The 118,804-nt window shown below is 47.6% G+C and overlaps 4 protein-coding genes and 1 pseudogene across 5 annotated transcripts; 1 reads left to right on the forward strand and 4 right to left on the reverse strand.

The window, feature by feature from the left end:
- Positions 1-5,462: 5,462 nt before the first annotated feature.
- LOC119406471 (uncharacterized) lies at positions 5,463-6,303 on the reverse strand (annotated as a pseudogene).
- Positions 6,304-36,082: 29,779 nt separating this feature from the next.
- LOC125760048 (piggyBac transposable element-derived protein 3-like) lies at positions 36,083-38,917 on the reverse strand. The gene is made up of 2 exons (XM_049419649.1): positions 38,375-38,917; positions 36,083-37,909 (listed from the first exon to the last, which is right to left on the reverse strand). The coding sequence occupies exons 1-2, from the start codon at positions 38,493-38,495 to the stop codon at positions 36,279-36,281; spliced, it is 1,752 nt and encodes a 583-aa protein (XP_049275606.1). The 5' UTR covers positions 38,496-38,917; the 3' UTR covers positions 36,083-36,278.
- Positions 38,918-60,078: 21,161 nt separating this feature from the next.
- On the reverse strand, positions 60,079-64,279 carry LOC119372073 (uncharacterized). 2 transcript variants are annotated; one of them, XM_037642527.2, is made up of 3 exons: positions 62,792-63,406; positions 61,401-61,531; positions 60,079-60,595 (listed from the first exon to the last, which is right to left on the reverse strand). In XM_037642527.2, exons 1-3 carry the CDS (start codon positions 63,383-63,385, stop codon positions 60,214-60,216), a joined length of 1,107 nt encoding a protein of 368 aa, XP_037498455.2. In that variant the 5' UTR covers positions 63,386-63,406; the 3' UTR covers positions 60,079-60,213. The 2 variants fall into 2 exon arrangements, with proteins under 2 accessions (XP_037498455.2, XP_049275605.1); XM_049419648.1 differs by lacking the exon at positions 61,401-61,531 and having other exon boundaries at positions 62,792-64,279.
- Positions 64,280-69,687: 5,408 nt separating this feature from the next.
- Positions 69,688-72,936, reverse strand: LOC119406472 (uncharacterized). The gene is made up of 4 exons (XM_037673219.2): positions 71,987-72,936; positions 71,177-71,350; positions 71,011-71,105; positions 69,688-69,703 (listed from the first exon to the last, which is right to left on the reverse strand). Exons 1-4 carry the CDS (start codon positions 72,410-72,412, stop codon positions 69,688-69,690), a joined length of 711 nt encoding a protein of 236 aa, XP_037529147.1. The 5' UTR covers positions 72,413-72,936.
- Positions 72,937-78,750: 5,814 nt separating this feature from the next.
- On the forward strand, positions 78,751-86,326 carry LOC119372076 (uncharacterized). Its single transcript, XM_049420110.1, has 5 exons — positions 78,751-78,789; positions 79,664-79,893; positions 82,835-82,948; positions 83,438-83,583; positions 85,956-86,326. Exons 1-4 carry the CDS (start codon positions 78,751-78,753, stop codon positions 83,547-83,549), a joined length of 495 nt encoding a protein of 164 aa, XP_049276067.1. The 3' UTR covers positions 83,550-83,583; positions 85,956-86,326.
- Positions 86,327-118,804: the final 32,478 nt, after the last annotated feature.

A 118,804-nucleotide genomic window follows, 5' to 3' on the forward strand; every position in this document is an offset into this window, starting at 1 on the left:
TGCTCGGCCGGTGTTGTACAACTTGACTTGCCTGCGTCCGCCGACGTGTCGGAGGTGGTTCAGACCAAACTTTCGTGTGCCGAGGCTATTCGTCTGCCACCACAAGCCCTAACTTGCGTCGCTGTTGAACCCTATCCCAATGTACCGGATGGTGATTACGTGGTTTCTCCTTCTCCCAGTGTTCTACTGGCCCGCAGCGTCTCCTCTCCGTACACAGTTGTAACTGTTACAGCGAACAAGACGTGCCTTCCTCTTCTGAACTTCGGATTCAGCCCTCAAGTCCTACCACAAGGCATTGCTCTTGCTACTCTGTCACCGTCGCACGAGTGCCAGATCTCATCGGTGTCACCTGAACTGCCCGTTGTCGTCTCTCCGAACCCGCATAGAGTCGACGCAGTCACCTCTTCTACACTGCACAACAACATCACCAAGATGATTGCCTCAGAACTTTTGCCCTCTCAAGTTAAAGACCTCACTGATCTCCTTATGATCTACTCTGACATATTTGACTTCGACGGTAGGCCCTTAGCGCAAACCTCGCAAGTCAAGCACCGCATAGATACCGGTGATGCAGCTCCAATTCACAGGCGTCCTTACCGAGTTTCACCATCAGAGCGCCAAGTTATTCAACAGGAGGTCGACAAGATGCTAACAAAAGGCATTATTGAGCCTTCTTCGAGTCCGTGGGCTTCCCCTGTAGTCTTAGTTAAAAAGAAAGACAACACCTGGCGTTTCTGCGTGGATTATCGGCATTTAAACAAGATCACCAAAAAGGATGTCTACCCGCTTCCTCGTATCGACGATGCCCTGGACTGCCTTCATGGTGCTACCTATTTTTCTTCGATAGACCTACGCTCTGGTTACTGGCAAATCGCCGTAGACGACCTCGACCGTGAGAAGACTGCCTTTGTAACGCCTGACGGTCTCTACCAATTCAGAGTCATGCCGTTCGGCTTGTGCAATGCGCCGGCCACGTTCGAGCGGATGATGGACACGCTTTTGCGCAGCTTTAAATGGTCTATCTGCCTGTGTTACCTGGACGACGTCATTGTATTTGCCCCCACCTTTGAGTCTCACCTCGACCGACTTTCGTCCATTCTTTCAGTGTTTCGTGCGGCTGGGCTACAACTTAATTCATCGAAATGCCACTTTGGCCATCGCCAAGTTGCTATTCTCGGGCATCTCGTTGACTCATCTGGCATCCGACCCGATCCCGACAAAGTTCGCGCTGTCCTCGATTTTCCCGTACCAACTTGTGCCAAAGACGTTCGAAGTTTTGTGGGCCTATGCTCATATTTCCGACGATTCGTCATAAACTTCGCAGATATTGCCCGCCCCCTCACTGATCTTCTCAAGAAAGATGTGCCATTTTGGTGGGGTCCTGACCAAGCCAGTGCTTTTTCCCGCCTCATTACGCTGCTCACCACACCGCCGATCCTCGCCCACTTCGACCCGTCTGCTCAAACCGAGGTCCGCACAGACGCTAGTGGTTACGGCATTGGCGCTGTGTTAGCCCAGCGTCAATTCGGTCATGATAGAGTTCTTGCGTATGCCAGCCGGCTCCTCTCCCCTGCCGAACGCAATTACTCTATTACTGAGCGCGAGTGCCTGGCGCTTGTATGGGCAGTTGGTAAATTCCGCCCCTATTTATATGGTCGACCTTTCACCGTTACCACAGACCACCACGCTCTATGTTGGCTTTCAGCACTCAAAGATCCAACAGGGCGCCTAGCTCGTTGGGCTCTGCGCCTCCAGGAATTCACGTACACAGTGGTCTACAAGTCCGGCCGTCTACATCAAGACGCCGACTGCCTTTCTCGGTACCCCGTTCACGATCCAGACCACGTAACGGATGACACGTCCATCTGTATCTCCTCGCTCTCTGCTTTCGGCAACATCGGTGACGAGCAACAGCGTGACGCGTCCCTACGAGATCTAATCACCCGCCTGAATACTGACTCGACGGACAGTTCGCTTCGCATGTTCGTCATCATAGACGGTATCTTATACCGCCGGAACATGCGCCCAGTGGGACAGGAACTACTAGTTGTAGTACCCACTCATCTCCGCTCGACCGTACTTCAGCAACTACATGATGTACCAACGGCCGGCCACCTTGGTGTTGCCAGAACGTACGACCGTGTCCGCCGACGCTTTTTCTGGCCCGGCCTCTACCGTTCCGTACATCGTTATGTCGCTTCTTGCGAGTCGTGCCAACGCCGGAAAATGCCAGCTGTACACCCCGCCGGGCTCCTTCAACCCATAGACATACCTGCTGAGCCTTTTTTTCGTGTTGGCCTCGACCTTCTGGGACCTTTCCCACTTTCTCACAACGGTAACAGATGGGTCGCCGTCGCTACGGATTATTCTACCCGTTTTGCCATTACGAGACCTCTCCCGAGCAGCTGCGCTACAGACGTCGCCGATTTTTTGATACAAGACGTCATCTTACATCACGGCGCTCCTCGTCAACTCATCACAGACCGAGGCCGCTACTTTTTATCCAAGGTAATCGAGGACCTACTTCGCTCTTGTGCAACCAAGCACAAGCTTACAATGGCCTATCATCCCCAAACGAACGGACTCACAGAACGTTTGAATCGCACGATCACTGACATGTTCGCCATGTATGTCTCGACTGATCATCGCGACTGGGACATTGCTCTACCCTTTGTCACTTTCGCTTACAACAGCTCGCGCCACGACACTGCTGGATATTCTCCCTTTTACCTTTTGTATGGAAGAGAACCGACCTTGCCGTTCGACACGCTCGTACCCATCCCTGACCACATCTCCACCGAATATGCTCGCCACGCTATCAGCACAGCCGAAAAGGCCCGTCAGATCGCCCATCGACGCCTTTCGGACTCGCAACTCAGCCAGAAACATAGATACAGTTGCCACCGGAACGTTCGCTTCAATCCGGGTGACCTCGTTCTCCTGTGGTCTCCGTCTCGGCATGTTGGCCTGGCCGAAAAACTTCTGCCCAAATACTCCGGCCCCTACCGTGTGCTACGCCAGGTGACTGAGGTTACCTATGACATCGCCCCTCTGGACCCTACGGCGCCCTCTACGTCTTCAAACGTCGTCCACGTCGCTCGCCTGAAGCCGTACCTTTCGCCCACCACCTGCTAACAGGCGCCGAGTCGGCGCTTTCGCCGCCGGAGGTCGATGTAGCGGGGTTGCAGCTATGACTATGGTGAGGTGTGCGAAGAAGAGGCAGACGACGTGTCGGTGTGCTGGAAGTAACAACCGCCATCTTGACTGCTGGACCATCCAACACTGTAAATAAGTTATAAATATATTCGCAACAATATCAAATAGGAATGAGAATTTTTTTTTGTAATTGTTGCTATCCTTTGCGGTTAACCCCTTGGCGTTTTTCTGTTTGACCAAGTTTTTAAAAGCCTTAATTTACGCCAATATTATGCTTCACAGAGTCAAAGAATTCAGCCTTGTCTGCATCTTTCAGAAACCACTGTTGAGGATACAAGTGATCATAATTCATTGGATCATTATGCTTTGTTTGTAGCTTGGTTATCTTGTAGTGTAGATTCAGCACTGGGAGGGGGGGGGGGCATTTCGCGCCTAGTACCAGTGTATGCTTGCATTGGTCGGTTTTCTTTCCTTGTTGGATTTGCGGTATGATGATGAATGCAGCTACATGTAATCCTAATATAATCAAAGACCTTAGATTCGAATGTAAATGGACTGCTGTTGCAATTGTTTATCCTGACCACATGCTCCCCTCCCTACACCACTCATCAAAGCTTTGCTTAAATGAAGGAAAATTATCAAATGTTGCATTTAAATAAACTTTGCTGCCACCACCGTGCAGTACATTTACAGCGTTAGTAAGCCTACAGAAATAGCCTGGGCGTCAGGCCTGGTAGTCTGCAGCTTATCAAAGCAGCCCATGCAACACCTCTTTTGCACGGACGCAATGCACTTGGCTGTCCTCGGGCCACGAGCTTCTATGCCAGGATTACTCTTGATCCACCCCCCTCCTGAATTGTCGCAGGTCAACGAGTTTTAGTCACAAAAATCTTATTCACAATGTCTTTTATGGCAGCTTCACAGCCAGCCGTGGCACCTACCAAGCAGTCTTTCAACTGCTTCCTAGCCACCTGCTGCACCTTTCTGAAGCTGTCCTGAACGACATTATCAGAGGTGCTGGCTTGTCGTTCAGGCTTTCTACCACAAACAGTAAAAGTTGCCGAATGAGTGTTTTTTGCTTGCAGCCGCTGTTGTAGGTGAAATTAACCTGAAGAACTTGGCAGCTGTCTCAGAGAGAGAAGTAACTTTATTGGCACCCGTCAAATAGATGACGGGGTAGAGGCGTCAGCCTAAACCCACACTCATCCTCCCTAACCGTCGACCGGGATCCCTTGGGACGTGGCGGCGGTTGGGGCGAGACCGATGACTTGCTGTTGAGCATTTTCCTCTTCGTTGAGTAGCAAGGACTCCCAGGACTCTCTGCATCTGTCTGGCTCATCAAGGTTAGGACAGCTCCAAACCATGTGGACTAAGTCCGCTCTACCATCGCAATGCCTACACCGAGGGCTATACACCGAGGGATGGCACTTGCTCAACAATTGCGAGTTTGGAAATACCCCTGTTTGTAACTTTCTCCACATAACTTGCTCGCTTTTTGAAAGGTTCTTATGCGCTCTCGGGTAAGTCTTACGCCCCAGCTTATAATGGTTAAGGATTTCGTTATAAGTGCTTAGTTCGTCAGTGGTCTGTAGGGGTTCCTCGCTTGGGGATGTTGTCGAGACAGCGCTGGAATCCCGGAAAGTGAGACCTCGGGCCAGCGCGTGCGCCTTCTCGTTCCCTCGCAAACCCTGATGAGCCGGTGTCCAGATTAGTGAAACCTGCTCCGCCGGGGGCTGTCCGACGGCTAATATGTCTCAGCAAAAACTTTGCCTTCCTGTCTGCACCCAGTTCATAGCTCCAGTCTTGCTTGTAGAGTGTCGCAGCCTTCCGCCACCTCTTCTTCGATTGCACCAGTTTCCACTCACTGTCATCATGCTGGCAGACAGCCTGTGGAACAGCAGCATCTCCAGTATAAGCCTCTTTCCTCCACAGAAGAGCATGCAAGAGGGTTCCCATGCTTATGTGAGACTCTCCTTGTTCTGTCATAAGTGGTGCTCGCACGTCCACCAAGGACCACCGGCTCAAGAAGCCTCCTTTCAGTGTTTCCCCTGTTTGGTACACTCGTGCCATGGAAAATGTGGCAAGACAGGCGGCCGCAACTCCACCAAGGCTTGCTTCCATTGACGCGGACGCAGATGCCGCCAACAAGTGCAAAACCAACACCTTGAAGGGTTCTGTCCAGTTGGTCAGTCTCGCGTCTGTGCGTCCACTTGGTACTTGAGAAGAAAAAAAAAAGCATGCACACCCAGCACAGGAAAATCGGCCTCCGAGATGGCGCAGAGGCTCTCCTTCTAAGCCCACCCACACTATGCAGATGCCTTGGTCTCCCTGTAGTACTCCTGGATGCGCCTCCTCTCTAGATGGACGGAAAAGCTGTCGGCCTCGCAATGCATGAAGTTTGCCTGCGCTTCGTTCCCAAACTGGCTCCCTGCTCGGGCATCTAGGCCAGCTGGCCACAAGACCATCCACGAAAGTGAAGCCTCCTCTCCTGGCACAACTGTGTCAAGGCAGCATTTACCTTCCTGTAGTTATCATTCAAATGGCACTCAACAGGCAAGTGAGCTTGGCCTGGGCTGTACTGATTCTGCCCTCAAGGAAGAATGGCATAAAAAGCTACATGTGCCATGGGATTGTTTTTCTGTAAGTACTCTGAGTGAGCTGGCTATACTTGTCGATGCACACTGTCGTGTTTGTGCCAACATGCACAATGACATCAAAACCAGCCAGCTTGTCGGCAATGATTGAAAGCAAGTGCTCAATCCTTATTCCATTGCGAGGCAACGTATACCTTCCTGAAGTTATCCAAATGGCACACAACATACAACTGAGGTTGTCCTGAATTGCACTGATTCTGCCTCAGAGGAAGAATGGCCGAAAAAGCTACACGTGCCACGGGATTCCTTTGAATAAATATTCTGAATGAGCTGGCGATACTTGTCCATGCACATGTTGACACTGTAAAGTGTTGTTCATGCCAAAATGCTCAATTACGTCAAAGCTAGGCAGCTTGTCAGCAGTCATTGAGAGCAGGTGCTCAATCCTTATTCCCCTGTGTGTGGCACGGCTAACAGACAAGCCTCGATGAGATGGGAAATGCTGGTCCACATATTTCACCATCGAATCACCAGCTACCAATACACATATCATATAATGAACACTTCATTTTATAATGACACCAAAAAAGAAAAGTGCACAATGGAATAATTAATCTAAAACACTGCTGTCAGCTGTACAAATAGACTACTCAAATGCAAAGATCAGTAGGGATGAACAAAGAAGCGGTCATACAACAACAACAAAAATACAAGATCAGCAGATACGCAGGAAATACAAAAAGAAATACTTTTTGAGATAGAAATAAACATTACTATGGTGACCCCCCGAGAGCCGCTAGCGCCAAAACTCCAGTAGGATCTAGTGTGAAAAGTCGCGTCAAAAGTCTTGATCTGACTTAGCCTACACACGAAGGTTTCCTGAAGAACTAGGATGTCAACCTTACGAGCGCGAGCCAGTTCGATAACTCCGTTTTGCTTAGCGACGCGTGACAAACCTCGACAGTTGAAGGAAGCTATAGTAAGAGAAACAGCCATGATGAATAGAGAAAAGAGAGGGGCGAAAAAATGTGCTTAAAGGGGAACGGACGGAAATAGCTAGAGAACAAGCTGAATAGTGGAAGGCTACGAGTGGCTAGTATTAAATAAATAATACCAGCCGAAGAAACAATTGTCTAAAGCTAAGCTTCGGGCTCTCCTATGAGAGGAGGGACTGGTGTCGAAGCGTACGATGTATCCGAAAGCTCGGAACAGTCGCAAGCCTTATTGTTGCAGAAGGAGCATGGAACGTTGTTCTCTTCCATTACTGCATCATCTACGACGGTGGACGAAGAGTCTTCGTCCTCCGCCGTCACTGCAGAGCGCTTATACACGGGAGAAGCGCCCTCAGAGTCGCTGGAGTCTGTCTCCAAACACGACGATTCCCGTCTGCCCGAAGCCGTCCTCGCACGCTCACCACCGCGCTTTCGGCGCCTTGACTTCCGTGCACGCCCCTTGGCAGTGGTTGCTTGCTCGGCTGTGACAGGCCGGCTGCAAGAGGTAACGGCCGCAACAACAGGCTCGTGTTGCGCCGCCTCCTGAGAAGTGGAAGGAGGGGTCACAGCTAATTCGGACCATGGCCTCCGAGATGGCGGGAACACGCCGCGCGCCTGCCATCTCGGAGGCCATGTTGCGACCCACTCGCTTCCCTCTCCTGCACCTCGACTGCTCCTGGTGCTTGCAGGGGGTGGTCGGTGTGCTCCACTAACTTCAGAGAATGGGAGGAGGGGGCCTCAACTGAGTCCGACCCGGCCTCTCCCTTCTCCTGCACCCTGGCTGCACTTGGTGCTGTCTGAGAATCGCTTCCCCTGCTTGTGCGTGTCTGCTTGATTCAAAGCTGACTGCTCTCGAGCGTTGCCCTCTGCGCTATCCGGTGCCTGCAATGGAGAAAACCGCTGGGCAGCCGAGGAGTATGTCTTAACCTTACATCGGACTGTTGTGCGCTCCCCACCACAACGCTTGCAAGCTGCTTTGCAGCGGAGATGTCCCCACTCATCGCAGCGCGCGCACTGCGGTGTGCTACACTTGTTAGCGTGATGTCCTGGCAGGTTGCATCTGCGACACAGACGAACGACCCCTTCGTACTCGCACTGAATGGTCTTGCCGTCAACCTTAAAAAGGTTGGGATAGGCCTTACTCATTACCATGCGAACCCGGCGGTTTCCAGTAGAGATCTCCTTGAAACCAGGGATGATCTCGCTATCCATACCCAGCACTTTTCCAAAGGCCTCAAGCATTCACCAGAGAGCGTGGTCGTTGGAATAGGCCGGGTAGCCCAAAACACAGACAACAGTTGTCAGCAGTCCACGAAATTCAAAGTGAATTTTCTCCTTGCCTACCTTAAAGATGGGATCAGCTACAAAGCGATCGACCGCGGCCTTGGTTCTGAATGAGACTTCGAACTGTCCTCCTCCGAAATCCTGAACAGATTTCAGGTCGTTTTCGACAAAGCGCTTGCAAAGCGCTTTCCAGAGCTCAACATTGGTCGTACCTTTCGGTAGACGACCGAAGAAAGTGTGCGGCCGAAGCCGTGAGGGGCTACCATCGCGGCCGAACCACGAGGCAGCCCTGCTAGAGCTAGGCTAAGCTAACAGACGCAGTCTGAGCTAGCCTAACCTACCGGGGGGCCCACCAAAAGGCCGAAAGAAAAGGTGCTGGCCGTCTCACGTAGTGTCGCTGCTGGTAATCCAAAAATAATCCAAGGTAATCCACAGGGAACATGCGTTCGTACTCTCGCTACGTGTCGTTAAGCGGATTTCTTTGAGGGGGTTGGTCGATGTGTTCCACCGGCTTCGGAGAGGGGGGCTTCCACTGAGTCCGACCTGCCCTCTCCGTTCTCGTGCACCTCGGCATCGTTTGGTGCTGACTGGGAATCGCTTCCCTTTCCCTGCTTGTGCGCGTCCTCTGGATTCGGAGCTGACTCCCTCCGGGCGTTGCCCTCTGCGCTATCTGGTACCCACAATGAAGAAAACCGCTGAGCAACCGAGGAGTAAGTCTTAACCTTACATCGAACAACCGCGTGATCCCCACCGCACCGCTTGCAAGCTGCTTTGCTGCGGAGATGACCCCACTCATCACAGCGCTCGCACTGCTGTGTTTCGCACTCGTTCACGTGATGTCCCGGGAAGTTGCATCTGCGACACAGACGCACAACCCGTTCGTACTCGCACTGGATGGTCTTGCAGTCAACGTTAATAAGGTTGGGCACGGCCTTACTCATCTAACACCTACAGCGCACCGAAGGGACAGGAACACAAGGAAACGACGTAAACGCAGTTCACATTCTTTCACCTTACTCATCACCACGCGGAAACGGTGGTTTCCGGAAGAGATCTCCTTGAAACCAGGAACAGTCTCGCTATCCATACCCAGCAATTTTCCAAAGGCCTCAAGTTCTCACCAGAGAACCACCAAAAGGTTAGAAAAGGTGTTGGCCGTCTCACGTAGTAGTCGCTGCTGGTAATCCAAAGTAATCCAAGTAGTTGCCTCGTCGTGGTTGTCGCCACTTGCCAAGGATAGACTAGCCCTCTTTTCAGCAAACGACTTTACTTTATGTACACTATATACAAGGTTACACTAGCACTTATTTACATTGGGACTTGCGCCACATAACTCGGCGGAGCCGAAAGTGCATAGCACCGCTTCGGTGACAAGAATGCCCGTGGGGAGCTGGGAGCCAGTTTTTAACACCTTGGTTGCTCCTTGGCGTTCTCCCTGCAGCAAATTGTGACCATTCAGTCACCTGATTGGGCCGACTGTAATTTTGTCTGCCAGCGATCTCTTCCCTCTCTTTCGGCAGTCTTTCAGCCACGTGCACGAGAGAGACGACGAGAACGACCGACAAACAACATTTCCAAAAGTACACTTAACACACACGATGGTGGAACCGTCCAGCTTCCACGGTCATGTTCACCTGCCTTCCCGGTCAACGAGCGGGCCCATCACAACCAGCCCATGGCAGCATACCGTCTCACGCGATAATTGGACACCTGCGCATGTTTGTCTGCTCTCAACTCACTCTTTCCCACCGGACAGCCATTTGACCACTTCTCCGGGGCGACGTCTTCCAAAGGCACCACACAGGTGTCTGATGCCTGCCGCTGATACTGCCGACTGGGCACGAGACAATGCCCTGACACACTTTCTCGGAAAAAGACATCATCAACCCCCTTGTCGCAGTACCTTACCCTACAACTTAGTATAACCACATGCTTCCCACCCTTTGCACGGCTCATCAAGGCTTTGCATAAAGGGGCTGGCCTCTCCTTCCCCACAAAAAAGCACACAACAGTATTCTCATTCTGGGAGGCTCTCCTTCTCCTGTCAGAAGTGGTGTTTGCACCTCAGCCAGGTATCATTTGCTCAACTGGCTTCCAAATGCTTTTTCTGCTTAATACTCCCGTGCCATAGAAAAATAGGTGCTGATGATGATGAGTGGTTTGGGAAAGACGAGTAGAAGTCGCTGTTTTCTGCCTTTTGTCATAGGGGCGTCTCGAGCCCACAGAAGTACTCGAGATGAGCTAGTATATTCTTATTGTAATCAGAATACTTGATGTCCAGTATCCAGTACAGCTCCATTACAGCTGTCATGCCGACTATCATGTTGATGATGTCAATCTTGAAAGCCTCAAACATCACAGTAATGTATTCGGCCTCGCGAATACTTGTACCTTCAAAATGAAGGGTGGGGTACGTGTTCTGTAAGGTTTGAACATTAGTATTTGGCATTAGCAGAAACAATATGCTAAAATATATTGGAAAGGAAACAGCAAAATTTTTTCGCACAAGGACAATGAATGGTAAAGAAAACAACACGGACTAGCGCCAACTAGAACTAGACCCTACACTCATACTTCCATTATCATGTTTCGTATTGGCATTGGCTTACCCAAATCACCTTGCCCTTTTGTGTGCTGAGAAAGCCAACATACCACAACCTACTATCATTGACTGAGCTGTTGGAGTGGCTTCTGGTACTCACACAAATCAAACGCTTGGGTTTGATTCAAATGAAAACACTTTTTTTTTTGTTTATGCCATTGCTTCCTTCAGATTCAATGAACGCACGTGACACACAAAGTATTGTACCTTGGTGTTCATCTTAACGCAAGTAAGGCCAGTGCACATTACTTGCAAGAACGAGCACCGGCGCTGAAATATGACCGCCATAGCCGAAGGTCAAAAAGGGAGCCGACAGATGGATACACGGAGTGGGATAGGTTTCAAACAGGAGAAGGTGCCTCAGAGCAGGCTGGCCGACGTTTCCATAGGGGACCTATCTTTGTCAAAGGCGCCTTGTCATCCCTGGCGTGTTAGTTTTAAGGGGTTAGTGATGACGTCATGTCCAGCGGCGGCGTGTCTGTTGCTGTTGGTAATTTCTGCCTGGAAAGAGAGAAACTCGAAAGCAGAGGAGTGTAGCCCTTGCCACATTTCAAGAACGTTTGCAACTACGTTCGGGTCTGTCATTTCAGAGTTAAAGGGAGCTGCAAAAAAAGAAAAGAAAAAAAAAAGAAAAGGGGGGGGTACAACAAAGCGAGAGGGCGAGTGCAGCCATCACAAAGAGCTGCAGGAGGTGGTGGGGAAGGCAGTTAAAGACGGGAAAAAAACCGGGCGGCGTACGTTTCAAAGTCCGCCAAAGAGCTGCAGAAGGTGGTGGGGAAGGCAACTACAGACGGGGAAAAAAACCGGGCGGCGTACGTTTAAAAGTCCGCACGTCTACTTTACGTGATATTGAAAGGGGTGCCTGAAAAGCTCGTGCTTAATGGGTGAAGTCATTGGCTGGCATATGCATCAAGTGTCGTCGGTGGCTTCAAAAATTGGGCGGCCGTCAACTAAGAGAGGAAAAAAAAAAGGGGGGCGGCCGAGGGGAACAATCGGAATAATAAACGTAGAACTTCCTGAGAAGGCGAGGGCTGTGACAATGCTGGGTAGGAGCTGTCTTAGGAGCGCGGAGAGGGGAAAGGGAACCGTGGTTCGGAGTCACTAGAAAATGAAAACATCTTAAGAATATAATATATACACACATATGTGCACATTTATACATGCAAGATTAAGAGATTTTAAAAAAGAATATTGATAGTGTATTATGGGAGCTGGTCAGGATTTTATTTTGCGAATAGGTTAAGGTTTTTTGAAAGCTGAGCGTACTTTATGTCTCTTAATATTATAGAAATCATGCTATGGCTTTTAGTGATTCCAAATTACCACGTGCTAGATTTATTCCTGATGGGTGTAGGGATTGAAATTTGTGTATCAAATACGATTCCATGTATTTCCTCTCACGTGGTGACTGGATATTTGTTTGTAGAATGTAAAGTTTGGCTTGATCGAAATTGTAGTCTTGTTGATTGAAGTGGCTGGCTACTGCTTTTGGTAAGTTGTGCTTTATGTCTGCGCGGTGGCCATTCAGTCTTACATGAATTGGTTGTCCAGTTTCGCCTATGTACTGTTTTTTACAGGTGGCACATTTAATGCAGTAGATCAGGTTGTTAGAGGTGCACGTGAAGTTCGATGTTACCTTGTGAAGGTAATCGGATGCTGTGCTTTTTACGTTGGTGGCTGGCTGTATATGTTTGCACGTAGAACATCCGGGACGCCCACAGGGTTCAGATGTTGGTGTAGTTCTTGTTGCGAGTTTTGCATGCATGAGCATATCTTTAAAATTGGCGTTGCGTCTGTAGGCAACCTTAGGCGGTTCGGGGAATATTTTTTCAAGTTTCTGGTTGGTTGTTGGAATCGGATAGTATTTTGTGAGGATGTTGTTTATGTTCGGAAGCGCGTTTGAAAATTTTGTAGTGAGAAGAGGCGTTGTTGTTGTTGTGGATTTAGGGCGTGGTTTGAGTGTCTCAGTGCGATCTAGTTTTAGTGCGTCCGTGTAAGCCTTATGAAGGAACGCGTTTGGATGGCTTCTGTTTGCTAGTGTTTCTTTTAGGGTAGTAAGTCTGTTTACGTAATCCTCATCCTCTGCGCATATGTGACGTAACCTTGTTGCTTGGCTCCTGAAAATGCCCTGTTTACAATGTTTCAGGTGATGGCTAGTATAATCTAGGTATTGTTGCTTGTCAAATGGTTTTTTATACAGCGTTGTCTTTAATATGCCATTCTCAAGATATATGGTTGTGTCAAGAAAGTTGATGCACTCAGCTGAGGTCTCGGACGTGAACTTAATTGTTGGATGAAAGGAGTTTAGGAATGATGTAAATTTAGCTAGATTGTCCCTGCCATGACCCCATGTTATAAGTATGTCATCAATGTACTGAAGGTATGTGTGGGGTTTGTCTGCGCACCGAGCCAGAAGTCTGTTTCCAGAATTCTCATGAATATGTTTGCATAAGTGGGTGCGAATGGGGTGCCCATGCTTGTTCCTTGTATTTGAAGGTAGTAATTTTCCTCAAATTCAGAATAGTTGTGTGATAGTACTAGTTCGAGTAATGATAAATATACTTCAGTAGAATGTTGTACATTATGTTGATTTAAAGTTTGCTTTATTGAAGTTAGGCCCTCTGGGATCGGAATATTCGTGTATAAAGCGGTAACGTCTAGTGTGACGAGAATGGCGTTTTGTGGTAGTGTGCCTTTGCTATTAATCTCTTCTATTATTCGCAGCAGGTGTGGGGTGTCTTGTACAAATGACGGGAATGTCTTCGGAATGTCCCCGAGAAAGTGGTTAAGGAATTCGGAGAGGCTCTCGGTTGGGGTGTTGTTGTTTGATACTATTGGGCGCCCTGGAATATTGGCAGGTATAATTTGGTGGATGGTACTTTGTGAATTTTTGGTTTGGGAGGAGGTAAAACCGCCCTGCTGCTTTGTTTGGTTTCAGAAACTTGAATTCTGATGGAGTTATTAATTCATCAGCAAGGAGGGATCTATATGTATTAGTGATTGTGAGTGTGTATTGTTCTGTTGGATCGTTGTCTAGTTTGCGGTAGTGTTCTGGGTTATTGAGTTGTCTGTAAGCCTCGTGCTTGTACTTCTGTGTTGGCCAAATGACTATGCTTCCTCCCTTATCGGCTTCCTTGACGATAATGTCTTCGCGCGACTTGAGGTTAGAGATGATGCGTCTCTCCGAATAAGTCATGTTCCTAGGCTTCTTAGATGATTTAGATTGATTAATGATTTCTGTAGTGATAGCTTTAAGATATAAGTCAAGTTCAATTGCCAGTTCTGGTTCGGGAGTCCAAGTAGACTGAGCCCTGAGCGTTGTAGGACCTGTTTCTGCTCCGTCGTTATCTGCAAAAAAGTGCCTAATGCGCATTCTTCGTGAAAATTCTGTGAGGTCTCTGTGGAGTTCGAATTCATCTACTGTGTTGTTGGTTGGACAAAAGTTTAGGCCTTTGCTAAGGACCCTTGTTTACTCTAGACTTAATGATCTTGAAATGTCTATAACATTGGACTGCTCCATTTGTGTGATGTGTGCTTGGTATTTCTCTGTTTATAATCGGTTGTTAGCGGGACTAGGGTGGTTGTTCGGGAGGGTGTTCCTTAATTCGAAATCATTTTCTTATTCTGCTTTTGCCTTAATTTTTTATTCTGTTTTTCTTTATATTGTTCTAGGTCTCTTTTTTCTTCGGTTGTTAGAATTATGTTCTGGAGTTTTTGGGGAAATTCTTCAATTTGTTCTATGCAGTGGCTCTTGAGTATATTTAAGAGAGAAAATGAAGCGTTGTCTAGTGCTGTTTGCCAGTTATCTTGATGTTGGGTGGAGAGAGTACCTAAAGCAGGTGTCGCTTTCAGTTTTAGTCCTTTGGGAATTGTGTTGTTTTTTATACAGTGCTTATACGTGTTGAGGTGGCAGGTGTCAGGTTCCTGGGGGTAGTGTTTAGGTGGGCATGCAATTTGTGTGGAAGCTTCGGCTGTGGTCCTCATGTTGGATGTAGTTTGTGTGGAGGCTTCGGCTGTGATGTATGTTGCCTCCGTTTGGCTCACAGACGAGTGTGTTTTCGGTGGTGAGTTCGTCTTTTGTTCTGTTGTTTGCGTGTGGAATGTTGCTGAGTGGGCTAGTGTGGCTGTAGTGCGTGGCACTGTAGCGGAGACAGGGATGGTGGAGGGGTCTTGTGTGGGCTGGTAAGTGACGTTATGTTGTCCTTTAATGAGATGTTTAATGCGCTGAGCGACTGCTGGCAACGCCTGAGTGGTTTAGGTGGAGTCCATCCCAGGCCAAGTGTTCGTGTGGTGAATTGTGCATTTCTGTGTGGTGGATGGCGTCTACATTCTTGTGAAAATGTGGCAAGTTAAGTATCAGTGTGTTTAGTTTGTTTCTTTTCTCAGTGTGCCTCATCAGTGCGGTTGTTTGGTGAATGAGTGGGCGGTGTTTGTTTTGTAGTCGAGGAGCCACAGTTGTCACAGTTATGTGTGTGTTCGGGCGAGCTGTCTGGATTGAAAGTATTACGTCGTTTAATGATTCGATTGTTTCTGCTGCATTTTGATTGATGAGGTTGTTTGTTCCAACATTGATAATGAAGTGTGTGGTATCTTTTGGGGCGTCACATACCAGTGTTAAGATGTCTGTTGTCTGTGCACCGCTAAAGTGTCTGATGTACGGTGCTTGTGGGCCTGACAGGAAGTGCTCGTGGAGGTATTTGAATTGGCTGTCGCCTAGAATAGCTACGTGCGCCAAGGACAACAAGGGGCACTTACCCTGTTCCGTCATTGTCAGCAGGCATGGAGTCCGAGGTCAGAAAGGGAGCCGACAGATGGATACACGGAGTGGGATAGGCGGAAATATAGTGGTTCTTCAAGGGGAAAAAAAACACTATTCTCTGCCTCCCAAGTGGGGACAAAGCTTAGCGCACGTAATTGTTGCGCCAAACACTTTTCTTTGACCTCCTATTCGCACGCTATTGCAGTTATGTTTGAAAAAGTGCCGAAGAGATTGCAATTAGCACACGATTCAATTGCGGCTGCATCCATACAAGCACTTTGCGCCATGGTAAAATGTAGAAGCGAAGAAAACATGAGCAAAAGGCATTTCCAGAACGTACCTCTATTCTGCCGATTGACGCGACATCTCCAAAATCTGTCGCCTTCACGGCAGCGAAGAGATCTTCCATGGTGTGTCCGCTAATGGAGACTATCTTCTTGCGCTCCTTCCATGACACCAAACATTGAATGGGCGATGACATTATCACGCACATGCTCTCGAGACAGCAAAAAGAAAATAAGAAGCAGAAACGCAGCAACAGCCTTCGCTGAGTTCAGCGAGGCGCGTGAGAGAGACCATATATTGAGGGACTATAGAGAGACGAATGGCTTGTCTGTAGAGGTGTGCGCCGAGACGTCGGCGCGCTGCTGCCACCACATTCCACGGCATTGGCCCTGCTCTGCCACCGCATTCCACGGCATTGGCCCTGCTCTGCCACGACTCTCTTCACTGCATGGCGCCTCTGCTAGGGCCTTCTTCAAAAGGAAATCGCCATAAAAGCGCAAAATGAAATACACGTGTACATAAGCAGTCTTTGACAATTGACCGATTTCAAAAATCATACTGCGCATGCGCCAAACCAGCGCGACGCGAGTCCCCCTTGCGGCGAATCGACCCAACTAGTCTCGGTTGGAAAGCTAAGCAGACGCTGCGGCAGTGACGGCAGCGTGCGCAGTTTCTCTGCGGGTATACTGTACGCTGTACGCGTGATTTTTCCAAGCATGCCTGCAAACTGTGTTGCTTTCGGGTGCACACAATACTATTACGGAAAGGGAAACTCTAGCTTCTTCCGTTTTCCATCGGCGAAAGTGAGTGTGAATAGAAGGGCTCTGTGCATATCCGCAGTAAAACGCGTCAACCCGGACGGCTTGTTGTGGCAGCCGACAGAGCATTCCCGAATCTGCGGGGCTCACTTTATTACAGGTAAGTTATTTCTGACACTTGTCATGACCATCGTGCTGTAAACTGGCCGTGTCAAACGCAGGCCGGCCTTCGAAGTTTGTGAACCACCCGGACTATGTACCGAGAGGTACGCGCGAAGTACGGCTCGAAGCAGGATTCGGTGCTTTTATTCATGTGATAAACGGCAATGTTGGCACACAAATACGGCCGCAGTTGCTCTTTGGCTCTCGACAGTTGAAGACTCGGTCGTACAGCTTTCGTTATACCTACATACCGAGCTAACATATCTACATCGCAGAAATATACATACAGTACAGAAGCGCTTTACCGTTCGCCCGAACATGTCACTGCATTAAAAGGAAACGAACTTACCCTGCGATGCACTGGCAATAAGCGCCGATGATGTCACCCGTTGTTTTCTCGTACCACGCCGTGACCTCGTACACGCTGCCCGTCTTCATAGATGGCTTACAAGTTCCTCTTAGAAGTCCAACCTCCGGATCGGCGGTAGTCGTATTGAGCATTTGATTGGCCACGTAACCTTCATCGTGTAGCGCCCAACCACGATGCGCCTGGCGAACGGTGGATGTGTGAGTGTCCAAGTATTCCCATACGCTGTCGCAGCTCACGGGGCACTTGGAGAAATTTCGCGTCCATCCCGCGTTTGCAAACGGGATGGGCACATTATTCTCTTCAATCATAATAGATTTCAGCGGAAATGCGATAAAACTGAGGCGACGCACAGCGCAAATTGCGAAGCTACACAGAGCACAGGCCACTCGAGCTGCACGCCAGCGTAAACCTTGTTTTCCAACCGAGCGTAGTTCCTAGGTTTTCCCTTTAGGCGGCGCTCACAATTTTGAAATCAGTCAATTGGATCGCATGCCGTCGACGAAAACGAGGCTTCGCTTTCCATTGTTTGGAGCCAGGCTTCGTACACAGAAAGAGCTGCTTCCACTGCGAGATCGAATTCCCTGCGATGTTCAAAGTCGGCAACCACATCCATAGCAGCAATCACGAAAGCCGCTGCCATGCAGCGGTGGTTTGTACACTGGTGACGTATCATGGCATCTTGTAATTTGCTGAGAGCAATGAAATTCGTAGCGACATCACTTCAGCACCGAGTTTGGGGCGAGAGAAATTGAGTAAGAGATATTCGGCCATTGCTTACAATGATCACCACTAATAATTGTCACCTTTTGGCACCCAACTGAAACTGCACGCATTCTTCAGTGCTCCTGTTCATTCCAGCTGAACTTCATATTGCCACGCCCACTTCTTGTTTTATTTTGATGTTCCGGTTTGACCGGCAAGGACGATTATCCACGCTTGACGCTGTCCGCGAAGCAGTGTTTGAGAAGCTTCGCGATTGTAGTAGATCGTTTTGTTAAAGGGGTACTGACACGAATATTTCCAGTTGTCGTTTTTTTGCGTCAAATGAAAGGTCCAGCCCTCAAGAGCCCAGAAAAGGTAGTGCTAAGCGCGAGTGCGCCCTGAAAAAGTAATTACAGTATGTTTTTAAAAGTTGGTTTCGGTTCCTACTGTACCCTGACGTCACAACACGGTATGAGCTTCTCGTCACGTGCTCGCACAATATATAGTGACGTTTCCACGGCCGCTCCGCACCGTGGCTCCGTTGGTGACGCACAAGCGGCCATTTTAGAAGTTTTGATGACGCACAAGCGGCCATCTTGGAAGTTTTGGTACCTAACGTCATCACAACTAGCCAGACTGCTGCATGAAGTCACCAGAATTTGTACTGTAGCCTGATGTCAAGCTAGTTGCGATGTCAGTATGTGCGCCATGGAAAAATTGACTTTAATATCAAAATAAAATATTTTATCAGCATTTGCTGAGCTTCACACTTACTCAGAGCTGTCTCTGCATACAGGAGATTTGTATGGCAGAGTAAACTCGCCTTGGAGAAAAGGTGTCAGTACCCCTTTAAGATTGCGTGCCGCACGCGAATGTTCCAGCTTTGTCGAGAGATAACGCCGCCACCAGCGATATCGCTGGAAAGTTCGATAGCGCCTGTATAAAAGCCGACGTGCTTGACCACTTGTCAGTTGATCGACGGTCAACGCCCTATTCACCGTTATCATTGTACAGCGTGTATTGCTGTAGTTTGAGTTTTCATTTTCTGGCCACAAGTTCGGCCAAATAAACAGTTTCATCTTGAACACGCCTGCTGCTGTCCTCGTCGACGTCACGACCACGTGACAATATTTCTCGTTAGTGTTCGTTTCCCCTAACTAGCTGTGCGTATCAGACGCCCAAGTAGAGAGAGAAGGATCAAGAACATTGACCTTACTGTCGTCTTCAATAAGGCAGTAAGCTACAACCAGACTTCATTTGCGGCTGATACAGCTCTAGATTTCGTGTTTGATGTTTCACGTAAACGTGTTATGGTGGCTACATAAGATAGCATCAGTGTCATCTGGTCGATATAGACTCCGGGTGAGACAAAAAAGCACAAAAAGTAGGCTGTGAGCGCCGTAGATAGGCAGTGTTTTCTGTGTATATTCGGGTCTATCGTAAATTCCTTACAATACTGATCTCAAGGTTCTGGCAGCACTATTCCCTCTATAAGCTCTCTTAAATCGTGCAGTAACGTAGTTGGATCAAGGATCAAGAACATCGACCTTACTGTCGGCTTCAATAAGGCAGTAAGCTACAACCAGACTTCATTTGCTGCTGATACAGCTCTAGATTTCGCGTTTGATGTTTCACGTAAACGTGTTATGGTGGCTACATAAGATAGCATCAGTGTCATCTGGTCGATATAGACTCCGGGTGAGGTAAAAAAACACAAAGTAGGCTGTGAGCGCCGTAGATAGGCAGTGTTTTCTGTGTATATTCGGGTCTATGGGAAATTCCGTACAATACTGATCTCAAGGTTCTGGCAACACTATACCCTCTATAAGCTCTCTTAAATCGTGCAGTAACGTAGTTGGTAATGTTCTTGGATTAAACGAATTACAGTCGACGACCGATAATTCGGACTCCACGGGGAACGTAAAGAAGTCCGAATTATCGAATGTCCGAAAAAACGAATGCGCCAGAAAAAAAGAAAATAACACTTTTATTGACACTTCAGGGTCCTGGTGGCCGAAAAGAGTTGTCAATGCGTTGCTGCCCGCACTTCCGCTTACGTGCAACCAAGTCCGCCTGCATCTCCGCCAGTTTGATATGATCGCTATAAGAGGACGAGCTGGTTTCGTTCGTGAAGGCAACGCATCTGTGCCGCGCACTTAGCGGTCGCACAAAGAGGCAGCATGAATGGCGGCGCGGCGCGGCGCGTTTGGGTTCTCGCCTATTAAATGCGTGCACTACGCATGCAACAGCACCAGGCCACATGCACTATCGAGCAGTTGACTGAAGATGCTTATCGTAAGGCTTGTCAGCGATTGAGCCGTACTGGCGCGTTTGCCACCTGCCGCCATCACGCCTCTGTGCATCCACTGCTTATCCGTAAAGACATCGCCGCACGGCGCCGTGAAAGCGGCCCCTTTGAATTTCCGGTCCGCTTCACCCCATAACACTTCGGCGTCGCGACAAAGCTGACTTTCGGACTCTGCTACTGTCGCAAACAGGTCGACTCGCGAAAGCGCTGGTTCGAACTTACGAGATGATAAACGCGGCAGAGGTGGGGGCTTCAATTATTGCCTTTCGGACCTGCAATTTGGGCAGAAAGTCCGAAAAATCGGACGCCGAAGAGTTTTAGCGTCCGAAATTTCCGACGTTTTTGACCATTGACGTCTATGGGGCTGGTGACGGTGCCGCGAAAGCGTCCGAATTTTCGAGCATGTCTGGAAGATCGGGCGTCCGAAAAATCGGCAGTTGACTGTATCTGCCGCGTTTCGTTGTCGTCGGCGCGGCCTTCGGCGCTGGCTGTGAGGGCACCGTTGGCGCCATTTAACTCAGATCTTTTGAGACAGCAGATCGTAAAATAAAGCAAGTCTCGAGATAAAACAGAACGCGCGCGCCGAACGCTTTACCGCAGGCGCATTCGACAGAATGGCGGCGATGGCAGCGCAGCGCGGGGATACAGGAACCGGAATGTACGATGTTCGCGATGTCGATACGATTTCCCACAGTTGACCAGTGCCTCCAAGATCGGCATTTCCAATCGCAATTCTGAGGCATAAAGTAGCGATCGAAATAGAGCCTCATAGATCACCAATTAGCTTTCGTTTTGATCTCTGAGGCCATACTTTGTATGGTACGGGTGCCGGAGGAGATAATGGCTGGCGATTCGGCGTGCGCGACAGTCTCGGACAGGGTCCGGATTATCGAATGTAGATCTCGCAGCTGTCCGAAATATCGGTCGTCTTTACACATTACTTCTATGGGATCATCGGCGGTGCCGCGCGACAGTCCGAATTACCGAGCATGTCCGAATTATCGGTGTCCGATTTATCGGTCGGCGACTGTATACCTAATCATATCAATATGCATAATTGGATAAAACGTTACCCGTTGAGTTGGTGGTACTATGACATCTTTATATTTATTGTATATTAAATTTGAAACTAGATCCTGTTCATCCGAACGACCGACTATATAAACGAAAAATGTTTCGCTCGCAAACAATGATGGTCCCAACTGTATAGAATGCCATTCGCTTCCAAAATCTATTATTTTAAGACATGCTTCGTAAAGCAAGCTAAAACTTGGTAACGCACGTCGTCGCTGTACTCTTTTTGCTTCATAATAGTGAACTATTTGGTGTGCATCTTCTATATTAGTCATTGCAGCAATTCTTTGATCAGCTACGGTATCGTTGGGTGACATTTTTATTACAATTTCAGCAATCACGGAATCCATGCAAGCCTCATCATCAGAATCGTAACCATCGCTCATACATTCTACAGGCACGAGATTAGGTAAAGAGGCGGTGGTAGCCGCACTTACTTCTTGCGAGTACGGCATTGTATCGAAGTTAGGATAGGTATTATTCCACATTTTTTTTTATGCCTTAGGTTTTTATTACTTTTGCATAATGCACTCACCCATTATTGGAGTTCTTCTTATTCCGTTTAAATAATGATGACTCACAACGACATATGAAATCCATGATCTGAAAAAAAAAAATACACTAGTAAACGCAATCATCAGTGTTTTGTCAATCTGGAAATGGCACTAATAAATTTATGAAAGCACGATTAATGTCGCATCGACAATCTTTTACGGCCATAGAAGAAAACGCCCACTGCGGAAAACGTGATTTTAAAAGATTATTAGTACCATTTCGAGGGTCCAAATTTGGACACGGTCACAATTATACTACTGGGAACACACAAAAAAAAAGGACCACCTACCCTTGTGAATCGTATGGGACACCCACACACAATACACAGGCAGCTTGTGGCGCCCTTAGCCCCAGCTTTCCACGGTGATAAAAAAAACAAGTGGGTGGTGTGTGAGAGACGATTTATTTTCCAACCAAAAAGAAAATGAAAAAAGAAACAAAAAATTACAGCACATCCGAGACGCTTAGATAGCACCTGATGGTGAACCAGCAATCTGCAGGTATCTTATCTATTAGTAAGATGTAGTCCATCGGCAGGGTGACACATAACACGATTGACACATATAACACAATTGCGCACAACACCCGCGACTCTCATATACACATCTAAACTGTCCAGTAGTACGCACTGCTGTGTGCAGCATCACACTTGCTTGACACGAATCCAAATCCATGGTGTCTTGAATTTGGCACAGCAACATGGTAGATGCACAATTTTCCACGATGCGTTCGAGCGCCTCGGCATCTCTTGGCTCATTTACACCATCGCACAATACAAATTGAAGCGCTCTTGTTTGCATGATAGAATTGCTGCTTACAATATTTGTAACAAACATGACATCCTTACTATGACCTATTTGATGCATTTCGATACACGCAAGTGCAAAATTATTCTCTAGAGACCGGGTTAGTGTCTGGCAGAACGTCTTGTGTGGTGTCTTGCTTTCCAAATTGTACTGCACAGTATGCACACCCTTACTCCTACTTACAATATTTGCGAGCAATTTTTCACTGGTCTTGGTTGTGCACTATTGTTCCACAGTGATCTCATGAATGGTCTTATTTTTACACAAGGCATTGAGTAAGCACAAACTGATGGTTTTACTCGCTTTGAATGTCAAAGATATACTATGGAGCACTTGTGTAGTTTCAATGTATCAAGACAGAATGATGGCGGGGGCTGCTGTTAGTTCACCTTCGTTCTGTACAATAGACAAACTATAAATGCAATCCAGTTCTGTCAATTTCATAATGTAGTCATACCACACTTTGTCAGGCTCATCACCATGCATGGTAACAATCACAGCCCCATAAAATTGTGCCAATGGAGTACTCGGGAAAGAAGCGAATCGATCATTGTTCATAATTGGGCTTATGAGCACTTTCTGTGCATATTCAGTCATACTGCACGATGATGCAATTGGCAGATATGGTATATCAGTGACACGGTTAGGAAGTACAACACGTGTATCACAGTTGATGAGTGCCCGCCAAAATGCATGTTGGTCGACTGTGGTGAAAACGGCCAAATCGAATGCAAGACATTTCAGCTGTGGCAATTTTTTCACAAGGTAGATATAGGGTTCTATGTTACAAGGCATGTTTGCATATCTAGGCCATGTCAAAATGGTCACACACCGGTCTAGCAATATCTTTTGCAAATTTTTAATGATGCCCAGACCTTCTGCAAGTGTCCACATGCAGGTAGTGTCCAGCATTACATTGCTCAATTCAAAAGACTCCAATGGGTTCCGAGAGCTAGCCAAAGCGTCTACAACTTTTTTGACGGATAGAAACTTGTTAGTTTGCAGTCCGTCAATGCGAAAAGCCTTTAGTGTTAGCATGTTGCTAAAAATGATCAATAACTGATCGGCTTCACGGCTTCCAAATGTCGCCACGTCAAGCGCTGTGTTAGCTAGCCAAGTGCATTGCTGCACGTCATTAAGAAATAGCATAACGTGCTTGCTTGTGCACATTTCGTCCATCCTCAGGGTTTTAAGACACTCTTTTTGCTGCATGATAGCTCCAGCAAGAACATGCATGTTTTCACCACCGACCCTGGCGAACGACAGCTCTCAGATTGCAGTCGATGTACATGCTTCAATCAGGTCACATATCATGTCATCTCTTATGTATGCGTTCGCCCTTAGTGTTTGAACGTTACCACAGTTACTTATACAGTTACACAACAATGCAAACCACTCGGACGTGGCAAAAAATCCCAAGTCGTCCAGCACTATTGAAATAACACAAGAGTGTGTAATGAACAGCTTGTGAAACTATACCAATGCCCTTTCCGATTGATATAAGGGCATAGTGAAATCTGACGACATTGCTGGAAAGTACACTTCCACTTTTTCCGCAACATGATTGCTGTATCGTGGGCTGGTGGCCCCCGCGAAGAAGCAGGCAAAGAAGACCGGCGGTGACGAACGCGGCTGGCGGGGACGCTACCAGCCCCGAACACGCGAGTTGGCACGAAGCGCCGAAGAGAACAAGCAAACGTCCGCACGCAAGGAGTACTCAACACACACTGACTTTATTTACACGTCGCGCCTGTTGAATATGGATACCAGAGCGGCACCCCCTGGCATCCCACATGGCATTTCGAAACCGAAACCGTCAGAACACAACACCACATCATCCCCTCCTCGAAACATAGTTAGACTAATAAGTTCAAAGATTAAAGACATATCAATAGGCCCTGAATGCGGCACAAAGAATTCACCTTATTATACTGACATGGATACATGTTGTAAGAGGCACTGAACACAGCAATACACATTGTCAAGGCACATAGATAAGTCAGTCCACATTTGTTGAATATGCACTGAACACTGCACAGAATGAAATGCACAGAATATTACACAAAACACTGCACAGAATGTTATGACATTGTCTATTGAACGTATTCCTCATAACGACGCGGCTTCTGCCGCTTCCGCTTAGAATGGCGCCGTGGAGGTGTAGAAGCAGGAGACTCTGCACCTTGGTCACCTGTACTCAGCCGTATGGAAAGGTTCGATGTGAACCGTATCACTTGGTGCATTTGTGCCAGCTACACCTAACAAAAGGGTCCACATAGCATAAATGTTCACAAGACCTTTACACAGCATACGTTGAACATTTGCGGATAAGGTCCCTTGATTGCTGCGATCCTGAATACCACAGTCATCTTCTGAGAGGTTTAATTAAATGGCACGACAGAGTTGCACAAGTTCGTTAGTGCACAGCATACCTTAACAATCCTGTCGATTTGGCATTAATTCGTGCCAAAATTCCTTAGCATTTCGACAGGCAATGTGTGCTTCAGTAAGGTATACTTATTTCGTACCATTCCAATGACTCGCTCCACATGAATTCGGACATTGGCAATTTCTCTCGTCCGTTCGACCTCTGTGCTGGACAACTGCTTTTTTTCCTTTTGTAAAAGCAGGAATGGCCAGTGTGGCACAACACATCCCAACACTCTCAGCTATCAGGAAACCCCTGTCTGCTAAGACAACATCGCCTCTGTCCAGAAGCTGGGGTACCCCACTATCCTCTGTGATCATTTTGTCACTGGCACGTCCGCCGAAGGATTTCGAAATGAATGTAATCATGCCTTGTGGACAGATGCCTATCGGAAATTTCACGGTATTGTGGTGCTTGTATTGGGACCCTCTGCCCTTGTAATTAGTGAACTTGGTCTCTGAATGAAAATTTCAAAGCAATCCAAGATTACCGGTACTTTCAAGCCAAAATTCTCAAAAAAAGCAACTGGCATAGTTTTCATAATGTCTTCTTTTTCTGTCCAATACACAAGTCGACCAAGCCGGTCATAGCAAACATCTAGCCACTTCTCAAGGATTCTGCATGCAGTGGGCTGTGACACATTAAAACGATATGCAAGATCCTGAGTGTGGAGTCCCAACCTCAGCCTCATAAGAAATAACATCATTTCCTCAAACTGTGTGAGGGCATTCTTGAGCAGTGCGAGGCATGATCTTTCAAAAGGTTGAATAATGAAAACAACATTAGATAGGAAGGCAAACCGTTTTAGAATGCCACTTTTTGATAATCTTCCCTAAGGCTGTCTTCCGAGAACTTAGATGCTAACAATTTCATCTTGACATCTGTGAGCTCGTTCTGCAGATTGGCCGCCGCGTCTTGAAGCTGCTGGATGTCGTTGCCTGTCAGATCCGTTTGGCAGCTGATGCCTAGCAAGAAAAGAAATGCGTAACAGACAATCGGTTTGAGAAGCTCATTAGGTGGAATTTATATTGAGTGGCTACTTTCACATGCCAGAAAAAAGCGCATTAGCTGATAAAACAGTATGTTATTCAGACTACACTTTGTAATGTAAATGTAACTTAATAGAATCAGGTTATGGGATGCGAAAGGCCTCTGAAGAAAAAAAATTTTTACTGTGGGGCAAAGTTCCAAGCCGGGCACTGCTGGCTCCTTTTCCACGGTTGTCCCAGCTGGGATGTCCACACTTGCAACTGCATTTGAAAGAAAGTCATCCTTGTACGTTGTTTTTACAGTGAAATGTAATTGGACATAAAATACTAGACAATTTTTACCTGCAGAAACTTGTTGCTGGCTCCGACTGTGTCGTGTTTTCAGGCGATTGTACCTGCCCTCGTTGCCAGGCTTTGCTTCATAGCCAAGATGAAGCGAAGGAGTCCAGTCATGGCTACACTCATCAAAGAGCTTGGCAGGTGAACAAGCGTTTCAGAAAGAAGGGCGTTTTAGATACACACACATGTATGGCCACACTCATCACGGAGCTTGGCAAGTGAACCTGCATACGAGAAAAGGGGGTGTTGAAATGCACACACATGCACAGCTGTTCCTTCTCAATGTTTCACTTGGGTGTGACTTATCCAACAGCGTTTTTGCCTACTTCCTCATTGTGAACAAGGCTCCCGCGTGGGAGCCGAGATGTCCTTGACTTTTATAAACTTTCATGGTCTGTATTTATTTTTAATATCGATTGCCACACAGCTTATGTGGGGCCAGTGGCCACTGCAGTACTCGCAAAAGACGTTTGGAAAAGACCAGCATTGGTGGGTCGTACTCGCCTTATGTTGGCCTCTACTGTTCGATACAGGCTTTCCTAAGATATCAAGTGTTCGAAATACCCAGAGGAGATCTGTTGTGTCCTATGTGTAATACTTGTCCTCTTTTTGATGTGGCCGCATGCTCAACTCAACAACCTACCAGCAACATGTATAACATGCGCAGAATGATTATCAAGCAGCAAGCAAACACTGTGGTCTTGCCTTTTCACCTCATTGTCGAAAGCAACAAGCCAGTCAGTGAAAATGGCCCCCGTCATCTATGAGCAGCTGTTTGCAACGTACTTCACTAGCAGGCTTTGCGTGCCCTGAAAGCACCGCGCCTTCAATCTCTTGCCGATGATAAGAAGGGGCCGCTTGTCCTACCTGTTCGTATTTGCACAGAGCAACATGGTGGCTCGCTTTTTGATCTGTTCCTTCCGTGGCACTGTTTGCCTTTCAAGTCGAGCATCTTTGCTGGCAGCATTTCATAGAAAAAGCCCAATCTTGTCCACATTGTATGCATCAGAGGCAGAGTACTTTTTTATGATGCTAGCAGCGTTCGTCATGATCCACGATCATGCGTCATCGGAGTCTGCGGAAGCGGGCTGTCCGCACAGCACTTTCCCGAAGATCACGTGGCGCTCCTTAAACCGGTTCAGCCACCCAGCACTTGCTTTGAAGTTGTTACCTATCCCTAAAACACGGGCGTAGTTGAGAGCCTTCTGTTGTATCATGCTACCGCTGATTGGTATCTTCTGTGCCCTAGTTTCGCAAAAACAGGCATAAACTGTCTTGTCAAGGTATTCATGGGCTGGCTGAATCATCTTCTTGCGTTGAGCAGGTGTGCCCGACACTAGTGCCTTTGAGATGCTCGCTTCGGACTTTAGTATCGTCGACAACGAGCTTGACGAGACACCGTATTCTTCTGCAATGCTCCCGTTATTTCTTCCTGTTACTGCTGCGGCGATTATTTCAGCCTTCTGCTCCAACAAAAGAAACATTCATTTCTTTGTGGCGGCACCATAGGCCCTTGCCTCCATAGACAAGAAAAAAGAAAATGCAGGTCGGAGCTGACGCAGCGAAGCAAGCGCACACCAGCTCTAGCAAGGACTAGCGTCATAGAACAGGTAGAAAACACACACGCACACGAAGATTGCTCGAGCCAGCAGCCGATATCCAACATGTGGATTCGACTAGTATTCGGCCTGTTTAAGCTCGCAGGCTGTCATAGAATGCTGTGCAGCATCGTCATCAACAGCAAACACATCCCCCCATGGTTTTTGCATCATTCAGCAGGTTACGTGCGACCTTGGTTGTCTTTCGTGTGTTTACGACAGTTTCAGCCTTCAGGAAACCAGGAAAATGTTTTTAGTGTAGGGTCTGAATGCGAGTGAGTTGATAAGAATCCCCCGTTAGGAACAGCACGAGAAAGAAAAAAAAAAGACTGACAAATACACAGGACAGTCGTCGTCATGTGGGGCTGTTCCTTTTTTTTTTGCAATGTTTTTAATTATGAAAAATCTTCCTATAATTTACAGTGTTAGAGATTATTAGAACTAGAGAACTAGTTAGTGTGGTTCAATCCCTGGCAGATTGAGTGACTTGTGTCCTGGGGAAATTTCGTTGAACCAGGAGAACAATAAAGAAGTGGTTCGATGTGGAGGAAATTTTGATACATTGGAGCCTATGGGATGTGGGCGGGGAGTAAAAAAAACCTTTGTTGAAATGGGAATTTCGTTGCTCACTCTGTATGTGTGTCTGTGGGTAAGATATATATATATTGTAAAGGCGTTTATTGACGGCGGGATCGATGGCGACGATGCGCAGCGACGACAGTAACGACAGAGCGCAGACTCTCACGAGCAAGCGCACGAAGGGCGTGCTTTCCGAGAAGAGGTGAAGAGGGCGACCCACTAGAAGGCGCTCAAGAGGGCGGCCCATTACAGCGTTCTAATGCTTCAGTACAATTACCCCGGGTACGCAAAGGGAGCCGTCTGGCGACCTAACAGCTGGTCACTATGAGCGGGTCATGGTAGTGCTTGAGGCGCTCCACGTTCACAATGTCGCGCCCTCGACGGCGCATGTCCGAAGATGGCTCAATGGGTTCAATCAGGTAGTTGACCGGGGACGTGCTTTCGACGACACGGTAGGGGCCGTCGTATTTGGGCAGTAGTTTGGAAGAGAGGCCAGTTGCAGCGGTCGGGACCGAGAGCCACACGAGCGCTCCAGGGAGGAACGTGCACTCGGAAGTGGTGGTGCCACCGCGAATGCTCTTCTGCCGCTCTTGTTCGTGCGTTGTAAAGGTCTTCGCAAGCTCGCGACATTCTTCAGCAAGCCTGGCTGTGTCCGAAATAGGCGCACATTCAGATCGATCCGGCCTGTAGGGAAGGATGGTGTCGATGGTGTGCGACGGGTGCCTGCCGTACAATAAGAAAAATGGCGAGAAACCAGTAGTGCTCTGAGAGGCGGTATTGTAGGCGTACGTGACGAAGGGCAGAATGGCATCCCAATTTGTGTGGTCGGCTGCGACGTACATTGAGAGCATGTCGCCGAGCGTGCGGTTAAAGCGTTCGGTGAGGCCATTCGTCTGTGGGTGGTAAGCAGTAGTTTTGTGGTGAACGACGTTGCACTCTTTGAGAATGGCTTCGACGACTTCCAACAAGAAGACACGGCCTCGATCACTGAGCAGCTCCTGGGGCGGACCGTGACGCAGCATGAATCGGTGGAGCAGGAAGGAGGCCACATCGCGTGCTGTAGCCGCTGGGAGGGCGGCGGTTTCGGCGTATCGCGTTAGATGGTCAACAGCGACGATGGCCCAGCGGTTACCAGCCGAAGTCAGAGGAAGTGGTCCATACAAATCGATGCCCACGCGCCCAAACGGACGGTTAGGGCAAGGTAATGGTTGTAGGCCTGCTGGCGACACGTGCGTTGCAGGTTTTCGGCGTTGGCAATCGAGGCAGGAGCGAACGAACTTCTGCACGTAGCGGTACATCCCTCGCCAGAAGTATCGTTGTCGAATACGGTGGTAAGTTTTGGTTACCCCAGAGTGCGCGCATTGCGGGTCAGAGTGGAAGGCCTCGCATATTTCAGACCGCAGACTGCGGGGTATCACTAGTAGCCACTGGCGGCCGTCGGCGTTGTAATTGCGTCGGTGCAGTAGGTCGTCACGAATGGCGAAATGGTGGGCTTGACGACGCAACGCGCGAGTGGATGGTGTTGCCGACGGATCCGCCAGCAAGTCGATCAGCGAGGTGATCCATTTATCCTTGCGCTGTTCGGTAGCGATGGTGTGAATGTCGATTGAAGCAACAGCTATGTGAGATACTGAGCAGGGGGCATTGTCGTCAGGCAAGGGAGAGTGCGAGAGGGCGTCGGAGTCAGCATGCTGTCATCCGTTGCGGTACAGCACGCGGATGTCGTAGTCTTGCAGGCGAAGTGCCCAGCGGGCGAGACGCCCTTAGGGATCCTTCAATGACGACAGCCAGCATAGTGCATGATGGTCGGTGACGACATCAAATGGGCGACCATACAAATAAGGTGGAAACTTTGTAAGGGCCCAGATGATCGCCATGCACTCTTTTTCCGTGACTGTGTAATTGGTCTCGGCTCTGGTAAGCGTACGGCTTGCGTATGCCACGACATATTCGGGGAACCCTGGTTTGCGCTGCGCAAGGACAGCGCCGAGGCCTACACCGCTGGCGTCCGTGTGTACCTCCGTTGGGGCCGTAGGATCGTAGTGGCTTAGTATGGGAGGCGACGTCAACAAACGACGGAGCTTTGCGAAAGCGTCGTCGCACTCTGACGACCACGAATGGAGGGGCCCGTTACTTCCGAGGAGCTTCGTCAGTGGCGATATGATAGTTGCGAAATTTCGAATGAAGCGCCGAAAGTATGAACACAGTCCTACGAAACTGCGCAGTTCTTTGACGGACGTAGGTTTGGGGAACTCGGTCACGGCCCAAAGCTTGGCTGGATCGGGAAGAATTCCGTCCTTCGACACGACGTAGCCGAGGATTGTCAGCTGTCGTGCTGCGAATCGGCACTTCTTTAGATTGAGTTGCAGACCGGCGTCGCTCAAACGCGTCAAAACATGCCGTAGGCGTTGAAGATGCGTGGAGAAGTCCGGAGCAAACACGACGACGTCGTCGAGGTAGCACAAGCACGTGTGCCATTTCAGGTTGCGCAGAACGGTATCCATCATGCGCTCAAAGGTGGCTGGCGCATTACACAGCCCAAACGGCATGACGTTGAATTCGTACAGGCCGTCGGGCGTGACAAAGGCGGTCTTCGGTCGAGCGTCATCAGCCATAGGTACTTGCCAGTACCCTGAGCGCAAATCGAGAGATGAAAAGAATTCGGCGCCTTGCAGGCTGTCAATCGCGTCGTCTATTCGCGGCAGTGGATACACGTCCTTACGAGTGATCTTGTTGAGTCATCTGTAGTCCACACAGAACCGCACAGAACCATCCTTCTTCGCAACAAGAACGACAGGAGACGCCCAGGGGCTGTTAGAGGGTCGAATGACATCGCGTCGAAGCATGTCGTCGACTTGCTCGGTGATTACACGGCGTTCTGCGGGAGATACGCGATATGGACGTTGCCGCAGTGGCAGGTGGTCGCCAGTGTCGATGCCATGCGTAACGGCCGACGTGCGGCCGAGAGAAGTTTGAGCGACATCGAAAGACGGGCGAAATTCTTCCAACAGGTCCAGAAGCTGAGAACGCTGGACCTGCGTAAGGCTGTCAGCTATGGAGGAACCAAATACGTCAGCGGGTGATGAACCAGACGTCGAAACAGCACTGAGCGTACTGGAACTTCGGCCGTGCGAGTGATCGGGCTCGTCTATAACTTGTGCGTCTTCGAGGGGTTCCACGCTGCCGAGACATTCCCCTGGTACCAACGTAACACTGTACGAAGAGGGGTTGATTACAAAAATAAAGGTGCTGCCCTGAGTGATTTGAACGGTCGCGAAAGGCACCAGCAAGCCTTTCCTCGTGCAAACACGGTCATATGGCGACAAGAGTGCGACGGTGTCGGATAGACTGGCGCAGTAGACTGACACCGCCGTTGACGAGTTTGCAGGCACTTTGACGTCGTCTTTGACGAGTACCTTGCTCGCAGCCGATGGACTGTCTGCCGGCGTCAAATTAGAGAATGGTGAGAGCTCTATTTCGGGGGGTGTGCAATGAATTACGGCGTCGTGGCGGGAGAGAAAATCCCATCCGAGGATGACGTCGTGAGAGCATGCAGGAATTATGATGAATTCGACGGCGTACAGAGCGTCCTGAATGATGACACGGGCTGTGCATACCGCCGTCGGGTGAATACATTGGGCGCTGGCTGTACGGAGGGAAAGACCGGAAAGTGGCGTCGTCACTTTTCGTAGCAGGCGGCTTAGTTTAGCGTCCATAACGGATACGGCGGCTCCAGTGTCGATAAGGGCAGATGCGCGAACACCGTCCACAATAACGTCTATCACGTTCGATGGGCTTCGCTGAGGGCTTTCGCAGTTCGATAGCGTCGCAGCCCTTGCCTCGTGGACTGCGACGGCTAGTTTTCCTGGTCGCGTGCGACCGGACGTGGGCGCATCGGCGACAGTGAGCGACGTCGGGGAGACGGAGAGCGCCGAGTAGATGGAGCTTGGCGTGACGTCGGTGACAGAGGCGTAGGTGGGGCGTAAAATGTGCGGTTTGACTGGCTGGTGGCGGGCGTGAGGACTTGAGGCGGCTGGACGCGATTGCAATAACGCGCCACGTGGCCGGCGTAACCGCATGCGAAGCATATGGGGCGGTTGTCAGGTGTGCGCCATCGGTTTGCTGGAGCAATGCCCGCCCATGGCGCAGGACGTGATTGACTGGGCAGCGACTGATATGACTGCATCGTGGGCTGCGGTCGTGGCCTCTGCATTACGTCGGTGTAGGCGGCCGGCACAGCCGCTTCGAAGGACTGATGCCTAGCGGCGGCTTCGGCGTAACCGTGTGGGGCTGCCGTCGGTATTACTGGGGACGTCCTTGCGACAACTTGGGCGTAACTCAGTGGCGCAGGAGCCGGATGGTGCTGGTGGTACTCAGGCATGACCTCCGCGATTTCCTGCCCAATCGCTCGACGGAGGGGAGGGAGAAGGGTGGTTGACGGCTGGTGAACGTACGGAGGTTGAGAAAAGTCCAGCAGTGAGAACTGGCGCGCGATTTCCTCGCGCACGAATGACTTCACCTCTGCGAGCAAGGCGGAGTGGTCGGATATGGTCGACAAGCCAGCGAGCGCGGCGTCGCGGGATGGAGAGTGACGGGTCATCGACCGCTGCCGGCGCAGCTCCTCGTAGCTCTGGCAGAGCGTGATGACCTCGGCCACTGTGCTGGGGTTTTTGGCGAGCAGCATCGTGAAGGCGTCGTCGTCGATGCCTTTCATAATGTGCCTCATCTTGTCAGATTCCGACATGGTGGCCTCGGCTTTCTTACACAAATCGAGGACGTCTTCAATGTAGCTGGTAAAGGTTTCGCCGGCCTGCTGAGCTCGTTCTCGCAAACGCTGTTCGGCCTGCAGCTTACGAACGGCAGGGCGGCCAAACACGTCGACGATGGCGGTCTTGAAAGCGGACCACGTCGGGAAATCGGATGCATGGTTGTTGTACCACATGCCTGCCACACCCGCGAGGTAGAAAACCAAGTTGCTCAGCTTGCCGGCTTCTTCCCATTTATTGGGGACACTCACCCGTTCATAAATCGTGAGCCAGTCCTCCACGTCGGTGCCATCCGCGCCGGTGAAGACAGGAGGGTCGCGGATACGGGGGACACCGGGACAAGCGGTCGGGGCAGGAGGCGGCGTTTGCTGAGCGGCGTCTTGCGGCATGGTAGATGGCACGGTACGGGATCGAAGCTCCAGGGGCATCAGATGGAGACCGAAGTTGTGGGGACGGTACAGCACTCTCCACCACTTTGTAAAGGCGTTTATTGACGGCGGGATCGATGGCGACGATGCGCAGCGACGACAGTAACGACAGAGCGCAGACTCTCACGAGCAAGCGCAGGAAGGGCGTGCTTTCCGAGAAGAGGTGAAGAGGGCGACCCACTAGAAGGCGCTCAAGAGGGCGGCCCATTACAGCGTTCTAATGCTTCTGTACAATATATATATATATATATATATATATATATATATATATATATATATATTAGACACACACGCGCAGTTTAACCTTAATTGTACGTCTCCGGTTGTGTGACAACCTGAATTTTACGATGAATCTGTTTGGTCTCGGAAAAACCCCCATAGAATAAAGGAATTAAAAACCTCGGTTATGCGTCGAAATTTTTCGCCGACCCCACTTCGTACGACTCTCCGATGCCACCCTAGAAAAAATCTTTACTCAAATCTGACGACCACCAAATGCTCACGGGTGCGAAATACAAACATACATGCTCCAAGGTTTTTTAATCAGAAAAAGGAGAGAGACAGGTGCAGTATGCCTTCTTCAAATGGAAAATTTATTTTTCTGGCGGTTCATTTTCTTCTGTGATCCAGTTTTCCTGGCTTTAAGATCACTTCTAGATATGCCTTGATCGCGGGCGTATTCTAGGGCAGTTACATAGACAAGCTCGATCTACACTGAGTAGCTTCAGATAGTCAACAAGCTCTTCGTCGAGATCTGAATATTTTCACGTTTTTGGCCTGCGGAAACTTTTTCAACCGAACATCTCCCTTTGTTTGCCGGCACCCGCAGTCACAGGCCTCGAGCACACGAAATGACGCAACGCAGCTTTTTTCAGCATTGGACTACTCAAGGCATCACTGACCATCCACACTCGGTAAACATCATTGGGTAGATGCTGCGGAATAGCAGGAGGCAAACTTTCTTGGTTGCACGAAGACAGGATCAACACATCCGATCAGTTTCAAGTTCAACACATGATGAAGACTGCCTTTATTCATTCTTTATTCACAATGCTCTCGTAGAGAGGGAAAGGCAAAGAAAAACGGAAACACAGAGTCAACGGAGTTTTCCCTTCACCCCGTTCATGCAAGGCACTTCACAAACAGAGAAGCGCTTTCACTGTTTCACCGTGTAGGGAGACAGTAGGCCTGTTCCCTTCATTAAGGGAGTATAGGTCCTTGTCGCTCTCACACAGTTATTTCATTCCATGGGGTGAGCGTGTTGGTCATGAAAACGACGATATCCAGGCAACTTCCCGCTCTCCCCCTATTGTCCATTATGTGGACCACTCGTCGACTGTGTCATCCAAATTTCGGGGCTGGTGCATTTGCAACCCCGAAGACTCGTTGCTTGATTTTTCTTGAGATTTCCTCACTTCCTAGATCCTCGTCAATAGCAATGAACTTGACCTCAAAGCTTCTTTCTTTGGGTTGCCTCTTGAGTTTGGCCCTTAGTTCTTCGTCCTTTTCAATGAAGTCTTCTAGTCTTTGCAGCCCTTCTCTCGAAGATGCCATGACCACAACTCCCTCGGGTTGCTCCTCTTCTTGACACCGTGGCATCCTGCTAAGTAGCGCTTCTTAGAATTCGGGGCTGCGTCCCAATATGTGAGAAATACAACAGTAGAAAAGCTGCCCCCAGTACTGGGTCGGCACTCAAAAATCAATGGTAATCGTTGGAGTCAGTGCAGCCGAGATGTTCTTTGTGCTCATTCACACAGAAAAGCTGTCTATTGTGCAAGCCAGAGCGACACCATCACCCCCAAATGGGGAAGATTCGCATTAGAACCACTGAAGTAAAGTCATTCCCATGTGGCCGTGGCTCATTCCACCCGCCCGCTCGTCCAAGATGGGTATTAATATCGCGGTCTAGCTGGAATACTAGCAGCATTAAAGCACTGCTGCTGTGCATGACTGTCACAGCCACGCTGGTTGTTTTCTACCGCGGCTGAAACTCTTGCACTTTGGCATCCTGATTGGCCTGTGACCAGCAATGCTTTTCTCCCGGCAACAAAAATCTGTCTCCGACCAATCGATGAGGCGAGGTTCCTTTCTGGTCGCACGTCTTTTCCATTTCCTGGTAATGCCAGCTGAAACCAGTTGGATTCCCACTTAAACATTTTCTCCCGGCTAGCTCTCAATATTTCACGAGTGTGCACATGCGAGTGTTGCATTGAAGTCCACTTGGGACCCTTATGCTTGTACCTCTTGTGAAGTTGACTGCAAGTGTCTTGTGTTGCCTACCACTGGTTGCTGCTTTTACAGCAGAGACACTTGATGTCAGCTTTGCTGTTTGTGCTGGGGTGTGTTGGCTAGCAGCGGTGCTGTGGAAAATATTGCTTTTATTTCACCCATTCTTGGAATTCTAGCAATCTTGCCTGACAACACAACAGATGACAACTACTTAGCGTGGACACTGAAGACCCTGGTGAAAATGTGTAACTGGTATCTATTTGGTAGGCAACTGGTTCCAGTTCAGCTGGTTTAACCCTTTATTGACGAGACAATAAAATACTTGCAGAAAACATTTATTTTCTACATATTTACAATTGTTGCAACAAGACTAAGCATATTTCATAAAAAGAAAAAAAATTCTGCGTATAGTTTCTAAAATACAGCTTTGTTGCCTGTGGGCAACACTAGGCACGAGCCATAAGGTAGGCTTCACTGCGTGCTTCTTACGGGTTAGTGTGGAATTTGTGCATGCACTACTTTCCTGGAGTAAAACAGAGGTGTACGTTGCACTTCCTGCACATGACTCGCGTGATTCCTGTGCAGTTTGGGTATTTACAATGGCCTTTCTTTGCAGAAAACATCGGGAGATGGTCAGTAGTGTCGAGCCTTATCTCCTTGCATGGAACAGGAGCTGATGGCCCGCGCCGCTTCTTCGCCTGCAATTCATTCTCGACTTTTGATGGGCCCAATGGTCGCTTCCTCGAAGGTGTTGATACCTTTCCCTGTTGCCTCAGCGTGCAGGCAATGTCTGCTTTGAATGTTAGCAGGGTCATTTGGTGCTTGCAAGGCACGTTAGCCGCGGTGGCATCTCGGGGGTAGAGGAGCCAGCAGTTGACAACTACTACATCTAATAAATGAAAAAAGAGCCTCCTGTACCACTTTTTTGACCTTACGTGGATGCGGTAGAGTGCCACAAGCATGTCCATAAGATCAACACCTCCCATGCATTCATTGTAGATGCCGACAATAGCAGGGCAGGGTATGCTCACAGTCGTTCGGGTCTTCTTGTCGAAGCGCTTCACGGCCTGCTCGGGTGAAGCTGAAGCAAACGTGGACAGTAAAGTCACGGGGCGGTTGTCAAACCACTTGACAGCCCTCAGGCTCACCCCTTCAAATGTGGTCGCCATTTCCACATAAGAGCCACGCCCTTTCTTCTTCAGATCTTTGTCGGATGGAAGTTGGCATCCTTTTAGGCGAGCCTCGCATACTGTCCCTACGGAACTGATTCCAACCTTCTTGAGGACTACTTGTAAGTCCACGCCGCAAAACCAGTTGTCAAAATACAAGATGTAGTCTAGACCGCGGGGCACGATACTCGCCATTCGCAGGACGATGTTGCCACTTGCGCCGATGTCGGGAAAACCTTGCTGAGGAAGAATTTTGCCTGTGTAAACTTCAAAGTTGTACATTATGCCGCGTTCATCGCAGAGAAGGAAAAGCTTATAACCCCATTTTTTGGGCTTGTTGGGCAAATACTGCTTCAATGAGCTGCGGCCTTTGAACGGCACCAGCTGCTCATCAACGCATAGCTTTTGAGATTTTGGTATCTCGCGGCATTTGGCGACCAGGTGGTCCAACAGGGGCCGCACTTTGTAAAGCCTGTCACGTTCGGGGTCATTCTGGTCTGGTGCTTCCTGGTTGTCACTAAAATGCAGCGACTGCTTGATTTCTTCCCACCTGTCTCTCGTCATGGTGTCGGCGACTTGACTGACTCGGAACCTCTGCGACCAGTACATGCGTGTTTGAGGCAGCTTCATAAGCGACATAGTGAGCACTGTACCGATGAACTGCTCTAAATCATTGACTGTCATTGAAGCAACTTTGTTTGGATTCCTCTGAGCGCTATACAGGGAGGACTGCTCACAGATGTGAGACAGGAATGTCACGTCAAAGAAGTTTCTGAAATAGGTGATGGGAGACTCCACCGGGGATGGGTAGGGTGGTACGTCTTTCCACTCAGGCATGGCATTACTCGAGGAGCCTCGGACAGCCTTCCATGTGGGAGAATCCTTCGAAGGCTTGGGGATTTCTTCAAGCGCATTGTCGATACTGGCCGTGCTTGGAGCTCCTGAGACCTCTGCATCCTCACTGTCAGCTGGCGGTGCTGTAAAAATTGCACAGAAAATGGTTGCGATGTCAACAAAGTGCAAGAAAAAGCCAACAAAATTAAAAATAGTAATTACTCTCGTAAATTTCATCAGTGCTCTCTGTGTTCAGTAAAATCTATTTTATGCTAAAGAAAAAAGTTGCGGAAATACTGTTTCGCTAGCTGGCCTAAACAATGACACTGTTTGAAACACACAGAGCCAGCCTGCTGCAAAGCGTAAACGGAATGCCAGACTATCAGCGTCCCACGCAGAGCTGCCGAACTTGGGAACACCTGGAAGCGTCTGCCATGAGAGATGCCGACAGCCTCAAGTGGAAGCACCGGGCCACACAGCCTTTTGTAATACAAGCAACCCCTTCCTTCACCTCCATCCCGCTGCGCTTTACTATGCAAGAGACCGTACTTTATTCGTCAATCGAATGATAGCGTAGTTCCGACTGACACGACAAAATAAATACTTACTTGTCCGGGCTAAAACAGCGTTTTCAGGCTCTTCGTCGCTCGATGAATCCAGGTCAGAGTCATCACTGTAGTCAGGGGGCACTTTCGCAGCAAATTTTCCATAAAATGCACCCGGGTCCATTCTTCGAAATCGTTGCTTTGTCTGCGTGTCCTGCGTGAGGTGGTGCAGCGATAATGGAAGCAGTGCAGGCAGAGGAGCGCGCTACCAGACAAAATTGCACAGCGCAACCTCAGCGGGATGAGAAACACAGCATAGTGCCTGGTGTTGCCTGTAGGCAACAAACACCTCACGCGCCCGTACGGGCCCAAATTAGCAGCGCCGTTTATATAATTTGACAACGAGGAAAGTGAGGCATTTTTCTAAGCAATTGCAAAAAGCCAGAGAGAGAACAACGAATGCTTACCCGGAAACAGATGTTCGAACTCTGAAGTCGCGTTGTAGAGCGCTCTGCAGAGATTTGTGCGCCAAACTTCTTTTTTCTCTTCGTCGATTTCTTAGTTACAAATCAGAGGGCGCCACACATCCATGTGGCAATAACATGGGGAAACTTTGGAGGGAAAAAGAAGCTCGCGAAACCGAAAGTGAACAAAAAAAAAATATATTTTCCGCTATGTTGCCTGTGGGCAACGTTCGTCAATAAAGGGTTAAGCAACACATTTCCTGTAGCTAGCTGGTTCCAGTTGCCAAATGGCAGCAGTTGCCTACTGGTTCCAGTTGCCACCTGTGACCTGTCCCCACCTGTGCCAGAATGTCATCATACTGCAGCCAGCTCAAGTACACTTGAATTTGCGGATTATTGCGTTATTAGCACATCGGCCATTCAAAAGAATTCTGTAAGGTTGTAAAGCATTTATTGAATGCAATAAAGTAAAATAGAAAAATAAGCTTGTGAGAAATCACAAAAAAGAGTAAGTTCACAAAGCGGGACTTCGCACAGTTTCCCTTGCTTCTTTTCGGCGCTCGGCCTTGGTGCAGTCCTAAATTTTTTTCTGACAGAACATTAGTTAAGTTTGTTACTGCCGCCAGTGTTTCATTGTTAGTTGCGTGTGCCGAATGGACGAGGGTTGCTGTAAAATAAGAGCGGTTGATACCTTGTTAAACAGCTGAAAATTATTAGCCATAATAATTTGCCACATGGTGTATACACAGCAGACCAACTTTCAACGATGTTGACCTTCTCAGGGGTCAATGCCGGTTTGGGGTCATCCCCAAGGTTCCTTTTGCGAGGCGCGACCCCACCTTTCACACTCCTTGAAGCCAACCCACCTTGTGTCCAAATAACTTGGGCAGTTTCTTTGATTACTAAGGTCAGCTTCTTAAGGTTTAGTATTCTTTTCGCCTGCACTGCAGTCAGGCAGATGCCTTCCTGCAGGTGAAACTGTAAAAATAATGTTTAAGGAGTGAAGCAGCACGTCGCTATACTGCTACAAGCATTAACTGGTGTTATATAAAAAACTGTAAGCATGTTTTATCAGTAAAGAGTAGGGTTACTCCTTTTCAGATTTTCCAAACTTACTAAAGCTTCAGCTTTTTCTTAAATAGTTATTCAGCTGTGCCCCACTGCCGTCTTCCTTGGTGATATTGTCAGCACATACACTATTGCAGAGGCACGTAGTTCACACTTCAAGGTGGCGGTGTCCATCCCTGCAGCTTTGCAGAAAGGAAGCTGGGAAGAAGTCCCACATGTAAGCTGAGGTGTCCATTTCTTCGCAGGAAAGTTGCATGCTGGGCCTAATCAACAGCTGTTCCGCAGAAACAAACTTGCATGCGCATCTACAATTATGGCACATATGCAGCGAAGTATGTTCTTCACAGCTGTGTTCATAGTCTGTGTAAAAAGTGGCACTCGCTGACCCCGAAATAAGAGCAAAAGGGATCACAAGTGACGAACACGAGTTGCACTTGAGACTCCGGTGAGCGATTCTGAAGAAAAAAGGGCGCCGCAGAAGGATACACAATAAACGTTCTGCAACGTCCGTCGCCGCCAGTAAATATTGTGAAGCTTAGTGGTGAACTAATTTTCGAGTCCTCATAATTGACAACGCAATATGAACACCCTACGAATTAATATTTGCCTGTGTTATTTTCTTGATCGCAACAGTAAGCGGGCAGACGCACCTTGTCATCTGTGCACTGGACATTTGCAACATGCGTTCGTCGAATTCCTCACCCCTCAGATCCCCGCCGCGTACAACCAGTACTGCAACTAAGTAGAAAGGAGAGTTGCGGTACAATAGGGCGCGCCTGGCCGAGAGCTAAGCTCATGACCTTTGAAAGAGGCGTTCGTCGAATTCGCGTACGCTGCTGAGCCGTGCTCCAAACAAGGGCTACCGAAAAAGCGTGTTTTCCTTCCTTTCAACCTCTGCCCCTTCCCCTTCCCCGCCGTTCGTCCTCCTGTTAGTCTTCTTTAGTCCTCCAAATTTGCACACGGCTCGCACTTCGCCGCTGTTGGTCCTCTCGCGGACTAACAACACGATTTGAGGACTAAATTTGACGTTACTCCCTCCTTGAGCGTGTTTTTTTCTTAGAGTATTGGTGCATGTTAAAGAACCCCAGGTGGTCCAAATTTCCGGAGTGGTCCACTGTGTCGTTTCTCATAATTGTATCGTGGTTTTGGTACGTTAAACCCAACAATTATTATTATGTCCTGTTGCTGCATATCACTCCACCGAGGGCTGACAGCTCATTGTGATGACAGGGCACGAGGTTGCAGAGGCAGGCGATGGCAGGAGCTCAGGAGGCAGGGGCACGGGTCGAATGGAACTGGGCAGCAGGAGGCAGAACAGTCATGCTGTCACCAACCTCAGGGCCCAGGAGAGGAGGCGGCAGGGGTAGATGGGGTAGCCAGACTCAGCTAGCAGTGGGCAAGAAATAGCTCAAATCTTGTCTTTCGCCCACCACCTCTGTCAGCGGAGCCTGGCAACCGCTTCTTTATGAAGCCTTCCACAGCGGCTATGTCTACCCCTGCCTTCCTAGAGATGACATCTGCACAGCATGAGAAAAGCAAGACAGAATGCAATTAACATCAGGCAACTACACCAAACAAAACATGATTACCTGTTGCCACTTCACACAAACGAAGAGCTGTGAACTCCCGCTTCCCCTTCTTCCCGTGCATGCTGAAGAGCCGCTGCACACTGTTGTTCATGATGGCTGTCAGTACGTTGACAGCCACTTCTCTCAAGTCCTTGCCACCCAGACGAGTGAGATGGTCCCGCTTGAATGGGAACAATAGTAAAGAATGGAATAAAAACAATCACAAAGAAGCAAGACACTCGGCCAGTAGTAAACAAGCAGTCGACACTATAATGAACTGGAATGCACTGTGTAAAGTAGCCCTCAGAATATTGTCATAGGGTATCTTGTAGCACCTAAGAATTTAACCTGCTGTCTCCAGGCTTCTACAACAGGAGAACTGTACATTTTTACGTGCTGGAATTTAAGGGCACAGAGTAGGCCCTATACCTCCCATGCATTTTTGGCCATTTTGAGGTACCATTTTCTCGGTGACTAAAAGAGATGTTCACGTAATGCATATATCATGTCTTTGCAAATTTTCCGCTCTTTCAAGTGAAGCAGGTTTAATTAAATCTCACTAATATTAGAATTTTAGTGAATTTTTTACCACTAGAACCTAAATTATGAGTTAATTAGCATCTTTGAAAATTTGTAACGCAAGAACTGTAAAGTGCATAATTTCAGTTCAGCTTCAGTAGTTGTATGCATTTATGCAGAATACAAGAAAAAATAATCAACTGGTTATCTTGGAATACATAGGAAATAATGGTACCTAAGTAATAAAAAACATGGTTTTAAGATAATCGAGTTTAAAGTTAAAAAACAGCTGAAAGGCGTACATACTTTGCCACAAGCACCGTTCAACTATTTTATCTAGTGGCTACAAGCTTGGCAGTCATTGCCAACGTCAATTTCTCACTTTGGAGCCTCTCGACTTGCTTGCCTTGCTTCTTTTGTGAGCTGTTGTGGAGCTCTATCCGTAATATATTGTCGGTTGTGGTCAACTTTTTCCTGCAAATTGACTATTTTGGTCAGGCTTCAATCCTAATTATTTTAGAATTTTAGCTCGTGTGATCATCATTAAACGAAAGAACAACATCCGATGTTGCAATGCTGAAGACTCTGAAGGCTAAACAAAGACAGCAAAGACTCTGCGATGCAATTCTCATTAGCTCAACACTTGCACCACACAGTTTTCTTGCGCAATTCAGTCTAATTGCATCACAAATATTATTAATGTCCATTAGAGCATGCCCGTTGTCACCCTGCATGCGATTCGCCTTGAAGGACGCTGAAAAGCCTGAGAGGTTCAGCGACGAAGAGCTTGCTGGTTCTGCGTTGAGCACCTCGGCACGTCGCCGGCATTTATGTGCATTTACAAGGACTGGTATTGCTTGCCAGGAATTGTACACTTTCTGAAGACCTCCTTTACCCTCACATCTCAACTTATCGACGGGCACGACAGACACAAGCTGTATTGAAGCTAGAAGCTGAAAGCATTCGAACAGATGTGATCCGAAGAGCAAGTGCGAATAAAAAGGCGCACAGCGTCTGCGGACTGCCTTAGACATTACACAACAATTCCCTATATACACAGCTGACTCGAGACAAGCATGGCTTTCATACTCGACGCTTTTTTTTTTTTTAGAAAAATGGACCGTAAGCATGGAGCACATAAGAGGGGCTTGTACTGGGGTGCGTGTTCACTCAGTCACTACTTCCTTTCAGAAAAACTGGTTTTCAGCCACAAAAAATACATTTTAAGAAAAGCACGAATGTGGCAAATATGCACAAAGGGACACCCTTCCCGAATTAAAGAAAAAGTGATTTTTTTTTCCAGATTTTACCTTTCCCGGTGCTCTTAAAAAAGAAGTGAGTAGGACATCACAAGCACACATGCATTTTTAGGTACTGCACTAAACTGCTTCAAGATCTGTAATTTGTGTTTCCGCACTGATCTGCAAGTTGACCTATGCTTTTGCATATAACCCAGTCTAAGTGCTGATAAATAGAAAAACAATGGGCTTAACACATTTGAACTGAACTCCTTAAGCATTTAAGATTCAAATGATGAACTGTCATTCTGTTTTACTATAAACATGTATTTCTTTCCAAGAACACTGACTTAACAGCAAGGTTTTTTTTCCTGCCATGTGATTAACTAGCACCCACTGAGCATGTCTACGAAGCCAAATAACGGAGGACACGACAACAGAACAGGCACTAGAAATGCTTTGCCAGAAAGCTTTCAGTTGAATAAAAATGAAGGTTCAAGCAGTTGTTAAATTCAAATTATGGTCTTCTCACTAAATGCAGAGGAAAATTTTGCTCATGCCTTCATGACAGCCTTGTTCAGCAATGACGCGTGCACACTGTAATGATTACAGCATTTTTGGGCTGGCACTATGTAGGGATGCATTATTCTTTATTCTACGCTGGTCTTACCATACATCACTCACAGCCGGCCAATCTCATTAACCGGCACCTTAACCAGGTCAAGCGTGAAAATCACAAAAGGCATTAGCATAGTAAGAGGCATTGCTGCAAAATAGCGAGCGGCCTTGGACACCAGTAAAACATTTATAAAAAAAACTGTACTGCTGCAATGCACTGGCAGCATAAAGGCATATGAAACTCCTTGACACTTGTGATTAGGAAGCAGGGGAAGAAATTGTTTTTACCAGAGCAGAGGCCACATCTTTATCTTCCAAAGCTGCTTCTGCATCCTCGAGCTCCTCCAGCGACGTGGCAGGCAACTCTGGAAGGTCCTGAAGACGTGCAGCTGGCAAGACTGGCTGGCCTCTTCTGGCCAGGAGGGCTTGTATGCTGTCTAATCTTGCAGACAGCTGCTGCGTTTCGGCCCTGAGCGAATTGAAGCCCTGCTGTTGCTCCTGGCGCACCTTCACAAGAAGGCGGATGGTGTGTAGCGAGATCTAGAACAAGGACACATTTCATTGCAAGACAACCTATCATGCTCTGCACAGCAAGGAAGGCGAAATCAAGAACACAATATATTATATGCACTGAGCAAGAACATCAGCAATGATCTGTTTTAAACATGGCAACCTGGCAAAAAAAAAAAAAATAAACACTGTAGGCAAGTGGCTCAGGGACACAACGTTGTGAATACCTCCTTTTCTTTTGAGTTCTCATGCAGATTCAACAGCTCTGTGCTTGAAAAGTGACCTCTGTGCATTCAACTATGGTCCACAAGTGCTCGCTGTGCAGCTACCCTCACAAATATATTCGATACAATTTTCACATTTTCTGGCTGCATGTTTTTCCCGGCTTTCTTCTGCTCCTCCTCACACAGGCACCGGGAAGCATTGTAGTGCCTGAAAAAGACTAGAAGGACAATTTATTGTTAGAATGCTGTAATTTGAAGAATGTCACTGATTATTTTTATTTATTTACCCTAATGGCACGAGAACGGTTAGGTGGGGTGGATGACAACAGTACATTCGTGGAGCCAATAAAGGAGTTAAATAACTTTGTTGCAGATTTGTGCTGAATGTTTTAGACAGACACACAGATCAATTCATGAAACTAAACACTGACCAAAAAAAGTGAAAATTTAATGATTAGGCTCCCCATACTGGAGCCTTGTTCACGATAGAAGAGCCACAAAACATCTACAGCACACTTAAAGATGTTGCGAATTGCTTTTCCAAGTAATCATTGAATGACCTCGGCCGTGAAATTTACTGCCTCACGAATCGATTGCCATGAAAATTTCTCAAATCCGCCCAGAATGAGCAGAGTTGCAAGGGGTTTGTCGCGCTTCAAGTGCTTTCTCCCTTTCTCAAGCAAGTTTGGAATGCACAACCATTTTAAAAGCGAAGCTTGTAAAGCTCAAGGTATAATGTAGAGTGTCCGCAAGGAATCTACCGCGTCCTTGCTTATCAGCGGCACCCACCAATGGAGACAGTCCGCGCAGCCACTGCGCCGAGCTTGCCCGACGCGTGAGCAGAGTATGAGCGAAGATTATGAGCGACGAAAGGCCCGCGCTTCTAGGGTGCAAGAGCCACTTTTGCACGTTAGTTCTGGCGCTGGCGTTTGGACATACTTGCATGGTCTGTGGCAGACTGTGGTTCAACTCTACTTTGTCTACTCCGCTGTTTTTTAAGTTTTACACGGCCAGTGTAAACTTCTCCCCCTTTCTTTTATGGGATGGGGTGTCAATGAGAAATTGCCCATCTGTCCATCTGCCATGCAAGATTAATCGGAGTAAATAAAACAAAATTCTTTGTAAACTTTCGTCCAGCACTAGAATTGATCTCGGGACCTTACGATCCGAAGGCATGTGGCTCCACCACAAGTCACCATGCTTACTTACTCAAACTCACAGGTCTAACCCATATATATTAGTAACGTACCGTGTTTTACTCGAATGTAACGTGAGCTTTTTTAGATTTTTACGACCTAAAGTCGACCCTTGCGTTACAATCAAATCCCGAAATTTATTTTTTGTTCCTCGACGCAATGAAAAGACACCCCTCGTGTTAAAATCGTGGTCGTGTTGCAATCGAGTGAATAGGGCATATACAGTTGCAGTGGTTCGGAGACGCGAGACGCATGCTGCTGTTGAATGCAGGTACAAAAAAGGGAAATCGATGCTGCTTGAGCTCAAGTAATGTAGCCCCGCTTCTTCGCTCGTGGTGCACACGCATGCCAACAAAAGAAAGAAAAGGAATGAGGCGTAGATTTTCCCTGAAAACAGGGCTGTATAACGCAAGAAGTGCAAACACGTGTTACAGGGCATTTGCTTAAAAAATGCTGCTGCATTGTCTCGTGCTTGTCTAACTTGACACATCAGTGTTGCAAACGCGCTCTTCTGACTTGCAATGCTTCTGCCTATTATACTGAACACGGCACTTCCTGCGTGTCCCCTAACCATAAAAAAAAGAAATAAACACAGACAACCAAGAATATAGCAGTAGATGCCTCCAAGAATTGGATTTGCAGCTGAGAAGCATGGTAATATAGTTGCCAAAATTGCCAAAATTGGCAACAGTTTACAAAACAGTGGATGTTGCAGTCTGTTTCACACTTAGGGGACAACTCGGAGCGCAGTGTAAGCCTCTCCGAATTTTCCGTTAAGTGTGAAACAGTCTTGCATACATACACGACATGTACATTAAACGCTTAATACGCAAACACACGCGTAAAAAAGCACACAGTGATAGCACTGTGCTACCGACTGCAGGTTACAACAGAGAGTGCCGCTCCAGTTGGTCTCGACTGAAAGCAGTGTGTGGAAAAGCAGATAAATTGTGCCTGCCCCTATTTTTCGCGTAGTGCAGGATGAGTGTTTCAGGAACACACAGCATTCCACACGTTTTTCCGCTAATGGGTTCACGCCCTTACAGAAATGCACAACCTCCTTCACTGACCTCTCAATGCATCCATTTTGTGGGGCGACAGTGGCTGCTGGGAAGGATTTTGGCGACCTTCTGTCACAAAACGGTTCGACAGAGTCCCGGTAAAGCTCCTTTGAGCCAGGATCTCTTGTCTACGAAATGGGCTACGGCAGCCCTTTTGACAAAATGGAGTCCTTTTGCATACATTATACTGAACCTACATTTCCACTTGAGTAGAATAACATGCGTACAAGCAAACAGAGGAGTTGCTGGGTTTGACAAAAGGAAATGGTATACGTAAATGCTTGGTAATTAGACATTTCATCAATTCCGACTGTCCATAAGCTCTTAATGCTGGCTTTGCTTCAGCGCGATAAATAATACACGTATGCAAATTTCAGCTGCCAGTGATGTCACGCGGGCATGGACGGAACACATTGAAATTCCCATATCACAATCTGGCACACGCCGCATTTACCCTGACTGAAACGAAAACCATGTGAGCCAAAGTGGTTCACAGAGAGCACAAAAGTAGTCAACCTTACACGCAGTTCACCTTCAGTTCACCCTGAGTACCAAGTAAACACTCAGCTTGACACCCTCATACATTGTCACTGGTTCGGAACTGCTCACACCAATTCATTTCTACTCTGAATTAAACTGTGCAATTTGCAACATGTTCCTGCAGCCACGAGGATGAGGATGCGTATCGCCAGGTGCTCGCCTGTCCCAGGCACGCCACACAGACACAGACTCCTACAGGAGCTCCGTTCTCCTTCTCACTTGCAAAAGCACTGCCGACACTATTATCATATAGTCGTTCTACGGAGATGGTGATCTTGCGAGCTCTGTATGGGACCAGGCTAGGTTTTCTTCTTCATAGCCGCCTGCCACATCGTCTTTGCTTCCTGCACTCTCTGTTTCGTACTCCTACTGCACATTTTCTCTCACTGTCCTCCTGGACGGGGTCAGTAAAAACGGAGAACTTGCGGCACAGATTGTGGAGACGCCTGCGCCACAGTGTGCCCATGCCCTTGATAGTTGTATACCTGAATACACGACGGGCCCACCGCTGGTTGTTCATGAGCCGAAGACGGCGTTCGTAGGCCGCCTTGCTCCTTGCTTCGTGTGCCTCATGACTCGACCATCCGAGGTCACCTTGTACAGCCTCGACAGCCACACGTCCGTGACACGCCAGCGCCAGTCGCCCGACCTCACGCTGACCTCTTTTCAACCACTGGCGTCTGTCTGCATTTGTCAACGTTAGCTCTAGATTAACCAGCTTATCCATACTGGGCTGCTTGAACAGATAGTGGATTTCACTAGTGCTGGCGCCAGCGCCAAACAAGGTGCCCACGAGCAACCATGTATGCACAGCTGATGCTAAACAAGGACAATTCAGCTAGTTAAGAAGCTTATTTACACTTCACACTGTTGCCTTGCTCAATGCAACAAGCCACTTTGTAGACTTGCGTGCGTCTTGTATTTTCTCTGAGAGTACCTTCGTGGTGTTTGCGATTGCTGAGGAGATGTCTTCCCCCTTGACGGTGCCCCAGTGGCCGACTGAAGTTTATTTACACTTCACACTGCTGTCTTGCTCATTGCAGCAAGCCACTTCGTAGACTTGCGTGCGTCTTGTATTTTCTCTGAGAGTACCTTCGTGGTGTTTCCGATTGTTGAGATGTCTTCCCCCTTACCGGTGCCCCAGTGACGGACTGAAGAAGTTTTACACTTCACACTGCTGTTTTGCTCATTGCAGCAAGCCACTTCGTAGACTTGCGTGCGTCTTGTATTTTCTCTGAGAGTACCTTCGTGGTGTTTGCGATTGTTGAGATGTCTTCCCCCTTGACGGCGCCCCAGTGGCGGACTGAAGAAGTTTATGTACACTTCACACTGCTGTCTTGCTCACTGCAGCAAGCCACTTCGTGGACTTGCGTGCGTCTTGTATTTTCTCTGAGAGTACCTTCGTGATGTTCTAGGTGAGTCCTTATTCCAGATGTCTTGAGTGGGCACAGCGACCCGCCCAACTTGACCCAGGAGGCCCTTCTAGGCCTCGAGGGGAGGAACAATCAGTTCCACGGTGATCGACTTCCTCAACCAGACCTTATACCGCTCGTAGCCCATCGTCCCTCGCACGTACTCCATCATGGCACAGAAGGCAGTGAATATGATGAGCACGATGATAAGCACGTCGGCGATGCGGCGTCCTGTGCGCAGAAGAGCCACGCCGGTCATCCAGGCTTAATACAAGAGGATGACTTCAGCCATTACCGTCATCGCTTGGATGACAATCAGGATCATGTCTTTGCAGTTGATGTCAGGGAAGAAATGGAATGGCGCTTGTTTATAGCGCGCCTTAATGTGTGTGCGGCAGATCTTGCACCTGCTGCCCCGAATGCTATCGATCCCTTCCAGGCGCAGGGTTGAAATAGGGGCCCGTTCTCTTGGTCAGCCTCACCGTGGCAGATGCGGCACACCTGATCGGCGAGGTCTTCCAGTTTCGCAAGAGGCCAGGCTGCCGCCGCTACTTCGTCAGCCTTGTTGGCATTGGTCCCCTTCGATGGTGCGTGTTGCTCAGTCATGGTTGTGGTTCAATCGTACGTGAACCGGGCAGCAGCGAGATTCGTCCCAGGTACGACGCACGAAGAGCCGACGCAGTGATTGTTGAGATGTCTTCCCCGTTGACGGTGCTCCAGTGGCGGACTGTGGCTGTAAAATACAAGTGAAGAACATGGTATATTCCGCGGGTAAACAAAGCCAGAACTAGGCACATTATGTGTAATTTTAGATAAATCTCAACTACAATACCTGTGACAACGTCCACCTTTGTTTGTGTGAGGGGCTGCTTCGGCAACTGCCCAGTGGCTCTTGCACCCCACACACATTTCGTTCCGCAAGAAGCTCCGTGCCCCAAATCGCCTGGGCGGTGTCCTTGCAGACTAATGTTGCTTGTTGTTTAGCACCTTCGCCGCCTGGCTTGCGGTTATAACAACTTTTGCCAGGTGAAGCAGTGTACCAATTTTTTGGCAGGTGAAAGGAGGGCTCATCAGTGAGTGAAGCTGATGGGTATGCTTCGCAAAACACGCTCATTCGATACTCGTCCTCATCCATGTCATCAGTTTGTCCTCCTAATTTAACAACGAGGCATAGTTAGCATGCATGCATGGGGCCAACCACAATTTCAACAACTTGACACAGCGTCATTGATCAATCTTGAACATATGCTGGTGAAATAATAGGACGTGTATTCTGTTGTGCATTTCAGCTTTATGAGCAAGGCCAAAGACGATTGGGCATTTTCAGCATTTCCTGTAATACTCTACACATTGAAACCCACTGTACTCTTCAGATAGGAAGGTTTCCCTTATAGCTGAGATGACACAGCTTGGAAGTACAACTCCTTTCTTCCCAGATGTTGCCACAACCAGAAAGCAAACTGGTGGTGAGTGGTGTAGCTGTACTACCTGAAATATAACTTAAGAGAGCAAATCTTTGGGCAAATCGGTGGTCCATTTTTGCGCTGTTAGTCACATAACTGAAATGTACGTCACTGAGTCAAGGAGTGCTGCTTGAAAATTGTTTAAGTCGAATGATTTTATTGGCTTTTGAAGTTTATGAATTTGAAAAGTTTAACCAAAGTTCCTAAACATTTCCTTGTGAAAGACGCTGGTTTAACTAACCGGAAATACTTTCAAACTCGGGGCATGCGGCACGGCTGAGCCTAGTTGAAAGGAAAAAGAAAAGAGTATCTGAGAGAATATGCATGCTAGCAATGTACTGACAACGTACCTGTGTATCTGCAGGGCCTTGGGTAGGCAAGGATGGTAGTTAATGAGGCTGCAATAAGCTACCTCAAGTGTGTGCACATTCAGGCAGGCCTGCGAAAATGTTTCGTGAGCAGTGATACAGCGCACTTCTGGCATGAGCGCCCGCACGCGCACCACTTCCTTGCAGCAAGTGACTGTCTGCTCCAGAAGTGCATCTAAAATGTGTGGGGCGACTGGGGGCTCTCTCTGTATAGTTATGTATAATGTACTGTGGGGTTCATTGCCTTCTGCCCAGAGAACTCGCTGAAGCCGTGGGTTCGAGATGCAGGAAAACGTTTATTAGTAGAAAAACGTCCAAGGGTTTAGGACCACAGCACAAGCAAGGTGCTGATGGCCGCCACACTTGCCATCAACCTTCGCCGTGCCGGGCACGCACGCATACACATACACACACACGCGCGCACACACACACACACACACTGCTTGCCAGTCCGCCAACTATTCCCGGCGCAGTGTGTCCGCTGCCGCTTTTGAATCAAGCCATTGGTCCACGCGTATCACCAGCCTGCAACACGTGGCCCAATCAAATGGCCGAGGCCCCCGCAACACTAACCGATTTTTATGAAAGATAACATTATTAGAAAGCACAGAAAGCGTGATTTATTTGATGTGCTGTTAATTCTGGTGTCTGGCACTGTGTAAAATTGGCACATTGTTAGTTAATCATTCCAAACGAAACGTCACTGTCCGTTGAATTGTCCTTTGACGAGCTCGTTAATTATTTCGTCTAACACCAGTTCTGCGATCCTGCACTTCTGGAGACGTAAAAAATGCATTGGTCTGCTTTATGTCACACGGCTGGGAGGTGTGTTTCAATTAGACGTAACGCACTGAATGAGCATTCGCCTCAGGCTGCCGATGCAGGGAACAGTAAAAGCTGGAGGTACCGCATAACTTCAAATATATCCCACGCTCCTCCGACATTTTTTTTTTTTTTCTAGGACATCAATGATGCTTTCTACTGTTACTGTCCACTTCAGAGAGAAGAGACGGCAAGAGCATAAACTCTGCTGAATATCGAGATAGCACAGAATCACTAGCGTGTGTGCCGATATTCTTTCGCACCTCCTCTGGCGTATACTCCTGCCCCCTGACAGCATTTGTCAACGTTAGCTCTAGATTAAGGAGCTTATCCATTCTGGGCTGCTTGAACAACAGATAGTGGATTTCACACATTATCCACTTGATGGCCGCAAAACACTCCTTTCTGATTATGGTCTTGAAGTGCGGCAGGCTTAGAAGGCTACTCTGTGAGCTTAAATCTTTTTGCTGGTTTTGAATCCGAGGCTCCTTCAGTCGTACCTGTGTGGCAATTGACAATTTTGTGCCACTGTTTGTCAAACGCTACTTCTGAGCAGAGGCAGCGCCTCTGCAGCATCCTTTGCGTTACTCATGCGGAGAGCTAGCCGTTGGAGCACCTTTGAAACTTCTTCGCACGGGCCAAACGGCACTATTTAAATGTTAATTCCTAATAGGGTCTCGAATTTTTTCGTGGCTCGTGTGTCCTTGTAAGGCAGCCTTGCAGCTTTCTGTTGTTGAGCGCGGTGTTAACTCATTCAGAGTTTCTTGAACTCTGCTATACCTTTCGCGAAGCCTCCTTAGTGACTGTGCCTTGACCATTCACCTGGTTGGGCAAAGGGGCAGCAGACTACTCTGGCTCGAGCCAACACGCTTTTTCTTGGCACAGAGGGCTGACTACACTAGCAAACATGCTGTGCCTCTTATTTAAATCCAATGTTAAATTGGAGATGTCTTTCACGGTGCTCAGGGCGTCGTTTATTACATCGCGACCTTTGCTGGCGTTCACGAGACTGATTCTAAGGAGTGGTTACTGCAGTAAAGCTAAAGTGGTCTAGGGTCAGCATCACAAAATTTCCATCGAAGCTCCGTCGAAACAATGCTCGGGAAAGCTCCATTAGTTGACTCCATTAGCTTGGCATTTTGAGCCCTCAGCATACTGACATCTTCTTTGAGGCGTTCTGCCTCTGTTTCTCCATCGGCATCACCAAACAGGAGATCCCGATTCCGTTTCTTGAAGTGTTTGTCAACAGCCTTGTTTTTCTGTTGAACAGCTGCTTGACATCGTGTTGCCTGCAAATGCATAGACAACCTAACATACAATAATTTCACAGCTGATAGTTTGTTTATGTAAAAACAAGGCGCATTTTCGTACATTCCATCCGCGCTAGCAAACGTTATTCTAAACCAGTCAATTCTACAGGAAAACTGACTGAGGTGCACTCATACTACGATGTAAGAATAAAATAAGCAGCTCTTCGACGTATTGCAACTTTACCACCACCTTCAATGGTAAATATGGTAAATATGGTAAATATGACTGCACCGGCGCCCTTGCATCAGGGGTACACGTATACATTAGAGCATCGCTGCTCCGTGTGTGACGCGGCACGGCGCCACCTCCAGATCAAAGTTGGCTCTCGGTAATAGTTACGCCTCTAAGTAGCACATCAGTTGAGATGTGACACTTCCGTGAACGATGGCAACTTACTGCACTTACTTTAAACAATGGATCGTCCACTTCATCTGAACTGCAGCTTTCAGAAGAGTCTCTGTCGGGTCTCTGAGGAATAGATGTTCGCTCTTCTGTTGCTTTTCTAGCATCGTCCTCGGTACCTAAAAAAAACATGATCAGTGGATAACTTCAGACTGACTGCTTCCTCCTCTTGTTTTTCGTATGCGGAAAACAAGAGGCATGGACTCATCGTAAAGCCTAATCACTTGAGCGTGGTAGTGGCCGCAGTGCGTGTCATTCTTCCAAAACACTCTGTACCACTTCCAAGGATTGAAGTCGCTCGTATCTGTAGGTTCGAGGTGCTTACAAGAAGCGACTGAAACGATCCACTCTTGATTTCGTCCCGGAAGCGAACGTATACGAACATATCGCCGGAGAAATCTGCGAGAGCACGTGCGCTACTGAGCAACGCATAACACACACAAAGAACGTTGACTAACACACCGTTGATCACAATGACGATGGCGGTGCCTTTTGTGGGTCTCCTCAACTTAATTGAAACAGTCATTTGTGAGTTAAAGTAATGCACTTAAATATGCCAGCGATTGTATTCTTAGAAAATTTGTGGCATGTTTCTACACGTTTATAGGGTAACTTTTTTATACTCACAGTAAATAAAAAAAGAATGATAGTGTCGCCAGGTGTCGCTCGCGTTGGTCGCATCATTGGCATTCGTGATTGGCATCACGGCCATCATGGCAGGTTGCGGCATGTTTTATCCTAGTTTACGGCACCGCGCGCACCATCTTCAAGGCAAGGCAAGCAAGGTGTGACTGTGAAGCCTCGGTCAATGCATCTTTGACCAGCCTAAATTGTTCATCTGGCCTCAGTTTGCGTGGACACCATGAAGCGCGCTATTTGAAGTTCGCGAAAAGATAGATTCAGTTCGACAAAAGATGGATTCAAGTCAACCCCAGCCTCGATCAAAAAGGAGCAAGCGCTATTCAGAGCCTGTATCGCATTATGTAGTACCGCGGATCTGCCAGCCAGCCATGCTCTAGCAAGAATGTCTCTCAAACTTCAGCTGGTAACGGAGGTTCTGGAGTAGCGGCCCTCGACACACGAAGTCTCAGTGATGCACATGGTGACAGCGATAAAAAGCCTGATCCCGATGACACCTACGGCTTCGAGGAGAGCTCGCTCTCCAGTGATTCCGACCAAACTGCAGATTCGGCTTGCGACGATGCAGGCATGAGCGACAGCCATGTCGATAGCGACACAGATCGTGTACAGGATGAAGAAGAGTTTTGCCGGTTGTTTTCCGATGAGCGCTTGCCGAACTCGGACTTAAATGTCAGAGAAGCGATGATTATCCTGATGGCGTACAGTAAATCCGCGGGTCTGAACTGGACCAACTTGGAAAAACTAGTGGGAGTGACACACCTTTTTTTGGGAAAGCAAATTCTGCCAGCATCCAAGCACCTGCTCAGAAAAACATGGAAATTAGGGCTGGCACAGTAAAGGCCACCCTCTCTTGTCCTCATATACATGCCTTTTGCACCTACTGTTTCCACCGTGTTGCTTTGTGGCATGTCAAAGTTCAAAGCCGTCTCATCGGCATTCTCAGTCTGGGAGAGACCCAGTTGCTTCTTTCTCCAGATGTGAATAACAAAGCGATGGAACTTTGTTCATTGAGCTCGCAGTCCACGCAACCGTTAGCATAATGTCGTACACCTTGTTAGGCACAGTTCATTTTGGCGTACAGTCCGTTTTATCTTACCGAAAAGCTTTCAAGAAATTCAACCCACTGTCCGTGATAACCTTGGTGACCGCTCGACCTCTTCAAATGTCGTGGCCAGGCTTTCCGAAGTTGCGCTCCCCTTCATCCAGCGGCAGGCTAAGCCGGTAACCTCTGTCTTAGTAAAGCTGCTATGAGGGCTAATTGGTACGGCTTCATGACTGTTCACGCTGTTACGAGCTTGACGGAAGGGAAGTTAAAAAGACACGCACATGCTTTCAGTCTAATGTTTCTGGGTCGAGCCGTAGAGCTGTCATTCCATGGTAACACCTGGAGAGCATGGTTTCATGAGACATTAGACAAATGCGTAAAAACGCACGATTTAGAAGGTAGGCTTCATGTGGGCTAACACGGAACAACTAATGTGCCAAATATAATTTGTTCCTCGTGGAAGTGGTATTGTGCACGAACGGTGAAATATATACACATTATACGTCCTCCTTCTACTAGATATGCTAACCCTTCACACTGAGCATTATTTCCTCGATGAGGTGAACATCAACCAACTTGCTGAACTCGTCATTATGTGGACTTGTTTTTAAACAAATATCAAGAGCTAACAGTTCACCTGTTCTGGTGAGTCCAACAGTCTGCGGTGACAGCCATTTGGAGAGTTCGAAACGTTGAGCATAAATTTTCTTTCTTTGTGTGGAGACACGCACGGAGACGAGACATGAGCTGGATGTGTAAGGGCAGTTCTTCTGGGGTCGTTGCTTTGATTACCTTAACAAATGATGGCTCCCCTACAGACCGACAAGGGTTGCGTTGCACTGACGACAGACTCATTAACAAACCCGTCAAGCCTCTCTTGAGTCACTGACTGGTGACTGAAGCCCAGCTTTTTCCGTCGCTGCATCTTGTTCTGAGATATGGCGTTCTTCCCAGTACCTTCTTTTTTTTTGCAAGCATCTCAAACTCTGGGTAGGCTCTGTACAGTTTCTAATTAAATAATGAGCAGTCATTCAAAATGCTGAAAGGTCACCTTTTCGATTTCATTTTGCTTCCGGTGGTAAATTCAGAATTCAAGCTTACCTTCACGGGTTTTTTCAAGTTGGCGTTCAAGCCCTTTCCGCAACTCAACAACAGCTTCAGTTTTGGAAGCCAAATGAGGCACATCAGTGAAGTTCTCGTCTTTCACGTTTTCTACAGTAAAAAAAATTGCTCAACGCAGGCCATGGCGGAGAGGGCAGAGTTGTCGTGGCCATCCTTAAAGGTTACACTAAGGTCGAGGTGGGCAGACCCAGTGTCGCCATGACACAAAAAATAGTAGTACATACATGTCTTTACGAGAAGTGAGTACGTCTCTTACTTCGGTATTTGCGCCCGCTTTTGGAATGATAATTTCAGCGCTTAATTGGTCATTAATGTGGCATTGTACTTTCGAACAAATGTTGAAAGAAATTTGCCCGAGATTAGTGGCGATGCGCCACAGAAACACGGGATACCGAAAGCCATATAATAAATAATATGGCAGTTTCAGACATTACGTGTGCCACTGATGAAATAAAACATGAGCGCCACTCAGCTTTCGCAAACGACTGTGCAGACGCAGGCGATTATAGCATTTAAGGTGGAAAGTTGTGCTCATTGGTATCGGGAATAATATGACATGGTTAATAACGTGGTTTTGCGACGTTCAACCCCAACAATTATTATTATTATTATTATTATTATTATTATTATTATTATTATTATTATTATTATTATTATTATTATTACTGCTAGTTACTCTCCATTTTTTCTGTTGTTCGGCCGAGAATCGGCATTTCCCCAAGATACAGCTATCCCGTTTCTCTTAGTAACGACTGGCGAATATGCCCTTAAGGCTATCACCCGGGCTGCCCATGCGCAGGAAACAGCTCATACTGACCTTCTTACCTCTCGAGAGAACCAACAGCGTGTGCGTGATTGACGACACCGAGACGTGCACTTTTCGCCTGGTTCTTTGGTTCTGCTATGGTCTCCGATCCATCACGTTGGCCTGTCGGAAAATCTGCTCTCCTTATACACAGGCCCGTACTGAATGGTACGTGCGGTGACACCCGTAACATATGAAATCACCCCTGTCGCTTCGTCGTCTTACCCGCAGGTCAGCGATATTGTACACATCACAACGAAGCCATACCACTCTCCCAGGGATGTTGACACCTAGATGCGCCAAGACGGCGCTACATGCATATTGCTAGTCTCTTGGACCATCGGCGCCCAACGAAGAGGACAAAGTGCTATCTTCGCTCGGGCTCTGAGCTGAACCAGTCAGCGCTGCAACCACTGGTGTAAATATATCTTGTATATACTCTACAGAACAAGTGCCTCATCATTTTGGTTGGTAACGACTTTATTGATAGTCCTGCAGAGCTTTCGCTGACCGCACCTTAGGTCTCCCACGTGGGGACGTCGAGTCCTTGCCTCACCGCCGCTTCGCGGGCCTGCTGGACAGCGCAAAGTTGGTCGCCGAGGCTGGGGCTGAGCAAGGCAGCGGTGGGTTCCGGAGTTAGCACCTTGCGGGGTTTTGTAACCCCTGAGCATATGAGTTAATGAGTGACATGCAAGGTCTACCACACCTCAGTGGGGCGGACCTTGCATACATTCACGTAACAATATTTCTTGCAGCACTGAATACATTGTCCGCTTCACTTAGGATTTCCTTTCTTCTCCTGTAGGAACACCTCTTTGTCAAACTTGGTAAAGAAATGAATGAAGGGAATTTTTGACGGCTCTCTTTGTCTCACAACATTCACTACCTAATTTGTAACTGCAGGTAGTAAACGGCATGGTAGTAACATAAAGTTAGTAAATGTACTACCATGACGGTTACTAGCTCCTGTTACTAATTACTGAAATGTAGTAAACTAAGCTAGTAATTTTACTACCATGACGGTTACTAGTTCCTGCTACTGCTTACTGGAAGGTAGCAAGCTAAGCTGGTAACTTGCGACATAGGTTGCACAAAAATATGAGCAGTGATTTTATTTCATACCTAGTAAGCATTAACAAATGCTTAGCATGGCAATAGAAAAACATACAGATTTTGAGTGAAACGTTTATTAAAAAACTGTAATGGTGGGTGCGTTAATTCTTTTAGGCAGCTCAATGGTCCGCTATGCCTTTCTCGATAGCCACGATTATGCGCTTCACTTGTGGCGATGTTGACATACATGTGAGGCCACAAAAGTGTTCCAGCACAGCAAATATGTTTCTGTTCTGCGGAGCGCACTGCACGTTGAATGCATAGTATATTTGAACCACAACTGTTACGCCAGCAATGGCATCCAGGACCTCCGCTAAAAGCCTTCAAATTGCGCAGCAATCTCCACTGCATTTTGCGGCTTTTCACCTTTCAGGTCCAATGAAGGGTAGGCATTCTGCAATGAAAAGCAAATACGCAAAGGAAGCAAATGATGAACATCGGCATCTGGTAGCAGAATGAATAGTCTATCCCGCAGGGGCGTCTGCGCAAGCAGGTGTTTGGTGTGTAGCGACACTATGGACCCGAGCTAACAGGGGTTTCGACCCCTTCCACGCCTCGCTGTGCGTGGCTTTGCCGTATCCGGGGGAAAGAAAGTGAAGAAAAGATAGCTTGTCGCCGGCAAGGACCGAACCTGCAACATTCGAATAACGCATCCGATGCTCTACCAATTGAGCTACGGCGGCGATAATCTCTCCCCCCACCCGCCCACTTCATTAGGTATATTTGTGCATTTAAGCCTGGGTGTGTTAGCGACGATCGCAGCCATGGCGGCGAGTGTGGAACACTTTCTGCCTGCTGGCATCACGCAGCACGTGATCTTTTTACGAGCTGCCAGCTGACCATTCGTTCCTCGCATACTACCTGAAGGAATCATGTCTACCAGAAAGAAACCCTCGCTATGAATGAACGAAAGAAGGGAAATCTTAAGGTCTTGTTTTGCTTTGTTGGACACAGTATTAATGAGAACTATCAGAATGCCAAGGAAAGTTTAGGGGATGTTTTTGTAGTAATTATGATATAAATGTAAATAAAGTCATCAGCTTCAACATCTGCTGTAACTTGCTTTTTAGCAATAATTACGTCCTCAAGTGACCAGTGCTTGAGAAGCACCTACAAAATTTGCAGCATCTCTCCAAACATTGGTGTTGAAACTTCAGAAACAATGCTGGCAATCTTACTAGCAACTGCCGCAGCTTTTCTGTACATCTGATGGCTAGAAGGGATTTTTTTTTTTTTTTTTGCATTGGCAACTTGCAGATGTTATGGCTTTTCATTCTCATCTTACACCAGCGCTTCTGCGAATATAATGTCCTGCCAGCCAGTGGTCTGCACACGAACTTCGCTCAAACTTGTCCATACCGAGGTCCCATCGTGTCGCAAACATGTGACAACAAGGGAGATACATGGCCACCCTGAAGCTAGTCAGTCATTCGCTGGCAACGCTGTTGGAGCAAGCACTGGCCTCATTGGAAAGGCGCAGCTGGCGCTCTACATGCTTGTAGGCATTAAAAGCGTCAGCAGCTGGCAGTATAGTTGATCTTTGTCACTGTTCTTCAGGACCCTCTTTTATAGCATTGAAGCTGCCTTATGGCTTCGCTCTTGCCACGCTGCCTGAACGTAGCAAAAGAAGCTTTTCACAAAATTTTCCAGTGAACCGTACGTGTTTACAATGCCTTTTAACCTTGCATTAATATTCTCTTAAAGGTAACATTCGGCAGAAGTCTGCCTGGTTGGGTGATAGACTAAAGACAAAAAGAGAAATCTCCAACCAGAAGGTTTATTTTAAGAAACCCGACGTTTCAAAGCCTGACCGGCTTCTTCTTCAGGGGTGAGATGGCCCGAGGTGCACGGCGCTTATATGCGCTTTCTTGCCGACAGTTGCCGCAAGCCTTGACAATAGAGGTGGGGCAAGGTCCCCGTGGTGCGGTTGATGTTTTCCGCTGTTTGCTGTATGTGCCACGACTCGAGGAGAAGCCGCCGGCGCCAACAGCTTTCCTGTTCCAGGATCACCGCATCGTCAGCACTAATGCGGTGGCCACATTTTTCGCAGTGTTCCGCTACTGCACTCCTTTCGCTGTTCACCTGACGCAGATCGTTCTTATGCTGCCGCATTCTTTCGCGGAAGTTTTGTTTCGCCGACGTACGCGGCGGGGCAGTCTGAACACGCTTTTTCCGCAGGCGCGCGATCTTTGGTGTTACGTTCTACCGGCCATAGGCCGGCCGCGGTGACAAGGAAATCAGTCGATGTGGCAGGGCAAAACAACGAGCCTTTATTTCCAGCTCGGAAATATATAGGAAAGGAAGAGGAGTGAAAGAAGGAAAGTTTTACAATGACGCATGCGCCGAGGGGCGTCCTTTGGCCGGACTTGTTATCTGCAGCATTCCTTCCCCCTAGTAGCCGTAGCGTTCCACGGGCTTTCTGATTCTTGTGGACCGACGTAACTCGGGGACAGGGCTTTCGGAAAGGTCATCCGCTTCGCATTTCGGGGCATCCTGGGTCGTTCGGTGCTGTCCCTCGGGTGGCGGTTCTTCTGGAGTCGATGTTTCTCGGCTTGCACCTGTGTCGGATGAACGTTTTCGCACCTGGTCGACATGACGTCGAACGACGCCGTCTTCCGTAGCTACGGTGACGAGACGTGCCCCACTCGTCGATTTCACTTTGCCTGGCGTCCACTTGTCTCCAACACCGTAGTTGCGCACATAGACGGCATCTCCAGGAGCGAAGTACCAACTCGCAGACTCAGCACCTGGATTCTTCGGCAATTCGTGGTTCCTGGGAGGAAAGCAAATATCCAGTCTAGTACGCAAACGGTAGCCCAAAAGTAGTTCAGACGGCGAAACCCCTGAAGCTTGTGGCGAATTCCTATAGTTACAAAGGATTCTTGACGGAGCCGTTGACAGTTCTACTCCGGGCATTCTCTTCAACCCATCCTTAAGGGTTCGCACGGCGCGTTCTGCGAGCCCATTCCTTTGAGGGTGGTAAGGCGGGGTACGAATGTGCTCGATACCATTTTTCTGCACAAACTGAGCAAATTCTGCCCCTGTAAAAGGCGTGCCGTTGTCGGTAACTATGGTGCGCGGTAATCCAAACCGGCTGAACAAGGTTCGCATAGAATCCACCGTTGCATTAGCGGTTGCTCGCGATACTGGAACGGCTTCTATCCAATTGCTGTGTGCATCCACGATTACCAACAGCATTTTGTTGGCAATAGGTCCTGCGTAATCTGCGTGCAACCTGCGACCACCTCTCACGCGAAATTGGCCAACTGACGCGTTTCCGTTCCGGGGGCATAGGCAAAGCTTGCACACAATTTCTGCAGTCTGAAGCGGCCCTCTGGATGTCTTGATCCAGACCGGGCCACCAAAAGCTAGCCCTTGCCCTTGTCTTCATGGTGGACGCTCCCTGATGAGACTCGTGCAACAATTTCAATAGCTTCTCACGCGCCGTTCTTGGTATCACTACCCGATGGCCCCAGAATAACATGCCCTTCTCGACAGAGAACTCATGTCGCCTTTTCCAGTATTCGACCATTTCTCTGCTGTCACGCGCGACGGAAGGCCATCCTTCAGTCACGTACCTACATACTTCTTGTAAAACGGCGTCCGCTTCTGTGAGTGCTTGAAGTTCTTTGGGCGAAACCGCGGGCTCGTCCAGCTGGTCAATGAGAAGCACCATTTCCGTGAGGTTTTCCGTTTCTGCTTCCGGCTCCTGCAAGGATTGTGGTAAGCGGCTTAGGGCATCAGAGATTAACATCTGTCTGCCGGGTTTACAAATAAGCTTGTATTTGTACGCCCCGAGCACAAGCGCCCATCGCTGAATGCGTGCGGCAGCCATAACAGAAGTCTGACGGTCCGGTCTCAGTAGCCCCAGCAAAGGACGGTGATCCGTTGCTAACGTGAACTCCCGACCCAAGAGGTAATCGCGGAACCGTGTCACGCCAAACACTAAGGCCAAAGCTTCTCGCTCGATTTGAGAGTACTTCATTTCAGCTGAGGTGAGCGTTCGTGACCGGAACCCAATTGGCCTGTCTTCGCCATTTATACGGTGAAAAAGGGTAGCACCGACACCGTAAGGGGGAGCGTCGCATTCCAGCAGCAACTCCAGCTGCGGATCAAAATACGTTAGCACTGGGGCCGAACACAAAGCGCTCTTTGCCTTCTGAAATGCCGAGTTTTCTTTCGTGTGCCAAACACATTTTGCGCCTTTTTCAAGAAGCTTATACAAAGGTGCAAGCACAGTGGAAAGATTTGGCAGAAACTTATTGTAAAAAGTGACCATTCCTAAAAAGGATCGCAACTCAGCAACATTTCGTGGCAGCGGGGCCAGTCTGATTGCGTCGACGTTCTTTTCGAGCGGATGTAGTCCCTCGGTATCAATACGATGTCCCAGATACGTCACCGACGATTCACAAAACCTGCACTTTTCTGCACGAAGCTTGATGCCGTTCTCGCGGAATCGCTGCAACACTGCTTCCAGATTAGCATTTTCATTGTTGTTGCTCTCGGCTATCAGCACATCATCCAGATATGCCTGTGTCCCTGGCAGCCCTTGTAGCACCGATTCAATCTTCCGTTGGAATATCGCAGGAGCTGACGCGATGCCAAACGGCAATCTATTGTAGCAGAACAGCCCCTTCGGTGTATTTATCACTGCTAATTTCCGCGAGTCTTCATCTAGCTCGACCTGGTTGTATGCATCGCGAAGGTCTAATATACTGAATTTCTTCCCTCCGCATAAATTTGCAAATATGTCGTCTATGACAGGCAATGGGTACTGCTCAACCTCGCACACTGGGTTTAAAGTCACCTTGAAGCCACCGCATATGCGCACGGTTCCGTCCTTCTTCAAAACTGGAACAATGGGCGTCGCCCATTCGGAATGAGGAACTGGAGAGATTATGCCAGCGGATACTAATCTGTCAAGCTCCTTTGACACTTTATCGCGAAGTGCAAAAGGGATTTTTCTTGCCTTGAAAAACTTGGGGGTTGATCCGGTCTTGATATGCAGTCGGGCCGGCGGACCTTTCATGAGACCAGTGCCCTCATTGAAAAGGTCAGCGTTTTTCTGGAGCAGCTTCGGAATGACCTCCTGGGCTTGGCTTGACCTTGAAGGCTGCGGATACACGTTGAGAACCTGGATACGTTCGTCTGTTAATTTTTTCAGCAGATCCCGACCGCAAAGACTGGGCCCATCGCAGTCTAAAACAGTCAAAGTACATTGCACTGTTGTACCTTCGTAGGAAACCGGCATTGTTATTGCGCCGAGAAGCGGAAGTCTTCCCAGATAGCATGAAAGCTGTAGTTCTGACTTCTGTAGCTGCGGCCACTGATGACAGTACATCTCGTAGATGCTCTTAGGAATGACGCAAACAGGCGAGCCCGTATCGATGACCATCGTTACTTGAATGCCGTTCCACGCGAATTCCTTTCTTATGGGGGGTATGAGCGAGCGCTTAGTGGTCAACGACCAAATTTGCGACGCACTGTTATCACTGTCTTCCGTTTCTGTCGTCTGTGCTGTCACTGCTAGCATTCTGCTTGTTTTGTCGTTCACCGCGCACATTCTGGCTAAATGCCCGCGCCGTGTACATTTGAAGCATCTGCGCTTGATTAGGCGACAAGCATCGGTTCTGTGACCATGCTTCCCACAACAATTGCATTGTTGTACGCCCGCCGTCTTCGCGCGCGACTCATATTGAGCACTCAGCTTAAGCAAACTCGCTTGCTCTTTGTCCGAAGTAATACCTTGCGAATCGCGTTCGGCGCTTTCTGCGGCCAGGGCAAGGGCCTCGGCTTCTTGAAGATTAAGGTCTTTCTTTGCTAGCAGCTGCTTTTGCAAATTCTTGGACCTGACTCCACACACAATACGGTCCCTTATCATTCTGTCCAGCATCGTCGAAAAGTTGCAATTCTGGGCCATCTGTCGAATTGCCACAATAAATGCATGCACAGACTCCCCTTCTTGCTGGCAGCGATGGAAGAATTTGAAGCTTTCAGAAATTTCATTCGGCACTGGGTCGTAGTAGCTGTTTAACGTCTGCACAACTTCCGCGTAGGTCAGAGCATTAGGTTTCTGCGGCGCTACTTTCCCGTTCAAGATTTCAATTGTCTTTGTTCCAAGCGCGGCTAACAGCAGGGCCCTCTTCTTAGCATCGTCCTTCACATCATTAGCTTTAAAGTAAGCCTCCACCTTTACCAAGTACGCCTGCCACTTATCTTTTGCGTCTTCGAATTCCGGCAGCTGGTGTGCCATGGCTGGTGGGTTCGTTCTGCAGGCCGTCGCTTGTGGGCATATGCTGGCCTTCTTGATGCTGTAGAATTCTCGTCGCCACTGTTACGTTCTACCGGCCATAGGCCGGCCGCGGTGACAAGGAAATCAGTCGATGTGGCAGGGCAAAACAACGAGCCTTTATTTCCAGCTCGGAAATATATAGGAAAGCAAGAGGAGAGAAAGAAGGAAAGTTTTACAATGACGAATGCGCCGAGGGGCGTCCTTTGGCCGGACTTATCTGCAGCATTTGGGAAGGGGGAAAAAACGGCCGATGGTGGTGGTTGGCTTGTGTGCCACGCCGACCCCCGCCTTTCCCAGAGTGCGCGCTAATGTTTCGCTGGTTCCCGCGATGTAGGGAATCTGCACACGGCGTCGCTGAGGCGGCGCCGCTGGCTCTCCCCCCCCCCCCCCCCGCCCTTATTCCTGCGCAGGGCCTTGCGAATGAACGCCTTTGTATAGCCGTTGTCGCCGAGATCATGGATTATTTTTCCTTTTTCTTCCTTCTGCCGTCGTGGAGACGAGCAGATTCTTTCGGCCCTTTTCACGAGGCCTTGTACAACTGAGAACTTGTGGCATGCGGTGTGATTTGAGCTGAAGTGGAGGTAGCGCCCTGTGTGTGTTGGTTTCCTGAAGACGGAGAAAGAGAGGCTCTGACGTTGTCTTCTCACCAACACATCCAGGAACGAGAGGGTTGAATGGGTCTCCATTTCCGTTGTGAATTGAATGTGGGGATCCACGGAGTTCAAACGGGTTCGTTGCGTTAAAAAAGAATTCCACTTAGCCACTTCAGGCCCATTGTCCATTGCTTGTTGGTGTACTGCCAGTTATGTGCGAAGTATTGAACGAAATCCTGTGGCGATAATTCCTTTAGGCCATCGCCCCGCCACGGTGGTCCAGTGGTTATGGCGCTCGACTGCTGAGCCCGAAGGTCGCGGGATCGAATCCCGGCCACGGCGGCTGCATTTTCGACGGAGGCGAAAATGTTTGAGGCCCGTGTACTTAGATTTAGGTGCACGTTAAAGAACCCCAGGTGGTCGAAATTTCCGGAGCCCTCCGCTACGGCGTCTCTCATAATCATATCGTAGTTTTGGGACGTTAAACCCCAGATATTATTACCCTTTAGGGCAACATGCAGGTTTTAAGTATTCATCCCCCTTTTGGGCATGCTCATCTGTCGCAAGATTTCCTGAGCTGTATTTTGCTGTTCTTTTGATATATGCATCCTCTGAAAAGAAAGTTCTCTTCGAAAAGTTCTTAGTGCGTGAAATGCACAGATTTGCAGGGACGATTGTGGGAGAACTTCTCTTACGACATGTCTTTATCCGCCATGGTCACCATGGTCATTTGCTATTTAGGATTTGGAAGACTTCAGAAAACCATTTTAGAGTATCCCCGTCCTCCGTCGTGAAGAGGCCAAGTGCCACAATTTCACTTTGTCCAATGCCATCTTCTGTTATAACAAGGGAAAAAAAGCTTATAGGGGGCGTCGATCAAGATTATCTCGGGATAGTTGCTGAAACGCCTTTTCATCCCCTCATCCCGAAAAAAAAATTGCCTTGAGGTGGTTGTTTTCATCCGCCAGGACGCGAATAGTGCAGTGGTATTTATCCTGGAGCAACTTGACTGTCGCCTGCAGGTCATTGTGGGGACAACACTTTGTTTTCTGCTGCAATGTTGGACCAGTCTGTTAGCGTGATAACGCTATCTGTTTCGTTCTCCGGGTTTAGGAGCTTTTTCTCTGCGCGCGGCTGCAGCATCAATTTAGATTTCTGTCGCAGCAGAGGTGGCAGCCTCCTTTGCAGTGATGCTACCGCTGCGCCAATTGCGCCAGACTGCGCCAAAGTGCCCTGGCTGCTACAACCTGCTACATTTCCTCAAAATTTGGCGATTCTGCGCCAAGCCTACGCCAAAGGGGTGTACTCTGACTTTCAGAAATGAAACTAACTACATGATCGAGGTTCCCCCATTGAGAGCGACATCGCGCTGTACGCGGACGTACGCGGACGTTCTCCATGAGAGTGATGAAAATGGAGACAAAATACAGTATAACCTCGTTACAACGGATCTGTTTACAACAGACATTCGGATATTACATACCGATTTGCGGCATTATGCCGACCTCCGTATTATTTCCATTGATTGAGCTTCATTTACAACGGATTCTGGTACAACGGACATTCGGATATAATTGACTAAAATTTCAAGCCAATAAGGTGGTCAGGACTCCTTTAGAGCGGACTTTGCTACCACGGTCATTAACTTCCGACTTCAAACATCGCTTAGCATACTTTCGGGACGGGAGCAGCGTACCGCGGATATCGACTTACCGATTTAAGAACGAAGGCCGCCGATCCCCGGTCTGTCAAGGATCAGCTATGCTGTAGCGACAAAAAAACGGGGCGCAGCGTGCTTGGTGTTGCGTTTGGGACGCTGACACGCGAAATTGCGAGCTGCTGTCACCGCTTCTCCGCGCGGTCGCTGCGCGGCGAGCTTGGCCGGGGGGTCCGCTGCCGATGCGCAGAATGCCCATCCGCGGTTCTGAGGAGTCAGCGGGCAATGCGATTCGTTGCTTGAGACGAAGGACATTACGGCTTCTTCGCTTTCCCACGTCCGCTTGCGCGATGTTCTTGCCCGCAAAGTTCGGATTTGGCTCGTACATCGGCACCGTGAACGGAGTTAGGCCTAACCACAACATCTAGTAGAAAGCTCGGTTTCGATGTGCGTGGCCGCGGTGCCCGATGTTTCAAAGTACGTCATGCTCGATTGCGAGTACAAGGAGTTGTCCCGCGGTGGTCTTCGTCATAAGCTTCGAAGTGCTGATAAGAAGAACCTCGAACAGCGGGTACAACGAGTCAACACTATTAGTCGCACGTCTGCGATGTTCGCGACGAGTGCGGCGCGCTATCGTAATCTGATGATTGAGCTTCCTCTTGCAGCTACCCAACTAAAGCGTTTCAAATTATCGTCGACCCGTAAACACAGAACGAGTGCGAACGCGTCACTAAGTAGCGCAATTTTCGACAGCCACGACCTCGCGACGCACAAGCAGCAGACGACGATCCCGAAGCGAGCATTAACACGTTTTGGCTGCTTCTGCGGTAATACCGCAGAAGCAGCCAAAACGTGTTTTTCGTACACTGAATGAAGGAGCCAGCTGAAACGGAGAACTTGAACTCGGAGAAATGCTCTTTACGACGAGCCCAAAATGGTGGCGCCCTGTTGCGCCGTTGCCGAGCTATAATATTGAAAAACGCTTTTTTTTATATTTCCGAAATTTTCACCAAGTCGGCAGACGCAAAACAAATTTTTTATAGCACTTCTACGTAGTTTTCATTGAAGATATTTTGGAATCAGATAGAAATGGGCTACAGAAACTGAACATGCGATTTTCCAAAAATCGCATTTTTTTTTGGTCCCCCGTTAAAAATAAGACCATGTTTGTGGCTCGTAATTCTCTCCGGTTATAAGACCCATTCAGTGTTTACATGAAAGTCTGTTGTAACAGTACTTGGATTTTACATACTCCCTTTACAACAAACCAAAATCCTCTTCACTATGAAGGTCTGTTGTAATGAGGTTATACTGTATCAATATGGTGTTGTCAAGCGGACGAAGGAACTGCGTTTTGTGTTTTTTTTTTTTTTTTTGCAATCAAAGCATCAACTGTAGGCAACATGGCGTAGCAGCATTCAAGCGACATGCAGCCATGAAACGGCACATTGATGCTACCAGTCGTCATTGAGACGCTTCAGGTGGGCTGCAGCGGCCGAAAACGATCCAGCCGGCTTTGGAATTCGGCAGTCCATGGAACGTTTTGCAGTGTGACCGCGTGAAAAACGCAGAAACTCTGTTTGTGCTTGGCATGACTCTCAAGGGCATCCCATACTCGTGGGCCGACACAGCAACTGCCTTGTTTCCCAGGTTATTTGGAGATTCCGAAACAGCGAAGCAGTTTAGTTGTAAGAGGTTCAAGGCATCCTACATAGTGATGGCCTCGGGCTGTATTTCAAGAAACTTGTGCCTGAGGAGCTGAACAAGCCGGATGTGGTTTTATCTGTTAGCATTGACGAGACCCCTCTTCCTGAACAGAGGTGCCAACAACTTGATGTTGTAGTTAGGCATTTCTCCAACAAAATGCAGCGAGTTGTGGAACGCCTACAGTCTTTCCGGCTAAGCTCTGCGACTTCGGAAATTTTGGCTAGTGAAGTGCGGAGAGCAATGATGGACCTGCCGCAGAAAAATGTCATTTGCTGTTCTACGGATGGCCCTAATGCAATGAAAAGCTTCAGAAAAAAGATGCAGGAAGCATACCCTGACATCATAGATGTAGGAGAGTGCTGCTTGCACGAAGTGCACAACTCATTTGCCCGCGGCTAGAGTGCTGTTGGCTCGGATGTCGACGCTGCTGTGGTCGATGTTTATTACTTTTTTAAGAATTATTCGGCTCAGAATGATTTGTTGAAGGCAGAGCACCTGCTCCAAAAGCTGCTCCAAAGTGGCCTAAGCCAGTAGCATCACTGCCTTTGCTGAGATAAGTGCTTATATAGGTGCTCTGACACTGTGATTGGTGTGTCATATATATATATATATGTGTGTGTGTGTGTGTGTGTGTGTGTGTGCGTGCCTTCGGCGCCGCAGAACGTCAGGTACCAAGGCGTAGAATGCGGCATGCACCGAGCACTGCCAGTACAAATTACGCATTTTTGTCGCGATATCATCGCTTGGTGCTTCCGCGGCGACCGCGAGATTTCGTTGTCAGAGGGCTGTCTGCTTCGCATCGTGCTCTGAAGGTTTCGTCGCGGCGTCGTCGTCAGTGGCATAAGATCTTCGGTAGTTCGTCGTACAGCAACCGCACCTCCATCGGTTGCTGCCCTTAGTTTTCCGGAAACGGACTAGGCGACCGGCCCCGGTTTGGGCCAGTGTACTGCCGGCGGTGCGGTGACATGTAGCGGCGAGGCGACGGCGAGAGGGAAGGTCGTCGTTCTTGCCGCTGTGTTCTGGTGAGGTATTCGTCGATGTCGCGAGGCCGTTCGCCTGGCTGCGGGCGCGGCGCGTTGACGGTGCATCCGCGTAGCCCCATCTGTCGGTACTGGCAGCGGCGGTGCGTGTGGCCGGCTTCCCCGCAGTGGTAGCAGAGCGCGCGGTTGTCTGGGGCGCCCCAAACGTCGGTTTTCCTCGGCGTGTATTGCTGGCCTGCTGGCGGGCGGTATGACGTCGGTGGTGGCGGCGGAACTGCTGCGGCGGCGCGGCGTCTTGACGTGGACGAGGAGCGGGGGCGTTGCGTCGGCCTGCAGCAGCGTAGCTCATTGCTTGCAGCTGCGGCTGCGGTGACTCGGGGATGCCCAGTGACTGCTGGATTTCCTCTCGGACTATGTCTGTGATCGAGGCAGCTTCAGGCTGGCACGAAGGGAACATGAATATCTGCGTAGCCTGGCATCGAGCGGCGATTGAATTGCCGTGTGCGCATTTCCAGCGTCTTTTCAATTGTCGTTGCTTCCGAGAGGAATTCCTGAACGGTCTTCGGTGGGGTTCTCATCAGCCCATCAAAGAGCTCCCGCTTTACTCCTCGCATGAGGAAGCGCACTTTCTTCTCCTCAGACATGCCAGGGCCTGCGTGACGGAAAATACGGGTCATTTCTTCCGTGAAGAGCGTGACTTTTTCGTAGGGGAGCTGGACGCGAGTTTCAAGCAGAGCTTCGGCCCTCTCTTTGCGGACGACGTTAGTGAATGTAGTCAAGAACTTGGTTCGGAAAATGTCCCATGATGTTAGAGTGGCCTCTTGGTTCTCGAACCACGTCCTAGCGGCGTCTTCTCAGGCGAAGTAGGCATGGCGCAACTTGTCTTCATTGCTCCAATGGTTCGAACGGAAAGTGTGATAGCACCTGTATAAAAGCCGACGCGCGCTCTACCGCATGTCAGTTTTTCGACGGCCGACGCTCTGTTTGCCGCTATTAGTGTGCAGTATCTGTTGCTGTAGTTTGACTTTGTTTCCCGGCCACAAGTTCGGCCAAATAAAGTGTTTCATCCTGAACACGCCGACTGCTACCTTCGTCGAAGTCACGACCCCGTGACAGTATGAATGTTAAGCAGTGCAAGGAGTGTCGTTAACACATGTGAGTGTGAGTACGAACTTTATTCAGGTCCTGAGGGGAAAGAAAGCGGTGCCGAAGGCCCCGCCAATCATAATATTGCGTTACAGAAGCGCAGAATTTCACCATGCGTCAAAACTTACGAGTTGCGCAATGATTGGGTGGTTTAATGTTCTACCTATGAGAAGGCGCTCAGCCATAATTGACCATCAGCAATCCAACAAAGTGGCCAGATGCACAGGTGCGCATGCTGCCTTACAGACGCATACTGGGTACTTTGCGCATTGTGAAAAGAAACATTTATGGAGTAGTCGGCAATTGATAACTGTATTTGCAGTAGACATTCTAGGATACCTTGAAAGGGTCCATGTTACGCGCACAGACATCTCTTTCCTTGCGGCACAGCTGAACTGTCTACCTAGAAGCAAAGTCTGGTGGTAAACATGCTTACCTTACCAACGTGCCAAACATCATACCAGTGTGGTATGTTTGGTTTGTGCTTGCGGCAGCACTGCTTGACACCAGGATGCCGATCTGGGAAAACATTGATGCTTAGTCCTTGCACTTGTTATCAAAGGCACACACAGTGCTCCAACATTCCCTCTTCAAGCATGCGTGTCTTAAATTTCCTCGCAAATTTTGCATAAACATACCTGTTGTCAGCGAGCCTATGTGGATGCCTAGTTCCTCCACAGCAGTCAGGCACTTTGCAGCATTATTTATGAAATAGTTTTCCATGTCACTTTTGTATTTACTATGACTGTATCTCACAACAACCCTAAACAAATGTCACTTCTGTATCAACCATGTCCAATTGAAACTGCCCACCTGCTTGGACCTAAGGGTCCGCAGTATGTACTAAATAAATAAAAAAAATAAAATCCTTGCTTCTCCATTGAGACACTGTTGGGGACTTCGGGTGACTGCGAAAAAAAGTGTACAAATTGGTTTCATTAGCACTTGGAACGTTATACCAATAGTATTGCAAGTTTACCTCTCCGACTTGCACCTGCTCAGTGTGTAGAATACAGCCGTTCTGCGCGGCAAGCACACTGTATGCGAGGTATTTGGCGCTGTAGCCTGGCGAGTCACACCGCCCATCACCTGCCAGGTCAACTCGCAAGTCAGTAAGTGAATTCACCATCGCTGCTTGTTTCTTGAGGAAGAGCTGGAAAGACAGGTTGCATAATGCATAGTTTTTTTTAAATGGACAGACTGATGAGCTAGTTGGTAGTGCATAACTATAAGAACAAAGCACAAGAAGCACACACACGGCGACGGATAAGTGCCCCGTCTTGATCTGTCCCCGTCCGTGTGTTGCATGCTCATGTATCCCCGAGTATTCCACCACTGCTACATTTTCCCACCATGACGATTCAACAACTCAAGCTCAATTCAGTCATGTATTTGCACTACCCAGTAAGGCAAAAAAAGGCAGTATGCTGGAACTGTTTTTAAAACTAGTATCGTTTCCAGATGACTGGCTTCTAAACTTAAATTTCAGCGGGCAAAAATATTAAGCTTCTCTTTCGCATTGTACAAAACTAGCCTACTGACTTTACGATCACAAGTTTTGAAACAAAATGATTTTTGTGTTCTGAATTTACCTAACACTGAATAAGATATACAGAAGGAACCAAACGCTATGCTCTGCAATGTGTAAATCTACTGCAAAATTATGTTCTGAATGATCAGATTTGCTAGTAATGCAAGAGCAGTATAAGCGTTTGTGTTTATACTGCCTATTATACGAATAAATCTTTGTCTGGTTATATTCAAATAGTGATGAATAAGTGGGGGGAGCCTGTTTTACTGCAGGGAGCAAGTAGGCCCTCTGGTAGTTGTAAAAGGTGCGCTCCGTGATGCTCTGTATGCCAATGGAATTGAGGCACCGAATCGTTGAAGCCACCACACAGCCCGAGTAGAGCATGCCAGCAGCCGGGAGAAGGTTGCCTGCCCCAGCTCCGCTACCTTTAACAAGTGGCTGGCTTCTCCAAGGAAGCTTGTGCTGTTGCTCGCGCACTCCCTCTACAGTGACCAGAGTTCCCACTACGCTGAAGTTCAAGTCGCCTACTGCTTGCCACAGACTGGGCAGTTGGCGAGCAGTTCTCGGAGGAAGCTCTCGAACACAATGAACTTTCGTTCGGAATGAAGAGACTCTTCCACCCCTGTTGCAACTCCATCGCTCTCGTCTTGATGGGTACTGCATTTGAATGACGCCACAAAACATGTTAGTGCTTGTGTGTTTATCTGGCTACTTGGCATTGCATAATGCATGATGATGCAAGTCACATGGCTTGATTAAGTTAGGTTAGATTGGGTTTGGTTTTTACTGATGGACAATTATGTTGTTGCCTGAAGCAAGTGTTGTGCTGCTAAGCATGTGGGTGAAGGAAAAATTGAGGGAGCATTGCTTCTGGATCTCGAATACCTTAAAGGGGTACTGACACAAAATTTCGCGGCCGAAACAGCCCATGGGATCGATTGCCGTGAACATGCGTATGTCATCTGCAAAATATCAACAGCGAATATAGCCTGGAAAGTATTTTATGTGAATTTTGAAGTTCCTGTGCGCGATCCAGTGCTAGACGCCGCTTTCGCGGTAGTGACACCCTCGGAGGTGACACGAAGTGACCCCCTATTTGTAATTAATCATCTGTTGCGCGCTGCAGCAAACGATGTGCCTGCCGTTACGACTAACAGGCCCCCAGCAACACATTTCAACAATAAAACGCGAGGCCAAAATGTTTGTGTCAGGACAGTTGCATAGTGTACACAAACAAATAATAAAATCATTTCATGTGGCACTATATAAGGTTCTTCTGTATAAGGCATTACCTATTATGTTATATAAGACATTGCCAGTCAATTCTATTCTAAGCTCATAGAGTGAGAGTTTTACGATAGCCTACTTCTGCAGCATTTCCTGCCATTATAAGATGGAGTACGTTGATTACTTTTTTAAGCTGATTGTGGAGAGACACCTGAAGGTTCCCTGCAACGGTTTACTGAAACTGCATTAGTATATGTTCTAAATTAAGGTAACATAATGTAATAAATTAAGGTATGCACCTTTCGTCAAGGTTGCTAAAAACGTGATTTTAGCACTGCTTTTCCTCCCAAACTCATCTAGCACGCAACTGTCGCTAGCGCATGGTTTAGCTGTAGCATTTTGTAAACATTATAGTTGAGCCCTAATGGGCTCAATTTTCTTCGTTACAAACATAAAAAGTGTGGGCGCAATGCCACACAATAACCGTCTCAAGTGATAGTTTAAGTATCTCCGAGTAGTTTGTGAATCTCCAAGAGTTTGATTTTGTTGTTAGTCCACCATAGACTAATTCATTTAAAGGGGTACTGACACAAAAATTTTGGCCTCGCGTTTTTTTTGCTGCAATGTGTTGCTGGGGGCCTGTTAGTCGTAACACGGCACATTGTTTGCTGCAGCGCGCGACAGATAATTAATTACAGGCTCCTCATTACCGACCAGTGTCAGTTTCGGTTTCAAAAACGACAAGCCTCCGGGTGCAACTATCACCACCTAGCGGCCGCAGCGCTCGATCACGTCAGCACACAGAAGTGTGACGCACTTCCGCGCTGTTCGCGTCGTCTCCTCGCATTCGCACGCTTGCCGCACGTGCTGCGCGATGTCGTCGCCATCATCGTCCTCGTTATCGTCGTCCTCCTCATCGTCGTCTGTTGGCGACGATTTCCTTGAGACACCAACAGCGCAGCGGCGAGCGCGTCAAAACAAAAATGGCGGCTACGACGTCATCACAACTTCTTGTACCGGCTACAACGGTTACGTAGGGGAAGTAGGGGGGTCACCTCGGGTCACCTCCGAGGGTGTCAATGCAATAGGTGCGCCCTATAATGCTGGATCGCGCACGCGAACTTCAATACTCATATAAAATACCTTCCAAGCTTTATTCGCTGTCGATATTTCGCAGATGGTACACGCACGTACACGGAAATCGATCCAGCAGACTATCTCGGCCGCGAAATTTTGTGTCAGTACCCCTTTAATGCCTGCAGAAGCTCTCGCTGAATGATGGTAAGTAGGTGGCGTCAACTTCAGCCGCTGGCATCTCTTCATCATCAGAGGATGATTCATCCAATGGGACAGGTGTTGAACCACGAAGAGGCCTGAAATCTGCAGGGAGCATGGGCACTGGAGCAACATTGACTGCAGCTGCTACTGGTGCTTAAGGCGATGCAGCACCGCGCTCTGTCTGTGTCTTAGCAGAAACTAGCGTCTTCAGGCTTATGTGCACCTGCGTAGCTGGATCGTTATGATACACACAAATGAGCAAAACTCCTTAGGTTGACAAGTATGGCTTGGTGGGCTAGTTGGTATTGCATCTTAAAGGCTACAGCGCACAAAGACGGGGACAACAGAAGAAAACACAGGACGAAGCGCCGACATTGTGCATTTGCCAGCACTCAACATGGCTTAAACGAACACATTTTGCAGCACTGATTCATGTTTTTTCTCTCAGTAAAGTGTGTCCTAAGAATTCACACTTTTGTGTTCTATCAACTTTGTAGTCTCGCGTAATGCCTGTCCGGCTTTTACGAATGTCAATACATGGGCACCCACACAGTTTTGCGAGTGGATATATTACTGATTGGTTGAAATTCCTGTGTTTTCTTCTGTTGTCCCCGTCTTTGTGCGCTGTAGCCTTTAAGATCCTTAGGTTGCTGTCGTGCCCAATTGTTCATCAATAACTTGCATTATTTTCGGCAAATTTTCTTTATTTTATTTTTTTACAGCCTACGCGTGAATCCCCTCTCTGAACTATGTCTGTACATTTCGTGCTTCAGATGTGCTTTGTTTTCAGTTGTTTGGTCAACTTGCCAATGGAATGGCATTCCAGTGTCGTCTGAGTTGTCACTGTTCTCGTGGCTGTCTTGCGCACAGTTTTCCACGTGGTTTGCTGGATGAGAGGTGATAAGAATACACATACCACGTTACATCAGGTTTTTCTAAACTGTATATTTTATACATCACACGGTACCTTCCTGAGCATGTGGTATTAAAATCCCCTTATGCAAAGTGGCTTGTGTTTCAGGGTCCCTTTAAAGCTGCATGTCTAATTTGAGCTCTGTCTTCACAGTTCTCACGTGATCGACCAGTGTTGCCGCGAAGTTTTCGTCAATGTCCTTGGTAGTGGCACATGTGGTCAGCTCTTTCTGCACGTGCCCTAGTTGTTCAGTGAAGATCTTGCTCGTTTTCTTTTTCTGTGGTGGTTGGAGGCAACGCCGTTCTTCAGGTGTGTTGATGCTGCCTGCTGCTGATATAGTTGGTGGTGTTCCGTGAAGAGGGTTGTCACTGGCATCGCTGTTCAGTGCTCGGTGAGACTTCATCACTGAACACTGGACACGTATCAACACCTAATCCTTCAGTGTCTGTGTAGGATTTTTTGGCTGCAGCTCATGTTCAGAATTTCTTGTGACAATTCCGTGTTTCCAGATGTCCTGAAAGTACGTGATGACAACATTCAATACCACTGCCGAACGTGCTTGCGTGTAATACTGACTATAATGTAATGGGTCCAAGACGTTTTCAAGAACCTCAACTTCTTTGGTATTAGTAATAATTGTGCATTTGCCAGCACTCAACATGGCTTAAAACGAACACATTTTGCAGCACTGATTCATGTTTTTTCTCTCAGTAAAGTGTGTCCTAAGAATTCACACTTTTGTGTTCTATCAACTTTGTAGTCTCGCGTAATGCCTGTCCGGCTTTTACGAATGTCAATACATGGGCACCCACACAGTTTTGCGAGTGGATATATTACTGATTGGTTGAAATTCCTGCCCTCTGGGGAGAGGCAGAAATCAAGCCTTTATTTCCCAAATATAGCCTTCCGAGCAATTGGTAAGCCACCTGGCTGATGCCTGTTAATGACAAAACAAAAAAGCGAGGACTACAGCATCAGTGCACCATATGCCATAGCTGCGTGTTGATTAGGCTGTTCACCATTCAGACATGCTATATATTGGCCTAGTTCATGCTTGCACAAGCAACCAGATACAACCAACCTGTATTGGTGCAGTTGAATGCAGCTGACCGTTTCCACACACCGTGTATAATGAAGGTGGTGACGTGTGCAACCGCCTGAAAGAAATGCAAACATCTTTGAACAACTCAACAAACACAGGCGTGAGGAGCACAAACAAATCTAGGACAGTGATTATGATGCTTTGAATGTTAGTTTATGATGGAAGTTTCCAGCAGGAATTACTGCTTTACTTAATTTGAGCTACTACATTTTAATTCATTTTAGTCGAGCACTAATCGTAAAATTCCGGTTAGAAACTGTTCACTCCTTTCTTTTTCTTGCTCAGTGCAGCTCTCAAAACTTGTACGCTGCTACCTTAGGAGTGGCCCAGTGATCGATTTGTTAGAGATGTCACAAAATGTTCACGCCAGCAACTTACGGTCTTCCTTCGACGCTATCCTTCAGGAAAACCATCATGTCGAAGTAGAGCCAGGCCACATCAAGTTCCTTGGTGTCCTCGGCACCGGCCTCGTTCTTGTGGGCCGCTTTCAAGGCTACACACAGCCGGCGGAACTTGTCGCGGAGAGACTTCCACCGCGTCTGTATGTGTTTGTCTGCAATGCCCGTCACAACCATTAAAACATTTCTCCGCAGGTCAATAGGTGAACTACTACGCACTTGCAAACTGCCGAGTTTTGAAGGAAGCGAAATGCAAACGCGTAGGTGTACAACGCAAGCAGAGCATCATGGGGGCTAGCGGCTAGTTCATACTTTGATGACTTCGCACTGCCAAAACAGCTGTATGGACAAGTAAAAACAACAAACAAAGACTGCAATGGGCGTACTAACATATTTATTTGCGTGCCACACACTCATATGGGTCACTGTTTATAGTGCAAGATTAGGTATAAAAGCCGTAGTGCTGGACATTGATCTCGAGTGCACTAAACAATCGGATCTGGGTTCTGGTGAAGTTTTTCGCCAGAGGAAGGCAGGACAACATGCATATACATATATGTACTTAACATGGCTATACGCATCTTTTGTGATGCAAAAAGCAAGCATCAACAAAACTGGCACGACCTACACAGTCAAAGAAGCACTCATTCTTTTTTCGATCAGCGACTGTTAATAAACATCTCGTAGAAACATCTCGTTTTGCCTGAGTTTGCTTGTTTGAAATAATGAAGCCTATTGCATCCTGTCGACTTCTAAGACATGACGAGCGATATTATCACAAAACTGGACGCGACATATACAGTAAATTCGCTAATAAAGGTCTAGAAGACGCATATATTACGGCAAATTCGGCAGATATGCTATTTACCTGCATCTGGGACACCCGGCAGGACGATCGCGGCGACTTCGAGCCACAATGCATGGTCCGTTCTTGTACTCCTTGTGCTTGACCTGCCACAATACTGGTCTCGCCTCCACACTTCCAATGAGCCGTTCATTGTCGATGTTGACGTGGGGAGGCATCGTGGGTGTGAACGAAGTCGAAACAGATTGTCCTACGACAACACACACTAACGGCGGCGTGCAGGCCGGCGAGGCCACGGGCGGAAGTTCGTGGCAACAGCGCGTGCTGATTGGTTAGCCATTCCGCTAAGCGCTTCCGGCGTCGACGGTGCCGCCCCAGATGTCTGAACCGTCCAGAGGTGGACATTTCGGCCACCGTCACCGGTAGCGTCCACGTCGAGAAAACGCCAGCAAAAACTCTCTATATGGTTCGGCCTTAACAGAGGCTGCCCCTGCGGTACTTGCACCTAAGGAAAGCAGCTGCCTCGCAGCCCTTGGACTCAAGGGCGTTGACGAGGCATTCGTGCTGATGTCACATCTTCATAGTTTTATTCTTACGACTTGTCATACATTTTCACTACACACATTTCACGTCACTCTAATGACTTTAATCCTTATAGGTTTTACCCGCGTTTTGCGCGAGGAATTTTAAGGCCCCAATACAGCTACTGACCACAACCATTGTTCACATCCTTTGTCTCATGAATTGGCGCTCTTTGGCCATCAAATGGCCCTTGCGCCATTAAAAACCACATATCATTATCATCACGTGGTTCGTCGACAGCACGAAATAGTTCACGATGTCGGCATGCGTTGTAACCGGTCCACGTCCGTCGTCGTGTCGGTACCGGCGCACAACGTGTAGGGGTCAACTCCATTGCACATGCCGATCTTCGCTTCATAACGTCACACGTCGGACCCACCATCTCGGCAAAATATGATGGGTAGAATTCCTTCCGCCTGACAGGCGCCATCGTTCAAACACACGATGGCTCGCATGTAGCAAAATCAATGACTACCACGCCGACAGACTGCAGGAAGACAGCGGTGAACACTCGTGCGCATGCTTGGGCATACTCGTGCGCGTCTGTCGCTGTTCTCCAACATGGCAGACACCGCCAGCAGACGATGGTGCGACGGCACGTAAAAACTATGTATTGTTAATGAGAAGCAACAACCCCAGATAGCGAAAAACAAATTTTCATGCACTTACAATAGTGTATTTCATCCGCCATCTGGCACACTGCACAGTGAACCCGGCATGGCGAAAGCAGTTCGCGACTACGGTGCTGCCCGTCTCGTACGACGAAGCAGCAATCATTGGGAGCACTATAAAAGGGTCGATTGTCATTTCGCGACCCAACTGACTGTTTAAAATCAGCCTTTGAATAAGGCAGCACGCTTGACACCTTGGATGACTAGGATGGAAGGTGTTGAACGACGGACGTGCAGGTTGGTGGCAGAAGCTTTAGGCCGTGCCTGCCCATGTCCCCTGTCAAATTCCCGGAAAAAATTGCCCGGGTCATCCTTGCCCGGCTGTTGGCCGCGCACTTCACCAGAAGGCGCGGATTTCCTTTGAAGCAGCGTGACTTTGCAGTTTTGCTAACGACCAAAAACGGTCGCTTATTCGAGGCGTCCATAATGGCGCACGGAAGCACGGTGATTCTTCCTTTGTTGTGCTTACCCTCCCGGGGGCAACGCAGTCGCTTAAGATCCAGGGTCATGTTGGGTAGCATCTCGTAAAACAGGCCGGTCTCATCGGCGTTATATACGTCCGGTGGTGCGTAGTTCTTCAGGACGCTTTCGAGGGTGGCTTACATCCACACGGTGATGCCGTCATTATCCGGCGAAATGGCTTCACCACACAAAACTTTGTCTATGCTGCTGTGGCGGAATTTGAATCTATTCAGCCAACCTACGCTGGCCTTGCAGTCATCTATGCCGAGCACGTAGGCAAAATAACGCTTTCTGCCGTACAATAAAGGCGACAATACACGCGCGGTGGTTGCGCTGCGTCACGCCAGGTTGGCTATGTCGCGCCAGGCGTATGTCCGTCGCCCTACAGTTCAACGTCGCGCAGCTGGAGTAGCGCATGCGCAGAAGACCGTGCCGCTCCGTGCCGCCTGTGGTGGAACGTCGAAACAAATCTATTCGCGCGCTATCTCAGTCGGTAGCGATCACCACCGCGGACCGGACTGTTTTCTCGGCGATGGCGCGGACACAAGACACATGCCGCAAGACGAAAGATTATTCTCGCGTTGTTGGTGCGTCGTCTGCGTCGCAAGAAGAACAGGTCTCTCTACATAAGGGATATATTTGACAAGCGTCCAGAGTATGGAGAATACCACCACCTAGTACAGGAGCTTCGGCACAGTGATCCTGAATATCATTTCAAGTACTTCAGGTAAGTGACAACGTTGCTCCTTTCGGAATTGTGTAGCTCCAGCTCGGTTAAGTATGTTATACGTAGGGTTGTTCGTTTTCGGGTTTTATATTTTTTCAAATTCGGGGGGTAAAAATCGGGCGGTATTTTTCAAACTGATATTCGGGGAAAAATCGGTTTTTTTGCGAAACCATTCCTTACTTCGGGTTTTTTCGGGTTAAATATACGGTTGTACTTATCAGAACTTACACTGACCTTATCAAAACGTATCACGGGCTTTTTAAGTATAACACGTTAAATTTGGTGTTTCAAGCTGGTAATTGGGACAGACACCAGAGTATTATAGCAAATACAGTATAATACCCGAAATTTTGTGTTTGTTTGAAAATGAATCAGTGGTGTTTGAAAATGAATGAATCAGTAAACATTGACTCTTAGAAATTATACATTTTATTCTCGAAAATCTGGTCATCGATTTTTTACACGTCCTTGTTGACATACATTATCATCTGCATGCGCAACATGTCAGTCTCCATTCGAGATCTGTCCGGTCGTTGAACATATCTCAGCTGGGAGAAAGTTCTCTCCACATCACAGCTACCATTAGCTAGGCACAACAATGTCAGTGCAGCTTTTGCAAGCCTTGGGTAGCAAGAAGTAGAGTCATGCCAATACTCGATTAGTTCGACAGCTGGGTTTGTGGGGCTCGCTTCCAGCAAATACTGGTTGAACTCGTCATTAAGGGAATCTACATTGTCGGTTACGGACATGAACAGAGGTCGGTAGTCCTCAAATGACTGCCCCAGCAGACGCTTCTGAAACGGATCAAGGACGGCTCCCAACTTCCACAAAGTTAGCTGGTTTTCCTCTTTTTCTGAGACGTTCCGTCCAAGAGTGCAGCTCCATTTTGTGGCGAGTTTCGTGCAGAACTCTTCAGAACATGTTTTTACTAAATTAGCGATGCGCTTGGGTAACATAGACAAAACAGCTTTGGCCTTATCGCTTTTACCGATCATCGCCGAGAGCTCCCCGACAATCTGCTGCAGCTTCACGTTTACCAGGTGATCAAAGCTGGGCATCAAAAGCTTCCCACTTTCAAGCGTTTTCTGGGCTTCCAAAAGTGGGCCGAGTGCATCTCTCATCAAGATTGCCTTCGCATAAACAACTTCTTTTTCGGAAAGTATCCCTCGAATAGCTTCCGCTTTGCTGCTATCATGCGAGCTTTCAGCAAGTTCTGTTAACGAGCTCCACATTTCTACGACTACCACAAGTGCCTTGTAGAAGCTTTGCCATCGATTCGGGACAACAGAAGGTGGCTTCTTAATGTCAGGTCCAAAGAGGCCATTAGAAGAACAAATTTCAGTGTACTTTTGGTAAAGCTTGTTAGCGTGCTTAAATAACGCTCCAAACTTGATCACTACGGATCGAACATCAGACATGCATGGTAAAGAAATGGCATGGTCAACACTCACATGAATAAGGTGTGCTATATCTTTCACATGCAAGATTTGGATCCCTTCAGCCTGACAGATTTCTCGAACCATCTTTCGCATGTACTCCGCTGAGTCTGTGGCTACTGCCACAACGTCTTTCCACGTCTTGCCAACCGTCAGGAGTGCCTTGCTAACTGCGCTGGCCACCGTGTAACTGTTCGATGCATTTACCCTGTCGACGTCGACCAGAACAACGTGCTTCTTCTCGTTTTTCTGGCTATAGTAGCACAGGAGAGTGTTGATGGTAGGCACACCAGTGATGTCTGGGGATTCATCGACGATGACGCTCACTTTCACATCTCGCATATCACCGCGGATTTTCTCCATGTCCTTGTCAAAAGCTTCTTTCAGGTATTTCAGCCGAAGTCTTTGTCCTGTTGGCATGGTCTTCGCGGCCTTGCAGTATTTGCGTGCGAAGTCTCCCAGCGGTCCGTCCGCCTGGTGCATGCTTATTCCGCTGTACGCTAGGGCACGAACAAAGTCATGGATAACGCCGTCCGCTTCAGTTTCTTTCGCACGCTGTCTACAGGACATATCAAAAAGCGTCTGCTGAGACGTTCCCGCAGTCTCAGCTTCCTTGGAAGCCGTCTTGAACTTCTTATGACGAGATGACATTAGATGCTCACGAATTCGGTCGTAGGGCTTCTTCGTTGGATCGGTGACCATCTCGGTGTTGCAATATTTGCACACTAAAGTGCGGGTGCCTTCACTGTCTTTCGTTGCGATCTGGAGATCTTCATGTTCTTTACACCAGTCATCCAGTGTCTTTCGTTTTCTTCCCATCTCCACGCTGAAGTTTCCGGTGCCGCCTTATGTCCGCGACGGTGGCTTTGCGCTCACAAGACGCGCCTGGTAATGCTAAGTGAGGATGGCGATATGCGTCTCGTCTCGTGTCGCGCGAGAGAGTGAGGGGCGTTCGCGCGGGGTTGGACGCTGGGGGAGGGTATGGCTGGCTTCTTCGTCGCTCAATCTCTCCCCCACCGACTGGTCACCCGTCCCTTCCGCGTGAAATTCTTGGAAGCAGGTGCACATACCCGAGACTAATCTGCAGTGGGCAAAGGGGCAGATTTCCTTGCTTTTCTTTCACCCTAAATTTGTTCACAATGTACTCGAAGCGTGGCCGGCCTCAAACGTGTTTCCCACTTTCTTCTGCAAGCATTTTTTTAGGGGGGGGGGGTGCATGTACGCTCTCACGCATGTGCGTGCAGAGGAGAGAGGGGATGTAAAGATTAGAGAGGAGAAAGGGGTGACAAAGGAGACAGGTAGTGGTGAGAAGAGAAGGGGAAGAGCATCAACACGAGTTAGCAGCAACTCACGATTGTGCAGATCGCTACAGGGAGGTTTATTCGGGGAGAAATCGGGTTTAACCCGAAAACTTGTTCGGGGTGCAAGAATCGGGTAAAATCGGGTTTTACCCGAAAACGAACAACCCTAGTTATACGTAACTTTCATGCATTTGTCGCACGCAGGATGACAAAGGCATCATTCAACAAGCTGCTGAGCCTTGTTTACCACAGGCTTGTTCATCCTCCAACTCACAGGAGACCCATCTCACCGGCAGAGAGGCTCGGGGTGACATTGAGGTAAAATATAGGCTGATCATATTTGCTAGAAGTTAGCCAATGCGGCCACGAGCCGACGTGCATGCATGTCTACTGTTGCTTTAGAAAATTACGCTTTTTGCTAACATGTCGCAAGAATTCGTTCCCGTAATATGCTTTTTTTTTTCGTGTTCCCTACTTTTCGTAATTTCAATGATACGGAACCCACGTATTCACCTCCCTGAACTTCCCCGTGCATGACATTAAATACTGGTTCACGTTAACGTTTTTTTTCTTGATCGCTTATATTTCCGAAAATTTTCGCCGCGTATAATAGTGCTTCCTATGCAGCCAATATGGAGTCACCGACGAACTATTCATGCTACTGTCTGTGGTCCTATGGTGTCTGTGAAACGCTATGCAGACCTTAAAGAATATAATTATGCTGATAACACTTCGGTTCAGTGTAAACATGTATGTCAAAATATTTGAAGCATAATTATATGGACTGTTCTTTTCACAACTTTGCAGATTTCTGGTCACAGGAGGGTCCATGGAGGACATTGCATTGAGCTACCGAATGCATGCTTCTACTGTAGCTAGCATACTGAAGGAGCATTACCAGCGATCTGGGACTGCTTGAGGCCCCTGGTACTCGCACGCCCAAGCACACAGAGGTGGCGCGACATAGCTAAGGAATACCATGACAAATGGGATTTTCCAAACACAGTAGGGAGCATTGATTGCAAGCATTTTGCGATCAAATGTCCCAACAAGAGTGGCTCCGACTTTTACAATTATAAAGGTTTCTATTGACTAAGTATGCTGGCTATAGCAGACGCCAAATATAGATTTCTAATGGTGGACATCGTAGCCCAAGGCCGATATTCAGACGGTTCTTTCTTTAAGAGGAGTCGCCTCCAGGCAGTTTTTGAAAAGGGTGCTTTGGGGCTGCCATCAAATATTTCGGAGTGGCCACTTTGTTTGGTTGGCGATGCAGCCTTCCCTTTGCGGACCTACTTGATGCGGCCCTACTCTGGGAGAAAGCTGGATGATAGAAAAAAGGTCTTCAATTACCGCTTGTCGAGGGCACGCAGGTGCATTGAAAATGCTTTCGGCATTCTGGTCTCCCGGTGGCGGGTGTTTCTTGGAACGGTACAAGGCAAGCCAGAGCTCCTCAACAACATGATTCAGGCTGCCGTATGTTTGCACATTTTTCTTATGGAGGACACTGCCTACTGCCCTGACGAGTACAGCGACACGCTGTACTCGTCAGGGCAGTAGGCCATGGCAATGAGGGACGAAATAGCAGACTATTTTATGTCTCCAGAAGGTTCATTGCCGTGGCAGCTGAAGGTTGTCAGGCGATGCTAAAATCTCCTGTAAACATGCATGCATAGTTTGTACCCTCAATGTTCTCTTGCTTTATTCCTAGCAGAATACAGCACATTCGAGTGCTGTGTTTTGTAAGGCTGTATTATATGTAATACTTTGAGTATTTTTGCCGCACTGCCTTACAAGCAGATCTTTTGTGGCTTATTCATTGCTGTTTGTTTATGTGCTTGAACTATGTGCATATTTTGCTGGTTTTATACGCAGGCAATCCACCGCTTTTTATGTTACCAAGAATTGTAGTTTTCATTCTTTTTCTGAGTAATCTAATTGTTTCCCCATTCAGTTCTATTTGTAACACTCTTTTTCAAGCGCATTATTTTAAGCATTTTTGGCTCATGCGTTTTTTGTCATTTTTCTCTGGTGCCCCCTCACTAAAGTACCTTGAAAGAAACAAATAAAGCATTCACTTTTTTTTTCGTCTTTCAACTAATCCAATGTGATTTCGGAAATGTCACCCTGACAGTTTAATTTCAAGCCCTTCCTACATAGGATTTGTTAGCAATGTACACAGGCGTCCACTGTTAAAGGGAACATCGGAGCGTGTGGCGGCAGCTCGGCGCCACACGCTCCGATGTACTACTATACACAGTGCTCAAATACCTTGCATGTGGCAAAAGTGAAACGTTTGATAAGGTGCACAATAACATGAAAAATAGGCAAAAATATCTGTCACATATTGTAAGATATTGCCACATTGGAAAGACAGACTAGAAATGCAAAACAAGTGCACTTTTTAAAGCATGTCATGCTGAAAATGCACACAAAAAACAGAATACCACTCTTAATTTAATGCAAGAAAGACATCTTGGATAGTACTGGAACACACATCACCGAGAAAGAAATGCTCACAGTAACAGACTATGTGGTGTTCAACATACATAATGTTCTATACATATGAACAATTGTCCGTGTAGCGTATCACACTTGCATTATATCACATTTGCATTCTCTGTATTGATAACCCGGCATGGAAGCTTAGCAGGCAAAGTGTCGCTCTGCGAATAAAGATGGTTTGTGTCTCAACCTTGTGGCTGCATATGGATAGGGGCGAAATGGCAGAACACCCGTGTACTTAAATTTAGCAGCTTCATAGTGTATCACAGGCAGTCAAAATTAACTCCATATTACATTGTGCCTCATAGTGACATCATGGTTTTGGCATGTAGGAAACCATAAATTGCATTTGTATCGATTAGCTGCCTTCTAATGCGATAGCATTTAGGGATTGTTTCGCAGAATATACGGTATCGGCATTGCCCACGAGCAAAAAGAGAAGCATAACAAACAAGGAGGCAATAGACCTTACATGATTTCCAATGCGAACATAGCACATTTACGCTATCCTGTTAACTCTTGAAAACTTCTCATTTTTAAAGTGCAGCATTACTTAAAGAAAAAAAAACATATTCAAGCAATCTCATAAGCAAAGTTTAACTAATGTTGATGGTGTGCACATCGTTTTCTTCCTCCATTTCTGCAATCAATGTCATTATTCGTGCTTTGCATTTCAGTGCCACCTTATGTGGCATGTTGTCTAAGCTAAGGCCTATGGATATTCCAAATGCCTCATTTTCTGACATTTTGCCGTCGAGTCTGCACAACAGCTGCTGTTCAAAGTTGTCGTTCTTCTTCCCTTTTTTATGCTTTGGTGCAGCCTCTTGTTTACCGGTTTCCGGTGGTCGTTCTGCCAATGGTGGCGGCGTTGCTGGCATTGATAGCTCCTGTGGGGAATCCATGGGACTTTCAACACCTGAGGGTGATGGCGGTGTATTTTCCATAGTTGCAAAGATGCTCTCGGCGGTCTCGCCATCATCACCATAAGTGGCTGGCTCCAGACTGCATGTCGTTCTGCAGAGAAAAGGCATACATTGTTGCAAAGGGAAACATGTGCACGACTGTCAGCTAAAAGCATACAGCTGTCCCCTTTAAATTTGGATGCATCGCTCGCTCAGAATGCCGAAGGATTATTCGGACCGATAGTATCATGTGTACACTACAATACCGCTCTACTCACTTAAAGAAAAACGGGTTTCAGAAGTCGCGTGCCAATCGCGGAGCCGTCCACACGCGGATAACTCAGCTATGCATACTTCCAATGGGACCGGCACTAGCCTTTGGCTATAGGGCCATACAGTTTGTGCCTATTTTGTATAACATATGTGTGCAATAAACAACTCCAATGAGACCAGAAATTTTGTCGAAGTATTCAGTGTTCATTTGCTATTTCGTGCAAGGATTAAAGGGACAGTTCTATAGTACCCTGAACATTCTATGGAGGAAGAAATAAGTGGGCGCAGGCCGAGGCAAGTACAACAAAGTCGTATATCTTAAGTGAGCACACAAAAAAATGTTACTGATGTTACTCCGAAAACGCAAAACGAATCACGATCGCGTAAAGGGCGCAGCAAACTTCCTCTGCTTCACTGCATGACACGATTGTGGTGTGCGGAAACCTTTATACAAGAAAGCAAGAAACCCCGTCACCAAAACATAGTCATCTAAGTGTAGTAATATAAGCAGGCATGAATGTGATCACACAAGTTCAAAAATGCGTAGCTTACTTCCTCGGACGGCCACAGTGTTTGTAAAAGGCCATGGACTCCGTGAATTCCCAGGCCCGTCGAGACACGTAGCCGCTGCCACTCCTTTTAGTCGCTTCTATAGCTTTCAGTTCACGAGTATACCGATCCCTCAGCCGCTTCCACAGTTTCAGGCACTCATCGACTGAAACAGGGAGAACAAGACAAACAGGTGCTGAGTGCACAGCATGTCCGGAGACGTATACTGCACTGACAATACACACACGTGTGTAGCATCGACACACCTTTTGAGAGGCCGGAGTAGACACGCATCTGTTCCCACGCGTTGTTTTTTCGCTCTGCATCCCGGTAGTCCATTCTTTTGGTGTCGTAGACACAAGGATGTTGCTGGACGGTGTCCAAAAACCTCTCGATTTCGGAGCCGCACAGGTCCGGCACGCTTTCTTGCGAAGATGCCATGTTCTTCTGACAGCACGCCGAGTAGCGAGTCTCTACCTCGACGAGAGAGGGCGCTAGGCGCTAACTTTCTTGGCGCGGTCGGCGCGAAATGCACTTGGTTGCATTCGGCGCAGGACGACGTCCGAGCGCGCTAGATGCCGCCGTTCGCGTCGGCGCCAGGTGCCGCCGGACTATAGAGGGTCGCGTTTTCACCAACGTAACGTCGCCATGACGCGCGCGCGCGCGTTACGTCGGAGTGTATTGCCGCCTTAACACCGCCGTGGGCGATTATCCTGGTCCGCGTCTCCCCTAACTAGGTGTAGACTGCCATGTGCACTGGCTTTGTGCACTGGCTTGGTCAGCGTCTTATGTTTCACCGATGTCTCTGGAGCTAGAGCAATGTTGTTGACAGAGAGCTCGTCCAAATTCCAAACTCTTCAGCAATAAGCAGAAACAATGTGCTAACATGAGATACCACAACATATATAAATACCTATAAAAACGCCACAAAGCTGGAAAGAACGAATAAACTTTTATTGGAAGAAATAGTGAGAAAGTGTTTCTTCGCCCAAGATGGGCGGATCTCTTCGCCAAGAAAGTCACTGGCTAATGCCGCGTCCTGTGCCCAGTTCATGGAACTCTGGGCCATTCGCATAAAGCAGCCAGTTTTTCCCTAATTTGGGTGGAAAGTGTCAGTGTTTCCACAAGTATTACACTCGCCAATTCTTGGAACAGGAAGCATATACGGAGAAGATACCCTGGTGAGATTTTTTTTACTTCGGCACACAAATTTAATGAGAAGGCAAGATCAGATTTTTGTTTAAGGTAACAGGCTGTAGTCCAGAATGGAAGCTTAGCACGAGTTCGGAAGAAGTAACATGGTTGCATGACGTTGCGAAGTTTCCTGTGGTATTTTTTACATGGCATTTATTCCTATCTTTGTTTTCATGCATGCACGCGTCATTGCGCAACAGCATAATAGGCATTCTACGTCTCCCTGCTTATCCACTAACACTTAACAAAGTATTTCATGAGTTTATTCCTTGGTGAGCAAATGGCCCAAATTATTGAGCCATAGACCTACATATTGTCACGACCACAATAAAAATATGCAGAAGACGCTGGTTTAATTTTCGTTGGAGGCAAAAGCGCCTTCATGATTCTTCATGATTTCTTCCTGCGCTTCGCACATGACAGGGACAGCAACACAGGTGATGCGCCACCTCTCTTGTTGCCCCTGTCTTGTCATCTTGTGGTACAAAGCGCATGAAGAAATCATTAATAACCATCAACTAGACCACTTCATCACTCTGCTAAAGAATGCACATAAGACCCCAGCAATTCATTATTCTTCCTCGTCCTCCCTTCTAAGCCCATGCCCCACTGTCATCCCTTAGCATAGTGCAACAGTACCCATTACTTGCTTGCGTGCTCACATAATCCAAAAACATCTAATATCTTATGTTTTAAGCACAGGTGCAGACAGATTAACACCAGCTATGACAATCGTCATCTCATCCACAACGGCCAACGTTTCCCAGGGTAATAGGCTCTTCGGCATTCTAAATAGCTTCATGCATTGAATTGCCCTTTCCACACGTACGCGGGCCCGGGCAACTTGGAAGGTTTTGGCTGCATCCTCCTGCGAAAACTGCCCGCTTCCGCAGAAATGGAGGCTGCACAACGCCGGTCTCCAAGCTTGCACAAGCACCATCAGTGCTGAAGCCTTTATCGACCATAACGTCATTTTTGAAAGGCTCCAGCCTGCTCAAGACATTTGAATCATTCAAACATGCTTTTTCAGTGCCACGGCCTTCAAAGCAGTCATTCACAAATGTGATTAGTGCACCTAGCGATACACTAATCCAAAATTTAACTGTATGAACACCTTTGCAATGGGAATATATAAGAATGCGGCACGACGCACAGTCAGATTTTTTTCACCTCAACTTTTGTACAGTCAAGCACGATTCCTGCATCCCTGTACGCCACAAAGCTGTGAGGCTGATTCTGTAGCGCTTCTACCTTGCTTGGCCATAGAATAGCTGCTTCCAGGACGGCTACCAACGGGTGTATTATGCCATGAAAATAACGATGTACCCAGGTACTCCATGGAGGTGCGGAAGACACGTTGATTATCAGCGACTCAAAATCAGCGATTCGCAACTACACCAAAGGCTGGGTGTCCGAGGAGGTGGCTCGCATGCTAAACGCCAGGGCTGGGGACTTCAGGTCAGGCAAGATTACGGACAAAGCCCTCAAGTGGTTCCCCGCGCACATGGGGGACATTGCAGCTATCTACACCAGCAGCCGTAAAAGCAACAGCAGCAATGCCAACGGCCAAAGACCCACCGGCACCCTGCCCAACCACAATGAGCGCGCCCACCTCGTCGCGAGGCAACTTACCCGCCGCGACGCGGTTACCCAGGGAGCAGGCACCGCCATTGTTGTGAGGGACTCCGATGGAGGAACGGCGGTGGAGGCCACCGGCTCCGGCGCCGCTGCTATTGACACCACCACCACCTCCGTTGTTGCGGCAACCGAAGTCGTGCCGCAAGGAGCAAGGGACCAGATGTACGCCGACTGCTATGCCGAAGAGTTCCCGGCCACGTACCACGAGGTGCTTGGGCACTATAGGAAAGACCGCAAGATATATCCGGAACCCCACGTGCGTCTGGACAGGTCGCAGGCGGTTGACCTGAGGCGGCTGCAGACGGGTACTTTCACCAACCCCTACCACCTGCACCTCCTGTGGCCCGCGCTGCACCCATCGCCTGGCTGCCCGTGGTGCGAGCACGGACGGGCCGATATGGCCCATGTACTTTGGGAATGCGGAAGAAATGAAGATACACTACGAGGAAGGATGAGGACACCTGAAGGACCCTCTGAAGCGGGGCGCCTTGCTGAGCGATGGCGAACCGCCCTTCTCAGCGAGGCCCCCGAAGACCAGGAGTGGGCCGTCCTGCGGGCCAGGGCCGTCGCTGAGGACCTCGAAAGATGTTCCTCGAATGGCGGATCCCTGGCAGCCTAGCCCCGGGCACAATATCAACCGTTGGGCAAATAAAGTTTATTCAACTCAACTCAGGCAGCACGCCGGCGTTGGTCCAATCTCGGTCCAACGTCGGCATTTCGGTCAAATGCAACTTCCTCCGATGACGGGGCAACGTCCTGCCGTTGTAGTTGTCGATATGTTGCAGGGCCACATTGCAGCCAATAAAATGCCGTTATGATACCGGTGTTCGCTGTGCGACGAATATTGGCTACCAGTGGCTTGCCGATATATGACCATTATTATAGGGACCTTTTGCCACTGGCATTTTTTTTTTTGCCAGCAGGCTTTACAATCCGTGTTGAGGACCTGGTCTTGCAGCTCAGCAGCCCCTTACGAGCTCTGTGGTACAGTATACTTGAAGGCAACACACACAACTGCATGCCAGACTGTGGATACTTATTGCTCTATGGTTGTAAAACAATTACTCATTTTTTCTCTTTTACTACCCATTCCCCTCTCCACAAGGTGGACATCAAACCGGACGAAGTCTAGTTGACCTACCTGCCTACCTATCTTCCACTTCCTCTTTGGTGATAGTGCTGCGGGTATCTTTGGTACTGTAACATCGCGTAACAGCTAGAAAAATCTTTACTGAAATAAATGCAGAAAGCACACATGAATCGATAAATGAGAATGCTTAGACATTTCGGAGCACTTTTTTTTTCCCAAAACCCGTGTCCGAGGTACGGACATAGACACATTTCCACTAGATTTCGTGGAAATGTGACAGGAAATTAATTAGGTGACCCATTAACACCTAATATGGAGCAATGGAAGGTACAGCTCGCCAGCTCGCACACAAAAGTTGAGATAATGCTTCTGATTCAAGTCTGGTAAGCAGCATAGGCCTAGTTGAGCGGAGCCTCAAGCACCACCTATAAAATCTTCAGACCATTTATTTTTCTTATTATTTACTATACACAAAAATTTAACAAAATATTTTCCGAGGTATACACAAATGATAGCTTGCTGCTCGGGCTAGTGCAGGAGTGCAGCTGGCTGTCCAGAGCTACCGATGATGGCGCTCTCTGCTGTTGGATGGGTGGAGTCGGGGCCACGTTTGCGATGGTGGTTCTGCCAGGGTCCTGATTTCACTGGCTGGGCAGGAAGCCAGCCGTTGCGGGCAGCCGATTATCCCCTCTCCGAGAGCAAGAATCATCGGGCTGCTCCACATTAAATGCTTTCTTGAACCTCCTCTTCCTGCCCCCACAGCGGTCACCAGACCCCGGCAACCACCTCTTTATGAAGGCCTTGGCTTCCATGACATCGACGCCGGCTTTCTGGCAGATGACATCTGCATACAAGAATATAATGACCACAACATAGTACACGAAGCACTGCAGTACACACAATATGCACGAGTACATACATGTAAAACAATGACCAAGAAAGTCTTACCTGTCACCAACCTGCAGAGACTTAGATCTACGAAGGCCCGCTTGCCTTTCCTGCCATGAAGACTGAACAGCACCTGCCTTTCGTGTGTCATCACAGCCTTCATGGCGTTGGCGCTGATCTCACGAAAGCCTGTGTCCTCGATGTGCACGAGGTGCTTGCGCTGTAAGACAAATCTAATCATAAGAACAGATGGAGTAAATTTAAACTGCACGTCGAAATGTTTTCATGAAAAAAATTTCCAAGAAGAGAAGAATTCTCAGAAAGGAGCGACTTGAATTTTGGGTGATTAAAGCATTTCAATTTTTTTACTGCAACTTCAGCTCACTTGACCTTAAAGTGTGTTTCTCCTCAGCCCTCAAAATGAGCAAGCATAGGAGGTGACCGAGAAAGTGTTAGCGCGTGGTTCCACAGAGATCGAACATGACTGCCCGGTCGATATTTTTGTTTTGCCTGGACAATAAAGTAATACTGAAAAATAGAGTAACACTGGAAAATAAAGAACAGCAAATAACGAAATCGGCAAACAGAAGTAAAAACGAAAGGGGAACAAGATTATATATATATATATATACATATATATAATACACACAGACATGGGTTACACATTGATCACATTTCGCTTTCTTGAACAATTGTTAAAAAATCAGGCACTCTTCTGCGAGGGTTAAAAAACAAAGATCAGTTCCCAACATAGTGTTCTATCACGCTTAGGATGTCCTTCTGACACCGAATCATGTCAGGTACGATGAAAGTGCGCGTAAGCGCTGCCATCGCCTTCGCGAAATGCGCGCTTGCGTCGTCCGTTTCCTCCATTGCATTCGCAATTTTTTCCATGGCCATAGTCCGTTTCGATAGTTGTTCAGCGCGTTTTTCTTTTTCAGAACGGCTACCTGCCCGTGGTGCGGAGCGCTGCACAACAGCTGGCGGGGTAGACGAATCTCTCTCAGCAGCTGGTGAGGGGTCGACAGCATGTGCAGTGTTGCATATCGTATCGTCACCATCCTGTAGAAATGACCACCAGATAGCTCCTGTTAGTATGAACGAGCGAGTTACCTGTCATAGCTAATCAACATGCAATAGTTGCTGCATCGGAAGGCTGAAAAAAAAATTCACTTGTAGAAATTTGTGCATGGGAAGCTGATGGGTTTTCCTTCAGTGCATTTTTTTACTTTGGCAGGAAATATTTCCGAGAAAACAAGTACAGACTTCGATTACTTGTTTCCTGACTACATTTAATCAACTTAAAATCGCAAGGCGCGTTATTGTGACACGTACTTACCGCATCGGTCTCACCGAAAGCCTCGGATGTCGTACGTCGTACAGACGGTCTCTGCGTCGTTTCCAGAAAAGTTAACGCACTGAAAAATTTTCACCTTCCAGTGTAGATGTCCTCGGCAGGTTGACTGCTTTTTGTTTTGCAGATCTTCTTGCGCTCATTGCGGTAGGTGCGCCTCTTATTGTTGAAAAAAGACCGCAGCGCACCTGCAATCAAGTAATTATGCTGTAAGCAATTTTCGAATACACTGTGAAGTGCGAACGTGGTTAATCGATGTGCTTCCTTTATAATACAAATTATGCAGGTGAAATTGCACATTACTTAAAACATATGCGCTGAATGCAAGCGCAATTATACAAGGCGACTGCGCGACAAACGCTTGGCATGGGCACATGCTTACAGATATTAAACAAAACATACCGGGAGTGTACGGCCCACAATCCGGGTACCGCTCTTGCATCTCGTCGGAAATTTGCTGCCACAGCGTAGAGCGAAGGATACTGTTCGAGTAGTCGTCGCGGCTCGGGTCCCACAGAGCAGGAAACTGCTCCACCAACGACAAAAAGAAATACGTAGCGTCATCGGTGAATCTGGAGCCGTACGACGCCGTCCCTGCGACTCTCTCCACGAGTTCGGCCATTTTCAGTCGCCCTGAAAAGAAGTTGCTGGGAAGACCGACGGCCGCTTACAGTTCCGTTTAGAGTAGCTTACAAGTCTGTGTGTTGTACCTGGGCTTTTTTACTGGTTCTGACTCGTTTGCCCTCGCGGCCGGCGTCGGTAAAATATGCGCGAAGATACTTCCTCACGGAAGCTACATGGCTCTCTGGAGGTGGCGCTGGCGGTCCCATCGGGTGGATGTCGACGTACCTTTGCAGCAGGCAGCCTAAAAGAGCTAAACAATAATACACAAATAAGTTGTTTTTGCCGAAATATGAAGTACATATATCCTAACAGCATATGCTCCCCCAAACATCTGCCAGATCCTGCTCTGATACGGTTGGTTTACAAGTAGGGGTGTGCGAATATTCGAAATTTCGAATATTTTTCTAATAGTGTTTGCTATTCGATTCGATTCGCACTGGGAATAATACTATTTGAACTTCCCAAAGACAAATACAGTCAACGTCCAATTGAAAGTGACCCCTTCAGATTTTCAACATGTCTCACCCCATCACACTCTAATACTGTGGCAAAGCTGCCTTTCAGGCTCCGCTATGGTCGCAAACGACTCAAGAAAACGCTGGTTCCAACATGGAGATTATAGATCGGCAGAGGTGGGGGCTCAATTAATGCTGTTTTGGACCTGAAATTTGGGCAGGAAGTCCGAAAAATCGGATGCCGAAAATTTTTAGCATCCAAAATTTTAGATGTTCTAATATATTGACGTCTACGAGACAGATTTGGAACTCCAGACTTGAAAGGTGCACACCCTGGTCCACAACATCAGTTGGGCTTCCACAAAAAATCGCAGAAATCACTGTCAGGGTCACAGGACGACAATTCACTCATCGTTGAGTTCACTCAGTGTCGTTTTATAGCAGTGCGACGTCACAGAGACACAGAAACTCGCGACGTACTAGCGGCAAATCCGTCATCTGCTCGTGGTGCACATAAACAACGATGAGTGAATTGTCGTCCAGTGACCCTGACAGTGATTTCTACGATTTAGGCTGCATGCAGGACGCAGAACTCGCAAACTCGGGGAAGTTTAAGAAATATAAAGAATGGCTTTTTTTTAATTTTCGTCAGAAGTTTTCATTGTCCGGTGTTTTCTATCATATCTCTTTACTGAAAAGTTATATAAATATAAGATTCGGCAGTGTGGTAGACAAGCATGCGAAGAACGTAATGCGCAATTTTTGTCGCTCTGCTACAAGGATTTTTCGAGATAAAAACCTTCAAAGTAAAGAAAATAACGTTTCCTGGGCCAATTTTGAGGGTTTTTATAAAAACATCTACACTATACACCATAACCTAAAATACCTGAGCAGAAGCAAAAACATGCATATATTTAGTTAAAGAAATTTGAGCTACCTAACTTTAATATATTTTGTGCAATTCATAACGAAAGTTGGCCAAAACAGCAGAGCGGATGAGCGCTCCACTCCACCTCTTCGTCATTGATTCCCTGTGCTTCGAAAAAATTTTTGGCGGCAAAACTAATTGCGGATCTCTTCTTTCCACTCATCAGGCAATAATATATAAAATTTTGAAATAAATTTGAGAGGTCGACCAGCCATCGATTGTTCGATCTTACGTTGAATCACCCTACAATGCAATAAACAAGACACTTAACCTTATACATTTAAACCAATTTTCACCAGAAACTAAGGCATTAAAGAATAGCTTTTTTTCCGAAAACTATAGCCAACTGGAATCAACTTCGAGACTCCAAGGGGACACAGCTAAAGGCGACATTGTCTGACTGGGTCATGCCACCCATACCACAGCAAGCAGCCGGAGCAGAGGAAAGCCGACATCTTCAACCCTAAAAGCATACATAGAACTACATAGAACATGCCGCACTCATGTGCATGTTCATACAAGTCTCTGCAAGTCTCAGATGAAATGCTATCTAGTGCCGATTAGTAGTTTGGCTTTGACAGTCGATCACAGTAGATGCAGTGTGAAGCACCGTGAGGCAGGGAGAAGCTTGAGTGCCGTGCGGTGATAAAGTTCTTCGTAAAAGAAGGTTTATCTTCAAATGAAATTCACCAAAGGTTTGTAAAAGTTTACTAGCAAGATTCACCTTTATACTCCACAGACAAGAAGGGGCTGCTGAGTTTAAGCGGGGGAGAGAGAGCATTGAAGATGACCCGTGCAAAGGGCGCCCAAAAAGTGCAACAACTGAATCGATTGACCGTGTGCACAATATGGTTTTGGAAGACAGGAGAGTGAAGTTGCGCAAAACTGCCGAGGCTGTTGACATCTCCGTGGAACACGTAGGTCACATTTTGCATAACGAGCTACACATGGACAAGCTCTGTGCAAGATGGGTGCCGTGCATCCTTACTCATGAGCAAAAACGCAACCGCATGACGATGTCACAGCATGCTTTGGAGCTGTATAACAAAAATCCAGCGGATTTTTTGCGCAGATTTATACAAAAATGGATGAAATTTGGATTAAGCATTACATACTGGAATCGAAACAATAATCAAAGCAGTGGACTGAAGTCGGGTCCTCTGCACCAAAAAACACAAGTCAGTTCCCTCCGCAGAAAAGGTGATGGCCTCCGTTTTTTTGGGACGCTAAAGGTATTCCGCTTGGGGATTATCTTGAAAAAGGTAAAGCCATAACTGGAGAGAATTCTGACCTTTTAGCTCAATTAGATCAGAAAGTTTGTGAGAAAAGACCAGGTTTGCAGAAGAAGAAAAACACCTTTCATCAAAACAATGCACTGGCACACAAAGGGCATCTTGCAATGACTAAATTGCTTGATTCAAAGTACGAATTGTTGAAGCACGCACAATATTCTCCTGACTTGGCCCCGTCGGACTACCACCTGTTCTCAAAACTCAAAATCTTTCTTGGTTAGCAATGTTTTTCATCAAATGAAGAAGTGATTGCTGCTGTGGATAAGTACTTTTCAGAATTTCCACGAAGAGATTTTAAGGACGGAATCCTGGCTCTGGTGCATCGATGGAACAAGTGTGTAGAGTTAAGAAAAGACTGTTTAAAAATAAAAATAATTTTGAAGGTCCCAAACGCTTTTTTCTACATCAGGCCGAGAACTTTTCAGGCCACCCTCATATACAGCTTGACAGGTATTTAGTGAACACTACAAAGGTTGAAGCACAATCATAACAAAAGAATGCATGTATAACTCTCGAGCCAAAAACAATTATTGAAAGGAAACCAAGAACAACTTAATAGGGCTCACGAGCCACATGCGAGAGAAAAAGAAAACAAAACATTGATGCGGAATCAGTCTTAATTAACATAGTCTTCATAATCATAGTCTTTGTAAATTCAGTAGTTATGTCGCCACACAGTCTCTCGAAGAGCATATTCTGTGTTAGTTTAAATGTTTTCTTAGGGCTGATGTTTCATTTGACTACATATGAGTGTTATGCTTGAGCCAAGTTGGCCTGCAGTATGTTGAAATAAATAAATATAGGCAAGTCAACAGGCCAACAAATTATCTCACAACCAGACAGACAAAAAAAGAAAGAAAAAACACTTAAAAAGGGACCCTGAAACGGTTTTGGCGATTTTGTACAAGTACATTGGGTTGGTAGACCAAGTCCTAGGGGTCATTTAGAGACCGATTGTAACTCTCTGCGTCAACTATGTAATTTATTACAACGCTTTAAAGGGACACTAAAGTCAAATAACAATTTACGTCAGAGTGAAAGCTCAATGTATGACGTCTAAAACGACAATATTATCAACACCCATGCCCTACTTACCGAGAAATTAAGGTAAAGGCACGAGAAGACATGCGCTACGCGTAGGACATTCGCAAAATGATCCCGATGACATGAGAGGTACCGCCTACAATTAATCACTAGTAATCGAACTAGCTGCACCATATAAAGAACCTTCCGTGCATCCAGAGACTTAAATGCTGCTTGTTCCTTTCTGTTTGATTCATGGAAAAAAGAACCGCCGAACGTTACTACGGGGAATGGCGCGAGTGGTTCAAAAGTTCAATTTTCGCCTGGTTGATGATGATGTGGTGCCGTTCCCTTTATAACGGGTCGCCGCGTGTATAGCGGCTTGGCAATAAAAAAATACAGGAGTATAAAAACCCCAGCTAAGGGAAAAAGAAAAAAAAGGGAGAAAAAAAATTCGATTAAGGAGGATGAGAGGGACGACATACTCCCTACTGTATGAAAAAAAAAAAGGGGAGGGGGGGGTCCGTTCACTTCGCGACCCTCTGAAGATTCTCCATCTTTCCAAGCGCCGCTTGGTGCGCTCCACCGCTCCTCTGTCGATCCGTCGATTCGACGAAGCTACCGACGACACGAGGGCTTTATGCCGGGTGTGCGAGCAGGAAGAGGAAACCATCCCCCACCTTGTGCTACGCTGTACGTCTCTGTGCCCCCGCCAGCGAGAGGGCACTACTCTGCCCGAGGCACTGGGGTTTGCGCGCACGAGTGACACGGTGCTGCACGCAGGCGATGAAACGGCTGGTGCAGTGAACTATACAGCAGTTCGCACCACCAAAGCAAGGCTGGTGCGGTGGTGGCGAGCGACGCAGCGGCAGTGAATTAGCCGTACAGACTTATTTACGGTGCTGTGAGTGTGTGTGTGTGTGTGTGTTTTTTTTCTTTCTTCTTTTTTTTTTCTTTCGCTGGCTAGGGCAAATTAATCTTGCCCGCCCGATACAAAGGGAATAGCCACAAGTCATCATCATCATCATCATCATCATCATCTCCCCACCACCACCCTCGATCCCAGTGCGAAATGCAACGGAGTGTCTCCTCTACATTGGGGTTCGATTTCCTTGCACTGCACCACAATGTGTTCCATAGTTTCGTCAGCACATTCACAGACCCTACAGAACACATCCCGCTGCTCACTATCTATAGTCCGCCGGCGCTCCAAGGTGCGCAGGGCCCCAGCTCGCGCCTCGAAGAGCAGGCTGCTTCCAACGCTATTGTCATATATGAACACCGCGCCAATAGTCCGCTTGTGTTGTCCATACAAGGTCATAGAGCTCTTGCCCCCCATCCCCTGCAGCCACAGCTCCTCTTCCTTCTCCTGGACACGGTCGCGCACATCCTTCACATATTGCTGCCACGTGTCCGCCTGTATAGGTGCCGTGAAGAAGCCGTATAGGTGCCGTGAAGAAGCCATATTTCAAGGCGGTATATGCGGTTTGTCCAGTTGGTGCGCATACACGTCGCTGAGAGGTAGTCAAAGACCTGTCGGGCGAGTCGCTCTTTCCGCAGAAGAGGCAAGCGGCCATGGTAGGTCAGCTTGCTTGCCGCCTCCCGTGCCTCGAAGGTGGACCATCCGAGGTCTCCTTGAACAGCCTCGATAGCTACTGCCCCATGCGATCCCAAAGCAGTGCGGCCGACCTCTCGCTGCCGCCGTTCCAGCCATTCCCTGGTCGCATAGACAAGCAGACAACGGCGTTGCAGAAAGACAGTGCCGGCACATGCACAAGCTTCCACATGTCGCGAACCATGAGATATCTGTTGAATCCCCACATGCTTCTGCGCCGGAGAACACATTGTGCCCGCAGGGCCATCCGTCTGACTATTTCCTCGTGTTCACTATAAATGTCGCCTCCTGCACGCAGCGTCACTCCGAGGTACTTGTACGATGAGGCAACCCCCAGCGCCTTTCCGGACAGTGTCAGGGTTTCGTTGCCCAGTGTCACACCCACCAGCTGTACTACTGTCGTCTTCTTGGCGTTATAGCGAAGCCCCAGCTTTCCGACTTCCGCTGCGCAGATGTTGAGTAGTGCCTGCATGTCTCGATGATTTTCTGTCATTAAAACGATGTCATCTGCAAACGCTAGTCCCAGTATCTTGCGGTTTTCGTCTATACTGGTGGTGCTGTATTTCAGGCTGAAGCCAAGGGAAGACCTCTCTATCGCTCGCTCAAGTCCGGACACATACAATAGGTATAGTATCGGCGATAGTGGGCAGCCTTGACGGAGACCCCTCGAAACCTCCACAGATTCTGTCGTGACCCCAGCAAAGGACGTCGTAACTGTGTTGCCGCTGTACAACTGCTTAATTGTTGTCAGTAGTGTTTCCGGGAGACCCAGGTCTCTCAGGCAGTTAAGAGACTGGCATGCGGAACATTGTCATATGCTTTCTCCACATCCAGGAAGCAGCAAAGCAGTCCACGGTTTTCTTTAAAAAGTGCTTAAACATTTTTACCAGCTTCCGCATACATCTAAATGGAAATGGCACTTCCATGTTTTACCTCTTGCAGCATCGCTGAAGCTCGCCACTTCTTTATCGTCCCCATTGCTGAGGGCCACTTCACACAGCTGCTGACAACCTCTTGCAAAATCCTCTGCAATATTCTTTTTGTAAAGAATATTGAACTCCAGCAGCATCTGAAAGTAAAAAGCAAAAGCATTACTACAAGTTCTCCAAAAAACACACAATGAGGGCATACCGAAGCCTCTGGTGCCAAGAAAGGAAATAGCACCAGTGCCTCAGAAATTGTCAGGCTTCGAAGGCGCTCGTGCCGCTCCTGAGCCGTGGCCAGAAGGCGTGGCCTCAGGTCGTCGTCCTTTGCGAATTCTGCATGACTTTGCAGCCATTGATTGTGCCGCTCAATAGATTCCGCGGTTTCTCCGTACACAACCAGATGGCTGGAGTCCTGCAATGTATAAACAAGATTTTTAAGCCAAAGCGTTAGAAACATGGTGTTCTTCCAGCCTAATGAAATAAATCGGGAAGCCATAAATTTGTTTCGATAAGCTCTGCTCGGTCTGAGATGAACAAGCAATGCGCTGTGCTATGCCAGAATATTAGGTCAGCACAAGAGTCACTGCGTTATGTGGTAAAGAAAGCCAAGTGGTGCATGGGGAGGTTAGTCTAGTAAGAGGCCAGGTGTGCATTTTATGGAGAAATGAAGAGGCACGAAATAAAGGAAGTCAGAGGAAAAGAAAATTAACAAAATAATACTGTTTGATAAGCAGCCTCATCTTATTAGAGTGTGAATACAAGCATGAAGAACTGCCAGTAATAATGACTATTACTTGTAATATTATACTAATAATTACCGTGTTTACTCACGTAATGAACGCACTTTTTTTCTCGAAAATTCGGAGCAAAGTTGGGGGTGCGTTTATTATGCGGGACAAATTATATGAAAACTTTTTCGGGATGAGAAAAATCGGTAATGTAAAAAAAAAAGTTAGGTCGCTTAGCCTTTCGCAATTGACGTACGCGTACGCTGTTTGGAAACAGCTTCTTTGTTGCACGTCACTCATCTTCGGTGGGTTGAAGGCGCTATTTTCTGCAAGCTGTCCCTGCGCCGCCCGCACACTCCATAAAAGCGTTTTGTGGCTTTCTTTTCTCGCAATCGTTTTAACCGCAGCAGTGGTATCTGCTGTGATTTCGAGGGGCGCCCAGAAGCGTGCGCTACGACACTACGATGCACTTTGCCAACGTCGTGGCAACCTCGCACGACGACCGTGACGATGCCGTTGACATTGCACCAAGCTACCACCGCGCATTCAAAACAAACCGTCGATAACAAGATTAACGACAAAATACGGCTGCCGTCTCGCTGTTCACATGAGAAGTTACTGTAGAAAAGGTAGCCTTGAAGTACGCGCGGATAATAAGCATGAAGAGCAAATTGCAACCGAGGCGAGAATCGGACTGCTGCCATGTTGCGGAAATCCTCGCAATCTTTTCTGGGGGACCAAGCGATTTTTTCTCGTTTTCCAGAAACCTGCGACGCGATGGCGACGAATGGCCCTTCACCACAGCCATGGCAACAGCAAACCCTGTCATCGTCGCTCGAAAATCACGGGTATGTGGGTGGGCCTTAAAGTTTCGTATTTGCAGGAAGCAACCGTCGGTTGGCGCAGGCAGTTTTGTGACCTTCGCTCGCTGTGTGCTTATCAGCTGCGATGCCTCTACACTCGCACCGTTCGTGAACCCCGCTGTGGCGCACGGATAATAAAAAAAAGACAGGACGTGCCGCGCGCAAATAGAAAGAACAACACGGCGCGCAGCAGCAGGCAAAAGGGGGCGGGGGGAGCGAGCCGCGGTGGCCGAAAGGAGTCTGCATAATAATAAAAAACTAAAGATATCCAATGGGCAAGGGGGCGCCAGGTGTCAGTTACACGAGAGGAAAAAAAATCCAGATTTTGACGACTGAAGTTAGGGGTGCGTTTATTATGTGAGTGCGTCTATTACGCGAGTAAATACGATATGTGAAAACTACAAGTTGTCCTTGGGTATAAAGTGTCAAAGATGTAAGACTCACGAAGAGGCGGTACAACTTCTTGTTGGCAACGGCTTCTTGAGGCTGCCGCGGCCTTTTGTGTAGGCTCTGGGCCCGCTTTTCGGCCATTTCTGGAGGGCAGTTTTCGACCATCTTTCTCATATTTTTGAATTTATTTCTTAGGCTCAAGACCCATGACTCCTGCAAATTATATGAATTAACAACAAATTAAACACTACATAATGGAAAGACAAGTAAGCTATGTGGCCAAGAATACTCCTACAATGTGAATCAAGATGTTTGGAGACTGGTTCAGTTTTGAAGTAATTTGTGCACCTAAAAAAGCTCTTGCCTTCAAAATAGCTGTTTTACAGCAATAGGGTGCTCCTAATGTTCCTGCTACTTTGCAAATACATGATAAAGTGTTTTCCAGAAAGAGTCGAGCACCCTCAACCTACCAAGTTTATTTACAAGTTTTACAACTTAATAACAATTTACAGCGTTATTTCAACTTTCACAATGAGTTTTTAATTTTTGGAGATTGAAATAAGTAAGTCAATTCTGACGAATCAACGGCCATTAGTCAAGACAAAACTTACGTGCCCAGGTTGATTGCTTAAGAGGAGGCAATAATCAATGCAGAGGAAAAACTAAACGTCTCAACCATCGAAACAAAGTCCGTAACATGATCGAGCATGTGCCGATTATCTTTTCTGGAAGTGGGGGAATGTGTCTTTCACAATATTTAGCACAAGGAATCATCCTGGATGGCGCAAGTTTTGCTGCCAACTTTCAGAACATCTGGGAAGGCAACAGCCAGTGAAAATGGCCAGATCTAGGATGCATAAGTAGCTGGGTGCTGCACAACAATGCACACTGTCGCAGAGATGCACAAGCAAGTTTCTTGCCAGAAGCATCGCCCCTACAACACATTTATCCAACGAACCACATTTGGCTCCTGCTCACTCAGTCTTCGCAAAAGTTGAGAGTACAGCTCAGAGATTGCCTTTTAGCAAGATTCTCTTAATTCAGCTGAATTACAGAAGGGTGCGTCAGTTGTTTGGAAAGATGACGTCCATACTATTCACAAAGTGGCAAGGGTGCTGGATTGGTGGGCAGAAATTGACAGTGCTTTTGAAAGGTGACATGAACACATGTAAATCACTTTAATGAAAACACGCTATCAACACCTTTCAATACCACCTTGTACAGTCGAACCCCTTTATAAGACACACCAGTCTGTCTACAATAAATTGTGTTTGATAAGAAAATGCATACGGTGTACCCTACTTATACGAGACACCTCATATAAAAGATGAGAATTGCTCCCTGGTCATCATCATCATCATCAGCCTGTCTACGCTCACTGCAGGGCAAAGGCCTCTCCCATGTTCCGCCAATCAACCCGGTCCTGTGCTTTCTGCTGCCACGTAATACCTGCAAACTTCTTAATCTCATCTACCCACCTAATTTTCTGTCTCCCCCTCACGCGTTTGCCATCTCTTGGAATCCAGTCAGTTACCCTTAATGACCACCGGTTATCCTGCCGACGTGCTACGTGCCCGGCCCATATCCATTTCTTCTTCTTGATTTCAACTATGATGTCATTAACCCCCGTTTGTTCCCTGACCCACTCTGCTCTCTTCCTGTCTCTTAAGGTTACACCTATCATTTTCCTTTCCATCGCTCGCTGCGTCGTCCTCAATTTAAGTTGAACCCTCTTTGTACAGGATTCTCAACAATAGACCATATTCATACTATCAATCAGGTGATAGAGAAATGCGCGGAATACAACCAACCCCTATACATAGCCTTCATAGATTACGAGAAGGCATTTGATTCGGTGGAGACATCAGCAGTCATGCAGGCACTGCGGAATCAAGGCATCGACGAAGCCTATATAAACATAATGGAAGAAATCTACAGCGGATCCACAGCCACTATAGTCCTCCATAAAGAAAGCAACAGAATCCCAATAAAGAAGGGCGTACGGCAGGGAGACACGATCTCTCCAATGCTATTCACCGCGTGTTTACAGGAGGTTTTCAGGGCCCTAGATTGGGAAGAATTAGGGATAAGAGTTAATGGAGAGTATCTCAGTAACCTGCGCTTCGCTGATGACATTGCATTGATGAGTAACGCGGGAGACGAATTACAGCTCATGATTACTGAACTGGATACGGAAAGTAGAAGAGTAGGTCTGAAAATTAATATGCATAAAACTAAAGTAATGTGGAACAATCTTGGTAGAGAACAGCGCTTTGCGATAGGTGGCGAGACACTGGAAGTTGTAAAGGAGTACGTCTACTTAGGACAGGTAGTAACCGCGGAGCCGAACCATGAGAGTGAAATAACTAGAAGAATAAGGATGGGTTGGGGCTCATTCGGCAAGCATTATCAAATCATGAATGGTAATCTACCACTATCCCTCAAGAGGAAGGTATATAACAGCTGCATCTTACCGGTACTTACCTACGGAGCAGAAACCTGGAGACTTACAAAGAGGGTTCAACTTAAATTGAGGCTCCCTGGTGCATGTCTGTTAAAAGGGGTTCACTGTATATGTACGGTTTCAGTCCATGAAATTCCAAGACCTTTTTTTTCTGCAGAAGTGATTCCCTCAAAAATCTGCTTGCCAGTGTCTTTTCGAACTAAACTGTGCTTTTCAAGTTCATTGCTGGGGCAGCCGCTAGATGAACTTTATATTCTGGAAAAACCTTCACAATTAAATTAGTAAGCACGTACCACTGTGAGTGCTTGTGAAAAGACAAACACACCACTGGAATGTGCACACAAAGTTCTCAGTAAAACTTGATGATATGGAGGGACTGTTGGAGCGTCTTTGTGACACTTATATAAATACATATTGTTATGAGTGCGTTCGAGTGACAAAACCGTTTGTCTTGAGAGAAGTGTAGGCAGAAATTAATACAAGGCTGGGACATCCTTCAACGTCGCAGGATGAAGCCATGACTTAGATCAAGGAAATCGTACAATAAAACCTCCCTATTACAAGCACATTATCAATGTCCTTGACGTGAGCGCGACATGCCCAAACTTTGTGCGAGAGCTTGGGGAAAATAAATCCGAATCCTAGAACATTTCCGCACTCCCTCACTCAAGATTACAAGAACACACGAGCATCGTTTTGTCCTGAACTGCTAATGGAAACATGCCGAAACGCAGCATCCATCACTAGCATCAAGACTGTGGACAAAACATAGTGTTTTCATCACAACCCTCAAACGAATAGGCAGAGAATTCAATGATGGTTTATGAGTTAGCCAGCGTCAGTGAAGCTGTGGTATCAGTAGCCGAAAGCAAGGACAAGGTCCACAGTTTTTCAGCTGTAAGAGTTATCGCATGCCACAAGTCCTTCCACGAAGGCTGACAGTGAGTAGTTTTGTATAGTTAGCGCAAATGCTTGTGTGACGCATTGGGACGTCATCACCCTGACCTATGGGCTTCTAAACAATAAGCTTTTGGCATAAGGACATGAAACTGCACACTGCCGTGAGCATCAAAATTTATTGTGGCACTCAGCATAGCTGTAATTCCATGTCCACTATACTGTTTATATTCCCTGTGAACTTTCTTGCTGCTAGATCAAAAGAGAGCCCTAAAATGATGCTGGACAGAATCTGCTGAAACCATTAGGATGCAAAGGAGCTTTAAGGACAGCAACAGAGCCGATAAACCTGCCAATGAAAACCTCTTCTGCTTCCAAGACCTCAAGAAGCGTAGCAAGCTGAAGAAAGAATGGAAGCTGCTATGTGGAAATGCTGAATGCCTTAATGCTAGACCACCACGGACCCGAGCTAACGGGGGGGTTTCGACCCCCTCCCACGCCTCGCCGTGCGTGGCTTTGCCGTGTCCGGGGAAAAGGGGATCCTGGGGGTTGAGCCGACGCTGGGTGATTGGACCTTTAAGGCCCCCCAGCAGAGGCAACACACCCCTTTGGCCCCGGCTTCACGTAGACGGCACCCCTGGGCTGACCCACCCAGGGGAAATCGGCAGTCGCCTTTTCCTATCTCTTTCTCTCCCCACATCTTCGTCTTTCTCTGACTTTTTAATCTTTCCTGTCTTCTCCTCTCTTCAATTTACTTCCGTTTTTCTTGGCGGCGAGGGTTAACCTTGTGTATGTGCCCTCTCTTGGGCACATTATATTTGGTTATAGTAGCTGTGTACAGCTGGCGTAGACATACTTTATAGCAATATAAGTGGTGTCGCGTCCCCATGTTGGGCTCCATGGTGGGCGGCTGGCATGGCTGCCGAAACTATGCATAATCTATGGCCTCAACCTCATTTCCTCCACTGAATGATCGCCGTCTCACAAAGAGAGGGCGCACCGAAGAGACTTTCCATGCCTTGTTCAAACCCACAGAAAATTTTCTACGGTTCCACGTAATCCACTGCGAAACACTAGAAAAGAACGCAAGAACGATCTCTCCTTTTCTTGTATCGAAATGCCTCACCGACCACACTCGGTCAAGGCTATAAGGCTACAAGAATGGCTAGTGGGGACCTTTTGCTAGAAGTTCAAAGTAAGACCCAGTATGAAAAACTTTCAAAACTTGCCTCTTTTGGAAGCACCCCTGTCTCTATTACACCACACCGATCCCTCAACAGTTCCCGAGGTGTAGTATCTGACCAAGACCTGTTGGACTTGACTGAGAGTGAGCTCCTTGAGGGCTGGAATGAACATCATGTAACGCACGTACAGCGAATTAAAATCAGACGTGACGACAAAGAAATCCCGACAAACACCTGATTATAACATTTTCCACAAGCACCCTTCCAGAATATCTTGAAACAGGCTACCTGAAGCTTAAGGTCAGACCTTACATCCCAAACCCGCGGCGTTGCTTTAAGTGCCAGCGTTTCGGTCACGGCTCTCAGAGCTGCCGCGGCCGTCAAACCTGTGCCAAATGTAGTTCGCACGATCACCCTGCAGACGACTGTGTAGAAGTTCCCCGTTGTGCAAACTGCGAAGGTGGGCACGCAGCCTACTCTCGTAGTTGTCCCGCATGGAAAAAAGAAAAAGAAATAATAACACTGAAGGTAACGGAAAACATCTCCTTTAGGGAGGCGCGAAAACGCCTTTCTTTTCCACAGGGAACTTCATTCGCGGACGTGGCACGCAAGGGGGCAGTGTCACAAAGGTTCGCGGCGGCCGCACGTACCACGCACAGTGGACGGGCGGTAGCGCCAACTGCCCCCTCAGCGGAAGCAGCCCGTACTGCTCCGCAACCAAAGGGCATGCAGGCCTCCGGATCTGCAGGCCCAGGGCCTTCTGTTCAGGCAGAAAGCCCCCAAAACACTGACACCCGTCCGCGTGAGCCGCGACCGGGCATCCAGCGCCTCTGCCGAGGTGATGGACACAACGGCAAGCCCAACGGCGTCTCAGGCGCCGAAGGAGCGGCGCGGCTCGTTGGAGCGCGCCAAAAAAGAAAAGCCCGCATCACAGGGCCTGGAAAGGGCTCTGTGACCTAAGGTAATAGTTCTTTCAGTACACACAGCACTAACTTACACTCAAAATGGATACACAAATTATACAATGGAACGTCAGAGGTCTACTAAGAAACCTCGACGATATCCAAGAGCTGCTACATGAACACTCACCAAAAGTGCTGTGTGTGCAAGAAACACATTTAAAATCCAAAAACACGAATTTTCTACGCCAATATGTCATATTCCGAAAGGACCGGGATGATGCTGTGGCGTCATCTGGTGGCGTAGCCGTTATAGTTAACCAAGGAATTGCATGTACCCACTTACCACTCCAAACATCCCTTGAGGCAGTGGCTGTTCGAGCCGTCCTATTCAACAAACTGATCACGATCTGCTCACTTTACATACCCCCGCAGTGCCAGCTCCAAAAATATGAATTCGAGTCCTTAATAGACCAACTTCCAGAACCATTTCTGGTCCTTGGAGACTTGAATGCACACAACAGTCTATGGGGTGACTCTCGCTGCGATGCGCGAGGTCGTCTGATTGAACAGTTCCTTTTCTCTTCTGGCGCATGTCTCTTGAATAAAAACAACCACTTATTATTGCCTTGCAAACAGAACATACTCGTCCATAGATCTCAGCATAGCGTCTCCATCACTTCTGCCCCTAATTAAATGGAAAGTTATCAATAATCCTTACGGAAGTGACCACTTCCAATACTTCTGAACACACCAATTACAAATGAATGTCCCCATCAGGTTCCAAATGGCAGATTAAGAAGGCCGATTGGGAACAGTTTCGGAAAGTTACACTGTTAAGTTGGACGGACATGTCTTCCTTAAGCATAGACGCAGCTGTAGAATACTTTACATCATTTCTGATTGATGCCGCAGCCAAATGTATTCCACAATCAAGTGGATACTCTGGAAAACGACGAGTTCCATGGTGGAACAGTGATTGCAGAAATGCGCGTAAGAAACAAAACAAAGCATGGAATTTGCTTCGCGACTCCCCGACAGCGGAGAACCTTACAAATTTTAAGATTATCAAGTCTCAAGGCAGGAGAACGCGCCGACAGGCTAGAAGAGAGAGTTGGCAAAAATTTCTATCAGGCATCAATTCATACACACAAGAAGGAAAACTCTGGAACATGATTAGTAGGGTAGAAGGACGACAAACACACTCACTGCCTCTAGTAAACACACAAGGCGACAGCTTAGAAGACCAAGCAAACTTTCTAGGCGCACATTTCGAACAAGTGTCCAGCTCGTCTCACTATTCCGAGGCTTTCCAACGCTACAAGACAACTATAGAAAAACAGAAATTAGAGCGCAAATCCACAAAACACGATGCGTACAACAGAGCTTTCTCTTTAGCTGAGCTGCAGGCATCGCTAACCTGCTGCAGTAGTTCCGCGCCAGGCTCCGACCGTGTGGTATATGACATGCTAAAAAACCTACCTGCCAAAACGCAAAAAACCTTACTTTCCTTGTACAATGCCATCTGGTTTTCCGGCGAGATCCCCTCGTCTTGGAAAGAGGCGATCGTCGTTCCCATTCTTAAACAGGGCAAGGATCCATCCTCCGTTGCGAGTTACAGGCCCATCGCACTTACAAGCTGCCTGTGTAAACTTTTCGAAAAGATGATAAACCGCCGACTTATGCATTTCCTGGAAAGAAACAATCTACTTGACCCGTACCAGTGCGGATTTCGCGAGGGTAGATCCACCACCGACCACTGTTACGTATCGAGGCACAAATCCGTGACGCATTCGCCCACAAGCAGTTCTTTCTTTCTGTGTTCCTCGATATGGAAAAGGCTTACGACACAACATGGCGCTTCGGAATACTAAGAGACCTGTCCCACCTTGGTGTACGTGGTAGAATGCTAGATATAATAGAGAGCTACCTGTCGGATCGTACGTTCCGTGTCCGAGTAGGAAATGTTCTATCAAGACCATTCCTTCAAGAAACCGGAGTGCCACAGGGTGGTGTACTTAGCTGTACACTCTTTATAATCAAAATGAATTCCTTGCGTCTTTGCATCCCACGGAATATGTTTTACTGCACATATGTCGATGATGTACAGATCGGCTTTAAATCGTGCAACCTCTCGATGTGTGAGCGGCAGGTCCAGCTAGGTTTAAACAAGATCTCTAGATGGGCAGACGAAAATGGCTTTACACTGAATGCACAAAAAAGTACTTGCGTCTTATTCTCCCGAAAGAGAGGCCTCCATCCCGATCCAGATATTGGCCTACATGGACAGCGTCTGTCGGTAGAAACGGAGCACAAGTTCCTAGGGCTTATCCTAGATACGAAACTCTCCTTTATAACACACATCAAGTACATAAAACACAAGTGCATAAAAACAATGAATGTTCTAAAAGTATTGTCACGCACTGCGTGGGGTAGTGACAAGAAATGTCTGATAAATTTGTATAAAAGCCTCATACGCACTCGCCTAGACTACGGGGCAATAATCTACCAGTCTGCGACACCAAGCGCCCTAAAAATGCTTGACCCTGTCCACCATCTAGGCATTCGGCTATCTACGGGCGCCTTTCGCACCAGCCCCGTGGAAAGCCTCTACGTCGAATCGAACGAGTGGTCGCTACACCTTCAGAGATCTTACCTATCTTTTGTATATTTCCTGAAGGTGAACGCAAACAACGAACACCCCTCACACACTACAATCAATGACTTGTCTGCTTCTGAACTTTTTCACAACCGTCCTTCGATGAGACAGCCGTACTCACTTCGTGTGAGGAGCCTAGCTGAAGAAATGGGTGTGCCACTTCTCGAACACTGTCTAATGGCTCCCGCTGCCTATCTCCCGCCGTGGCAGTGGCAGCTTATAGATTGCGATGTTTCTTTCGTCGAAGTTAGCAAGCATGCGCCACTTGCACATATCCGTACACACTTCCTTGAATTACAATACAAGTACCCACACCCTGAGTTCTTTACAGATGCCTCAAAGTCTAACACTTCTGTGTCGTACGCAGCCGTTGGTCCATCCTTTTCCGATTCCGGTATTCTGCACCCTGATTCCAGTATCTTCACGGCAGAAGCCTACGCGATACTTGCGGCAGTTAAACACATAAAACAGTTAAAACTACAAAAGGCAGTGATATACACGGATTCATTAAGTGTAGTGAAAGCTTTAAAAACTATGACAAAACACACAAATCCGGTCCTTGTCTCGCTCTACTCTATTTTATGCACGATCTACTCACTTAAACAACACGTCGTAGTGTGCTGGGTGCCAGGGCACCGCGAGATACAAGGCAACGTGTTGGCGGATCAGCTAGCAGCATCCGCCCACGAACACAGTCCCAATACATCTGTAGCTATCCCTCCAATAGACTTAAAACCATTCCTCAAAAGAATGCTCAGGGCCTTTGGCAGAGCACATGGGATAGGCACACACAAAATAAACTGCACGTTATCAAGCCGCAACTAGGTAACTGGCCCCCAGTATCAAAATCACGCCACACAGAAGTTACACTCTGCAGACTTAGGATTGGCCACACATACAGTACACATTCATACATTTTGTCCGGAGGCGATCCACCTGTATGTGACCATTGCGGCGACCCCCCTCACTGTACTCCACACTTTACTGCAATGCAGGGAACTAGACGCTCTCAGAAAAAAGCATTTTTCATCTGTATACCTGCAGTACCCTCTTCATCCTGCTATGTTCATTGGCAGAGAACCCCTTTTTAAATATCAGTCCCTCTTTGAATTTTTAAAAAGTGTACATAATTTCAACGTTATTTTTCCAGGCGCTCCGTAGCGCGGCCTCATGATGAGGCTGCTGCTGCGGTTTCCATCAAAGGAAGCACCTGCCTCCCGGCCTTTGGGACCAAAGGCCTTGAGGAGGCACTCGTGCTCTTATCCCGTTTTTCACTTGTAAATACCATGATCACTCGTCATTTATCCCACAACCATAGATCACACCACTTGTCACTGCCATAATTTAGACTGTATACACATTTTTTACGCTTCTTTATAGCGCGAGATTTTAGGCCTCTTTACAGCCACAATACACCCTATCATCGTATCACTGTTCATCGCTAACACCACATAAAAGACATGGCGCTCTTTGGCCACCCATGGCCCTTGCGCCAAAAAACCCCACTAATCAATCAATCAATTAATGCTAGACCCTCAATTTTCACTTGTGAACACTGAACATTTTTGTTTTCAGTCGGAGGAACTAATTTTGTACAATCAATCATCAATGGCTTTTTTTTTGTCACAAGCTAGGACTGCGAGAGACTGCTTTAGAGGAGTGCTTCCCTGCAACCTTCTGCTCATCAGACCTTTCAGGGGCAAGAAGTCGTAAATCCAAGGCCTATATATTCAACCAACTAGTACACCTGCCTCTATACATGTAATGAGGTTAAGTTCTCATGCTCATACCCCGACACACAGGTACTCTTAAAGTCCTCTCGGTAAGAGGATATTTTCGGTGAGGCGCTCATGCGTGTGACACACAACAAAGGAGCAGCTTTCTACCAGCAAAGCTCTTTCACGAAAAAGCAGATCCCACATCTACTAAAGTAAAAGGCATATTTTTGTAAAGGGTGCATTCTCACATAAGCCTGCATAACTCGTCAATGTGCGTTTCAATGAAGGCTGCGTGGGTGCTGCCATAATGGCTGCAAATCATTCTACACATCTACCTTAATTTCTTTTTCACGAAGCACTGCTGAGCATAAAATTGACATTTCAGAGGTTCTCAGGCACTGACCTTTCACTTTCAGTTCGACATAAAGTCTGATTTGCCTTTAGTGTCCCTTTAGAACAAACACATGAGAGCATAACACTGCACCATCCAGTTCATTATATGAAGTATTTATACAGTGACAGTCTTTAAAAAAAGAATTGATGCTTACCAAGCCACTTGTTTTTGCACCAAGTTTGTCGGCCAGGTGGGGGTACTTCTGAATGAGCCTTTCGGCTGCCGTCCGGTAAAGTTCCCGTGACGGGTACCTGTAAGCAAATTGTTGATATTTTGATGCAGAGCCAATGCAGCCTGGCAATAGTACTTTTGAGAATTATCCCAAGGTAAAGAATACTGAACAAAATTCCTGCCACCAAGATTTTCAGCCATATTGAAAGATAGGGTGCTGTAATCAACAGACACCACCTTGCTTTCAGACAGAAACTAAAGGACAATAATGATAATGTCGAGTCTAGTGGCCGAATCATGAACTAGAGGTGCCATTTGGCGACGTTTTATGCACCGGAAACAAGCATGCCAACAATGCCAGCCGTCGCCCCGGTTCCCAGAACCACTACAAACGACACCAAGAGAGAACAATGCTCATGGCTGGGGTTAAGCCCCTAAATAATGGGGCATGTCTCATTGTCTTTGTGGAAGAGGGAGAGTGAAATGTGGAGGAGAGGTTGAGAAATAGAGGACAGGAACATGCGCACACTGCAAGCGCTGTGGTGAATGTGACGTCACAACTCGCGCTGGCATGCAGCCCCCGCGTGCTGACAATCCACCAAAAATACAGCCACCTGTTAAAAAAAGCGATGAAATAAACTATGCTTCTGGGAACAGTTGCATCTTCTGAGTGAATTTCGATTTCAGTTTTTTTTTGTAATCTTTTACAATTTTTGTTCAGCATTTCGTTAAAAAATTCATCTCCCAATATCAATAATAGCAGGAAGGAAACACATGGACAGGCCTGCTTATGAAAACACATACCAAGCTAGCTTGAAGCACTCTTGGAAAAGCTTGTCAACGATTGCGCGGCGCACCGGCCCACTGATTGGTGTGCCCCTTGACAGCACTTCCTCATAATGCCCAAAGGATGGTAAGGCAAAGTTTAGATAATCGCGCCGGTCTTCTACAGGGACAGGTGTCTCTATTAACATGATGTTTGAAGTACCAGCACTGAAACAAAGACACATAAATGCAAACCATCGCATTATAGGTTTCTTGAGGTTTCAATATATGACATCGGCATAATACTGCAAAGACGTGTTAATTCTTACGTGGGTTGAAGAGCCCCGATGTTTGAAGCAGCTGCTTCGCTTGTTGAATAGAGCACCTGATTTGCTCTGTCCTCTCGAGGGCTGTGCACTGCAAAACAAAAAGGTGTGTGTGCAACAGCGTCTTGTTTCTACCTCAGTGGAAACCTGTTAAAGTAAAGATTACTGCCCAAACGCCTTTTTAATGGTCTAATGCATTTCAGCTCATACAACAGCACTAAGACCTTGCAAGCAAGCATGATAACATATAGAGCACTGAAATAATTATTGAAGTGCGGGTAACTGCTTGAAAGCTTGGCAGGTTAGATGTTCATTTCTGTTCTTTGTGAAAAACACATTTTAGGCATGGTAACTGTAAACATCTTAGACTATTGGCCTGGTGTGCGACCGATGGCGGCGCTGCGAACGGCGCCTGTATGACGTCAGAGCGGGGATTCGCGCGCTTTCGTCTGCTACGTCCGGCGCCGTGTTGAAACCACCGTTGTGGTAAATCTCAACAAAAAAGCAGTTCAATTGGTTATCTTGCGTACGGTGGCTACTGACGCTGTTCGAACAACCGTGGGACTGCTTTTAACGTTCATTTAGAACTACAACTCTTTGTTTTTTAGAACTGCGGCCGCTTGTCGCCGCAGCGAGTGCTGCGCAATGGTGAAGTACTGCTCTGTGCCTCAGTGTACTTCGTCCGCTCGTGAAAAAGGCGTTAGCTTTCACAACTACCATAAGGACCCAAAGCTGAAGAAGTGCATCGCAAGCTCACAATGAGAAATCGCCCCACGCCTTCATCGACCGTGTGCAGCAAGCACTTCGCGTACACTGACTTCTGCTACCCACCGTACGCGCGACTCTTAGGTAAGCTTGTGACCGTGCTTAAGGGCCCCGCCAATACTTAAGGCGTTTATTGCACGCAGGCTATAAGCATAGGCGACTCACACCAGGTGTGGTGCCGTCCCACAACCTGCCGCGAAGGACCCTAGACAAAGAGCCGACGACGCGGCCTCCGCATCGTCTCGCAGGAAAGCGCGCCTCGTGAGCTCAGCTGAGCGGCGCAGGATATCTGAGACCACGGCTGCACTTGGATGGCGTACATACGTATTTTACTTATGAAGGCAAGCGCGCGCCTAGCGGACTGCTTATCATAACGTCATAAGCGAAACCTGTTGCCACTGTTTAGTGCACATTCTCTAAAAGTTTTCACCTGAGGCAGTGCAGATGCTTGTTTAAAAGCGGAGCTCTTTAAGCTTTTCGTTAGGCTGCGTGGCGTGAAACTGGACCCAGCTTGCCTTTGCCACGTTAATCTCTGTGGCCCTGTGTGTGGTATAATCAGCGATTAACTATTTGTTATATTCTAATACCCATGCGACGGCCCTGTGCGGTATTAACAAGAACTACGACGTAATATCGTTCTCACTGAACCACCATTACGGGACAAACTGCGATCATGGGCATCGGCAGGGGGGTGTGCAACAAGGCGGCACTTGCGCACTTGTTTGCAGGACGAAAGCAGCGGCGGTGATGCGGTCTCCGTTGACGGCCTCGACCGCGCATTCAACAACGTCGCCTGCGTCGTACACTGCCTCACCCTCGATGAGGCACCGCTACCTTTCACAAGCTTTATCTACATACTTGTAGATGCTGGAGAAGGGCACGCTTACTGAAATATCGAGAGCACCACCCAAACTAATCGGTATCGTACGGCGGAAACAAGATAACGAGTGAGAACGGTCACACATAGTTTCACTTTCTAACCAGCAATGCGGCCGGTGGCATCGGCGCACTCGTCGACCATCCGGGGGATTTCTTGGCCCTGTCGATTGGGCCGCAACTAAAACAAGTTCAAGATTACACTCGAAAACATTCGTTGCAGGCGTTAGTTGACCGTCGCGAGGCTGTTCGTTCGACAAAGTTCCCGCCTGAAGCAGACGATCTGCATACAGGAGCAGCGGCTGCTGCAGCGTGGTTGAGAGCGGAGCCCCCGCTCTGACGTCACACGCGAGAGGGCGCCACTCCAAGATCTCGAGGCCAATTGCAGGAAAAACATGTCGCAAGTTTTACCAGCTGTTTGACTAGCATGCTCCTGAAAGCATCGCTACACTAGGCACTCCGGCAACATTATTAAAAACGTTTTCATCTGATCTGATACTCTAGGAGCATAATCACAGCATTTTCACTTGTTTGCACATGCTCTCATGCTTGTATGCATAGTACAGTGATGTTAAAACGCTGCTTACCTTTTCTTCCCAACAACTGAATAATATGATTTTAACAAACACCATATTTTACAGACTTGACTGCATAAAACCATAGCTGTCACGATCATGAGGTTCAAACATGACATCTGCATGATGTCATGTAGTTGCTAGTATATTTTTGCATTTTTTTTCCTTGTTTGTTCCTGGCTTTTTCCTCTCTTTTTTCTCCTTTTTTCTGCTTCTTTTCTTTTTTCCTCTTTATTATTTTAGCAAGTGTAAATTAGCATAATTAGCTATATTTGACCTTGTAACTTGGTATTCTGCGACCGTAGTGATGCACTACGGTATCAATGTGTAATTGTGAGCAACTATTAATATGCATTTTTTTTTCACTTTTATCAAACTGCTTACCCTGCGTTTCACCGCCGATGGGTGGCTGGGGCGTTGTCAAGCTGTCATTGGACAGCTTTTTCCGGCCACCTTTTTTCACCGTGATGTTCTTGTTTTTGGTGAAAATAAAGTGTCTTGATTGATTGATTGATTGATTGATTGATTGATTGATTGATTGATTGATTTTCATCTGCCAGGAGGCGGAACAGTGCAGTGGTATTTACCCTGGAGCATAGGTCGGCAAACTCATGAGTCGACACACTCACTCAGATCGGGCCGTGAGTCTGAGTGAGTCTGGGTGAGTAATGTTTTGGTGAGTTTCAGTCCGAGTGAGTCTGGCTGAAGGAACTCTTAGTGAGTGTGAGTCCAGTTCAGAAAAATATTGGTGAGTGTGAGTCCGAGTGAGCTCCACCTTTGTTGCCGACTTATGGTCCTATCTGCCAGTGGCGTAAATCCACCAAAACAACAGGGGGGGTCCCAAACTTTGCATGGCAGCCACCTTGATTACTAGAAATATGCATTTTATTTTGCACAAAAATGAAAACTTTACTATAAACAAAAAGAAACACAATATTCATATATCGCGTTATTGCAATGCTTTTGACGATCTGCACTGCGCGACGAATGAGTCTCATACAACGTTCTGAACTAGTTCTAGAACATAGTTCAAAACAGCTGATCAGTATTCGATGAATCTACACAGGATATGAAACAAACGTTAAAGGACCCTGACACTAAAATTGAAGCCTCGAGATATTTGTATTGTTTGATTGTTCTTTACGCGTGCAGGGTACTTCTCGCCGTTTATAACTGACGTACGTAGCTTTCAGTTATCTTAATTTGGTTTGAAAGCAAGCGGAATGCTCATCTGAGTTGACAGCACCTCGCGACATCTTCACTAGTATGGTGAAACATTGTATGGCGTTATCGGGCCCCGCGTGACGTTGGGACGAGTAAAGCGAGCATTTCGGTGTCACAGAAAATGTGCGGGGTGCATACAAATACCACAACCGCCACCCGACGAGGGCTACTAATTGTTGCTCACCCCTCTCGCCCTGTTGTCGGGCTGCGCTCAAGAGGCAGTTCTGGCTGCTTAGATCAGGAATGCCTTTTCTTCTGGGGGCGGGACACGCGCTTAACACCGAAGCGCACATCGTTTCAATCGTTTAACGCGCGCGGGGCCCCGATTTGAAAACTGCGCTTTCAACGTCACCAAAGCTTGAGTGCGCGTTATCACAGGCGCTTCACCGCTGTGAGACGCGAGTTCTTATGGTTTAGACGGACGTTTAAATGACGCACCGTGGTCGCAATTCACGACGCTAGTATTAATGATACGATACATTTGAGTATTTACAAATACTTTCCGGATCACCAGACATAAAGCTCTAAATGTCAGTAAAAGTTCACAAACAAGAATTTCGATGTCAAGGTCCTTTAAACAAAGCTAAGTGTAATAAAAAAGGATCTGCGAGCAACCCAGGAGTCTAAAAGATGCATTCCTAATGTTATAAGTTTCTCAGTTTAAAACCTTTGTGCGGGTCCGAAAACATATGTTGAAGTTAGACTGAATCGGTGAGTGTCGAAAAATCACCGAGTTTCTCTTAAACTTACTTACAGAGCTCTATTTTGCATTAGAGCAGTACAGATTAACAGCATGAAAGACTTGTGTAACAACTGCCTGTCACATGATCTTTTCTAAGATTGCTATGCATGTGAGTTGCAGTCAAAGCTTTGATCACTTTGTTATGCCGTCTATTTTTTTGTTCGTTTTCTCTTGTGGTTAACATTGTAGCTTCAAGAAGAAAACTAGCTCGAGGGCTCTGATCTATGTATTGTAATGAAAAAATTGTTTCCTCAAGAACTATTGCACCACATTGATGTATGTTGCATATAAAAGTAACTGAAATTTTGGGTGACTGACGAAAGCAATTTTTATTTACGCTGCAATTTTTCCGGTGAAATTGTTAAAAATTGCAAAAATCCAGAACATTCACCATATCCTGAGTCTTTGAGGGGCACTGCTCTTCAGTGGCAACTTGGTTCAGACAACACGGCTGGGGCGCACAAGGTCACATGCTGGCCACGTCCAGTTCAGGCAGGAAACAGCTCCGTGTTGGCCATTCTCCACAAGGTGGTGTGGGCTCATGTTGCTGTTTCTGTCTTTTTGCAGAACCGAATATGTAGAACAGCTGTGGCTGTACTCTTGAGACATGGTGCACTTTGCAGTAAAAGGCAACCTACGCAGCCTTCATAGAAGAACGCACTGTATCGCGGACAACTTTTTTTGGCAATGAAACGAAGGGTACAGAGGAAAATCGGTATCCTACCCCCAATCATAGTCAGTAGTTTCACGTAAGATATAAAAAACTACTCCTTTATTTTCTACATGCAGCTCTTTGAGACAGGATGCACACACCACCAGTGAAATATTTCTATGTCACTTCATACGCTACCTTTTGAAGCAACTGACAAAATAGGGAAACATTTCAAGATGTTGAATTTTTTTGCAATGCTACCTATTTGCTACATTTCACCATAACTGCAAGGCAGGAACCTGTTTATTCCATCTGACAGTTGATCATACAGTAACTAGCTCCTTCAACCGTTTGCCAAATTTTTCGTGCAGCTTTTTGTCTTATGCCCACAGATATCATCTCTTCACAAACATATGCCTGCACGCATGAGCATCACCTGTGAGCATGTACCAACATCTACAGTTAATCAAAAAACATCAGCGAAACTTACGAGTGGGGCACGGGGAAGATCCTGGGCCACATCTCTTCAGCCACACCAGCAGCACAGCTGGAGCAGGGCTCACCTGTTATAGTAAGAAGTTTCTTGATTGACCCACTGAGTGAATAAGAAGTATGGAGTGAAAGTG

This window comes from Rhipicephalus sanguineus, chromosome 10 (genome assembly GCF_013339695.2).
Source record: "Rhipicephalus sanguineus isolate Rsan-2018 chromosome 10, BIME_Rsan_1.4, whole genome shotgun sequence".
Lineage (NCBI taxonomy): Eukaryota > Metazoa > Arthropoda > Arachnida > Ixodida > Ixodidae > Rhipicephalus > Rhipicephalus sanguineus.

What these genes read in the sequence shown, in the direction of transcription:
- LOC125760048 (XM_049419649.1), bottom strand. Translation starts at nt 38,495, where the DNA reads ATGGACCCGGGTGCATTTTATGGAAAATTTGCTGCGAAAGTGCCCCCT. An exon ending in CGCTGTTTTAGCCCGGACAA is followed by an intron (nt 37,910 to 38,374) that starts GTAAGTATTTAT and finishes CAATTTTTACAG; the next exon opens with CACCGCCAGCTGACAGTGAG.
- LOC119372073 (XM_049419648.1), bottom strand. Translation starts at nt 64,075, where the DNA reads ATGGCACACCAGCTGCCGGAATTCGAAGACGCAAAAGATAAGTGGCAG. An exon ending in CAACCCCCAAGTTTTTCAAG is followed by an intron (nt 60,596 to 62,791) that starts GCAAGAAAAATC and finishes CTTTCCTCCCAG; the next exon opens with GAACCACGAATTGCCGAAGA.
- LOC119406472 (XM_037673219.2), bottom strand. Translation starts at nt 72,412, where the DNA reads ATGTTTTGTGGCGTCATTCAAATGCAGTACCCATCAAGACGAGAGCGA. An exon ending in TGCTCCCTGCAGTAAAACAG is followed by an intron (nt 71,351 to 71,986) that starts GCTCCCCCCACT and finishes CTGTCTTTCCAG; the next exon opens with CTCTTCCTCAAGAAACAAGC. An exon ending in AGCAGGTGCAAGTCGGAGAG is followed by an intron (nt 71,106 to 71,176) that starts GTAAACTTGCAA and finishes TTTTTTTCGCAG; the next exon opens with TCACCCGAAGTCCCCAACAG.
- LOC119372076 (XM_049420110.1), top strand. Translation starts at nt 78,751, where the DNA reads ATGGCGAAAGCAGTTCGCGACTACGGTGCTGCCCGTCTC. An exon ending in ACTACGGTGCTGCCCGTCTC is followed by an intron (nt 78,790 to 79,663) that starts GTACGACGAAGC and finishes CTCAGTCGGTAG; the next exon opens with CGATCACCACCGCGGACCGG. An exon ending in TATCATTTCAAGTACTTCAG is followed by an intron (nt 79,894 to 82,834) that starts GTAAGTGACAAC and finishes TGTCGCACGCAG; the next exon opens with GATGACAAAGGCATCATTCA.